This window comes from Hydra viridissima, unplaced genomic scaffold (assembly GCF_058129835.1).
Source record: "Hydra viridissima isolate aposymbiotic clone 2 unplaced genomic scaffold, HvirCarnegie_v1 scaffold_3, whole genome shotgun sequence".
Lineage (NCBI taxonomy): Eukaryota > Metazoa > Cnidaria > Hydrozoa > Anthoathecata > Hydridae > Hydra > Hydra viridissima.
This window is the reverse complement of record NW_028324302.1, coordinates 5,820,680-5,929,017: the sequence shown is the minus strand read 5'-3', so window position 1 is coordinate 5,929,017 and position 108,338 is coordinate 5,820,680. Positions and strand designations below refer to the sequence as shown.

Sequence of the window (108,338 nt, the reverse complement as noted above, 5' to 3'; positions counted from 1 at the left end):
TTCGGGTAAATACGCACGTATTAAAACATTAATCCAGGGTTATAAAAATTATTAAAAAAAACTTCACTAAATTACACTGCACAAGAAATTTGTTTAAAAGTCTTACTTTCTGAAATGTTTTAGGTGATTGTGACAGGTAAGTATAGGGTATGCACAAATATAGCTTTTGTTTTACTGCATCACGCATGAATTCTAAGAAATAGATATTTATGTTTACCTATTTAATCATTTTTATGTTCCGCATGTGTCGTTAAATTCAACAGAATGAAAAATATTTTTCTTTTGTATTCAACTTCTGGTGCATCACGTTGCAGTGTCCAACAGTAGTCAGCAAGCATTGATAAATTCCAGTTGCTCCATTGTAGCAATGTCCTGGTGAAATCGCTCACCGTATTTGTCAATGACAGCACGGAGATTCACGGGGAAGAAATCAATATGCTCTTCAAACTGCTTGTCACTCATTACATTTCTGATCTGGGGACCAATAAAAATGCCTTTTTTAATCTTCGCGTCACTTATTCTTGGAAACATCTATCTTAAATAGCGAAAACCTTCGGTTTCCTTGTTCAATTTTGACTGTGTTAAAATCGTTCAATTCTGACTGTGTTATCAGATGTGAGTCGTCTAATGAGCAAGATTCAAAATCTGGGTCAATGTTACTGTCAGCATTCTGCACTGGATTTTCTTCATATAGTTCGTCCTCGGGTGGTTACAGATTTGTCGTTATGTAGCACAGGTCTTATTGCTGAAGGCAGATTAGGATATTCAATTGAATTTTATTTTTGGCAGAGAAACCAGATACATTAGTCAAACAAAAATAACAGTCCGTCACATGGTCTTATTGTTCTCGCAGGTTATCAGAACAGCAAACGGCATACTCTAACGAGTGCCTCTGAGCCAGGCTCTTAGATTGGCAGCGCATATTTGCATCAAATGTGAGGTGCCCATTCCTTGTCTTGATCACCAAATTTGCAGCCGAAATAAGCTTTGTGTATGTTTGTGTTTACAGATGAGATGCAAGTGTATATTCGCCACAGATATTGCAAAATGTATCGCGGCTGTTGTGACATTGAAAAAAAGAAAGTGCAATTGGTCTTCTATATCAGAATAATTACTTTAAAACACTTCCCAATAGGCTTTCTCTAACATGGTAGTAAAATTTCGCTTTGATAACAAACTAGAACATACAAAACAGAAGAAGTTTGGATTTTTTTTATGGTCCTGTTCATTTATCGTGATGAACATTAATTCATAAATCGAATTAAAATTTAACACTTTTCACACATATCCGTCATTCAAAATAGGAACGGTAGCTCACTTAATCACAAAAAATTAAGATGTTTTATTCCAAAAATCATTGAAAATCAGTAAAATGATTGTAAAGACCATACTTCTACATATTATATTTAAGAAATAAGCAAAAAATATACAACCGCGCTCCTTTAAACTCAAATAAGTCATTAAAATTTAAAAACTAGGATATCTAAACAACTAAACAATAAGTTTTTGAAATAATTAATATTTAGTTTTAAGTTGCCACCATATCCTAAGAAACGTCAAAAACACTTTTTTTGTATTCGACTAAACTAAACTTCACTTTTTCACAAAATTTTAAACCCCCACCACCACCACTATAATATAATAAATTTCCATTTAAGATACATAGTTGTCATTTAAGTAGTAGTTTATCAGCTGAGTTTTATATATATTAGTTGTACTTAAGTTGTATTATATTACGTTCAAAAAAATTAAGTATACTTCTGCGTTAAATATAGGCGTAATTTTAAGCTGCGTCTTTTATTCGGTACCTGTCCACAGTGAGCTTAAGTGTTCATCCAGCATATGAATTGGCATTGAAAAAATTTGTTAAACATCTTCGTTAAGGTGGTAGTATGGTCAAAAATATCAAAATTTTTCATTTTTTGAAAATAACTTTTCTTGGAACTTTCATTCATGCTGAAAATGATAGAATTATTTATTTTCCAATATAATTTATATAAAGCCTTCTATTTTTCATTTTAAAAAAAGTAATATGAAGTATTTTCTCCTTAGCAACGGCATAGCAACAAGGTAAACATCATCTATTGATTTTTATTGAACTGCCTTAAGCAAGTATTTTCAATTGTAAGTTTTTAGAAAATACTAAGTAATATTTGGCTTCTTTTTTGCCTTAAAAATTACAAAACCAGCATTTATATATGCTGATTTCACTTTATTTTTGTCATGTTTGTAAAGTGACTTAAAAGCAAATAGTATCTGTTTCAGTTATTGATGTTGAATATAGAGTATAATCATTTATTATTGTTTTTTAAATTATTTAATTTAGATTAAAATAGATATATTATTTCTAATTGTTCAATGTGAAAACTGATGTTTTGAGGAGAAGAAAAATTGGTGCCTCCAGAGTGTTTAAAAAAAGAAAAAGCACTCCTAGAAAATCAAGTTTACCAATTTTTTTCCAAAATGAAGATACTTTTGTGAGTAAAGTATTGCCATAAATTGAGAGGAATGCTTTAAACATTTAACCTAACTTTACAACACCAACCAGCAATGTTATTGCCAATAATGAAGCTAGTCCACAGCCTCAATGTAATAATAAGTGTAGCTATGTTTTAGTTGATCTTGATAATATTGTACAAATTCTTACCTTAGTTGGAACATGACTTGACTATGAGAGCAAGTCTATCAACATTAATATAGATCATAAAAATAAAAATGGTTTAAGTTCTTTGTTGCTCTTGAGTTGCATTGAGTGTTTATTGAGTACAAAGTTCTATACCAGTAAAAAAGTTTCAAGTAAAATTTCTGAAAAAGTTTTTGATATAAATCTACATTCAGTAATTGCAATGCCTGAAATTGGAAAAGGACAGTGCATTAGAAAAGCTATATGGTTTTTTAAACTTACCACCTCCACTTCAAAAGCCATATTTAATGATGTTTAAAATAAAATATAGCTGTCATACAAATATATTGCAACACAATCGATGATCAATGCAGCTCCTGAGTTTAAAGTAAGAGATGATATTGGAATTTCAGATATTACTGTTTCTTGTGATAAATGGCAGAAACGAGGACATAACTCTTTAAATGGTATAGTAACTGTTATTGTAGTCGATACAACAAATTTCAATGAAGGATTAGCTGGTATGCTAAAAGTTTATTTAGAGCTTGGTATTAATCCTGGTAAAAACTGTAGTACACTTTGCAATCAAAGAGGTCAAAAAATTATAAATATAGCATAAAAATCTACTGATGAAGTAAAGCAATGTCGGAAACAAATTAGGACAAAATGAAAAAGTTATAGTTATAGAAAAAAGTTATAGAAAAAGTTATAGTGATCAAGATGAAGAAAGAGAAGGAATAGCTTATGGTTCTTAAAGTTTGTAGAGTTTTATTTTATTTCAATCTCCCAGTTGATATAGCTATTTAATTTAAAAAGTTGAATTTGGTAATCAAAATTTTGCTTTTAAAAATACTTTTTTTTAATTCAAAATTTTTCTATTTTTCTTAACAAGGATATCAACTTCTATAAGGAACTTAAAAAGTTAAATAAAACTCATGAAAAACTTAGTTTGCTACTGCTAATACATTGGGGATTGATTAAAAATCTTTAGAAATAAAATGAGAGCTTATTTGATATTTTAATTTGTTTTTTTAATGTTAATTGTATTAAATTGCTGATTTCTCAGAATGGGATTTTTTAGCACGGTGCGATAAATAACTTGAGAACTACTTGTTATGATGCTTTAAAATTTTGTACAATTATAATAACATATATGATGAACTCATATATGTTTGCAGAGTTATGGGCTCCAAAAGGGGGCTGTTTTGGGGTAAATTTTGACCCATTAGTTGTATATGCTGTATCTCCTTGGTTCTTTAAGCTAACTTTATAATTTTGCTTCCATGAGTTCTTTGATATATTATAAGTAAACAGTAAAAGTTTGAGTTTTGTAGCATCTACCATTGTCTCAATATTTATCGCAGCGCTTTTTGACTTTTTTAGGTATTGGGACCCAAAAAATGGGTCCAAATGTGAAATTTTGATTATTTTTTTTTTCAAATGTGTTATGCAGTTTTTTTAATATTATCTGAAAAAATCAATATTTTTTGGTTGAAATAAACGATTTTAGAATTCTGACCATACTACCACCTTAATGATGAATTGAACATCAGACAAATCTAATTCATATTCCTTAATCTAATGCATGCGTTTCCCATTTTCCTCAATCAAACTGATTGCCATAAGCTCAGGCTGACATATATGCTGCTAAACGAACTGGCCTTTGCCTAATCGGGTACTGCTCAGGATTTAAGGCATAAGCGGATACCGATTGTAGATAAACAACCAAATGCTTACTCAACAACACATTAGATGTAAAATGTATGGAATAGTTCTTACAGTAGCAACTGAAAAAGAGGTTGTACAGATGGGCAAAAGAAATCGTAGGGCAGAACCATATACACCACTGTCAGGTGTGAGACAACATAATCAAAATTCATAGCTAGTCCAAAAAAAGAGACGGGAGCTTGTAACATTTGTAGTCCAACGCGTTTGGAACTAGAAGTTCACCTTCCGACAAGAGAGGGATTGGTAGCAGAAAATGATTAGGTGTGACGGTGAAGTAGCATCTTCTCGGCCGTTTACATCATCTGACATTTTCGCTCTTGACGGTTTGAAAAAAAAAAGAATTGTTTACACATGATGGAATAAAGGATTCAGTTTTAGGTAGCATAAATGAGACAGGGTTTGAGTGAAGGGGATGCGTGCTAAAAAATGCAATAAATCATCAACTTAATGGTGTTAGTAGCAACTAAAAAAAATGTTTTAAAATATTTTAAGTGGCCCAGTTACTTAACGTTTTTATACATCTGAACAGCAATTCTTCTTTTTTATGAGCTGTCGACCAATAAAGTGCAATACGAAGATAGTTTTCAGTGAATCAAGTTGATCATCTTCAATTCGCGGACAACTCTTACTTACTCGGAGACGGAGAGTCTTTCTAGTTTCAAGTGTTGAACCACCATAGCTCATTTAAGGTTTCCCTACCTCGATTTAACAATTGATCAAATTCTAGTTTCAATAAGGAATTACCATTTTTTTTCCTCGCTGTACAGATTGTAAATTCAAATCTTCAGTCCTTGATATGTTCATTTGAAACTATATTGGATAGAGCATTCGATTTAGAGCATTTAACTAGATTTGATTCGGTCTCCTTGTCATAAGAGACCGTAGATATTTTAGATTTTTTTGAAGATGAAGGCTAATAGTTAAATAAATCGTCTTTGACTTTTGTTTTTTTGGAAGAAATTTAATTTAATAACTCATTGACTTTTTAAGGAAGTCTTTTGTTATTTTTTATTTCATTTTACATAGAATTTATCTTTTGTAAAGTAAAGCATTTCGAAGATTTACAAATTTTACAATTCAAGTTTCTTTTTTTAAGTATTACGCATTCTTGTACTTTAACGAGAAAATTTTTTGTAATTTCTTTTGTAGTTAGGCTTAGATCTCTTAATAAATTATTTCGTAATGCAGTTTTTTCTGATCGAATGATTGCAAGTAAATAATCTGCAGGGAAATAAAAACACAAATAGTGGCCTGAGTTACTTGGACAAATTCAATATAGTTGACAGTTTTATTATAACAATGTTTGTATTAACTAATTTATTTGCATAGTTTTATACAACAATTTACATCTAAAACTTAGTACGTCAAAAAAGTTTGAAACCAATCCCCACACCCCCGTAACAAATAATCACAAAAACACAATCCCCTCCCCCACTAAGAGCGTGACGTATATGATTTTTTTTTTTGTTAATGATCCCCACTAGTTTTTCATTTGCTAAAAGATCATTAAGCAATCTGTTCAAAATTTTCCAAAGTATCTTTACAGAAAAAAATATCGATACAGAATAAATAATTAATGAAATAAATTTATAGTAAACAATAAATTGACACAGAAGAACACCTCACTAAATATTACATAAAAAATAATAATAAAAAAAAACCGCTTCTAAATTGAACATCTTTCTTTACATCAGATTGATTTCTGTGGTAAGTTAGTTTTATTAAATATGTAGCTTTTCTCGATTACATTTCATTTTCTGTTTCCTCATTCAGATCACTTTATTCACAACATCCTTGTTTACATCGTTTTCCAAGCTTCCCATAAGAAACGTGTAGTTTCCGTTTTCTTGCGAAAAAACGCTATTACAGATTTTACGAAACAAAAGTGTCAACGGCAACGAGAATATGAAATTTATTATTGCTAGGGATATCTCGATCAAAACATTCTCGTTTTGATCAAGATAATCTGCAAGAAAAAAAGCCATTCGTTATTAGAATGCTATATTACGTAATCGAAATGTAATTTGGCCGTTCAAAGTCAAAATGCATTAAGTTACAATTTTTCATAGATAAGCTGAATTTCGATAGTATGCCAATCTTGGTGGGTGTAAAATGCATTAATATTGTCTTGAAGTTATGGGAAATTATTTCTTTTTATCACCTGAAACTAAAACGCAGTAAAAAAAGGTTTCTTCTAATTCACGATAAATTGATAAAACCCTCTATCGTGATAATGTATTGAATAAATTAATTGAATCAAAATGATTAATTGAATCAAAATGATTAATCGGATTAATATTATATACAATAACATTTAACGAATCGTTGCTTTTTATCTTCACAGTTAAAAAATTATACTTCTTTTAACATAGACTAGTTGATTAGTGAAAATTAGGCAGAAGAAAAAAACGGCTGACTACAAGTTTACTGTTAATTACCCTAAATCCAAACATATTATTTAACATAAGTTAAAATAAAATACACAGTCCTTTACAAAAATTATTCAGTTTTTTTAGTAAAATTATTGGCTTAAAAACATCAACTTTTTGAGCCATATAAAAAAGGTTTTTCTGTTTTATTGAAGCGTTAAACTGTGTTTAAATATCATTTACAGAACATTAGCGTAAACCAAAGAAAACCCTTAAAAAGTTAATTCAATTAACAATAGCATATCAAAAATGTCATTAACAGAGTTTTATTTAAAGTTTTAAAAAGGAGTTTTTAAGACTTAATAACTCAAAGTTTTATTTTACATAAAAAGTACTCTGATCTATAGACTCAGAATCTTTATGTCATTCTTTTTCTCCTCTTATCTTTAATCCATTTGATAATAATAAAAATCCAATTATATTTAAAACATTAAGTGGTTCCCAAGCGATATATATATTTGATATAATTTAGAAAAATATTCCATAAAACTTGAAAGTTGTCTTTCATATGCACTTAAAATGAATTCAAAAATCGTTAAGAAGAAAAAATTTTCTTTTGCGGAAAATTTTAGAAAGGTAAGAAATTTTTTTTTTTTACTGTTTAAGAGCTTAATTTACTTATATTGAACGTTTGATAGAAGAAGTATATGTTCAGTAAATTGAATTTTAATTTCAATACAAAGCGATCAATATTATTGGATTAAGCACCTTTCATATAGTTTTGAGTTTATAATAGTTTTAAATACAGTTGGAGGGTTGTTAAAATACTCTGAGATTTAAAGTTATATTTATTGGTTAAGCACAACACGCATGTATTGTTGCATGTATTGTGGCATGTAAGTATGTATGCATGCATGCATGCATGCATGTATGTATGTATGTATGTATGTATGTATGTATGTATGTATGTATGTATGTATGTATGTATGTATGTATGTATGTATGTATGTATGTATGTATGTATGTATGTATGTATGTATGTATGTATGTATGTATGTATGTATGTATGTATGTATGTATAAATTTATGTATGTATAATTGTATGATTGTTGCTTTTTAATGTAATGCACTTTTAAGCATGATACAAACACAATTGTTGTCGTTGATCAAGATTTGTACGATTTTTCACGAAAGAAATGTAATCGCAGTATTATTTTTATGTAATTCAAATTAGTGTTAATTACTAAAACTGACTTCATTTAAATGTCTTTTCATAGCATGTTGACAAACCTAAAGTTTTTTTAAATATATTTAATTATTTTCTAAATAATTTCAATAAAAAACAAATCAGAGTTGAACAAGTCCATTGGATGAAAATAATAATCATTGTAATTATAAATTTTGAAAAAAACGCTTCACAAATCTTACTAACAAAGTAATCGTTGTGTTTTTGCATTTTTTGCACCGCACTTTAAAAACTCTTAGAAAAAATAACAACCAAAAATTAACTACGACATTGCAATGATAAACACAAGCTACTGTTCAACCATTTCGAATTTTTTTTTTTTGTTTGAAGTCAGTTTTTCATTTTTTTAGATCTGCGAAATAATGCCAGGTAGTTTGTGCAATGACTTCACACCAGATGAAACATTATGGATATATCTTTTTCGACATGCAAGACTATCGCGATACTCAGAATGGAATTATAACAAAAATACTGATTTTGAAACTTTAACTCAAGCTATATTTGAAGAGGTTTTTATAGAACTTTTTTTTTTTTTGCTTGCTTTTGTTTAGTATAAAACCAGAGAAAACGTTAGTAAAAAAATATCCTAGCATTGGAGAATTATATACCTCGTCAAAATGTAAGAGAAAACAAACTGAAAAACATCTAAGAACTTTGATAAGCATAAAACTGTAACTAGGACAACGAATGGTGAAAATATTTATACTCGACTGCTCAAAATCACACTGCTTTTCATTCTAGGTTGTAAACCATCAAATGAAGATGCACTCAATTGATCAGTCCCCAGTCAAAAGACAAAATGTCGACATCTCTGCCCCTACTGAAATTATCGAATCTATCGCTGTAATGAAGAAATTGTTGTTGCAACTTAGTCCAGGTCTTTACAACGACGTCGGGGCAAAGCTAAATCTTATTACACTTGACAAGCGATCAGCTTGTAAAACTTACAGGTAAGTGCCCGAAATTTTCAAATGGTTTCTTAGACTGCCACTGTTGGATATTTCACATCTTTTTTTATTATTTTTGTATTTTGATTTAGTGATTTTTCAGAAGGTATGTTCAATAAAGGTATCACCTGGCCGTTAATCGTTTCGTTTCTATTATTCTCCGGAAGTCTAGCAGTTGATTGCATGAAGAGTGGGCGTAATAAGTTAGTGCGCAGTATTTACGATTGGACTATAGTCTTCACTACAATGAAACTAAAAGGTTGGATCAGTCAAAATGGTGGATGGGTAAACTTTGTAAAATACTGACTTCTCTAAATATTTCACCTAAAGGATTTAGATTAGACAGCACAAAATACCAATATATTTTTTGAAATTTTTTTTTTAGCATGGGCTTGTATCGTATACAAAGACGAATCCTGAAAAACCAAGTAATAAAAGCAAAACCTTTGTTAGTGGAAATCTCTTCTACCAACCCACTTCTGTAAAAACTTTTCCTATACTAATTTGGCTGCCACTACTACTTCTTCTTCTGGTGTGGATGGTTAATTATCAAACGAAACAAAAATACTTTAAAACAATATTCAAAGTATCAGATAATAGTGACTTTCACACATTTGTAAGAAACGATATGTAAAATCTAACGCTATGAACTGGTAGCGATATATTTATAACACCAGAAACCTATTTGTAGGCTTCTACGCACTTGAAAATCTAATTAAAATAAATTAACTTGTTTTTTTAAAAAAGAATATATAATTTTATTTGTACAATTTTGACATTTTTCAATGTGTAAGAAACCATGTTTAGAATGATAATAATGAAAGAAGAAAAGAAAAAAAGCAACAAAACAAAAAACAACTAAGCAATGACAATTCAAAACAAACTTGTTTACTAACAATTTTCATGACGTGTTTCATGATTAGAGACGTCAGTCGACTTCTACCATTAATCGTTACCATTAATCCGGAATTAAAAATTAAAAACAAAAGAACTGTTATTATTCTTAACACAATGTCTCACCAGGGTACATCATCCGATGGTTAACCAATTACTTAATTTTTTTTTCAAGAAAGGATCCAATAACCATAATACGCAAGTAAAAATGTGAAGAAACGAAACCATGGAACGAAGGAAAAATGAAAATATGGATTGAAGGTTTCGAATAGAATACATTCATTTCTTTGGATTAAACCTCCGATATTTACTTTAAAGTACAAAGCCATCTTATATAAATATACAAATTATATGTACATATATTTACATGAAATTGTCTACATTAGAAAAATCTTCTGCAAAATTTTACATATAAACATATTTCTAAATTCCGATAATCGAAATATTCGTAAAAATTGATTGCCAACTATTTTGATTTTCTTAAATTATTTGTTCAACCAACCCATCATAATCCCAAAAACACTTTTTTAAACGTGAAACAAGTTTACAAGTGGTATTTTCAGCTAAATAACCCATCGCATGTGCACATGATTCATATTATAAGACTGGATTTGAATTTCACCGTGAAAACGTTTTCTCGATATCTCTGGTATATTGATGACATTTTATATCACTGGCTTCAGGTCTTTGATCTTGGTCACTCGCTGTAAGTAACTGAACTAACTTTCCCTGTATAAATAAAACTCAGTTCATAACAAATGAAATAAATTATCTTATACATTAACAACTGACTACCAACAAGAAGAAATTAGGAACTAAGTGTACCTGAGAGGTAGACTCTAAAGCTGCCGGTAAAATATTTCTTTTAAGCTGATATATTGTCTGAAAACAAAATAAAGTCAGATATTAAGCAAGACTATTAAAATAAAGATCAACTATTACTTTACTGGATTAAAAAATGAATAAATAAAAAGAAGAGCTGCGCTCCCCAACTAACCTGTATGCGTTCCATTTGAGTTGAAAAAGAACACAGGAGTTCAAAAAAAATAAGCCCTAGAGAGTAAACATCAACCTTGTGATTGTAAGGTCTCCCACACACTTGTTCTGGACTCATGTACAACTGTGTACCCACCTGACCTGTGTGGTTCTCATCGGCATAAAATTTACCTTTGTCTACAACAGAAAAATCGAAAGTTTGACATTCGAGCAGCGTTGTTTAGTAAGGAAGTTTAGTGTAGCCCTTGAAGCAATCAAATAAATTTATTAGAAAATGTATATTAGCTAAAAAAAATAGTGATTGAAATCGTTTAACATTATAGAGATGTATCACGTCTTGTTACTAAGTACTTACGCATGCCGTCTGAAGGTCTTGTTATTGCAGTTACTAATCCAAAGTCTCCCACTTTTACCGATCCGTCCATTGAAAAAAATATATTTGCAGGCTACAAAATGTATATCAAAAATGTTTAAGACAAACTGTGTTTAAACCAGATTTTTTTAAAAAAAGTTTCAGAACATTTTATAGTAAAAAGACATTACTTTTAAATCTCTGTGCATCATTCCTAAACCATGGAAATATTCCACAGCATTTACAATCTAAAAATAATGTATTTCTAAAATAATATAATAAATATACAAAAGATATTAAAATTTACAATGGTTAATCTATAAACTGACCTGAATGAAGATGTCGAAGGCTTGAGATAAAGTTATTGCACCTGATTTTTCATTTAGCCAGTCCTTAAGAGTAGCTTGTTGACATAATTGCATTTGTATGTATAGGAATAAAGGTGGTTCAGTCAAACATTTAGAAGACCTTGAACAACATTTTCCTGAAACAAATAAACTTTTCATCACAAGCCTTTATAATAAGAGCATTTGTTATATTAACTTAAGCAATTGGGTATGTGACAATAATCTGGCTAATAATAAGTGTGACAATGTGACAATGTGGCTAATAACAAGAAAAACAACAACAAATAAGTAACAAGTTAACTCTTAACAACTGCATCAAAAGAATAGTAAAGCTTACCAACTACTCTTTTACTAGAATCTTTTTCTTTAGGTTTGAAGTATTCGCTAGAGTTTTCCTGATCTCTAGACAATGAACGGGTTTTTTTTAACTTTATATTTGGTTCATTTACAAAAGTTTGTTTGCATATTCCTTCAATTGCATTGTCACATTCATCTTGAGTGAGAGTCTCTTGTCGTTGCCTACTATTTTCTTCACAATCACTTTTTTGATTATCAAACACAATATCAAAACTATTTTCTGTTGTTACAACATCCTCACATGAAGAATTATCATCAAAAAAAACATTGTTATGAGAAACTAGGCTATAATCTGGTACATCAGATGAAAACTCTTCTGCACCTGGATCAAAATTATATCTCTTCCCAAGGGGATCATTTAATAAATTATCACATTTTCTAGAGTTTCTAATGATTCTCTCAGCAGCATCATTATCTGCAAAAAAATAAAAAGACTTACAATTTTTTAGCAGCATCATTATCTTAAAAATATGAAAGAGCAAAATTTAAACTAGAAACCATGATATCATACAAAATTGCCAAAACCATAATAAATGTATACTACATAATGATACAATTCTAAAGGAAATAGAATATAAAATTGAAGACCTAATATATTTTTTTCTTCATTCATTATCTCAACAATCCAATCATTTGAAAGCGCATATGAATTTGTTCCATCTGTTTCATGGGTTAGAAAAAAGTGGCGATCTGTTGCATGCTGCCAGCCAGGTGGTGGAGCCTCCCACCAGGCATGAAAATAGCGAACAATACCTGGGTGGTCAAGCGCTGCTAAAGCTTTCACTTCGCGCATCATCTTTTCCTTAGCATCTTCACATCGTGGAAGATATATTCGCTTTATTGCATATTCACAATCATCTATTTTTTTTTTGGCCTTGAAAACTACACCGAATCCACCTTTCCCGAGGCACTCTAAATGCTGAAAGTCTACTATATACCTAAAAAAAAAAATTATACCATGAAAAACTTTTTTGTAATCCACCTTTCCCGAGGCACTCTAAATGATGAAAGTCTACTATATGCCTAAAAAAAAAATTATACCATGAAAAACCTTTTTTGTAACATTAATTCTAAATAAAAGCAGTTAGTGTTCTTACCGAGATAGAAATTCGCCACTTCCATGCTCTGAGACAGAATTTTTTTCAAGAACCTAAATTTAAAAAAGCACTCATCATTTGGTGCAACTGTTATATAAAATCTTTGAAAAGAAACCTAGAGAAAATTTTCTACATTTATTGACTCTTACAATAACTAATAATAAGTAATAAAAACATTTGCATCTATGTTAAAAAATTAAAACCATTAGTCAACATGCTAATAAATTTTTTAGATTTACACTACTTCATTTTAAACATTTTCCCAACCTTCCAAACTATGAATAAATTGAAATAAAATTGTAATTCAAAAAATGTATAACAACCTTATAACTCAATAGTTAAAAAAAAAGTTAAAAAAAAAAACTGTTAAAGAAACTATAAAATTAACCAATTAAAATGTGAAATTATTAAGTTAAATCATGCTTACTGTATCCACACCATTTTACATGAGAAACAACAAAATGCTTCTTATTTACCTCTTGAGCAGCTCTGGGGGTGGAAATTGAGGAAAGTCCATTGTTTGCAACCACTGCTTTGTCATTTTTTACTTTATCACTAGATGTCAACTAAAAAAAGAAATAAGCATATAACATAGTTTCAACAATTTTGAAAATGTATGAAGATGGGAATGGCAGTAAAAAAAAACTTTGACTAAATAAAAAAATAGCAAAATGTTCCTTACAGAGTTATTGTTTTCTAACTTTCTCTTTACCAGACGTACACCCATGTTAATACCGATTGCTATAATTACTGACAAAGCAACTATCTCCTTCCTAAAATTAAATATTTATCAAGTTTTAAAGCTAAAAAGAAATTTAAACAACTTTAAAATCAAATTAAGTTAAAAAATTAGGAAAGTTATTTTCTTTGGGGCTTAACAGTTTAAAGAAACACTAAAAATAGTAAAAATATAAAGCTCAAGATGTTTTTTTTCAAATACTCTTCTTTCAATAACTCTTGAAAGTTACATTTTCTTTTAAATCTCCCCTCAATATTTAGGTACTAAATAACTTACTTAAGGGGATCCAGAAGTAAGGATAAATTTTGATTCATTTCATTGAAAAAACTTTTTTTCTTAAAGTATTATATCATGTGATGTTGAGCATTTAATTGTGAGCATAAGCATATCACTCTTTATCTTGAAGCACATTTAAATAAAAATAAGTAAAATAAAGAAAAATCTTCTTAACAACTGTATATTTTGGTCTGCTATAAACTGGGAAAATCAATGAAGGAAATTAACATCAAATTGGCTTTAACAAACCCAGATAGCACTCCTTTGTATATCATTATTTGGATATGGATTAACTAATTTGAAACTATGATTGTAATTGGTACACCTGGGAGTACCAACCACAATCACAACACCAAAGAATATCAAGACCATATGGCAACTCATTGACAATGACCTGTATTTATCTACATCAAATTGAAACCCAAACAATTTTGTCCTACAGTACTGTGGAAAAGAATCATTTACAATCATTTTTATAATTGAAAACTCACATCACACTGGATCCCCCACCAGGTTATGACAGATAAAAAATCAAAGCATGTGGCCTTTTGCTTGCAAAATTTGAACAAACTCAATGAAGATAAATGGAGGTTTTTGACATTTTCACAGGCAAAGATTCCTGGATATACTTGGAACATGTTGGCCACAAACAGTACAATTCATCATGGGTCAGAGAATCCTCAAGAAGAGTCATCTGTTGAGGCCAATTTAAGCCTAAATGCATGGTTACTGCCATGTTTAAATCAGCAGGCCTCATCCTAATTCACTGCTAGGATAATGGAAAAACTGTAAGGGCTCAAACATACATTGAAGATTGGTTCAAGCCTGTTGTTAGTACAATCAATAAGGACATTGCAAAAATCAGACATTTTTGATTTTTAGCAACACCAAGCAACATCCAACTGAAAGTTTTAAAAAGCATATTACAGAGATAGTTGTTGTAATACCCAAAGAAAAGTGGCTAAAGACATTTAAGAAGTATCTGGAGAAATGCAACTATGCATAAATGATAAGGGGAATAACTTTAAACATTTAAGTAAATAAACTTTTTAGACTTTTTTTTTATTTTATTGGAAACCAAATAAATTTTAATGTTTTCAATGAGTATATATCTTTATATTTATACATCAATATGTTCATAATCTAATTTCATGTATTAATGAACTAACTAGGACAACTGCTTAATCAAAATAAATGTTGAAGATTTACTGCTCCTTGATAAAATAGTCGATGAAAATAGTTTTTCAGATAGTCAATGAAAATAATTTTTCTGGAATCAACTTTTTTATACAAATATCGGTTTTATTTTAGAAATTTCCTTGTTAATGAAATAATAAAATACTTTATTTCTGGTATTTTTTCTATCAAATATTATTTTAAAGATCTTAGTTGAACAAAAACAACTTTGAATTTAAAGTCTCATTTTTTACTAGTTCAAAAGTAATCTATACAATAATAACCTCGCAATATGCGTAATAAAGTAAAGGTTGAAATGAAAAATAATAAAAATATGAAAAATAACTATAGTCTAAAGTTAAAGTTTGTGTTGCTACTGTAAACCTTTTTACTAACTGTAAACTGAGTCATTTCAATTTTATTTTAGTATCTCATAAATGGCAAATCTTTTTAATTTTCACCATAAGGCTAATAAAAGTTACCTTTTTTTTCAAACAACAAAGAAAAAATTCTCCTTTGATATTAGCTTAACATACAATACTAAATTGCCAAAGAAATACAATCTTACTGGAGAATCAAACCATATAATCACTTTTCAGTGGCTTTGAAGACAAAAAGAATTTTGTATATATCTGTATATATTTTGTATATAAATGATGAAATTACATTTCTTTTGTAAGTGAAATAAAAACAGATTTGAGATTTGTTACATCTTTACTAAATATAGCTCTTAATAACAATTTTTAACACTTTTCTTATTAGCTTTGATCAAATATGTAAATTGGTCACAATGGGTACAGGAAAATACATGTTTTCATATATATCTCCTGGAACATTTTACCAAAATATTAACTGATTGGAAGTTTTTCTCTGAAGAAAAAAAAAAAAAAAAAAAATTCTTTTCAGAACAAGAAATCATAAAAACAAAAAAGAATGAACTTACCACCAATCTTTAATGCTTAGTGGGACTGGAGTTGCTCCATCAATAGTCATATGGCTTTTTTTTCTCTCACACATATTGGTGTTACTGTAGCATTGATCTTCATTATTATCAGAATCACTTGACTCAGTTAATGACACTTCTGTCGGCGTATGATTTAGTACAAGAATGTAACCATTGTCTACAAAAAATATTATCATTATGATATCATTGAAATCATTATCTTTGTCAACTTCAACATTATCACCATTGTCATGGTACTTACCAAATGGATAATCCAAAGAGTTGCTTATCCCCAGTTGCTTATTATTGTTAAGTGCTGGTGTACGTGAATTTGAAGAGGAAATGAAAGGACGCCAGTGTTTTACATAAGGTTGAGAACGAACCTGCAGACTAGATGACGGAGAATTTTTTGGATGTTGTACATATATTTGTCCATCATGGAGCCCTTAAAATAATTCAACAAAATTTTAAATATGTAGCTAATAACCTAGACATAATAAGACAAACAATACAATACAGGAGTAACACTACAATTCTTTGTATTAGTGTTAAAGCACTAATACAAAGAATTGTAGTGTTACTCCTGCATTGTATTGTTTGTACTGCCACAATATTCTCCACTAGTTGGAAAATATTGTGGCAGGAGAAACTTTTTGGTATTCCACACACATACACATGAACCATGAATGCAGAGATAATATCACAGCAGAAAGATATACATATAAAACATGAATCCAGAGATAACATCACAGCATAGACATGAACACTTGAACCATTGAGAACCAAAAATTTAACATGTTTCTAATGATATACAAAATAGACCTTTTACACCCAACCGTTTGCTGTTGATTTAGTATTTAACATTAAATATAAAAAGCATCTCAATAAAATATAATTGTATATCAAATATAGCATTAAATATAACAAGCAATATAAGTCTTTGTTTAGTAAATGTTCTGCCAAAGAAACTGAAGAACTTAAAAGATACCTAGATTGAGTATGAGATTTAACAAGGTCTTGTGCTGGATCTCAAGTTTGACTTTATCATGTAAATATTTTGAACAAACCTTTTTCTCCATGAACAAAGTTACATTAAGTCAACAAAGAGTTAAATATCAATCTGAAATTATGGTTTTTACATAGATGATTGCAAGCTTTTATGATTGTTTGTGTTTTCTGTTTAAAAATATGTAAAACTTTTAATATTATAGTAATAACCCAAATTAAAACCTTAACTTAGATTAGTTGGGTTTTTTTTTTTTTTTAGGTTGATTTCTTATCAAGTTAATTTTTGAATTTTGACTTTCTTGATCTCAGCAAAAAGAAAATTGTAAAGATAAAGCTCCAAAAACTAATCATTATTATTAAATAAGATGAATATAAGACAAGTAACATAAGGCCAATTAAGACTTTGAAATGGAAACTTGGAGACAAATCTTGGAGTCTTCACATTGTTTAAAAAAGTTTCTTAACCAATTGTACCTATTGATACTTGGTACAAGATATTTATAAAATTTGGACTTCCTGTGATTTGGAGGAAGGCTTGTACTATTATTTTTATACTATCAATGAAACTAAATGTGTAGTAACTCACACAAATTTCACTCCATGTTATCATATAATCAGAGTTTTTTTCCCCATGATAATATAGCTCAACAAGATATAATTTTGAGTAGGAACAACCTATTCTTGTACAGTAGGAGAAATGTTCTGCAAAATATTATCTGATTCCATTAACTACCCATTATGTCTTTCTTTAATAGTCATGATTTGTAAACTGTTATGGTTTTTTGGCTTTTAATGAATAGTATCAAATAAGCTACCAACTTATATTTGTGTCATTTGAAATAAAGTAGAAATTAATTTATATATTAAGATACATGGTGGTCACAAAATTTTAAAAGTTAAATTCCAGGACATTTCCAGGACATTCCAGGAGATTTTGTTGCATTTTCCAGGACATTTTATATCCTATTAAATGAATATTATCAATTATCTTTACATTAAATTTATTCATATTGATTGAATTATAGAATAGAATATTACATATGTATAAAATAATAAATCATAGATAATTCTCTTTTATCTAAAATTAAATTCAAACCATTTATATAAATTTTTTTTTGCATAAAGAATTTTATATTACTTCAATATTATTAGTAATTTTTTAACTTAATTTAGAAAAAAAAATTCCAGGACATTTCAGGACTGTGGCCACCATGTAGATATTCAATCCTATAAGATTCCTGTGTTACGTATTTTTATATCAATTTTTAAACAACAATTTATGTATGGAAAATAAACTTGTTTCATTGAAAGCTTTTCTGCTTTAAACACATAACGAGCTCTATTTCAATTTATTTAGAAAACTTGATCTTAAATAAACTTATATAAAAGTTGGCAATTATTTCTTAAAAACCAAATGCTGATGCTTATTTATTGCTATAATTGTTATTTTTAAGTTTTTCCAATTTAAAGATTTACCCATATATACCCAAGTGTCAGGCAATGCTTCCTGATCTAAACTTCTTAAAAGTCCATCTTTAAGTACATCCAACTCATGCAAGTTTCCGTCCTCTAAAATCCATGCTTTTGCAATTGGAGAGCCAAATTCAATTGACCAGTTAACAAAAGTGTTACTTGAAACCATGCCACTTTGAATATCAAAAATCAAATTATCTGAAAACCCATTAATACAAGATGCTTCAGATTGCGAAGGTATTTCCCGAGAAAATCCATCATAAAAATCTATTTCAAATGTTCCCACTGAAAAGTTCCACCTTTCAATAAAACAAATATATGCAATAATAATTTAACAATGTTTATCACAAAAGTTTTTTCTTAAATAAGGTTTGAATGAATCTTTAGGTACATCAAGAACAAAAAAGTTTAACAACATTTTTTACTTTTCAGTTTTCACTTACTTTTCAAGCCCATTTTGAGGATTTACTACTCGTATTGTTTGCTGAATTCTACGTAAAGACAGAAGATCTTTTTGGATTATACTTTTCTGATCATTTGGTTGACATCCAACAGCTGAGCATTCAAAAGCAATCTGAATAACAATTTACTCAACAATTATGAACTTAGCATGCAATTTTGAATTTATTATAACAACTATATTACACTTAAATTAAAATCTCATATCGTACTCATAGATTTTGGAAAAAAGAAATTATCTAAACGTGTGTGGTGTCTGTGGTACCATATTTAAGTATGGCTACCACATACATTTAAGTCCAAGGTACTATATACTCAGTTAAACAGTTTTTATTATTGTTATTAGGGTCTGTGTTTGCATATAAGAACCATAACAAATACTCTTGGTTATTGTGTAAGCAGCAAAATGTGAAATATTTGTAAAATGTATTATTAGTAAATTGACTATTAATTGGTAATTAAAACAAAAAAAATAAATAAATAAAATATAACTATAAGAGTTTAAATCATAAAAAACATTAAAAAAAAAAATCATATTGTCTATAAAACACTTGAGAGATCATCAAGAAAGAATTACTTCGCCTGAATGTATATCGATTCCAGTAAGCTTTGATTCCTTTGAGCCAACAACATAGGTACCATCAGAAAGCTTTTGTAACTGTCCAAGAAGATAATCTGCTGAGAAAGGAATCCTCTAAAAAAAGAAAAAAAAAATCATAATAAAAATTTTTGATGTCAAAAAATATCTTTTTTTAAACATAAAAGATAACTTTTTTTAAAATTAAAAAAACTTTACTCATTTTAAAGGTTATTTACACTGATTCAAGAAATCTTTCAAGAAATCTATTCATGCAAAATAGAGATAAAAATCTACTTGTATTTTTTAATCATCTTTAATGACCAACAAGATTTTCAATTTCAGCTTATCTTCAGTTACTGAGCCTGGTAATCCTTGCTAAGTAAGATTTTTTTTCCATTTCAAAAAATTGATATGCCAGCAATTTTCAATCATCCTATTTATTCACTTACGCTTAGCATAAATAACCTGATTGAATGCCAAAAATTATTTTTAAAATTTATCAAAATAACATCAATGTTATTAGATCTTATTGCATCAAAGTACCGGCCATTGATACACAGAACTCAAGTAACTAATAGGATAATAATAAAGCAAATAATAAAAAATTGTGCCAATTAAATTATTTGTTGAAATATCATTTTGTCAATAAAAAGTTGTGAACAAAAACTTTTTGTTATTTTGCTGGTAATAGTATAACAATTAAAGAAAAAGGGCAAAGCATAAAGATGATACTGTCATATATTTTCCAAACAAGGAAATAACTGCCATTGAAAGAGAACTAAAAGCAGATCTTTAAAAAAAAATTTAATACTTAAATATTTGAAATACACACATAAATATAGAAAATATATACACAGAAATATTTGATGACAATCTCAGAAAAGGCAAGACCAAGTCATTATTACTTGGAACTCCAGAATGAGTTTTGGTTTTAAGAAAATTTGTAGTTTGAAGTACAACAACACAAAAAAAAAAAAAAAAAAAAAGAACTTCTTTTGAATTTCTACTTCAAATTAATTTGGTATTGCTGTAAACGTTATTATCACAGTGAAGTACTTAATAGCAGCTTGTGGGTAGTAAAAAATGTGTATTAAATGATGACATTTGTAACAAATTTTAACACAAGGAACTAAACTACTCAAAAATTTTTAAAATCAAGTTTACACAGAAATACTTTTATTATTATTATAATACTTTACACAGAAATACTTTCATTATTGAAATTACATAAGTTCCTGTTGTATATTTTGGCAAGTGGAAAGTTTATAAACATTTGATTTTTTATAGACTTCTGATTCTAACTGAAGGTACTTTCTACATATTTTTTACTAAATCTTCACTCATCTTACTGTTCTTTTGTTGATACAAGAACTATTATCAGAAATATCATTGCAAATGTACTTACAAAATTACCATTTTAATGAAGATAAGCCTTCCAAATACAAAGAGTAAATGAAAAAATATGTAAAAGTAAACCATGAATGTTTGGATTTGCTGATATTACTCAAGGATTCCTAGAAACTTATGATTGATGGTCATTAAATACTATTGCAAAAAACTTTAAGCACTAAACACCAATGATAGCAATTTAGATGAAAATACTTTCAAAAAGATATCATCCTACATCAGTACTATATTATCTAATAAAAATTCATTGTCATTCACTCACAGACAATAAAATTCTAAAAGGACAACTTACTTCTAAACAGCAATCAACTAATCAATTAATAAAATGATTGCAAATCACTTACAGCAAAACTATCTTTAGATTTTTGTTAGTTTTTTCAAATTTGTCCATAAGTTGCAAAGCTGTTTTTTCTTTTTAAATTATTTTTATTTCACATAGTAATATAGATAAAGTTCATCCCATAACATTAAACTCATGAATGAGTTCAAATATAAGTAAGTTTCTTAGCAGCTGGAATGACTTGAGTTCAAGTGGGAAAAAAAAAAAGTCTCACCTACTGAGATCTCTGCATTAAACTTATATATTTGTATTCTGGGATAGGTTTTCATTTTATGTACACAAACATTTGCTGTTATGAAATGTCAAATAACTGAACCAATGCTAAGGTTCCTATATTCATGGCAATAAATATTAATTGTCAACTCCAATTAAATTTTTGGAAAATAATTAGCTAAATAACTTTTGTTGTTTTGTGATGTATCTATTGAAACTACTAAATTACCAGCAACAAATATGGCTACATTCATATTATTTGGAAAACTCATATAAATTTAGGATTATTCTCAACCATCACTTGAAATTAAATGATGATTTCAACAAAGCCTACAAAAAAATATCAGGAAAATTATAATTGTGTCTGAAAAATCAACCTTAGCAATTTTTAAACCTGTTGTTGTGCTGTTAATTAGGCACTGCTCACCAAGTAACAAATTTGGAAGCAAAACTCAATTATCTACAACTATTAGAGAAAAGAGCACATAGTATCATCTGATAATCTAGCCATCAGAAGTTTAAATTAAAACTAACCTCTACAACAGGCTTCATAAAAATGTGTGGATTAAATTTTTCCCAACTATAGAAATTGTTTTGTTAGGATGTACCACACCCAACAAAATAAACCAAAAACCTAAATGTTAGATTGACTATGTGAAACTAAGTTTTAGTATGATATTACTGTTGGATACATCTTACATATTTGCTAACATGCATGGTGTATTTAACAATGATGTCTGATATCATTGCTGCATACATCATAGATATTATACAGTATATATTTTGCTTCATATATTAATATAGTTAAACAAACTGATTAACTCATCATAATTGATAAAACAACATTTTTAAGGAAATAAAAATAAGTGAAAAAGTACTACTTGATTTGCATACATAGATGCCATACAGTTTTGTTTAAATAATATTGTAAGAAATTTAAAAAAAAACTCATCAATATAATTAAATACTTTAAAAAAGATAAATTAATTTTAATAGTCAATATTAGGATACTGTTTAATACAAAAAAAGTAAACCTCTAACTTCTCTCCATTCCACGTGTATAATTTTCCATCCAAAGATGGAACAACTCGAATATCAGAAAAATCATGCATTCCCTAAAGTTAAAGTGGAGTTCTTAATTCACTGCAAATATATGTATTATCTGCAAATATACTGGATTATCATAGCTTATTACATAGCATTCAATTATTTTGCATCAGAATTAAAGCTTCCAAATTTTATAATGGTATAAACAACTTGATAACAACTGAATTAAAAAATAGTAAACACAAAATTTGAATTAAAAAATATGTAGATCCAAAAAGCTTGTAATTTTTTTCTTAAATTGATAAGATTGAATAAAAAATACTAATAATAAGGTTCAAAAACATTTGTATAACAAATTATTCTTGTATATTCATCTCATAAACATTCAAAGAGAGATTTTTATGTGCATATGTAGTATTTAAAAAAAAAAACAAAAAAAAACTGACCTTAATAGAACTTAAACTTGAAGACAGAAGAGGTTGTGTAGAATGAGAAGTCCACTTTATACTCCCATCATTTGTATTTAAACAAGAAACTTTTCCATCAATAGTGCTGATTAAAAGATATGACCTAAGTAGTATTGTAAAAAAATGCTAATAAAACAGCTAATAAAAAAAAAGCTTCAACAACAAAATTTTACTGCTAATACAGTTATAAAGCCAAATTGATCATTAAACAAAATTTAGCTTTTTATTTAATATGTATTTAAAACAAAAGATGTATACACATGTACAATAAAATATAGATTGAATAACTTTTATCTATATAAGGTAATGTTATATCAGTTGTAAACAGTTATGGAAAAAAACTTTTTAAAAGTTGCACAAGACACAGTTAAAAAAGAATAAAGCAAATATTTTCAATTTTCGAAATTGAACATTTAAATATGATTAACATGACAATCATTTTGGTGTAGATAGCAGCAGAGATTTTTACTGTTATTTTGACTGTTTACATACAATAGATTAAAGTAGTAGGCGTCTTACATACCTAACTTTATAAAAGTTCAAAAACTCCTAATATTTTTTGAAAAAAATACTGTTAGTATAAGCTCTCTTTAAGAAAAATAATTTTAAAATGTATATGTATACCTCACTTCATCGGGACATTCTATTTTAGATTCAGATTTTCTGAATGTGTTAATATCTGGTACTGGATTATCATAGCTTATTATTTCTGGGCTTAATTCAGATGCAACATTAAGCAATAAGCTGGCAAGGCAAGAAAAAAGTAACATATCTTATTTTCTGAAAACATGGAACAGAGTATTAGGTATATACTATTACTCTTAGAACCTTTAGCTCAAACTTGAATTTTAATAGAATAATGCTGTAGCAAGCAAAATGACGTAACACTGTTTTATTTTGTCTCGACCTTTTGGTGGTTTTAAAATGTATATATCTTTTTTGATATTGCTAATCGAGTTTCAATATTTTTAAACTCCTCATTTTGCAGAACAAAAGTTTTAACGTCCGATGAGGTTAAAACTCATTTAAATGACACAGCATGTATCTAAAACAGAGAACCAACAAAAAGAATATCTAAAACTATTAAAGAAGATTGTTCCTATAATCATTTTAAACATAAAAAACTAAATCAAAGAATAGAAGAAAGGGGAAGTATAGGCAAATCCGCAAGTGGTGTATGGTACCATTGCCAATGCGAGAGTTTTTGTAGCCTTTCCCCCCACTCTGTCTTCTAAAAGCATAAGCAGTTGGATGTCCAAAAAAACTTGTGTTTGGGTCCCCTCAAAAAAGAAAACAATGGATGCAATACCTTTTTTAACAACTTCTAATAGTGTTGTTAATCTAAATCAATAATATACCTAGAAGAGAATGATATATTAGATTATATAGCGTGTATATAAGCGTGTGCATCCGGGTATAGCCTACTTTACTACATGACAGTAAATATTAAATAGAAAGAAAATTATGTTTAATAAAAAAGTTCGTGCATAATCTTTTTAAATTTTAAAGAAATTACTAAATCTAAAATTTACCAGAATAGCTCTGTTATTTCTTTTAAATAATGAAAAAACTATAACTTGTTGCAATAATCCAGGAATACATTTTGACCCACAACCACGCCAAAAGTATGAAAACCAACTTAATCTGATCTTAAATAATCTGCTAAAATCTACATATATGGATTATATGAAGTACGAAAGATCCAAAGAAAACTTGAGGATATTTTTAGTAGAGCTCTGAGTTACGACCGTCCGATTCCGGCTTGTACCGACTTTTTTGTCTGAAGTTCGACACCTACTCGTAACAAACTTGGAAATTCTGACTTCCTTTCCGAGTCAAGTCGTAACGTTTGAATTTCCCGCGTTATGAATCGTAAGCTGTCGTAATTTTGCGTAATCTACCTTGGTTCAAGGTTTCAACTAAAATTTTTGCGTGATGATAAAATTTATGAGTTGATGTTGAACCTTGGATATCCTAATCTAGTTTTAGTAAATTGAATAAATGAATTATATTATGACTTAAACTGCAATAAATCATTTTTAAGCTTTGACTAAAAGCTTTGTCTTGTTTTATTACGAACTATTACTTTAGATTACGGTTCATACCGACTTAATTCCGACTTTGTCGTAACATTAGGTTAGATTACGGTTCGACTTCGACATTACGTCGTAACATTAGGTATGATTACGTTCCGAATCGACAAAGTCGGAATTTTTTAGGCTAACGCAGAGCTCTAATTTTTAGGGTGTTGAAAATTAGAAAAGTGAGGGGAAAAAAGGCTGCTTTGTTAAAAAAAAAAAAATCAATCTGAATATTTTTAAATATACAAATTTCTACTGATAAACAGAGATATAAAAGTTAAACAAGAATTAAAAAATTAAAATTAAAAACAAAATAAATAACAGAGTGTCTCAAAAATTCTATTCAGTTTTTTAGAATTTTATTTCATTTCTATAACTATAGGGTTGTGGTTTACAATAAATATTCAATTATAAAAACATTATATGTGTTAATGTTAAGCTGTACATCAAAACAAATGTAGAGCTTTTTTTGAAAAATTCTAAGAATTTCGATATTTTTAATAAGTACAACTGATTTTAGATGTCTCAAAAACTCAGGGGATCGAGGAAAATGTTTGAGGTATAGAGACTTTGATATATCGAAAAAGAGGTTGAAAATAAGGAAAATTACCTTACTTTCGCCAAAACCACTTTGTATTTATCTTTCAAAAACCAATAACAACCAGGTTACAATTTTTAGGAAGAATCTGTAACCTGGCGCTACTTCAAACCATTTATCTTTTCCATCTTCATTAGATCTTTAAGTGTAAGAGCTAAGGATTGTATTTCATTGCTGTATTTTGGGCTGTATAGCGTAGCATATTGCAGCGTTTCAAAAACATCTTCCAATAGAACATTAGATGGGCGTGGCGAAGCTTCAACATCTATAAATTCGCTTCTTACCCGTAACTTCATGATCATCAATTTCAAAACTATGGTCTAAAATCCAAGCTTTGATTTCAGCATCGGTAGCTAGTGAATATTTGGTTACTACATCATAATCTAAACCAATGAAAGTTCTTCTTGGATGACGGTAAGATCTAATTTTCGCAAACGGTCAAGCTCTTCTTCCAAAGGTTTGAACGGGTCATCATCATCAACTTCTGCCACCTACCTCAAGTTTGATTTGTTGAAACCAAATTTTTTAAAACAATTGATGACAGGGTAACATCCCAAGAAGAAAAACGATTGATGACATAACATCCCAAGAAGAAAAAAATTTTTCATTGCTTGAAGGATAGAAATATTTGGGTGGAGTTCGCTTTTGTTAACAGTATTGATAAGCAATTTTTCGACGATAATAAACTTTAAGCTTCGTATTACGCCTTGATACATGAAGGACAGATGTGATGCTAGAGAGAAGAAATATCAGGTTGACATTAACCTTTAAAAGCACTACTTTCCTGTCCTGAGCACGAAAAGAAGAGTCATGCTTCTTTATCCATTAGGTAAAATGGTCTCCGGTCACACCAACTTTTTAGCTAATTTCAATATGTGCATGGGAGTTGTTTGATATGCTTAAAATATCGTGTAGTTTTCATGGCCTACTTAAAGTATACGGCCTTATATTCAGCATATTTGCCGAAAAAATAGAAGGCCAGTTTAGTATGCGTTTCTAAATAAAAGTGTAACGAATCTACATAAATTTAAAATTGAAATATTGAAAATAAAGAATGGTTAACAAATGTTGTGTTGTTGGCTGTTTTTCTAATTATTCCAGGCATGATGTGGTGCCAGTGTTTTTATTTCCTGTAAACGAAGAATTAAGAACTAAATGGATAAAATTTGTAAATAGACTAAACTGGATACCAACTAAGTCATCAGTTATTTGTTCAAAACATTTTCAGGAAAAATATTTAAAACATGGAAAACAAGAAAAAAGATTTCGTTTAATAAAGAAATTAAAGCCAATACCAACTATACATCCAAATGTTATACCAAAATCTTCTATACCGACAATAAATTTGGAAAGAAAATCTCCAACAAAACGTATTTACCAGAATGATCAAAGCAGTGAATTTTTTAAAAATGATTTAATAAAAAGTTTAAATTGCATTGCTGATATTCCATGCCCAAGTGGCTACCAAATGCTAAAACATAATGATCATATAGTATTTTACAAAATGTTGTTTAATGAACTTTCTATACCAGAAGTTATTGAGTGTATACGAGTTGACAAGAGTTTACACGTAAAACTATTTTATAAGGGTTGTTTAGTGCCATTACCAAAATGGTTTTGTAATGGTCATAATTGTACATTAACTCAAAAAGTATGTTTGAAAACTTTCCTGCCTATTTAAGAAGTCAAGCAGAAAAAAATTTCTCAGTTTTTGAAGAACTTGAAAAAATAAAATATCTAAAAAAAACAATTTACTCTGGGAACCTAATTCGGTATGCATTATTATTGCGCTATGCATCTATGAAATCCTACAAAGTACTTTTGGAAGAATTTCGATTACCATCACTTTCTTTATTAAATAAAATTTGTTCTGGTAACATTGATACACTAAAAGCTGCAAAATTATTACTTGAAGATGGCAAAATGTCACAAGATGTCTGCATAATATTTGATGAAATGTATTTACAAAAATGTGCCGAATACTCTAGTGGAACTATAACAGGTGTAAACAATGTTGGTGAACTCTATAAAAGTGTTGTTTGTTTTATGATAAACAGTTTTAAGGAAAACATCCCATACATTATAAAAGCTATTCCAGTTGTAAAAATTGATAGTGCTTGGTTAAAAAATGAGATTCTTGAAACTTTGAATCTTTTGCTTAATAGTGGGTTTGTTGTGCGAGCTATTGTGTGCGATAATCATGCAAGCAATGTTTCTGCATTTAATAAATTGTTATTAGAATACAAAAAAAGCTTTGATAGCTTCTCAATTTTATATAACTGCAGAAAAGTTTATTTATTCTATGATGCAGTACATTTAATTAAAAATGTGAGAAACAACTTGTTAAATCGAAAGAGGTTTTTGTTTCCCCCATTTGAGTTTATTGGGTTTAAAGATGATATTACATTTAAAGGTGGAGAAGTATCTTTGAAACTGTTTCATGACGTCCATGAAAAAGATCTTGCTTTAGATGCAGATTTACGTAAAGCTCCAAAACTAACAAATAAAAGGCTACACCCAGGAAAATATAAACAAAATGTTCAAGTAGCTCTTGACTTGTTTAATGAAAGTACAATAGCTGGTTTGAAATCATATTTTCCTATAAGCGAGGATGCTGTTGGCTTTTTACAACTGTTTAATAAATGGTGGATTATTGCTAATAGTAAAAACCAGTTTTGTTCCAATAGCTATTTAGGAAATGCTGCTATCTTGCATGATAAAAAACCAGAATTTTTATGAGTAATTGAAGATCTTTTAAATGATGGTTATAAATTTGTCATGACTGCAAGATTTCAAAGTGATCCAATAGAGAGAAGGTTTGGACAGTACAGACAGATGAGTGGTGGCAGGTTTTTGGCGAGTTTAAAAGATGTTTTGTGTTCGGAGCGAATTATGATATTTAAAAGTTTAGTTAAAGAAGGCATTGACATCCGCAATAGTGATTTCAAAAAGGCTAACAATCAAAAAAATATTTTAAACAATGTTTTGGAAAAACTTCAGTGCACTTCTTTAAATAATTTGTCTTTGTCAGAAGATAGCAGAGAAGTTGCCTTTTATATTGCAGGTTATATTGCAAAGAAAATTTTAAAAAGATTTGGTAAATGTTGTAATGAACTAATGATTGGAGTAGATGAATATGATTCTTTAGATAAACAATATATTGAAATTTTATCAAGGGGAGGATTGACTATACCATCCACCAATCTGGGTAATTATACTTGTGATGCTTTTGCAATTTTAGACTTTACTTTTGATGTAATGAACAACACTGATTTGCCATTAAGAACAACTGCTCAGTTTATTTTAAAAAAATTTTTATTCAAAGAAAATATCCTTTGTTCTGATCACCAAAAACTTGGGATAAATCTCATAAACAAAACAATCAGTAATATATTCTTCAATAATAAAAGAAAAATAATTACTGATGGAAATATTATGGACAATATAGTAAGTTTTAAAAAAAGGCAACGAAAAAAGCATGATTAAACATAAATAAAATTAACAAGTTTTTAATGAACGATATTTCTTTTTTTTTTCTAGAAAAATGTAAGAAATAAATTCTTAAAATGAAATTTTGTTGTTGTTGAATAGAAAGTATTTTTAAGAATAGACGGATTTTGTTTATTTGCTTTGCTTTTTATAGCGCAGTAATTCTTTTTTAATGGCCTTCTATTTTTTCGGCAAATATGCGGAATATAAGGCCGTATACTTTAAGTAGGCCATGGTAGTTTTAAATTTACCAATAACAAAAATGGGTAAATTTTCTCCTGTTGCACTTCCTGCTGCCATGCCTGTTAGTCTATGATTTTACTATTTTTTCCTCCGGAACATTTTTCTTGTAATATATGGTACGTTTTGCTTGGTAGTCACTGGTAAAACAGCCAAAAACTCATCAGCGTTGAAAATATTTTTTAATGTTTATAATTTGAGAGTAATGTTGGGAGAATATTCTAATTCCATGGGGCGGTCATATCATTTGCCACAGAGGTACATTCAACAGAGATTGAATTTTGATCTGAATTAAACGTCGGAAAAATGAATTGCTAGTGAATGTGTATTTATCTGAATTTAAATATAACAAGATTTGACAAAATAGACTTTTACAGACAAAATAAACTCTTTTTTTCAATTATGCACCCAATAATCAAATGATCTAAGCTCCGACATTCTTTCAATGCTTCTACAAATTTTGGTGTTTTTCTTTTAGTATTACCCCATCGATTGGCTCTTGTTGACTTCTTTTCACTACAAACCAAGTGAATACAGCCTACGTTTTCGAAATTACCAGAACGAAGTTTCTTCCGTTTAGATTTTGTGCAATTTGTTTTTCAGTGAATTCAATAATTTGTCTTTATTTTTAACCCAGGTTGATATTGTGTTCTTTGGGACATCAAACTTTTTGGGCTACTTCTTTGTTAGACATCCCTTTTTCCAGGTTTTTTAATGCTTTTTTGAAAATTAGAAATTTAGAAAATAAAATGTTATGAAAACATTCAAAAATGTAAAAATTTTGTGATAATCTCGCCAAAACTTCTGTTTTAAGAAAAGATTGAGATAAAAGAAATTTGTCCCGGGACTGAAATAGGGTAAACCTGCAGTTATGTGGCGTAAAATAAATTTGTTATTTAGCTTTTTGCGCTCTCTTTCATATTTAAATATTTACAAAAACCAAAGTAGATAAATTTCAAAGAAGTTATTTGCTTCCTTTTTTTTTAATACATTTTTTTCTACTGTCTTTATTGTCTATTCTTATTGTTAACATTTAATTATTTAATCATTTATATTGTTAATATTTATGCATTCTATTATCATTTATATAAAAATAATTTAAATTTATATTTTAAGTGTAAATTCAAATTATTTTAGTTAAATTACTTACTAAAATTATAAAACATGGTATACCACAATTATTGTTCTTGCTAATATGTTTTTAAAAGATGTGACAATGAAAATGGTCGTTTTATTTGTCAACAACAGAGTATACTGACGAAACACACGATAGAAACGCCGAAAATACTGAAAACTCATTAAATCTTTGATGACAGATAAACTCGTGAAGATGCGATGCAAACAAATCTTCATGCATACCTAACTGCTATTGAAGTTTACGCTTAACACCTAAAAAAAGACTTTCAAAGTTTTATGTATGAGCATCATACTGTCGCCAAACTTCATTTAGCACCATAATTCTTGCAATACACGTGGTTCAGCAATTATTTCTAGGGACTAGATAATTGGTATCGTGTAGGTTGATACCGAGAGGGATGGTCTCGAGTAATTTGGTACCGCTTTAAAGCACTAGATAATTGGTATCGACTCTCAGTTCTCATTTGGTATCGATATGATACCTTATAGTATTGATATCTAAATCACGCGATACTGGTATTTTAGGTATCGGTTATATCGGTATTGACTCATACGTAAATGATAGGTACCAGATAATCTTGTAAACCGATACCGAGAGGGATGGTCTCAAATAAGGTATGGCTTACATACTAATGATGCTATCAGTATTGATTCAAAACCTTAGGATACCGATAATAAAAAGAATCGTATGGTACCAAATGATCACATAGTCTCTTTGATGTTAATAAGAAAAAAATAAAAATGTGAAGTTGTAAATTTTTTTGAACAAAATATAAGTAAGAAAGCTTTTTGGAGGTTAAATATTTTTTTTAACTATCCAAGTTTATCTTCCTTGTCTTTGTCAAGATCTACGATCAGTAATGACAAGACCAAAAGCAGAAAATGCCCTTTCAGATGATCAGAGGTTGTTGGAACCAGGGCCTTGCAACACTTGAAAGAATAGGTAGTTCATTTTCATGCTGCTTCCACCATGCCGAAGTGTCATTAATGCCTCCATTTTTGGGTCTTCTTGTTTTTTAGTACTTATTTATTTCCAATTTAATAGGCGGATTACCGAGTGTCTGGATTATAAAAAGGTTGGTAATTCTTTGACTGATTTTAGCACTGAAACAATAGCTTCAAAGAGAAAAAATTGCTCATCTGTAGGTACGGTGTTCTTTAAATCATCACTTTCTCTGTATCACGTAAGTTGATGGAGTGGGATCTTCAGTCGAAACATGGTATGCAGCATGTCATAATGACTGTTCCATCTAGTGGTTGCTATGGAGGGTATTTTGACAATACATCTAATGCAGAACACTCATCTAAGTTACATCTAATGTGGAAAAAGCATCTTTCAACAAAGCACTGAAGGCTGTCAATTTATGAAGCCTAGTGATGAATGAAATGGCTTCATAAAAAGCTTCTTTCAGTTCCTGGGTACCCTCAACTGCTCTTTGCAGTGCAGTGTTGAGATTGAAATAACTGCATGTGACAGAGTCTTCTTTTTTAGTTTATTGAAGACACACTGCTTTCTAGAGCACATGCTTTATTTGATGTCTGATCAACCACTCAGAGCTTATAGTGTATCTTTCTTAGTGATTCAGCGTTTGAGAGTGTGTTGTCAAGTGCTTTTGCAATGCTGACACCAGTGTTTCGCTCTTTGAATAGACACTTCCAATAGGAATTTCTTTAGAATAAAGTCTGACAAGATATAATTCAATGTCACAGACATGTATTACTCATTTGCTCTTGATGTCCAGTGGTTGGTGATTATGGCAACCTGATTAAGAACCATGAGCTCTGTTTCCATGGATTACTCCCTTTAGTGTATTGTAGAGTTGAGAGAACTTATTTTGCGAGAAAGTCGTTAAATTTTTTATATTGGCATTTAGTAATATTCTGTTTATAAATCACTTAAAATTTTTAGAATCAGCGATACTGAAGAGAGGTTTGAAGGTTATCTCCCTTGTAGATCCAGAAGGACCTGTCTCAATTAGGTCTAGTTCTTTCTCTGCTTGTGATCTCAGCTGATCTTCTCTCTTTTGAAGTTCGATGAACAAATTGTTGTGTTTGAATATGCTTTCGCAAACCAATAGTATTTATTTGCTTTTTGGTAAGCTTATTTGCACAAGTTTTACACAGAGCAGATTCTCCTGAATATTTAAGATGTAACTTTATAAAAAACAAAAACAACTACAGGGTGGGCCAAAGAACATCTACTGATGTAAAACCGAAATAACTTTTTTATTTTTTGACATATTTATTTTTCTCTTTTTTTAGGTTATAATTGAATTCTTGGAGATTCATTATGGAAACGTACAAAACAAAACAGCGCGTTAAAATTATCGAGTTTTTCTATTCTTGTCAAAGATCAATTGTTTTGACGCAGGGTAAATATCGGCAACATTTTATTTCCAGAACAGCTCCCACAGCCTTCATGTTTAGGAGTTTGGTTGGTCGTTTTGAGGAACTGTGTTTTTATTAAAAATGCTATATTTTTTGAAAGAATTTGAAACACAAAAAAATCCCACCTTCAAGCTGGTGAAATATGCAAAGGAAACTATGTTTAAAATTTTTAGCTTGAGTTATAGAGGCAAAATCGAGTAACTATGTTTTAAAATTTTGCTAATAACACATATTCACCCATTATGAATACAAAAAAAATGTTTTTTGCAACTTTTTTATTTATTTTAATATGAATTTTTTTCCCATACAAAAAATTATTTTCATATCTGTGCGACCACACAACTGTACACACAACTGTACACAACAGCACACCACAAAGTACTAAATGGATGAACAGGTTTAAAATATAAATGATACTTAGTAAGTAGTACTTACCTATTTTTTTGTTGAAATAATTCCAGATTAAAGATGTTGTAAGAGGCATAATGAATAATAGTTAGCTTACTCTAGTTGTTGAATGTTGAAAACTGAATGAAAGACAATACTGGACGAGAATTCCGATAGCACTCGAGATTTAATTAAAATAACGACACCAGATGAGAAATTAATTTATGGAAGTGATACCACACAATAAATTAAAACTGCGACACCACATGAGAAATTAATTTACAGAAACCACATAATACCACGATACCACACAACTATTTAAATTAAAACTGCGGATGTTGAGGTTCGAGGTATCAAGAAGATTTTGGCACAAACGATTGAGTAATGCCCAAGGGATTGGGAAAAAGGTTCGATATACATAAAAGCTACCTTTTTTAACGTAACGCCCCCTGGGTTAACAACCTTTTTAAAAAATCAAGTCAAAACAACCTTATATTATAAGGTCGTTTTAACTTGATTTTTTAAATAAAGTTTAGTATGAACTGTGCCGTTTTTATTCAAAGCATTTTATACAGAAAGAAACAGTTATCTAAATTTAGCTCACATCTAGTTTTTTTTTGCATTTGCTATTACTGTTGAGTGAACCTGATGTGTCTTACAAAATTCGGTTTTCTAAGAAATAAATAAATTTTGTTTCTCTCAAACTGTTCCTGCAAAAATATTAGAATTTGCGTATGTGTACAATTCAGATAAAGGTCACAATAAAAATACCAAATTTAATTGAACTTCATTTCAAAGTTTAAAAAGCATTTTGTAGTTGGAAAATCTGATGTCAAGGAATTTGAGCATGAACACGTAAAATTTTCTTGTAAAGAACGAGCTAAGTTTAACGGGGAACTTAAATTGAAACTACAAGCTAAAAATTAAAACATCAAATGATGGCTTTTGATAATGAGAAATATTCCATGCACAGTTCAACATTTCATAACTTAATAAGTTACTGTATGACGCATGCGAAGATAGCTTGCAAATTTCACGAGCTGTTAATTTAATACAATTTGATTAAATTCAATAACAAACTCTATTTTCGTGTCAATCGCACAACAAAAATGTTTTCGGCCAGTCCTTCTTTAAAGTAGAATAAATCATAGCCCTGATTTCGTTATTGTACTGCAATTGTAAGGATGTACAAAGTTTTGTAAGAACTAAACTTATATGCTTAAACAAATTTACTCAAATAGATATGTTTACAAATAGACGGGCTACAAACTCCAATAAAAGTATTCTTGTTAAAGTGAATCCGCTATCTAACAATCCGACAAAGTTGTGGGAAAAACTTTCTGTTAGTCAAAAAGCAATACAAAGAGAACTAAATCTTAGTGAGTTTACAGCTGTAAAACCAAAAATTAAAGACTATACTCGATTTGTTCTTATATCTGACACTCATAATCAAACAAACCAGTTAGATTTACCCGAAGGCGATATTCTTATTCATGCTGGAGACTTCTCAAATGTTGGTAAAATTGAAGAAATAAATCATTTTATTGAATTTCTAGAACAGCAAAAAGAAAAATTTAAATACATTGTTGTTATAAGTGGTAATCATGAGTTGACGTTTGATCCAAATAGTTCTTATGGAAAAGACTTATATAAATCTAAACAAAAAATTGATAGTATAGAAATAAAAAAGAAGTTCACAAATTGCATTTATATTGAAGATGAAGCTGTTCAACTTAATGGATTTAAAATATATGGGTCTCCGTGGTAAAATAGCTTTTAATCTGAAATACATATGTTAGCAAAAGAAATTAGAAATAATTGTATTAAAAATATTACTATTTATTGTTATTTTTACCATTTGTATTATTGTTATTATTATTTACAAATAATACCTATGTATTACATTTAGGCAGCCTGAGTTTGGTGGTTGGTCTTATAATGTTCAACGTGGAGAAAAGTGTTTAGAAAAATGGAATATGATTCCTGATGACACTGACATTCTTATTACTCATGGACCTCCTCTAGGGTATGGTGATAAGTGCAACTCTGGACTTAGAGCTGGTTGTGCAGAGTTGCTATCTACAATTCAACTTAGGGTAAAACCAAAGCTTCATGTATTTGGCCATATACATGAAGGTTAGTAAAATTGTTAAATTACAGCAGTATCCTAAATTATATCATTTTAAATTTATGTCAAAATATAAAACTATTCTATTTCAATTTCTATAGACAGACATATACAGGCTTTGTTCGGTTAAACCTCTGTTATGCTCTAAATAAGTATTATGCACTTTTGTAGAATCACTTAAAAACTCCATTTAGTTTTAACATGCCCTTCTGTTACCTAATTCTGTACACAATAACACTTCATTTCATATATATATATATATATATATATATATATATATATATATATATATATATATATATATATATATATATATATATATATATATATATATATATATATATATATATATATATGTATGTATATATAAATATATATGTTAGGGTGGTAGTCAAAAATTAAATGTTCAGATTTTGTCTGGGACAACCTCTAGTCCTGTTCCTATTGATCTCATGAACTCATGTGCAAAATTTCATAAAAATATTCTTTCATTAAAGGGTGCCACATGCCAACTGATAAAACCACATGTACGCGATAGAAAAGATAGCCGTGTAAATTAATGTGTTGTTGAATATTATTGAAATCTTTAAGTAAATTTTTTTATCTGTAAATCCATTTTGAACACAACCAGATGTCTTTTCAATGAGGTGTACTCTTTATGTTTTTTTTGAGAATCTGACCAGTTGTTAAATTTATCAACTAATTAATGTTCTGTATATGAAAAATATTTATAAATTTCCAAATACAGATAAAAAAACAGAAATTTTACTTCATAGCATTTTTAGAAATTTGTTACATTCAAATAGTTAAATTTTTATAGTGCTTAAATATTAATTACTTAGCTGCAGCCAACTTACTTATTTTTTACTTATTTTTTCTATCCCAGAATTCCTTGTAATTTGCCACCCAATCGCCATTTTGTATGTTTATCACTATCAGACTACCAAATTAATTATTTTAACTAAAATTTTTCATTTTTAACATTTTTGCAGTGGAATATCTCAATTGTGAAAAGTCAGTATACATTTAAGTTGTTATTTTGTAATATAAATTATGTAAACTACTTTGAATTTTATTTTATATAAATTCATATATCTAAACTCAAAAAAGATACTGAATAATGGATATCACTGAATATATACTAAATGAATAAAATTTTATAACTTTTGCAATTCACATCATGCTTATTGCATAACTTTATTTGTATTTTTCTAGATTAATAAATATCAGAAAATGTCACAATCAAAACCTGCAACTAGATCTGCAACCAAAATTTACCTTCTCGGTTTCACAAATGCCTCCATTAATGGTACTAGATTACCGTCACGAAAGCAAGCATTACAGTTTTTCTTCCATCAGTTGAAAATAAACAAAAAAACCGTGCGAGAAAGTTCGGACATTACTATTAAAACAGTTGCTGATTTTTGGAACAAAGCTTACATGCCAATGACAACATTGCAACATGCAATTGCGAGGCTAGAGAAAATATACAATGAGTGGAGAAAGCTACAAAAGGCTTCAAAAAGAAGAGGAGCAACTCAGATAGCGAAAGAAACAGCCTTTGTTGCATCATTTGAAGATACGTTCGACATTTCTCATGTTGATGCCGAGAGGCTTATACAAAATCCAGAAGACAAACTTTTTCTTAAAGCTCAGCTTGGAAATGGAAGACACTCAAGTTCAATGGCACAAATAGACAGAAAATTGGCAGTCAAGTTGAAGCGTAAACATGAGAGACAAGAGGCTATAAAAGCCAGAACAGAACGAGAAGAATTGAGACATGCTGTCAGCAACGGTGAAGCTGTAGTTGAAACATTTGAATCAGATTCAGAAAAAAGTTGCAATGAGAACGTAGATTCTGACCATGACTCAGCAGTGACACCGCAGACAAAACGACCTCGTCCAAAAAATATTGTCAGTCCACAAGTTGCAGCAGCTTTAGATCGAACGAAGATCAGCGACCGAAATGCGGTTTATGCTTTGGCTTCATTCTCAGTTGCTGTTGGTCAAAACCCAAGTGAACTAGCTCTGAATCGCTGGTCAATTCGACGCAATAGAATGAAACATAGATACGAAACAATTTTGAAATTGAAGGAAAGTTTTGGTGAAAATATTAGGGATGTTCCACTCGTAGTGCATTGGGATGGCAAGTTACTCCCTGATATATCAGGAAAACATGAAAAAATAGATCGATTGCCTATTCTTGTTTCAGGTCAAGGTGTAGAACGTCTATTGAATGTGCCTAAGCTCCCAAATGGCACTGGAGAGGCAATGGCAAATGCAGTTGTAACAGCAATCGACGACTGGAATCTTGCAGAGAATATAAAAGCCATGTCTTTTGACACTACAGCCAGTAATTCTGGGATTCGCTCTGGTGCAGCAGTTCTTATTGAACAAAAGATGAATAAAGAGCTGCTCCATCTTGCATGTCGGCACCATATTTTTGAAGTTGTTTTTGGAGATGTGTTTAACTCATTAGCTGGACCATCTACTGGACCAGACATTTTGATGTTTAAAAGGTTTCAAACAGCATGGCTATCAATCGTTCGTGACAGATATGAAGACGGTATATCAGATCCTGAAACAGCTTTAGTTTTTAACAGCAACAGAGAAATGATAAAAGAAGCTATTGATTTCATTCAAAACTGCTTGCTGACAGAGAACCAGCCTCGTGATGATTATAGGGAACTTTTAGAACTGTCTTTGATCTACCTGGGTCATATTCCTCCTCGCGGGGTTCATTTTATGGCTACTGGGGCTATGCATCGGGCCAGATGGATGGCCATGGCTATTTATTCAATCAAAATTTTTCTCTTCAGATCCCAGTTTCGCATGACAAAGCGTGAAATAAATTTATCACGTTTCTTGAATATTTTTGTCTGCTTTGTCTATCTCAACTCATGGTTTACTGCTTTGCTGTCCATTCAAGCTCCACTGAATGATCTCATGTGCCTTAAACGACTCACACAATTCAGGACAATAAATTTAAATGTTGCAAATGTAGCGATAAAGGCATTGTCTTGTCATATGTGGTACCTCAGTGAGGAACTGATTGCCTTTAGTTTTTTTGATGATCGTGTTGATGCAGCTACAAAATACAAGATGGTAAATGCAATGAAAACAAAAACTGGAAATGGAATTCCTGCAAAACGTGTTCAACTACGTGAAAACAACATTTCATCATCAGAGCTTGCTGATTTCATTAACTCGAACACCATGAGGTTTTTTGTTATACTGGGCATCTCAACTTCTTGGCTCGAATTGGATTCATCTTTGTGGAACGAGGACCAAGTTTTTATTGCAGCTAAGCATTTTGTAGCCGGTTTGAGCGTTGTGAATGACAGAGCAGAGAGAGGAGTTGCTCTTATCCAAGACTTTAACCAAATTCTAACAAAAGATGAAGGACAAAAGCAAGCACTTCTCCATGTTGTGTCTGAGCATCGAAAACAGTTTCCAGATGCCAAGAAATCCACTGTTGTTAAACAGGACTAAATAGTCATTTTTCCATTCAAAACAAAATGAAAAACTAAAATGATATTGAAATTATAGTTATTTTTTCATGGTTTTCAATGTTCAATACTTTGTTATTTAAAAACTTTTGAATTAAAATAGATATAATAAAAAAAATAAAATGCTTACAGCCATTAGCGTCAACCTTAGTGAAACTTTCAACCCCGTGTGGCACCCCTTAATGATGAAATATCCTTCTCAAATTTTGCACATAAGTTTGTTATGCTAAAAGGAACAAAAATAGAGGTTGTCCCATCAATTTACTTTGAAAAAGTTTTTTGAGCACCACCCTAATATATGTATATATATATATATATATATATATATATATATATATATATATATATATATATATAAATTTCTATATATGATTTAAATAAATTTCTTCTATTACTATTTAATTGTCAATTTAAACAAGACTGTGTTTTAGCTTATGGGGTTTGGACTGATGGAACAACATTATATGTAAATGCTTCAATTTGCGATTTTCGATATAAGCCAACTCGCCTTCCAATAGTTATTGATCTTAAAACACCTCCTGTTTAATATGATTAGCTGTTAATTTATATTATTTTCTACTTTTGTTTTTAAAAAGATAAATTTTCGAAATCTGCAATTTTTTATCTACACAAAAAGTTTAAAATTTATCTGCATTATATTTAAAATTATTTTGACAATTCCTTCAGTTGTGGTTTTTTTTTTAGATAATAAATGTTTTATTATAATATATATAGTTATGTGTATATTTTTATTTTCCTTATACAAAGTAACTAATGAATATGTTTAAAACTTGAAATGAATGTCTGGTATATTTCACTATGATTTTTTTCTTCAATTTTTGTGAAACATTCGAATTTTAAAATTTTTTTGGTAGAAAGTGGTTTATTCTACTTAAAATGCTCCCAAAATGCCACTGAAGCTTAATTATATAGAAATTATATTATTTTGTAGAGGCTAGAAAACAATACAAAATGTAACAATTGCTGATCTAGATGTTAGCTATTTAACAAAATGGGACATTTAAGATCTTTAAAGTCAGCCTTATTTTATTTTATTTTTTTCAAACTTTTTGTTGGTTTTTTTTTTAAAAAAAAAAAGAAAAAAATGAAAGAAAAAATATTGTCAAAAGCTTTTTTTTCAATTTGTAGATTTTTTATTATTTTTATGTTTTTTATGCTTTCTTGATATTAAAATATGTATGTATGTATGTATGTATGTATGTATGTATGTATGTATGTATGTATGTATGTATGTATGTATGTATGTATGTATGTATGTATGTATGTATGTATGTATGTATGTACGTACCTACGTACGTATCTATCTATCTATGTATCTATGTATCTATGTATCCCGTGTAAAGAAAAGATTTTGTAAAATTAAAATTTATATATCAAAACTTAAATAAAACCATATATTGTAATACTTCGTTATTACCTTTTTAATAATAATTTAATACTGTAAATGATATTTCATTAAAATAGATTAATTATGGTAAACATGTAGTATGACAATAATTTCACTTTGAAGTCATCTGAGTATTCTAATGATGTGTTGTAAATTCGAACACTGAGTTGTTCTATCTATAAATATCTTTTTGCTTCAGAAATATATGCTTCTAGTTGAACAAAATTAGTAACAGTGATAAGATGATAGTATATATACTTTAAGCTCATTCTCTTTAAAAAACAGTAAAAAAGAATAACAGGGTTGTCAAGTAACTTGAAATCATGGAAACGTTTTTATTTCAGGAAATCAAGAAAACTCAGGCAGTTAAACTAATTTCTATAAAAGTTAGGTAATTTATTTTAAATCAATTTTTGTGTTATTTATAAGACTAAGTAAAGAGATACATACGTATATCATGAATATTTATGACACTACTTAGCGAACCCTGTTTACTCTTTATTTTCTAAATGTTCATACAAAAATGTTCATCTAAACTGATTTGCAGAAAAAAATCTTTTAATTTTAGGAAAAAGTCAATTAACCATAAAATAAAAAGTTGAAAATTACAAGTTTTTTTTTTTTTACTGTAATTCAAATGAGATAGCATGTTAAATTCAAAATAATACTGTTAAATTCAAATGTCATTGTATGTTAAATAAGAATATAATATTTTACAATTTACTTTGCATAATTTCAGATGTTTCAGACAAAAAACACTTTTATATCATATTTGATAAGCCCCTTAATTTTTGAGTCTATGTTAAGTAACACTCTTGCCGCTTAAAATGTACCCAAGGTAAAGAAGTAAGTCTAAGACTAATGATTATGAAATTTTACAGGCAATTTTCCAATTATAAATCTCAAACTGTATTTAACACGTTTTTACACGTTAAGGTGAGTTTCCACTCATCCGTTTTAGCTACCGGAAAGGGAAAGGGATAGGAAAATTAATCACGTGAGTATGCGCAATTTGTAATTTAATTTTGAAAATTAATCATTGCGCATGCTCACATGATTAATTTTCCCATCCCTTTCCCGTAGCTAAAACGGATGAGTGGAATCTCACCTTTACAGTGTGACGGGTATGATGGTATTTTATTACTTTAATGCCTGAATATATAGTTTTAGGGTTTTGTGTATGGCTCGGGTCTAATGATATACTCAAACTCCTAATAACTATATTAATCCTTAGTGTGAAACTGATGCTGCTGACAAATACAAATTTAGCAATCATAGTCATTTTAACTTAATCAAAAGCAAGGTTATTAAAGATCTTTTTAAATGTAAAAAAGCAACAAACTATAATTCTTTTAAATAAATAACTGAAGACCGTTGGAGAAAGAGCAGCACATTTTCGTGGTTACAAAATGATCAACTTTTAAAGATGCTTTTTATTGCTTATGGTTTTGTTTTTCAAAATTTTCTTTAGGACTAGACCATTTTTTCACTTGAATCTTGATTTAAACAAACTTAGTTGGATTAGCTATTAGACAAGGAGGGCAATAACTTAAAAGTTTTAAAAATGTGACTGCCGTTTTTAACCTTTAACTATTTACAGTAGTTTTATCATTTTTTTAATTTTGACTCCATTTATACTTTAGTTCCCTTTTACTTTTTTATGACACCTAATAAATATTTAACATCCTTTTATTGAATAAGGTTTTGAATACTTTTACAACTATACTTAAAATACGCAATTTATTTCTTACTCAAAATTCTTCTAGTAACATCCTTGGAATAAAGGCCAGAATGTTCTCATTTTGTGAACACTTCAACTCTACTTCCTCCTTTCTTCTCCTTTTTCTGTTTCTCTGTGTTAATAGATCTTTATAAACATTTTTTTGAATCCAGATGTTTTTCATCCTAAAAATGGTCTTCTTTGCACATATTTATTTTATTATTTGATTTCGAAATTTCATAATTCTTTAAATAAATTTAATCAGTGAAAACCTCTTTAATTCAATTTGTTGTTTTTTTCATGAATCGTGGTATTTGTCTCTTGTCTCCACTGATGTTAAAATCTTTATATAGCCAAGCTAGCATGTAATCACAATTCAAAATCACTAGTTTGAAACTGAATTTTGTTAATCGTTGATGCGAACATTTTAAGTTATATTGTGCGTCTATTAAATTTTTTTTTAAAAGATGTATGCAAAATTGATTGCTTCGCTAATGAATCTATTTTGTCATTGCCTTTTTTTCCCCTTCTTCACAGCATCAAAAGATTCGACTCTTGTTGCTAAGTTTAATAGTGACCTGGAAACAATATTCTCAGATTTAATCTAGCCATAATATCGGAAATTATTTTAAAATGTCGGAAACGAATTGGAATATCTGTTCAATATTCTCAAGATTAAAACAAAAATTTAATACATTTTTTATATGTTTTTCAAAGTGTCTCACAGTTTAGGACAAAATATTATATCCAAACAAATAAACTCAGAATTTACACACCCACAACGGAATTATTAAAGTTAATCATTCCGTCGTGATGTGTGTTAATTCTAATGTACAAAAACAATCTTTTAAATTGAGAAAACTTTATTTTATAATGCAACTTTGTTTTTGACTAAAAAAGTAATTCAAAAAGTCGATAACGTCAAAAATTTTAAAAATTGTGTCGGAGTATTTCTTTTAAAACTTTAGGAAAATCCAACAACAGAATCCGATGTCATAATAAAACCCGAGATAAAAGTCGTCAAATAGCTGAATCACTAAGAACTTTAACCAACACAACACTTTTCGCATTAAAAAATGGAATTTACAATTTTCGCTTTTATCTAGAAAAATATATGGGTAATAAATACTGTTTTCTATAACTACTCTTATGATAACATCCAATCTTAAGTCCCCATTAGCCTTCTAGGAGCGAATATGGCGGTATAAATTAACTAATTAATGCGGTTTCAAATTTTATTATAAAAAGTGATTTGTGCAGTTGTATCTGCACAAGTCCACAAATAAGATTTTTATGATAAAAACGAACCGCGAAAGTAAATTGCCAAAAACGTAATAAAATGATTTCATTTGTTGTAGTACGTGGGACTTGATAAGAGCAATACTTTAACTTCTTTAAAGCTTGACTATGAATGTAATTATTGTAATTAGAACTTAAATAACTATTTGATTTAATTTTAAAATTCACTTTTTTTGACTCTTTCAGTTTTAAATTTTAGTTAAAGGCCTTGCTCAAGAGGAAAGGAAATAACTCAAACCTGCTGGATGGGGGCGCGGTGTATTCTTGCGAACTCTTTGGAACAGCCAAATTTCAAGATAAACGCTGTCTATGTTTACTTACAATGTAGTTTTTTCAACTTTTCGGTCTTTTTCGACAAGCAAATAATGTAGCAAGATACTGTTAGACACAGATTTCTTAGGATTAATGGTTTTGAAAGCTATACATATTTGGAAGGCTATATTATTTACACTATATTTCACAAGGAAATAGCAAATTAGGTTCAGTACTAGTGTTAAATACTTTCGATTGTAGGGTATTATACCATGAATGAAGCTATAGATAACTACATATAACTGTTACAAATAAATGTACATAACTACATATAAACGTAGCTTAACTAAAATATAACTACCAAATATTACTGGAGCACGTTGATAACCGAAAATTTGTAAATACAAAAAAAGAACTTTAATTGTAAAAAGCAAAATTCTTATAAAAGTTTATTTAATTTTGTTTACATTTAATTAAGTTTAAGATTGTTTAAAGAAAGGCTTACATAAATTGTCTTGAATAATTAAATTTAATAATTCATATAAGTCTTTCTTTAAATTTAAAAAAATTTTAAATCTAATATTTGAGTTGTCTAAAATAACTAACTGCATGACAAAGTTTATTATAAATATTCTTTACATTGTATCTTAAGATAGAGTTTCAATACAAATCCTTTTTGATTTTAGAACCATGCTAAGTTTTTTTTATGTGTTAATAACAATTCTATTATTATTAGTTAAATCATTAACACTATATTCACTACTTGTTTTTTGCTATTGTCGCTGTCCAAGTAATCTTCTGTTTTACTTAAATAGTAAAAAGATAAAAGTTTCTGATACTTTACTATATTTACTTTTAAAAACAAACAACATACAAAGATTTTTCAAATAAGATATTTTACAATAAAGTTGAATTCAATCAAATAACTGGCATTCCCATAAAGGTAGAGCTCCACAAAATACAATCGCTTGTGTACAAATGTTTAAATAAAAATATGTCTTAGTATTTATGTAAACTATACAACATGAAATAACAAAAATAAAAAGGTATGTATATTAATCAAAAATTATTGTTCTTTAGTTATAAGAATGAGCTCAAAAATGGTGGATGCAAGAAAATGTACAAGTTCTACAAAATTAATATTACGCAAAGATAACTGTTTATGCATAATCATTTTAAAGTAGAAAATGCTCCAAAAGTAACTGTATGTTATGAAAGTGGAGTTAAGTACAGAAAACAAAAAAGTTGTTGGGAAATGAGTACCAAAAATGAATCAAAAGAATCTCCAGACCTCAATTACAAAAAAAGAAAACTAAATTGGAAAATATAGTATTGGTGTGGCTTGAAATTAATCAAACAATCTGGCTATTCAATTAACACAAATAAGTACAAAAAAGATTGCATTGAAAATAATTTGATCCCATTCATACATGAACAATATCCTGATGACAGTTCCATCTTTTGCCCAACTTAGATTTGGCTCATTATGGCAAAATTATCATTGCTTTGCTGGACAGTGAAAGTATCAGTTATGTTTTTAAGAAAGATAATCCTGCCATTCTTCCTGAAGTAAGATCAATTAAAGACTTTTGGGGTTATTTAAAAGTTTTAGTCTACAAGGGAAATTGGGAAACCAAAAATGTTCTAAAATTAATTGGAAGATTTAAGTATTGCTTAAAAAATCACTTCAGAGGTAGTATAGCAGTTTACAAGCTCGACTAAAAGAAGATTCAATGCAGTTCTTAAAGGATTAACAGAAAACAATTTATTAACAATATTAAATGTACATTAGTTCAGCAAAATAAACTAAATTTGATTTAAAAACAACAACATATTTACAATTGTTTTTTTAATGTTTTATTGTAGTTCAATTTTAAGAGAACTCCCATTATTACATTTAAAAGGGTATTTGGTGTGATACAAAATATCACAATAGCTTGAAATTATCATATTATTTTGTGTTCAACCAAAGTGTCAATGTCCAGCTATAAAGTTGCAGTATTTTGTAAGAATAAGAACTTAAGTCGAGTTTTTATGGATTTCTATTGTATAAAATATATTTTTTTATAGCAGCAAATAAATAAAGGTTACAATGCCATATTTTGATACCAGAAGATGATGCAATATCAAGGAGTTGATCTAAACGCTCAGCTTCCAGGAGGTATGTGGTTAAAGTTTAAATAGCATTAATTTTTGCAAGCTTTTTTAACCTGGAAATGTGGCTATATATATATATATATATATATATATATATATATATATATATATATATATATATATATATATGTATGTATGTATGTATGTATGTATGTATGTATGTATGTATGTATGTATGTATGTATGTATGTATGTATGTATGAATGTATGTATGTATGTATGTATGTATGTATGTATGTATGTATGTATGTATGTATGTATGTATGTATGTATGTATGTATGTATGTATGTATGTATGTATGTATGTATGTATGTATGTATGTATGTATGTATGTATGTATGTATGTATGTATGTATGTATGTATGTATGTATGTATGTATGGAAATATAATTATATATATTTATTTACTTACATGTATATTACACACATTCATTCTTATACACTTACATACATACATACATACATACATACATACATACATACATACATACATACATACATACATACATACATACATACATACATACATACATACATACATACATACATACATACATACATACACACACATACATACAAGCATGCCTATATACTCTCATACAAAAAAAATGAAGTGTGGGTTATAAAATTGAAGATTAAATTAAAAAGTTGTTAGATAATTTAGAGCACCTGCGTGCAGTTCACTGTCGCAAGTATTTTTAGTTTTAACTTTTTCTTTCTTTGTTAATTAAAGTATTTAAGGTATCTTGCAACAAATTAGGTGCGTTATGAATTCATGAAGAAGAATTTGCTTTTGAGCTGTCTTCTCTGTTTCTATTGTAATACAAAATATAATGATGTGTTATATTATGAATGCATTCCTATTAAACCATAAAGTTAAATTAAAAATACTGTTAATCATAAAGTTTTAATTTTCTATAGCTTTTTACCTAGAAGATAAAAATTCACTTAAAAATCAAAACTTTAAGATCAGAAAATTTCTTTTTAGAAAGAAAATGTTTGAAGTTGTTATAAAAACTATTAAAAAATTTTTTATTATTTCAAATATTATACTCCCAAAAACTTAAGATTTAAAATAATAATAATAATAAATTTAAATAAACATTAAAGTAGATATGATACATTTGTAATTGATCCACAGTTTTTGTTAACATTTACTATTGTGTTATGGATTTCAAGTCTTTTATGATCTTACTGGTACCTCTGTAATTTTTATTTCAAAATGTTTAATTTTGAGACTGGAGATCAGCTTGGCTATCTACATTGTTTTATGTAGGTCTTTTTCAAAATCATGTTTTTGTTAGAAGCTGATAAGTAGACTAAAGAGACTTGAGTAAATTCTCAGTAATATTATCATCAATCACAACAAAGATAGCATAGTATCCTTAATATCTTAGTAGTAACCTGAACCTACATCAAATATTCATATTCTGCAGCATTTTAAAAGATTTGACTGTTTTCTGATCAAGTTACTTGCTGAATATGCCAAAAAAGTTACCTTTTAAGAACTTAAACCCAAATCTTTTTTTATATATCCTTTTATACTTATATACATTTTTTTCTCTAGAATTGGAGAACAAGTTTGAATGTTAATGAAAACAATTAATTTCTCCAAAACATTATTTAAGCATACTTATGTTTGTTAAAAACTGGAATTGTACCCCAAGAAATCTTGGTTGTTTTACATGGGCTTCAGTTATCCAGTGGTACATTATGCCTGTTGCAGTGATCAATTATACACTTCAAAACTTGCAAACAAGTGGGGAGCCATATACCAGTAATAGTTCAATATCAACATAGTTTAATGACAACAGGACCAACTTCACACAGTTCATTAACTGAATAATACAGGCAAGGCACTGATAAAGTCCTATTAACCAGATGGTCTCTTTTTTTTAATTAAGGAAACCTATATCTAATTATAAGATGCAGTATCAATTTGTAACATACTTATAAAAATGTGCTAAAACTGTGTCACTGATTTATCTCAGGAATATAAAATAGAAAGTTAAAACTAAACTTAGGTAAAATACCAGAAAAAAAGTATATCCACAAAGGATTATAAATTTTTTTGATTTCAAATTAGCTTTTGTTAACATGAACTGCTGAAAAAGATCTTAAGGTGTACTCTCGATAGTGACACTTCACTTTTGTTTGATTGGTACAGCAGTTAGCTACAGAGAACAGCCCTGTTAAACAAGGAAAAGCTTCATCACCAAGTTGTTGCTCCAATTCTTTACTTCACTTCACTCTACTTTAGCAGTAGTAGATAGTAAGATGGTTTTTTTTTACCATCCTAATGTGCTACACATAGCAAATTAACCTTTCTTATCTAGCAAACATCCATGGTAATCTTTTAAATATTATTCATTGTGGCTTGCAATCTACAAAAAAATGACACCAAATGTTAAAAATATCATAGAAAAACAGGTGAAAAAGAAAATGGAACTAATCAGTAATTACCACAACCAGTGTTCCATGGATACTGGTCAGAGTTTTGAAATTTACAGTAATACCTTTAAATAATGTGACTTCTTAGCAAAATCAAAAATGTAAATCAACTAAAAAAGAATCAAAAGACCTTTGTCATGTTTTCCAAAAACTTACAATATTTAACATATACAATTAGCTAAAGTTATGCAAAATAAGATAGCAAAGTAGTAAAATTAACCAACTTGTTTTTTACCTTATTGTTAAATTTTTAATTTTTTTTCAAGAGTAGCAATTTTATAACCCAGACATCATTTACACACACACACACACACACAGAGCCGGCTTGTAGCGTGTGCGAAGTGTGCGAAACACACAGGCGCAGCATTAAAAAGGCGCAAAATTAAAATTTTACTTAGAAACAAAATATATTGATCTTTCAAGATCTATAGCTAAAAATATCAAAGGTACTAAGTCCATTTTTGTGAAAACTGAGTTATGCCCCTTGTCTAATCCCAATCAGTTTTTTTTTCAATGTTTTCTGCTAACCAATCAGACAAAAGTTTACATTTTATGTTTACTTCTGGACAAGATGGCCGACATTAATGCTGAAATCGGTCCCCGCCTTAAATTTCTATTGTCAGTTGTGAATGACATATCTGCACCTTATTTTCCAGATTTAAAAAAGATTTTCTTGAATGTTTTTATAAAAAATATACAAATCTCTTTTTTAGTCTATTATTTATATAATTATTTTTACACATTGTTTATTACTGCCATTAATAAAATACTTACACAAAGCCATTAATAAAATACTTACACAAAGGCTAAGTATTTTTCGATTATTGTAGATTGTACACCAGATAATAGTCACAAAGAGCAAATGTCTATTATTATGCGTTACGTTAACATTGCAAAACAATTGGATAACCAGGTTATCAGTGTCACAATTCAAGAAAGTTTTATAGGATTCATAAATGTATTAGATACTACTGGATTAGGACTTACTGAAGAAATTTTAAATTCATTGGAATCAAATAATTTATCTGTCATGGATATTCGTGGACAAGGATATGATAATGGATCCAATATGAAAGGTAAAAAAATTGGTGTACAGAAGCGTATAAAAGATATAAATTCACGAGCCTTTTATATTCCTTGTGTCTGTCACTCCTTGAACTTGGTTGTTGCGGATGCAGTCCAAGGATGTTTAGAAATTATGAGGTTTTTTTCACAAATTCAAGCTTTGTATAATTTTTTCTCTGCAACTACAAAGCGTTGGCAAATTTTTGAATCAAAATGTTGCAAATTAACAGTAAAGTCATTAAGTACTACCAGATGGGAAAGTCATGTGAATGCTGTTCGTGCTCTAAAATTGGGATTAAAAGAAATTTATTGTGCATTGAAAGAAGTTGTCAACATTGAAAAAGATTCTATTACTAGATTAACTGCTGAATCACTTGCATCAAAATTAAACAGTTTTGAATTCATATGTGGTGTTGTGGTTTGGCACGATGTATTAACTGAAATTAATTGTACTAGCAAACTATTACAATGTCAAACTGTAGATGTGAAGACTGCTGCAAATGCATTAAAGAAAACTATCGATTTTTTTGTTACTAAACACACTGAAGATTCTTACAAAATATATATTTCAAAAGCCAAAATTCTAGCTAATGATGCAAACTGACGAATTCAGTTCTATTTTATGTGAAAGAGCAAGAAAAAGAAAAAGATTTTTGATGATGAACCTTTTGAAGAAGATGGTGATATACAACCAAACCAAAAATTCAAAAAGCAGTTTTTTGATATTCTTTAAAATAGCTAAAGAATCAATAAATGAACGATTTGAAAGCTTTTCAAGTACAATAGAACCGTTCGAGTTTTTGTATAATATCAAAGAAATTGATAAAATAGGAGAAGAAGGCTTAATTAATAAATGCAGATTACTGGAAAAAGTATTGACTCATGGTGATTCAAAAGATGTGTATTTAGAGGATTTGTTTCTGGAACTTAATTTGTTATCACGGAAATTAGATGGGAAAAAATCACCGGAATCTGTGCTTAAATGGATATATGATAGTCAGCTTGAAGAACTGTTTCCTAATGTTTGTATTTCCTTACGAATATTATTAACACTACCGGTAACAGTGAGTACAGGGGAACGTAGTCTTTCCAAATTAAAATTAATAAAAAACCATTTACGATCAACAATGGGCCAGGAACGTTTAAATGGTTTATCAATAATTTCCATTGAAAACAAAATTGCTGAATCTGTGGATATTGATACTTTAAGATTAAATTTTGCAAAATCTAAAGTTAGACGTGTTCCGTTTAGTAACTAAAAATATGTTTAAAATCAAAAAATTTCTTAAGTTATTGTATTTTTAGTATGCATTGTTTTATGATTTAAAAAAAGTGACATTTTTTGCGAACAAGCTCGGAATTTAAATCTAAAAGGCGCCTAATTTATTCTCGCACACATATAATATTTTTCACGAGCCGGCTCTGCACACACACACACACACACACACACACACACACACACACACACACACACACACACACACACACACACACACACACACACACACACACACATTGTATGTATGCTAAGCCTGAGTTTGTTTTTAGATGTATGGATGATTCAAGCAGAAGAAAAAGTCAGGCATGAAAAATCTTTTCATTCCTTGAATCCAATTAGCAACAAAATTTCTGGTCAGTTTTACTTTTCCAATTTAAAATTTATGCATGTATATATGTACTGTAATTTAATTTATGCATGTATATATGTAATGTAATTTAATGTGTGTATATTTCTTTCATTACTTGGCATTGTTAGAAAGAAAACTAATGTTTTCTTAAGGTGAGCAGGCCAAGAAATTCTTCATGAGATCAAACTTGCCAACGCCTATTCTTGGACAAATATGGTAACTTAATTATCAAATCTGTAATCTCAAATAGTAAAAGTCTAATAATTGAATATTAGTAGATTTTGCCAACCGTTAAATTTGTAATTTCTAAGTTTTTTAAAAGAATCATAAAAATTTGATAGAATGTATAAAATGTTTTATTTAAAGTAATAAAATGATTCAACATTTTTGTTAAAATTATTTTTTACAGTTTTTATATAAAGTGTTATATAAAAAAGTTAATGGTAATATAAAGAGCAACATTTTCTTAAGTAATAATATTTAAAGAATTTTTTTTTAAGTATTAAACAAAATGTTGATGATGAAATTTTGAAAGTAATAACCATTGTTAATTGAAAACAGGAGTAATCAGAGATTTAAAAAATCTTCAACAAACCATGTTACATAGTGTAGCTTTTAATTTTTTATAATTTGAATAATTTTTTACAAGTTTGATGTTTTAAAAGGAAATTAAACTTTCGTGTGTGTGTGTGTGTGTGTGTGTGGGGGGGGGGGGGTTCAAAGTCACTTTTAAAAATAATTCTTTATATTAAAACTGATAAGAAATTGTTATTTTGATTTTTAAAATTACACAAGTTTTTAAAAATGCAAAAAAAGAAAAAAAAAAAATGTTTATTACCTTGTTTATATATACTTAATCTCCTCTACAATCTAATTATATTTCTTTTTAAAATTTTTTTTATTTTATCCTGATAATATTCTTTTATACTAATTGTATTTGCTATTCTAATTATGTTTATTAGCCTTAACATATCCTAGTTGCTAAAAAAAAAAAGAAAAAGAAAAAAAAGCAATTTATTTTTTTGAACATATTGAGTAAAACAGCATAAAAAACAATGCTATTAAGTAGAACTATTATACATTAAAGAGCTATTTTTTATTTATTTTTATGTTTTAGCCAGAGCTATTTTTGTCTAAACTACTGAATTAGAATTTTTTTTAAATGCAATTTTTTCCTTGAAACTGCTCATACTTTCTTGCTTCCAGGTCTTTATCAGACTTAGATCAGGATGGTCGAATGACGTTGCAAGAATTTATGATAGCTATGCATATAATTGAAAATAAGTTGAAAGGTATTGAAATACCAAAGGTTCTCCCACCTTCAATAATATATAGTTCAAGTAATGTATCTTCTCAACAAACTAGCTTTATTCAACCAGCTTCAAACTCTCAAGGAAATTTCTCACCTCATAACATTGGTTTATTGCAACCCATGGCTTTGAGTGGTGTTGGTCAACCCATGGCTTTGAGTGACATTGCTCAACCGCTTGTTCCCTCCCAAAACAAGTTAAGTTCAACACCAAGTTCTGGAATGATGTTGCCATTGAATACTATGAATGCTGCTTTCCAGCCAAGTTCATCAGCAACACCTTTATATTTCACAAACTATGCTTTTCAACCTGTTCAGCCATCAAACACTCTTTTTTCGCAACAGTTACCAAACATCGGATTCCCAAATCAACCAGCTTCTAGCATTTTTTCAAGAAATTATCAGTCGGGAGGGTCTAACCCAACTGGTTTTTCTGCTCAACCCTTTATGCCTCAGCAAACATTTAGTATGCCACAAGATAATTTCCCTCAGAAAATAGATCCTTTTTCTACACTAAGTGATGGATTATCTGATTTTAAGTTAAAAGATACTAATTCTTTAAAAAGAAATCAATCTATAACAAATGTTGAGTCTACAGATGTGGTATCAGCACAAAACCGTATGAAGTATTCTCAAATTTTTAAAGCTGCAGATAGTTTACAAACAGGATATTTAACAGGTTATACTTGTTTTTACCTTTTTTTTTCAAAAAAAAAAAAAATTTTTTTTTTAAACTACTAAACCACCTTTAACATATTTTTTAATGAAATTTTCTTCCAGGAGATCAAGCACGACTAATACTTATCCAATCTGGTGTGGAACCCAACATTCTCAAACAAATTTGGTATTCTTTACATTTTTTGTTTTCTAGGTTTTGATTAATTAAAAGTTTGTAAGTTTTGTCTTATTTTTTGATTTATTAAATCTTTACATATAATTTTTTTTAGTTTGCTTAATCATCCATAATTTATTTAATTTTATACTTTATTTGATTTTAGGGAATTGTCTGATATAGACACAGATGGTCGTCTTGAACTTGAAGAGTTTATTATTGCAATGCATTTGATCAATTTAACAAAAATGAATATTCCCTTGCCAAATACTCTACCTCCTTCCCTAATCCCAACACACATGAAAAATAGATTTTCTGAGTCTTTAAACAGGAGACCAAGTGTCAGTGAACAGCAACAGAGTATTGGTATGGTTATTTAATGATATTTATGAAAATGTTTTTTTTAGTATGATAAATACTATTATACACATTTTACTAATCAGCAGCTTGCCTAACAAAAACTGAAAAAGTTTTTTATGATTTTTTTAGGCAAGCTAGTGATTAGTAAAAGTTGTAAATTCTAAAAAATTTGATTTTTGATGAAAGTTTCAAATCAATTTGATATCATCCATTTTATTCCAGCAAGTTTTGAAGATAGACGAAAGATGAATTGGGAAAAGGGTCAATCTGAGCTTGAAAGGAGAAGAAATGAACTTCAAGAAAAAGAAAGAAAAGAAAGAGTTAGTTTTCATCTTTTCTCTTAACATATAAAGTTGAACTTTGCTTAATCATCAGTCTTAAATATTTCATTATGTTTGATTTTATGACAAAACACTTAACTGCATGCTGCTGTTGTTTACTGCTGTTTTAAAGATTTATTATATATTTATATACAGAAAATTCATTTGTTTCTAAATACATTTATGGATAGGAATCTCATCCTTGAGATATTTAAATATATTTCTGGTGGATATGATATATTCTTTGTTCATCCTTTAAAGTTTTACAAACCAAATCAAGTACAAGTCAACTAGAGCAAAGTTATACGTTTATTAGCAAAAAAATTTAATGAAGTTTAAGATTAAGAATAAAAGTTTTTTTAAATCTCTAACCTTCAAATACTTTAAAGAATAAACTTGAAAAAGAGTTTCTTTGTTAGGAGGAAAGAGAAAGAAAAGAAAGAGAGCTAGAAGAACAAAAAATAAAAATGAGGTTTTTTATATTTTTCATTTCTTTACCTAATTGGTTTATTAAGTATGGCTAAGAATTAAATGCTGGTATAATAAAATATGGATAAAGATTTAAAATCATCACAGGTTTGTATGGTGTTTTATGTATAAACTTGTTGAATTCTACTTTTTAGAGAGGAGGCAGAACGTAAAAGATTGGAGAGTCTTGAAAATGAACGAATTCAGAAGGAACAGCTAGAAAAAGAACAGGAGATGTTAAGGAAGCAAATGATTGAACAGCGTCAGGTATTTGGAACAATTTAAAAATCATTTCTAAAAATTATCAACTAGCCTGTTTCAACTAGATATACTTTATTTTTTATTAAAAAAAGAAGGCTTTTATAACATGGTTTTCACTACTATTTCTCTTTAATTTTTCATAATAATAATTTTCATTTGAAATTTTATTTAATTTTACAGGCTGCTCAACTAGAAGCAGAGCGCCAAAGACAAAGGGAATGGGAAAATCGAAAAATGGAGGAAATGCTCAACCAAAAAGGGCTTGAAGAAAATATTGTTAAAGAATTAAAATCTCGACTGCTATTGTTAAAAGAAAATCTTACAACACAGGTTTACAGTTAATTTGTTTCTTACAATTTCTCCTGTTTATGATATACTATAAGTTGATTTGAATATTTGAATTGTTTGCATAACTCTTTCTAATTTTAGACAGCAAGTTTTGAATCAATCTCAACTTCATATACAATGAAGAAAAATAAAGGAATAGAGCTTCAATCAGCTATTGAAATGTTGAATCAAAGCAAAGATTTGCGAATTAAAGATATTTCACGGTTACAAGCCCAATTGCAGGTTATTAAATTTGCTTGACAATTGCTTATGTAGCAATTATATTTTGTGCAATTTGATTATAATTATCTCTTCAAGTTACCTTATCTCTATCATTTTATCATCTTCATATCAAATTATCTTTTCAATTTACCTTATTATTAATTTTGTAAATTGATTTAGCTATCCAAAAAAGAGTTATCATCATTAATAGAGGAAAGAGAAAGATTTACGTTAGAGTTGCATAATAAAGACTCAACCCAAACAAGTATGCTTTTGTATATGTATCTAGTTTTTCTTTAGAGCCTTAATATATTTTATTCTGTCAAAATTTTTTTTTTTTTTTTATAGGTGAAGCAGTGGGTGCAATACGCTCCAGTATTCAGCAAATGAAGCTAGGGGTAACTCGTCTTCGTAAAAATCTCCAATCCATTGAATCTGAAACTGCCACAGTTTTAAAAGAAGCAAGTCAAATAAATGAAAAACAAAAAGTAAGAAAGATTTTATATGGATAAAATATAGTATTACTTATTTGCACAGTTCATGTTCAAATTAGGTATGATAATCAAGTCAGCTATGAGTCTTAATTAATATTGAGTCTAGTTAATATAGAGTCTTAGTTAGCTTGTCCTAATAAATTTTAAATTACATTGTGATTTTTTTTCAAAATTTTAAGTACCATCTGAATTACCTTTATAGACTTTAGCCAATAGTCTTCTAGAAAAAAAGCAATTACAGAGAGATTTGAAATTGCAGCATGATCAGCAAGTCAGCAACCAAAATCGTGCTGCTGAATTGAACAGAGAGAAATTAGAAACTCAAAGAAGGCAAGAAGAGCTTAAAAAAAGGCTGGCAGAAAATCTTACAGCAAAACAAAAAGAAGCTAAACTTGAAGGTATTACTTTTTGGTTTGGACAAATTTAATATACTTATTTGTTATAAAAGTTAATATACTTATTTGAAAGTTTAGGTTATTTGGTCTGTTGTCATAGGTTATTTGATCTGTTAATTTTATAGCAATTATTCAAATAAGGCCTTTTAAATAGCTCTAAATAATTTTAAGTATTGTAATTTTCAGGTGCACTAGGATTTTTTTATTATTTCAAAATCCCTTTCATATCTAACAATTATTTATTTCCACATCTGTTGGGACTAACAGCTTTTCTAAATTTCTTGATTTTTGATGGTCAGCAGAATATTTTCTAAAAATTATGCTTCTTACTTTATTGGAAAAGCTATTTTTCAGTGGCTGTTAAGGTAGTTGGTAAGTTGGTATGAATAACTCTGGGATTGGTTCTAACTTGAAAAAAAAACAACAAAAAAGACCTTCATATAAGGTGGGTTTTTTGGGCCTTCTTGACTTAATCCAATTTTAGAAGACAAATGCTTATGTTTTCTTAGAGTGCTTTGGAGATAGTTCTCAGAAATGGTAGAAAGAAAAAATTTGTTTACAAGTGCCCAGTAACTCTGAATTATGTGCTGCTCAGGGCAGTTCAGAGGATTCATATCTTTCAGGATGATTTTGATGCCATATTGATTGTACGACTCCTTTGTTTTCTTGAAGTAGTGGATTGTTGCTAAATCTGACCAAAAGATAGCTGCCTTGCTGTTTTTGTTGATAAATGACAAAAGACATTTCTGAAGACATTTGGTGATATACAAATCGGAAGTCAAATTCTTTCAGGTGATGAAAGGAGCACTCTTAAGGCCACAAGAGCAAATTGATTGCCACAGAAGGATCTTCTGAGCAAACTTTTCTGTCTGAATATACTTAAATTTTTTGCTGACAAGGATACCTTTTGACTGATAATAGTATTGATGACTGGGCAACTGTGAGAAATCCTTTTTGCAGTATGTTTCATTATCCTCAATAATGCATGATTTTTCTTGGTTGAAAAGTTTGACAAGCTTCCATGTGCAGTGAATTGCTTTTAATTCTCCATCAATTGATCGCTTTGGAATTTTTTTCTTGGTGTAAGCCTTTAAACCATTGCCCTTTTCGGACATGGACTGTATTAAAACGTTTTGCAAGATTTCTTTGGGATTGGTATGGATTTCTTGTAATGATTAAGTTCACTTTGTTTTTGGTCAACAACACCTTTCTTCCTTCCACCACTTCTTTTTCTTTCAATAGCTTGAGTCTCCTTGTATCTCCTCAATATGTCTCCAATTGAAGATTTAGCAATTTTTGACAATTTTGCAATTTTTGAATGTGAAGTTGGATTTTGAAGAAAAATTTCCAAAACTTTTTTCTGATTATTCAATTGTTTACTCATTTTTGACTGATAAACTGATTGTATTAGTAAAACACCAATACAATTAAATGTATGTAGGTAAAACATCATTATAAAAAAAATTTGCAATTGGTTAAGTATTTCATGAGTTATTTCTAATTATATCCAACCAGAAAGTTTTAATCCCAATCAATATTTGATTTGATTTATTTTTGTTTATGTATAAACTAAATTTCACATCATTATTCAATGATATTAAATTGAATTTTTTTTCTAAAACAAAATAAGCTTTTTATGTAAGCCACTTCATCCTTTTCCTGTGCCATTTTGACTGGTGCTATTTTGTCCAGCTACCCCATCTTGTTTTATTCATTGCTAATATTAAAGCCAACCTATTAAAGATGGCAAAATGTAAATCAAATGTGACTTCAAACAGCTCCCAGGTCCAAAATTATCTATCATTTAGTTGTTTGCTTACTGGTTTTTAAACCATTTAAAGTTATAATTTTTCAATGAAACAAAAAATGTTGTGTCCACATCTTAATTGTGTAATATTTTAGAATGTTTTGAATAAACTTTTAACAAAAAATATCATTTATTAGTATATTACAAATAATATTTATCTTTACAATATGAACAGTTTTATCATTTGAAAACTATTAAAGTAAAATTTAAATTGAGTTTTTTTTTTGTAATAATTTTTGTAATAACACTGAAAAAATGATAACTATAACCTTTTTAGGTTTAATTATGTTAAAAAAAACTGCATTATATTGAGTTTGTCAAATTTTTTAACAAAGTTTGCTTGAAAAAAAATTAACTTACATAAATTAACTTACAAAAATTAACTTACATAAATATTGCAAGTTTGGTGTAAGTAATGAAAAGCTTTATTGATTGTATTTTCTATTATCATTTTAACCATTTTATTTTCTGGTTTTAGCTTTTCCAAACACTGGACTCCTGCAATCTTTTCAAAAACAAAATGTAGGTAATTTGTCGGAAGGAAATGAAATTAAAAAAACTTTAAGCAATCCTAAAGTTCCACCTGCTCGTCCCAAAGAAAAACCACAAGCTTCTCCTGTTAAGCAACCTAATTTAGATTTTTCTGCTCAACTCAAACTAAGTGAGAATGATGCCTCAGAAAGTATTTATTCAAGTATAACAGATTTTGATCAAGTTGTTTCTTCCAGTACTTCAGCTGAAAACTTTTTTGAAGCATCTTCCTATAGAAATAATAGTATTAAAACACCACCATTAAGACCTGTTCCGCCCAATAAAAAAGATAGAGAAAAACTTGGAAAAAAAGATGACGATAAGAAAGAAACATTAAAAAAGCTGGTAATGTTTAGTCTGTAAATTTTATTGTGTATAGTTGATTTTAGAGTTGATTTTATTTCTTAGATATTTTTAATGTGAAAATTTAATTTTCAAATTGCACATAAATTTATTTGCTATTTCTAAGTCCCAAAAGAATGATGCAGCACGAATAGAGCAGGAAAGAATTGAAAAGGAAAGAATGGAAAAAGAAAGAATGGAAAAAGAACGAATGGAAAAAGAAAGAGTTGAAAAAGAAAGAATTGAAAGAGAAAGAAGTGAAAGAGAAAGAGTAAAAAGAGAAAGAATTGAGCGAGAAAGAGTTGAAAAAGAAAAAGTTGAAAGAGAAAGAATAAAAAGAGAAAGCGCAGAAAGGGAAAGAATTGAACAAGAAAAAACTGAACGAGAAAAAACTGAACGAGAAAAAACTGAACGAGAAAAAATTGAAAGGGAAAATAAGAAGAAGCTTCAGTCTGAAAAAGATTCAATTGAAGAAGAAGAAAAGAAAATGAAACAAATTGAAATGAAAAAGAAAATAGAAGAAATGAGAAATAAAAGATCAGAAAAGAAGGTACTCAGCAATATTTGGTTTTTCTTAAATTTAAAGTTTTTACATTTTTTTTAAGTTTTGATCTCTGCCAAATGTGAAATACTGTGAATACTGTGAGTTTTTTTACTTTCACCTTGGGTAAAAATAAAAATGCAAGGAGTATAAACAAGCACCTGTACTTTTTACTCTATTATCATTAACTTTGTAATACATAGCTGCAGGTTTTTCCTTTTATCATACTTTTAACAAATAATCAAAATATAAAACACAGCTTTATGTTTAAATATAGTTAAATGCAAAATGATGCTATTTAAATTTTGTTATTAAATGTTTTATTTAGAAAGTGTCTGTAGCAACACCTGAAAAACCTGAGAAGTCTCAAGGTAAAGGTTTACTTCAAACAATCAGGCATAAATGATTTTTTATTTTGATGTTTTTTTTTTTGTAAGTTACTGTTTTTGTGTTGTTTAGCAACTGTAAACCAATATGTTAAGAGAACTCCATATAAACTAATGTTTGCTTTTGAAAAACGTAATCCTGATGAACTTAATCTCCAAGAAGGTGATATTGTTCAGGTATGTTTTTTGTTAGTACATTTTTTTAAAAATTGCATCTCTAATTGAATACTTATTTATTAACCTAAAAAACTTAAAAAAAAAAAGACTAAATAAATGAAAAGATTTATTTTGTTTACTGCTTAACTCAATATTTAACGGATTTTTGATTTTTAAATTGCTATATGTTCAAACGGTCACTCTCTTTAATGAAGTTTGTTAAAAAGATGATAGCTAATCTGAATTTAAAAACATAAAAAATTTTTTTACAGGTTGATGAAAGTGATAAAACAGTTCCAATCGGTTGGCTGCGTGGATCTTTTAAAGGCGCTGAGGGTCTTTTTCCAGCAAACTATGCTTCAAAAGTACAGAGTGATACATTTAGTGATTATGTTGACCTTGATCCAAGAGCAAATGTAATAATTGACTTAAAAAACAGTTTAGAAAGTTGTTACTTAACACTGCTAATGTAAACATTAAAAGTTATATGACAAAAACTAACTTTGCTTATCATTACACTTTACACTCGTTTTATACTACAAAATATACTCATTGTATATCTAAATAATGTTTTTATTTAGGTTTTGGCTGTAAATAATAATTCTCAAAAAACAACTAGTATTCCAAATCAAAATGGAGAAACAAAAGAATCTATTCCAAAGTTAAAACCAGTTCTAAAGCAATCAGAAACAAAACCTGCTGGTAATCGACCAAAAACTGCTCTTTTACCAACTGTGGGAACACTAAAGCCATTACAACCTTTAGCAACTAATACTGAGAATCCTGATTTATTTCCTCTCTATGATTTCGTTGTTGGGTCACCTCAAAAAGCAAATGCAGATTCTGATCTTTATGCTTCACCTATAAAGATAAAGAATAAAACAGAAATCTCTAATTCAATTGTTGAATCCACAACAGAAGATATATACCAAACTCCTGGCACAGTAAGTTTAATAAATTATATTGTTATATTTTAGTACACACACACACATATTTATATATATATGTGTGTGTGTGTATATCATATATACATATATATATATATATATATATATATATATATATATATATATATATATATATATATATATATATATATATATATATGATATACACTGTCTGGCAAAAGTTTCCAGTCATTCTGTTTTTTATAAAAAGAATATGTAAAAAAACAAGTTAACTAATTACAATTACCCAAATATCATTGTAAATAATTACAAACTAATCAATATCTTTAAACCTATGATAAAAATAAACAAGTTTATGCAATATAACACATACACCCAGTCATTCTGTTTTTTATAAAAAGAATATGTAAAAAAACAAGTTAACTAATTACAATTAACCAAATATCATTGTAAATAATTACAAACTAATCAATATCTTTAAACCTATGATAAAAATAAACAAGTTTATGCAATATAACACATACAAAATTTTTTTTTTTTTCATTGAAAAATCCAACCTTTACTTTCCTTACTGCACAAACAAGTTTTGACATACATTTGATTAAATTATCCAAATAAATTGGAGAATTATTTTTCCACACTCGTTGAAAAATTGACCTCAAATGAGTTGTTGATGTAGGACACTCTTTTCTTACCTCATGATCCTGTTGTTCCCATAGTAACTCCATTGGGTTGAGATCAGGGGATTGTGGGGGCCATGTCATAATTTTGAGTTCTTTGCAAGCTTCTTTTTTTTGCAAATAGTTTGTACAGCATTTACATGTGTGTTTTGTGTCATTATCCTGTTGCATGGTGAATCTGTGGTCAATTAGACGTTTTCCACAAAGCATGGCATGTCTATATAATATCTTATGATACAGCTACTCTACCATTTAAGCTAACAGTCTTCAAGCGACATCTTACAGTTCTTTCTGAAATAGTTTTATGAGCAGCATTGAAGTTAGATGTTTTTTCTTGGGCTGGTAATTGTCTATTTCATTTATAAACTGGAAATTAAAAAATAATATCAAATTTTATTCAGCTATATAAAATGCTTACTAAATTAATTTATTAAGCCAATATATTACATTAACTTCAACAAAATTATGCTTTGATGACAAAAGAACAGTTGAGTTTTATTTACAAATTTTTTACTAAGCATGTTCAACCATGTTTATAATCCAAAAACGAAGAAAACAGATTTTGCATTTCAATATTAAAAATACATTAGCACATCTTAATTGAATTTATTTATGGCTTATATACATTTTAAAAATTTAATATCAATTATTACAAGTTTTTTTAACACATTTACACATCTTAATTGAATTATTTTATTACTTATAAACAATTTTAAAATTTAATATCAATTATTACAAGTTTATTTAACACATTAGCACATCTTAGTTAAATTATTTTATTACTTATAAAGAATTTTAAAATTTAATATCAATTATTACAAGTTTATTTAACACATTAGCACATCTTAATTGCATTATTTTATCACTTATAAAGAATTTTAAAATTTAATATCAATTATTATAGGTAAAAAACTACTAAAACTTTAAGTGACCGGAAACTTTTGCTGGGCAGTGTATATAAATTTTATGAGTTTTATATTTTTACGTGCTGATGATGCTGGTAACCATAATCCAGCGAAAGTTTCTCATAATAAATTATTATTTGTATTTAGAGAATACGTATTATTTGATGTTTTCTTATTAATATAACATATAGTCTTATAGAAGATTTCAACATTTAAGTCATATTTATATATATATATATATTAGGATGGGTTCTTTAATTGAGGTTTGGCTGGAAACTTTCTTATGTTTGTGATCATAAGATACTGATAACCAATTCTTTTTATTTTAACATTGAATATTAAATCAGTAATTTTGAACCTCAAATATTAATGTTTTCTAAAATATTTTTTTACATATTTTTTTAAACTTTTACTATTACAATCATCTTAAAACCACTCTAAATTGCTTCTCTGTCCCTAAATATCCCTATTTGACCACTATCATATCAAAATTAGACCATAAATGGCCATAACCAATGATTTTAGCCATAACCATAAAAATGATGCTTTAATTTTTAGGGTTTTTAAGGTGGTAGTATACCATTAAAAAAAAATCTTGTATTTCAACTTTTTTTTCAATCTTTAATAGTGCATAACATATATAATATGATTAAAATAAAAGTAAAAATTTTAAAATTTAAAAAAATTAATTATGCGCATAATTATTGATAGACAAAAGCCTAAAAATGAATAACTGGCGACAGGGTTTTTTCAGCAACCGTAAATAAATATGAACTGAAATTTTGGCTTGTGATCCTTTACTTATGCAATTACAACATACACTAAAAGTTTTGGATTTTGAGCAAAAAAAGTCAAAATATATGCATTTTAGTCATATTTGGAAGTTTTGGTGATATTTGAGAACACAAAATCACTCACAAAAGCAGAACACAATTAGCTGTAAACATAATTCTAGTAGAGGTTGCAAATACATGTGTTACAAACAAGTATGCCAAATTTCAGATCAAATCGGTTATCGGTTTGAAAAATATCTCCGTCGCCAGGCTATAAAAGATGATTTTGAGAAAAACTCAATTTAAAAATAAAAACAAAAAAAAATTGTTCAAAACTCCCCACTTCCATAAACTGCACCTTCTAATGTTTTGCTTTGATCACAAAAACCTTTTTGTATAGCTCTTAGTTTCTTGCATCCTTATTTCACTATACTTGTACATTGTTTTTCTGCTTTAGAAATGCGCTTTGAGTCATTTATAAGACAAAAGTTATGTAGATTGCAACCTACTGTTATTTTAAGCTTATCAATTAACATAATTTACATGTTTTTGTTTCTATTTGAAAGTCAATACATTTACCACTTTAAACTGAAATTGCAGAAACAACTCCATTATCTGAAGTAAAACCACGCTTTTGCCATGAACCATCAAAGCTACACATAATGTCTCTTGATGTTTCACCTGCAGGGATTAATTCATTAGCAGCATTTTTCATGTTCTGGTCAACTAAACTCTGATAAACATCTAACAGTTTATATAAAGTTTTATTGTAGCTTTTTTTGTTCATAGATGGCTTCATATTCATTATTCAACAAAATTTTTCTGATGATGATAACCCTTTACCCATTTCACGAAAAGCCACAATTACACATGTGTTAATATCAAATGGTTTTTGTCCACTACATTTGCTTTTACTAGGCTCTTAATGTTTGATTAAATTTTTTTTACAAAATGTAGCAGATGAAAAAAACTCAGTTTTCCAATTGCAACTGTTACAACATATATTTAAACCAATACTTAACCCATACTTTTTGGAGGAATCAAACATTAAATAAACATTATCTTCACATAAATTCGGGCATTTCAGTAGCGATATAACGTTTTCCAACAGACTAAAGTTCATAACAAAGTTAAAATCTGTACTTTGAAAATCTTGAAAATCTCTATCAGCAATATTTAATTTTTTTGAAGAAGCAGAATGTGTAGCAGATTTAACAAAAGATAAAGTTTTCGTTTCTGAAGAAGAAATCTTTGTATATCTGTTTCCACTAAATTTTGCTTTTTTATTATTGTATATTCTGTTTGATATTTGTTTTCTCTTTGATTCACCCATATTATTTTTATTTTAAAAAGATAAAAGATATACCATAGCATAAATAATAAAGTTTGAATGCAGCTTGAAATAACAAGCGAATTACGTCAATAAAGCCATTATACTAAACTAATTAGCAAGAAGTCGTTGCAGTCTACAACTTTGCACTTAAAAGAGTTGACAAGGTAAGTATTTCATGGCTTTTTTTATGGTTTAACTTGTTTCTGAAGCGCATAACAACGGAATAAACAAAGCGTTGCTAGGGGGAAAATAAAAAATATTTTATACCGATATATTATAAACAAGTTTTAACATGTGAAGCTTTTTTTATTTAATTAAATCAAATAAAAATTCGAAATCTACGATGATTATATTGGTTAAATTATAAAAGTAAAAAAAAAAATTTTTTTTTCACTTTTATTGGTGTACTACCACCTTAATACATGATGCATCATTCTCTAGTTTTTTTTGTTTATATTAATCAAAATTGGACCATAAATAACAATTTTGTTAATAGTTCATTTTAGTATTATTGCAATAAGTTATAGTGTATGTGCACATTCTATAAAAATAAGTAAATAGTTATAAAGCTGACCCAACTCTTGATAAAATTAGCTATAAATTAACCAAGCAAATCGCCACAACAAACAGATTGATAATGCTTTCTAGTTAAGATTAAGGACAAAAAAGACTTGCAGTGCAGAAAATTCTCAAAGTGAGAAAAGATAAGGACAATAAAGACAAAAAAATAGCAGAAAAAGAAGAATACCAAGAATAAATCTTGAAGCTAAAAATCTATCAGATCTAATCAATCAGAAAACTATGGAAATCAGTGAACCAGTTCCTATTTGTTGTCTAATGTAGCTAGGCATAATAGTTTCTTGACAATCCAATTTTCTACCAAACTCCCTCTCCATGGTCAATATATTGAACATATTGTAAAAGAGATCACAAGGGATTGATGTGTATAAGACTGAGAAAAGAGGTTCATAAGGGAACAAGAGGCAAGCTCACAGAGAATATATATATATATATATATATATATATATATATATATATATATATATATATATATATATATATATATATATATATATATATATATATATATATATATATATATATATATATATATATATATATATATATATATATATATATATATATATATATATATATATATATATATATATATATTTCTTTAACATATCAACGATTTATCTTCAAAATTATCAAAAATAAAATGATTAAAATGATCTTTTATGATTTAATTCTAAATTGATAGGGATCTAACTTGGGGTGTTTGGGGATAATTAATATAGACTGCTTTTAGGATGATCAGAACAGTATCAAAAAATTTTAAAGCTACACATCAAATGATGCATTTTTGATAAAACTAATATTTTGAGACTCAAAATTAAAAAAACTAAACATTTTCAATGAAAGGTGTTAAAGAGAGTCAGTTATCAGTATTATATGGTCAAAGTAATGTTTCATGACTATCCAAACCTTGATTCAAAAATTTTTGAAAAATGACCCACCCTAGTGTATATAAAAGTATTAGGGTGGGCCGAATTTTTGTTGTTGTTGTTGATGTTTATTAATGTTATGTAATAGTAATCTAAAAAAAATTTAATTTACTTCTGCCAACTTTAATTTGAATTTTACTGTCTGGTCAAAATGATGCTATTTTACAACTGTCAAATAATTGCATGATGATAAATATTTGTCTGGACCACATGATCAAGCAAAAGTTGTTGCTAACCAAGTAAAATAAAGAGAAATGAAGTTTTAGAGAGAACAAGAGATTAAGTTGCATAGAAATGAGGCAAAGAAACTGGCGTGTATTTGATTTGATGAAAAACAGGATAAGGCTATAAGTTATTAGTATATCAATTATATCTGCATAAAGTACAAGCAGAGGCCTAGTCTGCCTCTGCTTGTACTTAATGCAGATATAATTGATATATTATTTTCAGCTCGGAAGTATGAGCATTACAAAAAAGTTATTTGAAAATAAATATTTAAAAAAACAAGTAAAAAGTATGAAGACAAAGAAAATTTTAAATACCAACTTTATTTTGTTTCAATGTAACTAATTTTTTGAATGGAGTCACCCAATTTATTGTGTGACTCCATTCAAAAAAATTTATGTCTTTTTTCAGTCATCACATGACCCTGTTGAAAATAGCTGCTCAACTTTTCCTAAAGGGCTACACAAAACACAATTTGCATTTACATTATTGCCATTTAATCCATTGAATACAAAAAAAGATTCTAACCCACTCCAAGGCAAACATTCACCTAAGAGAAAAAGAAAACATTACATAGTGTTAAGTATGATAAATATTTTAGTTGCATAGACTTATGACTTAAGTTAAGTATGAATGTTAGTTAGTAAACTTACTTTTTAAAAAATAAACTTTAGTCAATGCAATATAAAATAAAGTAACAACATTTTATTTTTGAACAGTGAAAAACAACTATATCAAAAAGCAAAGTTATAAATTTTTAGGGAACTATTACTTTTTGTTCACGTTCCTCCAAGAAAAAAATCTGTTCTCTTTCCTTGTTCCTTATTTTAAAAGGAACCAGTTTCAAGCTTCGTTCCTCAAAAAAAGAAACAGTTCCAGGAATCAGTTTCTTTTGGAACGTGTTCTTCTAAACACTGGTCTATAGACATTTTTCAAGCAATAGTATGTGATGGAATAAACAACAATAACAGTATGAACAATAGCATATTGAGAAAAGTTGAAGAGCATTTGGGAAGATCACTACATTTGCTGATTTTTTAATTGCACACTAACAAATTTTCATTTAGAAATTATTTTTCAAACGTTAATGGTGGACAAACGACAAGAGCTGCAATATCATTTGGTGTCATTGCTAAAGCAATTATGTTCAATCCAAAAGACATCCCAGTTGTTGACTTTTTTCCCATTTATGGAAAGGTTGTTATATTTTTGATGAGGTCCTTAAAGATCTCATTACAGATCAGGGATATTTTCTGAAAACATGTTTAACTATACAGTTAGGATATGATTCAAATCAGTACATGCCATTTCTAAAGTGTAGCAAAACAGGTAATATAAATCATGCTAGTTGACTCACTGTTGCGTTTGTAAATGTCACAGGCAGTTGTACCAAAATCATAGCAGAGACTAGTTAGTTTCATAGTTAATGTCTATGACCCTACATGGTTTCACATAAAATGTCATAGTGGATGTAAAGACAGATCAAAAAATTTTTTTCTTTATGAAGCAGTGCCAGTAACTCAAGAAGCCAGATTAAAATATTGTGTTTCCAGTACTGCTGAACAATATTTATTTTGCTCATGCTGAACATACTTTGATAGCTGCTGTTTGTGATGGTGATTTGGATGTTTGCAGGCAAGCAGTTAACTTCTGTTAGAAAAAGGTTTTGATATGTGCATTGGCTGTCAGATATGTTTATGTAATTGTTACCTTCTTAGGCTTATGTAATAATAGCACTTTTCTATGATTAAAATCTGGCAAGTGTTAATGTTTAGTAAAAAAATTAAATTAATTATTTTTTTAATTATGTTATGTAACAACTTTTTAATAGTGTTTCATTACTGCAACCAAACATTTATCACAATTTGACCCACCCTAATGTGTATACACACACATACTTACTTAGATATTTATTTTTACTTAGATATTTAATTTATGATTTTTAAACATTTTAACCACTGTATATTTCTGTTCAAGGCAGTGGCAGCTAGTGAAAATTTTGGTGAAAAAGTTCAAGCAGTTGCTTTGTATTTGTATCGTGCAAAGAAGGAGGATCATTTAAGTTTTGACAAAGGTGACATAATCAGTGTCCAACAGCAGCAAGATCAGTGGTGGTTTGGAGAATGCCAAGGACAGGTCCAATACCCTTATATTTAATTACAGAAAAAAGTTCTGTCAAGAAATAATTGTCGCTTTCATTAAATAAGTGTTTATCACTAATTGTTTGTTATTATAATTTTTATAGTAGCATGTATTTTAAAAGTGTTAAGGTTTTAATTTTTATGGGTTCTTTAGTAACTGGGATTATTTTTTTATTACAACAGTTGTCACATAATAATATTATGTAATATACATATATTTATGTATGTTATGTAATAATATTATGTAATATACATATATTTACTTATATTATGATAGTTATGTATATTTCAATTATTTCAGTTAAAAAGTATGACAGTTTGTATTACTTCAATGGACCAGTTTTTTTTTTTTTTTTCTTTTAGAGTGGGTGGTTTCCCAAATCTTATGTCAAGCCAATCGGTACTGAAACTAATTCATCACCTTCTAATGAGAAAAGTGTGACAATAGCTAATCCTAACAAAAATACTTCTGAGGAGAAAGCTGTGACTGTGCCTTCTACAGTTGAGAAAAGTATTTTTTAAATATATTTTCATGCATCTCTTTAATTTGTCTTTTTATACTTTTAAACTTTTAATAATTTTATTGGGTGAAAAATTTTTGCATTTTTGCTCAAAATTATCTTGTTATGTTATTACAAAACAGTTTCTTTAAATCAAATAATCAGGTGTTAAAAAAAAGTAATAAGAATTTTCCCTTTAATATTATAAATCAAATGTAACATAAATAAATACTAAAATCAGCTTAAGTTTTTAAGTTAAAAAGGAAAAATGTATTTAAAAAAGAAATGATTTTAGTGGTTTACTGTTTGAGGTTTACTAATATAATCTTAATATAAACTTATAAATTTTATTATACTAATCATGTTAATGTAAAACATCCCTGTTTATAAGCAAATACAAAGTTAAGTAAAAAATGCCATCAGTTAAGTAAAAAAATGCCATATACATTTTTTAGCAGTTGTAAGTCCTCTTAAGGAAAGCTTCATAAAATCTGTTTTAGACTGTGTTGCATTGTTCAGCTACAGTGGACAAGAGGGAGACTTAACATTTTCTGAAGGAGATATGATTGTAATCATTAATCAAGATGGGGAATGGTGGAATGGTTACTGTAATGGCGTGATTGGGATGTTTCCTGGAAATTATGTTCAAATTGAAGAGTCTAAAGTAAAAATAGATTTTTCTTTTAAGATGTTTTACAACTTTCTTATAATTTAACTACAATTTATTTATCTTTCGAAATTCTTATGGAGTTTCAATTCAATTTTAGATTTTAAAAAAACACGGAAAAACTAGGTTTTTATTTTTTTGGTTTAAGGCAACAGACTCTGACAAGCGGGAGTTAGCTTCAGTGATTACAAAGTATACTGCTGCTAATAATTATGAAGTGTCCTTGAATGTAGGTCAACTTGTTCACATTCACTTTATGAATCCTGGTGGTTGGTGGAAAGGTGAAGTTCAGGTAAATAGCGGTTTAAATTGTATTTAAACAAAATTTATTTTTAAAAAGTTATGTGATTTTGCAATTAGATTTTTGATATTGTTTTGTGTTTTTAATTTGTCTTGTTATCAGGTTGACAGGTTTCAAAATATAGTTATCTATTTATTTAATTTGCTCTAATTCTATAGAATTTAGTTGTTTAGTTGTAAAAGTTACATTTTGTGAAATTAACAAAATAAGAACTTATATTTGTAACAATAGATTAGAGGAAAAACTAAACCTATTGGCTGGTTTCCATCTGATAATGTAAAATTAAAATCTAAAGGTGATGTAAAATCTCAACCAAAAAACTTGTCACAGACACCAACTAAAGTTAGTCAAGTAAATGATTCTACAGAGGAAGACATGTACTCAGTTCCAGTGAAAAAAAAGGGTACTTATTTTGTTGTTTAAAATTTTTGAGTTAATTTTTAATTAAACTTATTTTTTTTTTATGTCAAGAACTCTATTTTGTAAATATAAAATAGACTAAACTTCTTTTAAGTCTTGTTTTTTTTGACATAGATCAATATAAACAAGTATTAGCAGTCTTTTCATATACGGCACAAAATGAGGATGAACTTACGTTTTGCAAAGGTAGCATGATTAATGTGTTAAGCAAAGATGGTGAATGGTGGAAAGGAGAGTTAGATGGCCAGATAGGTGTCTTTCCTTACAACTATGTGCAAGAGTTGCAAACTGATCTTTCAACCAGCCAGTGTAAGTAACACAAAGCCTTGCTTGTATAAGATATTTATGGATTAATAGTTTTGGTTCCATCCATGTTGAACTGAACTTTTGTTTGAGTTTTAAAATCAACAAGGAAAGAATAGTTTTTTGTTACATAAATTTATCTATTTTTTAATGTTGCAAATCGTACTATTTATGCACAGATAAAATTTTTTAAATATAAATTAGTTGTTACTTTGATGGGCTATTTAATGAAAGTCTGATAAATCTTTTTATTTTTGTATTTGTTTTTACTTTTAACTGTAAATCATTTATATATTTATTTAGATAAAGTAAAGTACTTTTTTTTTCTTTGTTATTTTGAATAATTGGTAATAAATTTCCTTTTGAAAGAAAGAATACTTTTCTTTGAAATAAAGAATACTTTAACATTTAAATAAATTTTTAAAGTTCTTGTTAGGTTTTTCACAGTTCAGTATTTTCATATTTGTTAAACATATTTGTATCAATCTGTCTTTTAAAATTTTCTCTGTGCTACTTTTGTTTGGTTTTGTTTTTCAACTATTTATTCTATGTGTTGATTTTATTTCCAGTAACCATGTATTCATTATTATATAAGTTTTCTCCTCTCAGCAATTTTTTGTCATCTCAGCAAAAATTTGTTCAAATTTCAAATTTCAGTTGAGTATAATACCATTCCTCTTCAGTTTGACTTAACTTTTGATTTTAAATGCAGCAATGGAAGAAATTATTTTTGCTGGGAGGGTAAAGTCTATATAATAATTATAGATTATGTAACTTACGTATTTATATTATCATAACATGAAATATTGTAAACTTTAAAGTTGTATTTGTCAAACAAACAAAAAAAAAATATCTTAAAGCAAATTGAATTTCTTCCATTTCTGCAAATTCCTATAGAAAACCCTTTTTCCTATAAAATTAAAGTTAAAAGTCTAAGTTTAAAGTATGATAAACATATATATAAATATAAGTAAATTAATACACACACACATTTCTTTTAGTTTTAACAAAATTATTTAAATAAAGAAATATCAGCATAATAATTTAACTAAGAGTAAAAAACTACACACCGAAATTATATATGAAGATATTAACAATCAATGTTATAAATTTTATATTTTTTTGTTCAAATAAAAGTAGTTGTGAGGTGAACAATAAGTGGAATTAATTTGATGCTGTACAACAGTTACAAAAATAAAGTAATGCTGTATAGCAATTACAAAGACCATTTAAGTTTAACTATTGCAATTTTTGTATTATTTTTTTTTAATTAGTTGAGAGACCTATTTTTATGTAGGGTCTGGATCATTTGATTCCACTTTACTGAAATCTATGTCAAGTGCTGAGCGGCAAAGACAGGTAAAAGTGTTCTTATAGTTTAAATTCAATTTTACGCTAAATCAAGTTTATCTACTGTTGCTTCTCATATACACTGTGTTGTTTATTATATTATTGTTTTTTTCTTTTTGCATTATCATTGATAAAAATATTATTCATATTAAAAAGTATGAGTTATATTTACATGTAAGGATGCTTCCATTATATAGAAGTGTTATCTAAGTTTAAAAGGGAAAATTATTTTTGACCTTTTTGTTTCTTGAATATCTGAAATACTTCAGAAAAAATAATATTTCATAAATTAATATAACTATGGAAATTATGTATAAAGTCATGTAAATTCTTAAAAAGTAATTAAACTGTTGTAATTAATGAAATCTTATAGAACAATTCAATGACTGGCAATCTAAAATCAGCAATTTTAAATAATGATATGGTTTCTAGTTTATTTTAATGAGTTAGCTTGAGTTGGACTGTAGTATAAATGTTTTTATAGAATCATATTTATGAACTAATCAACACTGAACAGGACTACATGAATGATCTCTCTTTAACATTAGAGGTAAACTTTTATCAGTTTCTAAATTCAGACACAAAAAACATTTTTAAGGATGGTATATTTTAATTTTTATACACTTAACAGAAAAATTAACACACCACTTATAAGTTCCGATTTATTTTGAAAAATATTATGTATTACCTGGATTTGTTAATTACAAAGATGATGCTTATTGTTATGCCTTTTGTATGTTGTATTCCCTATCCCTTATTCAATTTCCAAATTATAGCAGCTTTTCATAAGCAGCATGTTTTGCTGTAATTAAATCTCACTTCTAAAAGAAAAGTATGCATTGGGTTTAAATTGTTTTAACAGTAGAAAAGATAACTGTCATTTGAGCAACACATCTGTTTGCAATGCAGCATTCTAGGTGAAATTTAAGTCATGATGAATGTGTTGCAATTTTTTTAAAATATCTTTAACAGCTTGCACAAATCTTTTTATTGTTGATGGTGGATGTATGATTTCTCAACGATACATAGTAGACATTTTAGAAACTTTTGTGGTACCTTTTGCACCGTAAATGGAGATGGATTCCTTCTTATGCAGGATAATTCTAGACCACATACAGCACATAATTTTACTGAATATTAAATAATGTTAATATTGAAGTTTTGGAGTGGCCAGCTTGCAGTCCAGATATGAACTCAATAGAGCATCTTTGAGAAATAATGGGATGTTGTGTTAGAAGCCAACATCCACCACCTAACAGCCTAGACAAGCTGCAACAAAGTCTTATCCGTGTTTGGGAAGATATCCTACACACGAATATGAAACAATTAGATTTCTAATTGAAAGTATGCCACAGCACTATCAGGCTGTAATAACCTCAAGAGGTGGTAACATTAGTTATTGATAAGTCCAAATGTTTCAGTTTAAGCTGTTTTAGTGTGCATAACAATAATAATCATTTTACTTTATTTTGTTAAACAAACCATATTTTTGGTTTTAGTTTTTTTTTTTTCACCATCCTCAAAGTCAATTTTATTATTATCATTGGAATATTGACGACAATTAAAATAAATCAAAATGTATAAGTGGTGCGTTAATTTTGCGGTTAAGTGTATATTTTTCTTTATACTAATGTAAAATATTTTACGATGGGCTTTTTTTTTTTTTTTTTGAGTTTTCAGCACCTGTCACTTTGATGTAAATATAAATTATACTAAAATTTTTTTAATGTTTTTTGTTATCATTTGTTAGGTTTTTTACAACCCAATGGCAGAATCAAAGATGCTGAATGAGCATGAACTTCACACTGTTTTTATTAATTGGAAAGAACTCATAATGTGTAACATGAAGTTTCTTAAGTAAGGAGTAGTAGAGAAAGTGGTTCTTTTTTTTCTTTATACTGAATCTGCTTTTTCAGGGTAAGTAAAGAAATTATTAGGAAAGGAGTTTCAGGTATCTTGTTCATACAGTATTCTCTATAGATTCAAATATATTACAACACTGTGAAAGCAAACATTAATATAATACAGCACAACAAAATTTTAGTTGAGAAGTAAATTTATTGCACTGAGGAAGTTAATGTTTGTTTTATCTTTCTTATCTAGTTTTTGCTAATGTAAAATTTCCTTTTTGAAAAAATGAACATTTCTAACAGTATTTCAAAGAATAAAAGGATTTTGTTTTTCCTTTTTTTTTGTATGTTTTCTTAAATGACAAAAACTAATAATTGTTGTTTTGGTTCACACAGTATCAAACAAATGTCTTTTTTAAGGATCCTTTTTAATGAATTTTCCTCAAAAAATAACCTCTAGAATGTTGAAGATACTTTTTGAAATTTCGTTTTACCTAACAACCCTATAAAACTATATTTGTGGTATTTTTACTGTTAAAAACAAAGACCAAAGATTAGGGATTTGGTCTTATTTTTCTTATTTATGCTGAAGCTAAGAGAGAAATCATGGGCAACCCATATTGTTTGTTGTCTATCTGCAGAGAAGTAAGACATTTACAAAATGCCTACAGTTCGGTTTGAAAAGAAACTTTTTTTTGGCTAGACAAATACATGTAGGTTAAATTTAAAGTAACCATTTCAAGTCTTAAATTAGTCATAAGCTTGATTGCTTACCCTGAAAAGAATATTCACTAAACTGCAGCCATAACAAATAGCCTAAAAGATGATTGTTTAGGTGAAATAGGTTCTGACATAGATGAAATGTTTAAACAATCTTCATTTAAAGTTGTAACAGAACTATTGTAGTTAAGAGATCTCAATTTATCAAAGGATTATTCAAAATTTCAGCTAAAAGCTAGAATATTTGAGGGCCTTCAAATAAGATTGTTAATCAAGGATTCCCTGTTTATAAAATCAATTATTGAGGCTGGTGGTTGAAATGCCTTTGTAAGCATTCTTTCAAGGAGAAAACTGATTATTGCAAACAATTGTTGTTAAAAAATTATTTTTTTCGTTATACAGTAAGTAAATTTAGTGAAAATACAATTATAACAATACATTTACAAATTTAGTTTATTAAGTTCATGTTAACTACATGTAGAGCTAAAAGAGTGCAATGGTTGTTTGGAGGATTTTATTCTTATTTAACATTTAACCTGATGGCTGATGTATTTAAAGAATTACTGATTGACGAAGACCATGGTGATAAATCTGTCTTGTATAATAATGATGATTAATTTAATTATTTTTTTTAATTTAGAGCAATGCTTGTTCGTAAAAAAATGTCATCAACAGACAAAATTGAAGCTATTGGTGATATTCTTATAGAACAAGTAAATTTTGTTAAAATAAATTTTTCTTTATCATCTTTTCTCTATCATTTTTATCAATCTTTTTTTTTTTCTTCACTGGTGCTTTCAATAAATATTTTAAAATGTTGCAATTAGTATAACCATTATAAATCACAAAAAGGTCATCTCTCTTCTTTTTGGTTTCCATTAAAAGCTCTTCAGATCTTATAATTAGTCATAAGAAAAAATTTAATCTCTAAGAAGTGCCTCTTTATTTAAAAAAAGATAACAAGTGGTGACAAGAAAATGAGACTGCATTCAATTTAAATTTGCATGTACTAACCCTATTAGTTGTATAGATGTTGTGTGTATTTTGTTGCAAGTTTATTCTAGTTTTAGGTTAAAAAATAAATAAAAAAAGCAATTAAAATTCAACAATTGAAAATGAAAGTTAACAAATCTAAACAAGAGCTTCTTCGTGAATGTATGTATGGTTTTTACATGGACAATGGACAACATAGTAAATATTACACTTATTGTCGTTTTAAAGCAGAAAAAATGCTAAAAACAACCATATACCTTATAATTGAACTTGCAGAAAATGGAAATAAAAAGAAAGGTAGTGATCAGGTTGCTAAAAAAATGATAAAAAAGTGTATTACTAAGCTAAAGATCATATTTGACCACAAAGATAGTGTCTTAAGAGGAAAGTTTTGGGTAATTAGTCTTTTATTTGCAAAACATTAAAGAAACACACAGATGTTAAATGCAAAAAAATAAAAGATAAAAAAAAAGAACAAAGATTCCATTAAGAATAGTTTAAAAAATGCTAAATTTCAAAGCAGTTGCTTATTTGAAAAATGTAAAAATCCTGATTGGATAATTGATGATGAATCTTATTTCACTTTAAAGTACAGTACTGTTGTGAAGTATTTCAGGCAAAATAACGTCAATTTTGTTGAAAAGGAAGATAACCCTCTCAATGTACCTGAACACAGGACTATTTTTAAAGACTTTTGGTCTGAATATACAAAAAGAAGTATACAAGACAACTGGCAAGCAGAAACTATTGCTCAACTTGGCTATAGAATAAGCTATTGTTTGAATAAGATTTACTTTATTGCTATACACCATCTCTTTTACCATCGGTAAAAGGTCGAATTAATGATATTCGTAGAAATGGAGTTATAGAAGATAAATAAATATATATTTTGAAAGTTGGAGAAATTCTCTACTTAATGCTTTTTTAATTTGAAAAAAATCTTTTAAAATGAAGGAGTTATGCCATTTTAAATGCAGTCTCAATTTTTTTCATCACCTGTTGTTTTTGAAAAAATTTAAATACTTTATTATTTTTGTAAAGGTGAAAACCTCTTTTGCTTTAAATAACTTAATAGTTGCTGTTAACAACCTTTTTTTCATACTAGTTGCCTCATTTCAGTCCATATATACGTTTCTGTAGTTGCATGTCAAAAGCATGCCGCCTTCTTCAAGATAAAGTTGAAAGAGATCCCGAATTCAAGCAATTTGAAAAGGTAGACTGTTTTTATACTGCACTTTTAAAAAATTTAAAGTAGTTTTTAAATTTATGACAACTTTTTTACTCATCTTGTTTAGAAATGTGCTGGTGACAGTCGTCTAAAACAAAATTTATCTTTGAGTAGTTATTTGTTAAAGCCTTTGCAACGCATCACTAAATATCCATTAATTATTTTAGGGGTAAGTTAGTTGTAGAATGCTATTGTTTAACTTTTATTGTTATACAGCAACACCACTAAGTCAAGTGATGTTAAAAAATGTTTTGATATCATTTATGCTTTATAACTCATGAACAGAACAATATTATGATTTTGTTTGATTTTATTAAAAAGTAATTGATAACTCATCAGTTTCTCAATTAAACTTGAAGTTAGTTGAGTATTGATATGTAAAAATTTATCATCTTTTATATTGAGTAATGAACTGTGCATTTATTTTAATGCTCTAAAGTTGAGGGAAACCAAAAGTAAAAGATTTTTGATTTATATAAGACTCTTTGAAAAAACATTATCTGAAGCTAGTTCTGCGTATGTTACTTTCAAAAGCTTGGTCAAAAAAATTACAAACATTTTATTAGATATACTGTTATCTGATTCTAATTTAGAAAGAATATAGTCAAACAGTTTCTTACATCATTTGTTTATTTTCTCAAATTATTTTTCTTTATAGATTCTAAAGTATACTCCAGAAGATCATTACGATCGTGCAAACCTTCTAGTTTCACATGAAAAAGCAGAGGAATTGTGCTCTCAGGTAAAGAAATTTCTTTTTTTGTCTCTGTTTCTGTTATTATGTTATTTTACTGTTATTACTTTATGTGTTTTGTTTTTCTATGTTTAATTTGAGTTTTTATTGGGAGTTAAACTTTAATTTCATATCCCTGTATATATGCTATATGTAAAAAAAAAAAAATGCTTATATATGTAAAAAATCATTAATATATGTAAAAAATCAATAAATGCTTTTATAAACTTCAAATTGATCACATTCTTTATCTTCAGAAATATAAATTGTTGAAATAAGTATCTTCTTTAATGCAATACTTAGAAAAAATAAAATATTTTTAGAAAAGAATATAGTAATGATTGATGGTTTCATATTTGTTAAATTAAGATGTGAAGCTGTGGCAACAAGAAATCTAGTTTTTGGTGAAACCAAAATTTACAACTGTGAAAATGATTCAATAGTTTTGAAATATTTGCCATTCTCAATTGAATCTTACATCTAGCTTCTGCTGCTTTATCTTTAGCTATAAAAAGAAACTAACTTTGCAATGCAACTAGATTTCCCAGTTCACTGATTTCATAGTTAATGGAAAAGATTTCTGCGATGAGTTTCATAAAATAAATACTGGTATCAATCTTTGTCCTGTGTAAAAACAGTAAATATTTAAAGTAAACAAAAATGTAGTAAAATCTTGAAAATTTGTAAGTTTCAAATTTGTTAGACTAGTAAAAATGCAAGAAGTACATAATAAAAAGCAAGGATCACAATGCAAAAAGTAAAAATAAACATCCTAAGAGTTTCTAAACATGTGGCACAAAGTTTAGAACAGGAGATGTTATCTCAAGTGCCTAATTTTACAAACAATCTGCTATAAATCTATCCTCATAGAAATCTATCCTCATAGAAATCTATCCTTATAGAAATCTATCCTCATAGAAATCTATCCTCATAGAAATCTATCCTCATAGAAATCTATCCTCATAGAAATCTATCCTCATAGAAATCTATCCTCATAGAAATCTATCCTCATAGAAATCTATCCTCATAGAAATCTATCCTCATAGAAATCTCCTGGTAGATTGATCTTTTGTTTGATTTTCAATTGATGAGTTTTGTAATTAACAAAAAAAACAGTTGTTAATTTATTTAAAACTAAAGTGTTTTTATACTAAATTTAACTTTTGAAATTTGTTCCCTTTATTTTTTATTTTTGACTACAGAATTCGTATATTCAGTTTGAGATTGATGTATATAAGAGTACTTTGTGATAAAAATTTTTCATTTATATAGGTAAATGAAGCTGTGCGTTCACAGGAAAACTCAAACCGTCTAGAGTGGTTGCAAGAGAGAGTTAATCTTGAAGGGCTTGAAGAGGTAGACACTGAATCTTAAAAAATATTCAACAAAGCAGTTGTAAATGTATGCTTCAAAATAAAGTTTTTAAATTAAATTTGCCAAATATTGATATATATGCATATGTAAATATTGATATGCTCAGAAAGGAATAAGTTTTTAAGAAGCTAATTTAGAAGTATTTTATATTATGCTAATATTATTAAAAGAAAGAAAATCCATATCTGGCAAGTGGAAACTGGGTTGTTATCAACAAAAACACATATTTAGTTTTAGTTTGAAACCAGGAGTATAAGTATCAAGAAGCCATAACACAGATATGATAGCAACTTTCTACAGTTGTTTTTGCCCAGGCTTTTTTAACCAGATTATGTATTGTATTTATACTACTGAAGCCTAGTATATAAAACTTAAATTCAAGTTATAATTTTTAAATTTACTTAAAGAGAGTTGTTACTGTTATAACAACTTTTCTTATTTTAAAATAAGAAAAGTTGTTACAAAGTAACAACTCTCATAATTGTTTGGAAGGTCAGTATTTTTTGATAGGTTAGTAATATTTTTTAGCTCAGTATTAGGGTAGGTCAGTATTATGGTAGCTCAATATTACATGCCTAAACATAAAAGTACATTTGATAAACTTCTTACAAAATGATGATTGTTATTTGTTTATTGTTGTTGTTATTATTTATGTTTTTTTCATGTAGAATTTGGTATTCAACTCTCAAACAAACTGCTTAGGTCAGCGGAAATATCTTTTCCATGGCATCCTATACAAAGTAATTTGCTTTTTTTGTTGTATTCTATATATTTGCTACTCTGATGTAAATTGAAACAGTAATTGATAGTTAAAATTCTTGATCTTAAAAGTAATTGGGTCTTATTTTTATCTAAATGAAAATAAATAGTGTTTTGTAGTGACTTTATATGCCAGCATATAAAATCAGATTTTAAGCTGTTTAGAATCAGCTAAAAAAATGACCTTGACTTATATGTCAAGTTAAGTTTACAATGTATAAGTTAAAATCATTTTTTTAAACTATTCTAATAGTTTCAAAGTTTTGACTTATACACTGGTATACATGGTCTCCAGTTTTTCTCAATTTGCAGATAAAATAGGATAAAAAAAACTAAGTACTTTTTGTAACAGACTGGAATTACTTGTGTTACTCAAAAATGCTTTTTTTGTGACTTAGCTAGTGGTTTAGTGGTGGTTTTACACTTATTATTACTATATTTGTAAATGAACTGTATCAACTCCATTAATGTAACCTAAACCAAAAATAGTTCTTAAACCTGTTTTTTTTTTTTTTACCATTCTATTTATATAGTAATAATAGGTGCTGTGCTTACTACACTGGCCAAATTAAATGTAGCTGAAATGAAAATAATGGCCATGTTCATGTTATATTAGTTTATGGTGGTTGCACTAATAATGGTATACCTCTTATGAGAGAGTTGACTGCAAGGTATTTGTTAGGAAATTTTGGTTACTGCAACGACCAAACTTTCTTTAAAAATTTGTAAAGAAATTTGCCAAAAATTACTAAATGAAATTTTTTTAATAAAAATATTTAAAATTAAATTATTTCGAATAAAATTACAATGATGTATTTGTAAACATTTGGTCATCAGTGATTAATGATTTGTCAGAAGTGAATTATTGATAATAGTCACCAATAAATTAACGGTGAATTAGTGAGTATTTTGCACTTAATACTTATTTTTAGTGTTGATTGGTTGTATAATTGATGGTGTATTTGTAAACATTGGTTGCCAGAACTTGAATGACATTTTTAAAATATATAATTTACATATATCTTCTTTAAATGGTATTATGTACTCACTGAATGTTGTAGTCTGATGAGAATTTTCTTATCAACCTTGCTGGTTAGAATTCCAGCTTTTCTAAACTAATCTGCAATAAAGCTGATATTCATGTCTTTGGCTTCATGTTGTTTTCTAACTGTCTATAAGGTGTAAAAGTTTACATTTTAAATCTTATTCTTATTTTTACTAAATGTACCTTCATATAGATTGGACATGAAATATTTTTGTGCATTTAGTATCTGCTTCAACCAGTACAAGCTTTGAGTTTTTTGCTGCTTATTTTATCATTTATCTTAGAAAAAAAATGTTATTAAAGGTTAAACTGTAACATAGTTTAAGCATTAATAACATAATTTATTTTTTAATAACATAATTTAATTTTCAATAACATAATTAAACTTTTAATAACATAATTTAATTTTTAATAACATAATTAAACTTTTAATAACATAATTTAATTTTTAATAACATAATTTAACTTTTAAGAACATACTTTAACTTTTAAGAACATAGTTTAACCTTTAATATAGGGCATCCTAATCTAACCTGTGGATTAGCTTCTCTTTCTCTCATAAACCTCTTTTTTTACAATTAGATGCTAAATTTAAGTGGTAAATCTGAAGGGCTGAACTAAGTACAGGATTCTCAAAAAAATTTACAAGTTTTAAAAACTTAAAAAGTTTATAAAAAGTTTAGAAAGTTTGACCATGTCAAATACTCAGTTTCAAAGTTGTGTTAACATTTGTAGCTGCTTTTTTGATGGGATTTCAGTTTGTACTTTAAGTCTTTTAACAACCTTTTTATTTTTACAAGGTTTCAAAAAGAAATGCAAATATGTAATGTATTGTGGTTAATGTACAGCTAAATAAATATCATTATAGCCTATTAGTTTAGTACAAGTAGAGTTGAATGATCTAATAACAGATCTGGAATCAAAGTATTAAATCAAGAAAATTTAGATTTTTTTGAAAACTATAATAACAATAGTAAAACATTTAATTATCTCTAACATTTATATTGGATAATTGAATGTGCATAGCGTTAGATGATGCTGACAAGAGTTATTCTATTTGTATTGTATTTTAGGCATAGTTGTCTTAAACTGTTCCTAAATACAATGCAATACAAAAAAATGTTGTTTTGAAATCAGAAGGTTGCTTACAACTTCATGCCCAGTGTTCAAACTTTGATTTATTTTCTGATTTCACAAAGGTCAGAATTGATTTTGTTTAGTTTAGCATATCCAAAATTATATACTGTTTCATATTGATTCAAGTTTATATATCGATTCATATGCATTATTACAATTACAAGAGAAACTAAATACACATTAAAAAGTAAAAAAATTTTGTCACCATATCTATTGAGAAATTTTGTCACCATATCTATTGAGAAATTTTGTCACCATATCTATTGAGAAATTTACTACTTCTTTTTTTCTAAATAATGTTTCTCAAGTAACAAACATTTTTCTCTTTTTTACATCAAAATTATCATACTTTAGAGTTTTTCAATAAAAAAAACTCTTAAAATATTTGTTAAAAATGATGTTTTTGTGGTCTAAATCTTTAGTAATAATTATTATCAGATTTATTGTTTTTCTTTAGTTTGAGTTTCAACAACCCTAAATGACAAGCATGACAAAAAAATTCAAGCAATGTTTTATTTTTAAAAAAAGTTATTTATATTTAGCTCAAATTTTTGTTTGAGTACTTTTTTTTTTTTGTTGAAAAGCAATCTGCACCATTTTATTGAATTGGCACATTAAAACATAAAGTGGTTTTCAATAAATTTTAGTGGTATGACCTGTACAAAAATCTTAAAATGTTAATTGTAAATATTAACATTAGTTGTAAATATTATCTTAATTAAGCTTTTAAAGTTGACAAAAATCTGATTAAAGCAAAAAGAAAGGAAGACAAAATTTATTCAGATTTAATGATTTTACCATGAAAATTAAGATTTATTATTTAGTTTGTAAATTATCCAAAGCTTCCAAGAAGTTCCTACATATTTTCATCCTGTGTTCTTGACCTATGGATTTATAGTGCATATGTAACAACTTTTAAGTTATGTATTGATTTTTAAGGTGCTTGTTAGGATTATTAGAGCAAAAATCAGAGCAAATTGTTAGGATTATCAGAGCAAGTTTGTAAAGTTCTGATATCCTTTTCAAAATGTTGATTTGTAAAAAAAAAGTTTACTAAATTTCTTTAAATATCTCAAAGCAACAAAAAATAATTACAAGTTTATAAAAATCTTGACACCAAGTAATACAAGTAAATACTGATGCTTTTTGTTCCAATATGTTGGTTGAACTTCATTTAACCATCAAATTGACAAGTTTTCAGCAAAATTAGCAGGTCAACTAAAAAAAAATCAACTAAATCATGTTTCCTACTTAAACCCTTTTTTATGATCCTACCTTAAGATCATCACTGTTTGTTTGTTAAGTTATGAAATCAACAGTTTTCTGTCCTTACAAGTTTATGATCCTATCTTAAGATCATCACTGTTTGTTTATTAAGTTATGAAATCAACAGTTTTCCGTCCTTACAAGTTTCACCTAGATTAATCCAATATCATTTTTGTAACTAAAGTTGCTTGCAAAGCGTCCTGTGTTGGGCACAGGTGTTCCACTTAGGATGTATAGCAGAGGAAAATTTAAGATAAGCATATTCTTACTTTTTTGAAAAAACCTCTTTAATATTGGATAAAAGCTTATTTAAAAGTTTATATAAAGTCAATTGGTCACATACAGTGCTGTGGCTAGAGTCTCCCAAACCTTTGCCCTTGGAGGCCTAAAAGAAATAGGACTTGTTAAAAAATGTTTTACATTCAAATATTTCATAAATTTAATATCTTTACAACTTTAGTATTTGGTTTTATTAATTATTATGGTTAAATCCTCAATTATTTTCTAAAGTTAGTGGATCAAAAAATGTAGCATGCATAAGATGCCAAAGTTTGATCCTGGTCAGCAATTTGCATTCAAAATAAAGTTCACATACATCTTTTACAAATGGTGTAAATTTTTTAATATTTTAAAGTAACAAATATGAATTCACTACAGAAACATACCAGAAATTATCAACAGAGTCACTACAATGCTTTCTAGATAAAGATATATAAAATCTAAAATAATTCATTAAAAAAAAATACCCAATTTAATTAAATATATAAATTATATTTTTATAAATAGATATATACTCTGATTTGACAAGTTTTATCAAGGAAAGTTTGCAAAAATTAAATATCATCATGTTTTAAAAATTAGATGTGTTTTGAAAATTGTTACACCAACCTTGGAATCAACCTTAAAAAATATTCAAGAATAATCTAAAATTAGATATTGTTAAACAGTTTTACATAAAGAAATTATCATAAAAATTTATCTTTTTTTTTTTTTTGCTTAGCATAAAAGCAACAAAGAGCTGAGAGTGTTTCTCTTTAACGACTTCTTGTTGTTATGTCGTCTCCAAACTACACACTTTCAATCTAAGCCATTGCTTACTGTCTTCCATCCAGATAGTGGAATGCAGTTTACTATCTATAAAAAGGTACTTTTTTTGTTTGTTTTTTTGTTATAAATTAGTTTTATCAGTTTTAGTTTCTTTTAAATTTTTTCACAGTGTATCATATCATTTTCATAGTCCTGAATTTATATCCTATCTTTTGATTTATCTAATGCTCTTAGGCTATCTTTTTAAATGAAATCATTGTAAAGTTGCCTAGTGATCCAGAAGGTTCGTTTGATGTTTTGTTGAAGTTTGTTCTTTTTGTTTATGTTAATTATTTTTATTATAAATTGTTGTTATTTTATCTTAATTGTTAATGGAACTTTACTCATTGTGATTTTAGTAAATGACACACTATTTCATCTCTCTCACATTGATCGTGTTTATTCATTCCGTGCTGCAAATAAGATAGAAAGGTAATTTTTTAATGCAAAAATGTTTTATTTTTAATAGTAGATATGTAAACTGCTTATCTATAATTAAAATAAAACTGCCTAACTCTATTTTCATTCAGAAAAATTTAAGAAATTTTAAAAATAAATTTTAAAAGTAAACTAGTTCTAATTTTTATTTTTCAGAAACACTTGGGTAAATAAAATTCAACAAGCATCTCAGATTTTTATTGAAACTGAGCGAGACAAGCGAAGTAAAGTCAGCCGAGGTACATTTTAATCACAGAATAAAATCCTATTAGTTGTATCATAAACAAGGTACTGGAGGTTATTAAGGCCCACTTAACAAACTTAGTTTTCTATACCTAAAAAATGTAACTTTTTTCATTAATATGCCAAAGTACAATCATTTCTAATTAAATGTTTTTTTTATTAAATAAGTTATAACAATTTGTTACTAGTTTTTAAAAAGTAGCTGATTTTTCGTCAAATCTACTCTAAATTTTTCACATATTCTAACAACTTGTGGCTTTAACACTATAAAAACAAGACAGTAAAAATAACTCCCTTCTGTGACTTCTTTTTTAAATAAAAGAGTTGCATTGATTAATGGGTTCTACAGAGTTAAAAGTCATTTTTGACCTAAACAGATGGATAAAATGGACCAGAGTCTCTATTATACATTACCTGGAAAAAATATTTCCATATTTATTTTTGTCAAATTGTCAGTTTTGAAGCTATTCTGCCCCATTGTGCATTGGATGGACACAATGTGAGGCTTAGTTTGCTCATGTTTTTCTGTTGTTTAAAGTCCTAAGAAAGAACAAAAGTAGCTGAATACTTTCTCTATATATGGAGAGTAAATTATCCACTATCAATAATTAGCTTTCAAAATCAAGTAAGAAGAATGCATGGTTTTTGTCTGAGTTCAAGATCTCTTGTTTTTGAACAAAGTATTTTTCTGCCAAGTATATTTTAGATTACTGTGAAGATTTTATATGGTATACTTTAACAATTGAAATATTTTCAACAGAATCTGTTAAAGCTACTGCTGATGCTATTTTCTCTGCATTAAATGGTGCCAACCTGGATGTGGGTGTATTGTACCCATGTTGATAGCTTTTAGTAATCTTATTCGAAATTAACAAAAGTGGTCAAAAATGCAGCTATGCCCACACCCTATACAGTTTTTATATTATATTTTAAATATACAAGAATACATACCTTAAAAATTAGAAGCAAGAAAAACTCACTGAAATGACTCTTCAATTGATGCATATGTGGTGAGGGAATAAAGACATTTTGTTGTCTGCGACTCACAAAATAGTTTAATAGATAAAAAAAAAAATTTTGCATTTAGATTTTAATTTAATTTAGACCAGTTGGCTTTATTACCCTGAGGCACCTTATTATTTTATAATTATTCATACTGCATAAATATATTATATGAATCGGAAATAATTTACTTTACAAAAAAAAACCATAGACCAATATGGTACAAGTATATTATTTTTTGTGTTTTTGTAATTCTTTGTGAAAAAAAATTATTTTTTTAGCTAGATCAGTATGTGATAGTAATGAAGTCGGTCGATTAATTGTTACTATAATGGAGGGTGCTGACCTTCAAGCTTCTGATCCCACAGGTTAGGTTTAGAAGTATATTAGATTAATTATGCTTTAAAAGAAAGTATTAAGTATTCTCATCATTTTCTAAATCTTAAAAAAGACAAAGAAGTTTTAAATACTAGTTTTTGTCAAACTTAGATCAGATTGTGTAAAAACCTTTTGAGTATGCTCTTTTTTTTTTTTTTTTTTTTTTTTTTTTTTTTTTTTTTTTACATCTAAAACCTAATAAAGCAATTTGTTTAAAAGAAAGTGGTAAAGTAATTTTCTTTAAATGGACATATCTGTGGTGTCTAAGTTATAAAATTGATTTGCTTCTAACTTGACTTTCTTAACATTATATGCTATTTGGACTTTTCAGTTTCTTTTAATCTCACAAAGAAGTACAAAAAAGGATAGTAAATTGTGTGTCTTTAGTCTTTCCTTAGATTGTTTGAAGCATATCAATGACAATTTTTTTTGTAAAATCTTCACTTCAACATTGCAATTTGAAGTAAAACTGTATCCACAGACTATTTTATTAGGTACCAGTGACCCTTACTGTGAAGTTAGCATGGGCTCACAAGAGCACAAGACTAAAGTCATTCCAAAAGACCTCAATCCTAAATGGAACTCTACAGTAAGCAATCTTTTTTTGTCAAATTAATTTTTTTGTTAGTTGTTTTTTCAGGTGTTTATTGTTTAACAAAGCTCAAGTGCTATTTATTTTCTCTATATTTTCTCATTGCACAAGCAATAACGAAGTATTATAGTTTAACAAAGCATGCTCAATACTGTTTATTTTCTCTACATTTTCTTGTTGCACAAGCATTAACGATGTATTGCTTTGTATGAAGGTCTTAAAAAGTATATAGGAAAAAAAAAGATTTTATCATTGCCATTCTGGTTTAATTTATGAATTGCTCTCCAATATTTTCCTAGAATAATAATTCACAAAAGCTTTGATGATACAGCAGGGGAGATTTGTGTACTTAGGGTTGGATTTTTTCAATTCACAAATCAATGTTAAGGGCTTGTTTAAAGTGGTGAAATTTAAATATAATTAAAACAATTAACTTCTTATGTTTTTTATATGTAAAAACATAATGTTAACTTCTCCCTATTGATATTAATATAGTTAAAACATTAAATTTTATCAAATTGAAGGGTTTTTAAATTAGTAATCTTAGGAGCAATGAATTTTTAACTCATTGTACCAAGGTCCCCTAGTTATTGTATTAAGGGCTGCTCTCTGAAAATTAGGCTTCACTCCATAATGATTAGACAAAAAAAATTGGTATTAGTTTTACGTAAGAAAAAATATCTTGTATTACATTTGTTTGATCTCTGAATGTTTAATCTAAAAATTTGCAGTAATTAAAAGTTTTTTTAATTTTTCTCAATTTAGTTTTTTTAACAAGTTTTCTCTTTCTTTTCATCGATCTTATTTCACAGTGTATCAGGTTGCTCCAAATAAATGCCCAGGACATTTATTTAATTTTTAATTTTTGCAGAGGGCATCATTAGCATAACTGCTGATGCTTGACCACAATTTCATAGACAGCCAATATTTTGTTAGATAATATTTTGTTTGATCTGCCAAGATTTAATCACTCACTTAGCCTGTTTGGTACTGTCTTCATATTATTAGTATCAGTATATTTGTGCTTTCCATTTGCTAAACATTCATCATGGAACTCTAGAATCTTCTCCTTATAAGGCTTATTTCAATCAGCATCTGGTACTTCAATATATTCTGTACATCCTCATGTTATGATCATGCTTTTAACTTTTGATTTTGTCAACGTTTTCTTAACATCATTTGTAAGATGGGGATCAAAAAAAATCCCTAGTCAGCAAACATTTATGAAAAGAAAATTAGCCCAAAGTTTTGATACACCAGTGCAATGTCAAATCTCTATTCATCCATCTGTTATTCACCAGTTGTTTTGAGTAAATGCTCCTCAAGAATAGGGACATCTAATTGAAGGGGGCATTTATTGAATAAACCTATTTAAAAAAAGGGGGGGGGGCGTTTATTTGAAGCAATATATTATCTTTTTGTCCTGGAGTGTCAGAATTTTACATCTTTCAAGTTTTCAGTCCCCCTCTTTTAGATTTACGAGGTTTTGCTTTTGAAAAAGATAGACTTGATTTATTATGAAAATAAAAAAGATAGACTTGGTAGACTTGTCAAAAGGATAGACTTGATAGACTTGATACATGGTTTAGGTTTTGATATAGAAAGGTCTCTTGTTGATGAATTTTTTTCTTTTACAGGAGCACAATTATTTAGGAAATTCACCAATTATTTTTATTTTTTTTGTCAGAAATATAATTTAGGAAATTATTACTTAAAAAATGGATCTGATCTGTTGGTTACACTTAAACTCAAATATTCATCATCAGTGAATATGTTTTGATTTAATTGTCATACATTAGTCACACAAAACCTTGTTAAAATGTTTAAAGAAGTAAAAGTATCACCATATATGAGGTTGCTGAGAGTATTGGAAACCAATACTCCCAGCAACCTCATATAGGGTGATTGGTTTTCCTGGATTTGAGATCATCCAATTACTACAGACTATATTGTATATCTTTAAGGGTCCACACACCTCTGTTTATTTCTTTTCATAAAAACAGAATACCATAGCTCACCAGCTTTAGCTTTTTCATCCCAAGACTTTTTTTATATTGGCTATTCCATCCTCAAAAGCAACTTTTTTTAAGCTGTGGTTTTAACAATACATAATTCATCTTAGATGTAATTATAATGTATTGAACTAGGGCCGTTTCTTAAAAAATACTGGCCAAATAGCACATCGGTTAGAATATTTTCATTTTAATTCATTATTTTCAGGATTACTCTACCAGATCACCTACTTCTTCCAATCACCTGACAAAGTAAATTGAATTAGAACTTACTTTGATCAAAAAAGTGGGTTGGCCCTAGGTATAAGAGGCCTTAGACGAATCTCCCCTAATTATTTTCTAAAAGTTGTTGAAACATAAACACTGAGATATTAAAGATAATTAAGTGCATGAGAGCTCATCTAAAAACTCTGTTATGCATTCAAACGATGTAGATGTGCTATGCATACAGAGCATGAGAAAATGTTAGAGATAAATGAGTTTTACTCTCAGATATTGATTCCATTTACATTTTTTCACTCTTAATCTTAGATGGTATTTAGCGTAAAAGATTTAGAAAAGGACGTTCTGTGTATATCTGTCTTTGATCGAGACTTCTTTTCACCAAATGGTAAGTCTTAATAATCATAATTTTTACTATCATGTCAGCATCATTTTTATTAGTTATAAAGATTAATAGAAAAGCTAGGTGTTATATACTATGAAATGCACATATTCTTATATTTCATTTTTAGATTTTCTTGGTCGCACTGAAGTTACTGTAGCTTCGATATTAAACCACGGTAATGGTCCAATCACTAAGAGGTTATTGCTCCATGAAGTTGATACAGGAGAGATTGTTGTAACACTGGAATTAAAAAATTTAAAAATGCTATAAATATAAGAAATGCTGTAGATTGGAATATATAAAAAAACAGCAGAGTATTATGCTAAAGATTAGAATCTATAAGAAACACCAGACCATTATGAAATAGTACAAATTATAGATATACAAATTATTTAACTTAATCGGTCAATGCGATATGTTACCTAAGATCGAATTGTTGAGAAGATTTCAAAGTTTAGAGAGCCATTAAGGAAACTAGATCATTCTTAATATCTTAACTATCCCCAATGTCCATCACGGATGAGTTACGCTAAATTAGTAATATGACTTTTTTATTTTCATAGTTATCGTGATGTTAATTTATTGTCTATATTTTATTATAAAATTGATCACTTAAATTAGTTATAAAATAAACAATTTTAATTTATCAAAAAATGTACTTGAAATTGCTAAAGAGCTTTTAATCTTAAAACACGTATGTTTTCTTGTAAGTCCGTTTTTTTTTTTTTTTTTTTTTACTTTGTTGTTTTGATGTCGTCGTCGTTATTTCTGGCACGTGAGCTTTTTTTCAAATGTTTATGAATTGGGACATTATATATATTTTTCGTAATAAATAAATTTTTTTACAGGACCTTACGGCTCTTACAGAATTTTGTAGTTTTCTTTCTTGGTTTTAAAAACTCATTTCCTCGGAGAAGGTTTGACTATTACCTACAGTGGTGGAAATTTTAATAAATAAACCATAGTATCGTTCCTGCTTTTTAAAAATTTTAATTGTTGTTGCTTTTCAAACCTATGTTGCAATCTAGTTTTAAATAATCTTAATCTGTACATTTTCAAACGCGGTAAGTTTGACAAGTTTTCCTATGTATGTTCGGTTGATTATTTACAATAAAAGTAAAAACGTGTTTTGAAGTTGCCAAAATAAACATAAATACAATCCAATAAGAATTCTATTAAAATTAAGTTCTTTATCAGTGTGTAACAAGAAATACTAATTTAAAGTAAATAATGCAGTGATATTAATATATAAACAAAAATTTCATAGAACTGTTCCAACTTCTGAAATAATGGGCAAAAAGGCTCACTGTACCTCGGCTGAAGTCTTTGTAATTCAGTAACTCAATGACAGTGGAAAGTCACATCAAGAGATTTTTTTTATCTCCAGCAAAATCATTAAAAACAGTTTAAAACGAATTGTGACGTCACATGCGACTAGAGGATATTCAGTAGAAGTTAATTTACTGGTATGCTATTCCAGTAAATTAATTATTCCAGTATGTGCTAAAAACAGGTCTATTCCAGTATGTGCTAAAAAACTGGTCTATTCCAGTATGTGCTAAAAACTGGTCTATTCCAGTATGTGCTAAAAACTGGTCTATTCCAGTATGTGCTAAAAACTGGTCTATTCCAGTATGTGCTAAAAACTGGTCTATTCCAGTATGTGCTAAAAACTGGTCTATTCCAGTATGTGCTAAAAACTGGTCTATTCCAGTATGTGCTAAAAACTGGTCTAATCCAGTATGTGCTAAAAACTGGTCTATTCCAGTATGTGCTAAAAACTGGTCTATTCCAGTATGTGCTAAAAACTGGTCTATAGCATGCTCAAAAAAATTAAAGATAAACTTTTTCAAATTGTCAACCCTTTAACTCTTGTATGGAAAGAATGGATTTTTTTTTTAATTTTTCTCTGAAAAAATTTAATAAACATTTTCTATATGTATTATTTTCCAGTAAATTCTCTCTCTCCTTTTAAGGCATTTCAAAGAAAAGGAATTTAGAGAAAAATCAAAGATGAATAATTTCTTTTAACTGAATAATTTTTTTTAAAGGTAAAACAATAAACTGTATATGAAAAGATACCAACGTTTGTCAATTACTGACTATAAAATGTATTTTTTTTTTTTTTTTTTTTTTGTAATTTTTTTTGTAAAAGATTTTATAAAATAATTTAATGCAATCACGATATTCATCAATATTTTTAGATTTGTATTTTAATTTTATGATAGAAGTGAAAAGGATTGTTAAAACTGAAGTGAAAAGGATTGCGCAATTTGCAAGTCAAATATGACTTGCAAATTGCGCAGACCAAAAATATTTGAAGTATTTGTGGAAGTTTTTTCAAATATGTCGTATTTCATTTGTTTGTTTGTTTTTTTACATCACCATTTTAAATTGTTGAACTGTTGGGAGGCCTGTTTGGCAAAACTATTCGTTGAAAATACAATTTCTTTATTGATTTACATAGAAAGACAGTTATTTGACCACAATTAAGCTGAACAAGCAGCATTTCATGATAACTGTTTGTAGAACATTGGGAATAAACTGTTTAATAGTTAAATATCAAGGTATTCTTTGAAGTTCGCTGCAATTTTTCTTCGTAAATTTTTACTTTGGATTTATCAACCTATGGCGTTTTTTAACCGACCACTTATTTTTGAGGATGGCCTCTTGTTTTGCTAAGTACTAAGAAACTTTCTTGTTTTGCTTATGCTTGTATTATATAATCTTAATGGATGCTATCAAAGAAAGGGATCCAATTCAATATTTTGTCATAAAACAATAAAATGCTTACATATTTTACATTCAAAAACACGTAATTTAGAAAAGTTACTAAAATTCTTATTTTTCACAAATTTCTTCTGTCCGAATTTTTTCCTTGCTGCAAGAGATTCCAGATGTAATCACTCATCATCTTTTGTTGTAACTGGTCGTTTTAACGTTCTTAAGATATTTCTGTCTTAGTAAAAGCTAATCAAGAGTTACAAATAAATGTAGCATAATTTCAGTAACATTGTTTTAGGGTAATTCCACATCAATTTGGCCATAATTTTTAGAATTCTATAAAAGGTTGTTTTATTAGTTTATTGAATTAAACGGTTCGTAAAATATTATGGGAAGTATTGAGACGCGTAAATTTCAGGACTTAAAAATTCTGAATTGAAAAGCATTGGAAAGATATAAAACTTTCAAAGTCACAAACAATCTGTTCAGGTATTTGATTAAAAGAAATAACTTCTAAAATCTGTTTTAAATCTGTAATTTAAAAAGATTTACGCACTTCTGTTAACTATGCAAAAACAATGATAATACAATTAAACGACAATACAATTCATGAATAAATTTTATTGAGCTATAGATTTAGGTAAATTTAGCGTTTGAGCTCTGTCTCTTTAGCTCCAAATCTATCTTCACCCTGATCTAAAAACCTGTAAAAGCTACGAGTGCCAGGTAAATTTTTCACTTCATCATATCGTTTTTACGTTTCACGTGGGCTTTCAATTTTTATTCCACTTTCAAATCTGAGCCTAACTTAAATTTAGTGCCTTAAATTTTGTCAACACAAAACTCGATTTTCGAAATATGACTTTATGAGCTCGATAAACGTTGCATTATCGAGTGTTAAACTTAACATATTACACGGTCGATAGATTATCGTTTCTTGTTAACAGAAACCGAAAATCTCATACAAGTGATCATCAAAAGACTTTTTTCAAGTATCACTTGTCTTATTGCGTAAGCATACATTCTATATATATATATATTTTGAAGGCTCGTTCAATCATAAATTCTAGCTAATTGCACCTAGCAAAATGCATTGTTTCGATGTTTTTGAAGAAGTTTAGAAGAAATTTAATTACATTATTGAATGCATTTCTTTCCACGACGCTCTTTCAAACAGCATAAAAGGAAGTTTTAACTTTTGTTATTGAAACTTTCTTTAAATATTGCTTAAGACAAGACAAAATTTAACAAAGCTCATTCTAGTCGCAAAGTTGAAAATGTTCATCTTCAAATACAACGTTTTTTTTTTCCTTCTTGATCAACAACTTTTCTTTTGAATTTTTGAACTTTTAACCGAAGTCTTGAACCCTTTTTCTTGTATCACTTTTTCTTGTATCACTTTTTCTTGTATCACTTGTACAAGTTCATGATTCTTCAAGTGTATAGTGAGTAACTAGCAAATAACCATAAAAATTATTTTTTCTTTTGAAGAGAGAATTTCCGGTCCTAAAAAATATCCTATCATTTTAATCTTAAGAAGCACTAATGATTTTTATAGTATATTTTGCTGTATGGAGGAGCTTAATATCATTGACAACAAGTAATTTAAGATTGCGAAGACTTTTTTCCTTTACTAGTCATATTTTTTTGCAACTTCTTTTCATCTGCAACGCTTTAGTGATTTTGTTGATGAAGTTCTTTAGGTTACGTTTATTAAGACAGAAAAATTGTTTAAATGTTTAAGCGTTGATTCATCAAAAACCATACTAAGATTGTTACTATAGATTTAATTAGCAAATAATTCCCGTGAATTCCTGTTAATTTTGAAATTTATTGATGACTTTTTCCTCTAACAGTTTCTTTAGGAGAGATCCGTTTATTTTTAAGATGCGTATTTGTGTGTAATAAAATTAATCAGTTTGCAATATCATCAATTTGTGTATAATAAGAAAATGAACGAGCAACAGCAAAATTATCCTTGACCATAAAAAGTCAATTTTTCATTTTCAAACCTAACCTCTATTAAATTTTGTCAAGAAAGTACATTAAATAAAGTAGAGTTTGAGTTTTGTAACCAAAATAAAGTAGTTTGTTTTCAAAATAAAAATTAACGATTGCAAAAGTTTTGTAAGGGGTTTCCGTCATACGTCGTACGTTTAAAAGTCATACGTCGTACGTTCAAAAGTTTTCCGTCATACGTTGCTCATTGTATTTTAAAAAGACTATAGGCTATGACTAAATGACAAGCCCATGAATAATATCCTAAAAAAAGTTCTGTCCTTCGATTAAAAGTAAAAAATGCAGTTAAAAAAGAATTCCTTGAAGATTTTATATAACTTCTAATGTTAAAATTTTTCAACATTTAAAACTTTTAACATTGATAATAAAGATATTTTGTAATTTTAATAAATAGTTTAATACTTTACGCTTACTACAACAACTTTTTTTTAATCTATATATTATATATACATTCACATCTCCATCATACATACATTCACATATCCACCATACATACATTTACATATACATATTACATGCTTCAGAGAGAACATATTTCAGAGATATCAATCATATTTCATAGATATTTCTGAAATATGTTCTCTCTTAAGCATTTAATCTCTGAAGTAAATATTCTCTAAAGTAAGCCACCTCTGCCGTAATCTCCAAAACTGATCGGGTCAAGAAGAAGATAATTAACATTGTTGACAAAAAATTGCTATATAATAAAATTATGCAAAAACTCCTTATCTTTTATTACAGTAGTGCGAAAACTGAAGGTCGCGAACAAATTTTTGGGGGTCACCAATTTCAAAGAAATGTATTTGAGAACAAAAAATACTACTTTATATTATTTTTAAACACTTTACTATGAATTTGGCCACCCCCAAAAATTTGTTCGCGACCCCCAGTTTGCGCACAACTGTTTTATTTCACAAAAACTTTATTATACAAAAGTTATACAAAAACTGTCTCTCGTGAAAATATTCTTGAAGATATTCATTTAAAGTTCCTTTTTTCCTTTTATATTTCAGTAAAAAGTTTTGATTTAAAATCAAAATTAAAACGTGATTTTTTTTCACATACGTAATGTTTTTTTTTTTTTTCCAGCGCTTACCCTAACTATTTTATATGAACTTAACTTTCAAATTTGATTAAATATAAGTTTGACAAGTATTCGTTACTTTTGTCTTATTCGTGTACTTTACCAATTAAGTCAGATATATCACTTTTGCCCAAAATTCTGAATAAAATCTTATTACATGAGAGAATTTTTGCCTTTTTTTTATTTTTTTATCATTGAACTGTCTTTAAATAAGTTGTAGCTATTGAAAAGCGATCTTAAATATGTATTTACATTAACACTTTTTTAAAATTTTATTTAAATATGCAACTTGATAGTTTTCTGCTTTATTATTTTTTGTTATACTAAAACAATAGCTTTTTTTCACCAAGTATATTCTATTTTAACATTTGTTTACTTTTTAGGAATCAAAAGAAGAGAAGTTTGAAGCGGAAGGTTATTCTTACGGTAACCGAATAAAACAACAAACAAACGGGATTTTTAAAGACGAATGAAATAAAACACTATAAGAAGTTACGTTCAATTGAGTTTTCTTAGTTTTTTTTATTTTAAATTTCCCTTTTTTTCTCATCGCATCAAGAATTAGTTAAAAAACATGTAATTAATTTTTGTTTATTGAGTTTTAATTTTGATCTTTTGATTTATATCAGCAATCTGGCTTAGTTTTAAAGCTAGCTACCTAGGTACACTCAGTATGCTAAATGAATATGAGTTTTCAAGATTAATTAAATTAAAAAAATTTGAAAAAATTTAATTAAACTAATTGGTATAGGTATATAACTGTACACAGCATGTCAATATAGATATAAGTATATGCAACATAGGTATACGTATATGCATGTGTTTTTTGTGCTGCATTGTTTAGTTATTATTGTTGGTAAGGCTTTTCACAAAATGTACTGCCGATAATTAAATTTTAAAACAAAATTAACCTGTTATATGTATGTATGTATGTATGTATGTATGTATGTATGTATGTATGTATGTATGTATGTATGTATGTATGTATGTATGTATGTATGTATGTATGTATTTGTTCATTTTATCTCAGAAATGAAAATCACAAAAGTTAGAATTATACTATGAGAAAATTTGCTGGTATCAAGCGGGTTCTTGATAACTTAAATGGAACAACTTACAGTGATGGTTCCTTAAATCAAGATGTCAATGATAAGTTAACAGCAGATGAGTTTATTCTTGCAAAAGTAAATGTCCCAAATTATTTTTTTAATTGTTTTATTTATATATATCTAAATTTTTGTTTTATCTTTCTGTCCTGTTTTATTTGTGAGTTTTTCAAATTCTTTTTCTTCTTGAGAAACATATGCATAAAAATTTAAAACATAAAGTTTTCTCATCTTTTAAAGGTTTAATTTACTAACAAAATAATGCTGTTAAATTAAATATTAACTTCTTATGGAATTCGACTATTTCAATGTATCAGTGTTTATTCATTTTTTTTTTTTTTTTAATCTGCTTCAGCTTTAGTTTTCTTAAAATTTTTTATAGGTAGGAAGATATGGATTACCATATCATGCTACATGCATTGCCTTGGATCATGTTCAAAAGTTACTGGCTATTGGTACTGCTACAGGTGCAATAAGAATGTATCCTTTTGTCATTATTTTCTGATAAATTTAAGACTAAAATTTTAAATTTATAGAATTTAGAAGTGTTTACAATTTTACTTTTCTTAATAATTAACTTTTAATGTTTTAATGTTTTTTAGTGTTAAATGTTTTTATTATTTTTAATGATATGTAATATTTTAAAATAGGAATTTGTTTATGGTTAAAATCTGCCTTCTAGAGTTTGTAGAAAACAAGAAAATATTTTTACTGACTAATTCATGTTTGTTCTCCTTAAAGTTAGTCAAATAGATTAATAGCTGCCTTTATAAATTAAATGTAATTCAGCTTTTGATGCCTTTTAGACAATTTTCTGGCTTAAGGCTGAAAAATTGTTAATATAACTTTTTTATGTTTAGTTCTTCTACTCCTGTAGAATCACCTTATTTGTAAAATGTAAGATACTTATGAACTATTTCTGCTACTTACGTTTCTTACAATAGTTGAAACGAAACAGCCTTATATGTTATTGCTACATATACAGACAAAAACCAAAATAATTTTTATCTTGTTTGTTAATTTATTATATAAATCTTTGGTTTTTGGCACTGACCGTACAAGAATAATTTTCATCTACAGGTTGTTTTTTTTTTTACCTTTTGATAAATGATGTTAGTTGTTATATTTAAATAGATACATAATACAGTTTTTTACATGTATGCTTCTTTTCTTTAACCTCTGAAAAGTTGTGGAAAACCAGGTGTTGAATGTCACATGAATCATGAGTCAAATGCATCTGTCACCATTCTGTTGTTTCTTATAAATGAGGTATCTTTAGTTATTTATAGTATCAATTCTTATAAAAGATTTTGTGCTTTTTCATTTAATTTTTTCATCCTCTAAATATTTTAAGAATTCATGAATAATTTTCTATAATTTAAGAGAGTAATAAAGTATGCTTGTAATAGTTAAATTGTCAATAGCATAATATACAGAAAAATCTATCCTTTTGTAGGGTGGGTTAGTTAGTGTTTGCAATGATGCCAGTATGCATATATGGAGTATAAGACAGAGTAAACCTGCATTAATACAATCATTGAATTTCAAAAAAGAAAGGTTTGGTTTTTGTAAAATTTGTTGGACACAAAGGGTGTAATTTATGTTCTGTTATTTATTTAATGCACAAGAAGAACATTTTTAAAATTAGTAATCGTAAAATTTGCTCAGATTGAGTATTTGATTTTAAAGAATTTATTGGTTCAAATTTTATTTTATCAGTGTTGCAACGTATATATTTTGTAAATGTCTGAATGCTACGATTTTTTTCAAGTACTTTCCATACTTGAAAGAAGTTCTGCAGCATTAAAGCATTAATAAAATATAGAGATTATATATGGCCTTTGCATTTTTTTATTTTTTATTTGTGATTCTTTTTTTTTTTTTTTTACTTAATTAAACAGAAATTTAAATAATCTAAAGTACTAACAAATTTAGTTACATTATAGGATCACAGCTATCCATAATCCATTTGGATGGAAATGGCTGTATGTTGGTACTGAACGTGGAAATGTGTATATTGTAAATGTGGAAACATTTCGTGTGTCTGGTTATGTCATACAATGGAATCATGTTATTGATGTGTTAGTTTTTTTTTTTTCCTTGGCTTTAAACTTTATTCATTTAAGTTTTTAAGGTTTGAAGTGTTTCTTTATTGGTAAAAACTTATTGTTAAATGAATTTTTGTTATAAATATTTTAGTTAAATAATTTCTATTGTGATATTATAAGTAATTTGTAAATTTTCAAATAATAAATAGTTTATAAATTTAATGATAATGAGGGAGTAATGTACCATAAGTTGTCAAGCCTTTTGCAACCAGGAACTTTCATTGTCAATTTCTTTGTAAACTATGTGAAATTTTACTTTAGGATTTTTATGTTTTTTTTTTTTTACATAATGCAATAATAATTAATTTATAATAATAAAAATCCTGTTATTATTTGCCATTTTGAAAGTTGTCATTGTTTTCACATAAATTTGTCAAAAGCTTTTATCTGTGTTCACTTATTACTTTGAGCATATCCCTAATTACATTTTTCTTTTTGTTTGGTCTTAAGGAATGAAAGATAAGTGTGAATTAGATAAATAAGTTATAACATAAGATTAATTGGTTTCAGTATGAGATTAATAGTTTTTTATGTGAAATGGTTTGAATATAAAAGAACTTTACTAAGGTTTCCTTTTTTTTACAATGAATCTTATGTTTCTTTTTTCTTTTTTTCTTTTTTTAATATTTTTAAAATAATTTTTTATTTTTAAATTTACTTTTAAAACATTTGTTTTTTAAAATTCTTTTATTACAACATGTATTTTTATAATATTTATGTATTTGTTTTCTTACATTATTATCTTTATTATTATTATTATTTTTTTGTTTTTATTTTTTTTTTTATATCATTAATTTTTTATGCCATTTTTTTTTTATATCCTTTTTTTTTTTTTATTATATTATATCTTTATACTTGCTTGTTATATCTCTAATTAATTTTTTTATAGCATTTTTTTTAAACTTGATTTTTTATAAGTGCTTCTTAAACAGCCAACCTAACTTTGGAATAAAGTTATATTGGACAACTGCTTTAAAATAAGTAAGAGAATGTGAGAAAAAAAAATTTTGTTGTTTACTAAAAAAGAAAAGACAAATAGGTGAAGCTTTAAGAAAGATTTAAGAAAGTATTTCCATTAAATTATATTGTTATTCTTATGGCAATTACTTTCACACTTAAGCTTGATATTATGTTAGGTTGATGCTATCTAATTTTAAAGTATGATAATGTAGTAAGTGCTCTATAATAAGTTAGGTTAACTTTTTTGATTTTGTAGGACTTGTAAGCAAAACCCAGGTCCAGTTGTTCAGATAAGCAGTAACCCTCAAGATGAAAATAAGGTATCAATTTTTCATTAGTCTTGTAATTTAAGAAGTTTGTGTACTAAAAAAAAACAACATTTCACAAGTGCATTAAACTTGTGAAATGTTAGTTATTTTTTGTTTTGTTTTTTATAGTGTCTGGAATGAAATATAATATTAAATTTTAATGAGTTTGACAAAGTTTATAAATATTCTTATTTATATTTAAGCTGCTGTTGACATTTGAAACTGGCATTTGTGTACTTTGGGATTTGCGCTCCAAAAAATATACACATTCCTACTCAATGGATCAGGTAAGAGTATCTCTTCATATCCAACTTACAGCCTATAGAGATAAGAAGAAATAAGAGATAAGAAGAAAGTGAAAAGAAAAAAACTAATAATAAAAACTTGATTTTCTATGAGCATTTCAAATCTTGTTTTTTTTTCTTTTTTTTTTTGAAAACTTTTGATAAAAATTGCTTGTAAAGCTGATCTTCACTGGAAAGAAACTTATTACAATCATTTTTCAGATTTAAGTTATATTAATGAATTGCTTATTCTATTTTATCTGTCTACCTAATAATTTTTTAATGATATTTATTTATGATCAATGAAAAAGACTTTTTTGAAGTCAAAATGACCTGATCAGAATAAGTTGGTTTTTATCCAGTTTTTACTTACACCTGATAAGGAAGTGTTGAACAACTTGTATTTGTAAAATTTAATCAACAATATTAAATTGATAAAAAATACATCAAATGTATATTTGTGAAATGTTGAGTTTACATGTAATATTGAATTTTGGGCATGCTTCTTTTTTAAAACTGTTGCATAAATATCTGTTATATGAATAGTTCTTTACAATTAACTTTTAGGCTACACAATACATAACCTGTGTTTGTTGGAATGGAGATGGTAAGCAGTTTATGGCAGGTCATTGGAATGGTAGCACATCTGTTTGGAACTACAAAAGTAGCAAAAAACCAGAAGAGCTTCAAATGCCACATGGTAAACAACTGAGCACATTTTTTTGTTCTTGTGTTAGAAAATTAATGTTGAAGAAAAAATTAATTTTAATTGTATTTAAAGGTCCTGGAAAATCATGCAGTACTAATGATAATGAGAAAAGCATTTGTTCTCCCATTCTTAAACTTGAATGGTATTCTGGAAAGGAAGGGTAGTGTTTTTTTTTTGGTTGTTTGATTTTGATAGGGTAGAGAAAAGTTCAAAAATTTGACATTTATTTTTTTAAACATTCTTTTTTGTGTTGCTAGTGATACACCTTTGGTAATTTTTTCTGGAGGTATGCCTGCAGGAAATAAAAATAAAGGCTTAACACTGATTCGTGGAAGATCAAAAAATCTTGTATTGTCTGAATTCATAGTTGATTATCAATGTCTTTTATCAACACCTAGAATGGCAGGTAATTGAGGTTTTCTTAATTTCAAGTTTGTTTTCCATACAATATTTCTATAAAATATAATTTGCAATTTTACTCTAATCTATAAATTTTAAATATTGGAACGTTTTACATTTCTATGTTTTTAAATATTTTTTAAAATAAAAAGTTTTTTTTTTTTTAATTTTCTTGGTTTCTAGAACTTCCTGAACCACTTGCTTTATTTGTTCTTCTACGCAACGAGATAGTGGTATTTGATTTACAGGGACCTGCTACACCAAAGTAAGAAATGCTTTTTAAAGTTACATTAGTTTCATAATAGTTTAATTACATTCATAATAATCAGTGCAAAAACTGAGTCCAGAAGAAAACATAGTGGAAAAAGTAGTGTTTTATAAAAAGTTATAATTTTTAACTTTTCAAAAAAAATGAAATTTTTAATAATTTCTATTTCTTTAATCTGCTTTAGTCTTCCTTGGTTCCAACTTCCTTTTACATTTGATATTCACGAATCACCAATAACATGCATACAGTTTCAACCAGAATGCCCTAATGATTTATTAGCTGCTTTACACTGTATCTCAAATGCTGAAAGAGATCTTGCTGGAAGCTCTAAAAGGGTAAAACCATTTTTTCCTCTTATTAATAAGGACAGGAAATTGGTGCAATTTATTCCATTAGAGAATAGTACAGGCAATTTACACTTTTTAGGTGTGGCCATTAACTGGTGGTCAAGATGGAGAAGTTTTACAGGCACCATCTCTTATAATTACAGGGTAAGATATAATTTTTTTGTTGTTGTTAAAGTTGCTTTAATTTTATATTTCATATATATATATATATATATATATATATATATATATATATATATATATATATGTGTGCATGTTTTTTTAGGCATGCCGATGGTAGCATAAAATTCTGGGATGCCACCTCAAGTAATTTTTTTAAGTTTACCTCATTTTTATTTTCAGACCATAAGTCAGCTTTTGATAAAATGCTGTTATGATAAAATGTTATGTTCAGTATTTTTTTTTTAACTTACAAAAAGAAATGAGAAAGTTTTATTTAAAAAGTTTAATCGTAAAAAAACCTTTTTATTAGGGGTTTAAAGAATTACACACAATCATTTACTTTAAAATGTTTTTTTGGGTATTGATTTTTTATTGGTGATGAAAAACTCAAATTATTAGTTATAATATAGTAAGAAGTGAATTTAGTCTACTGTAATGTAAAAGATAGAATTTCATCCATCTACAATGTTTATGGATTTGTTTGCATGTGTTATATCTCCATATCTTAATAATAGTTTATATGCATTATATCTCCATATCTTAATTTTTTATTTAGTATACCAAATCAATGAAAAGAAATTAAAAAATTAGAAACAATTTATTTTATTTTCAGATATGCTCCTTCTCTGCTTTAAGTTAAATATATCAAATTTGTTTGAACACACTGGGGTAAAAAGACAATCTAGTGGAGCTAGTACTCGAAGCAGAGCTTCAAATTCAGATTATGATGATCCATTTGCGATTCAACACATCCAGTTTAATGTGTATGACAGAATTTTAACAGTTGTATGTCAGAGTTACTTCCTTGTAACATTTGGTTTTTCAAATAAAGAAAACTATATAGAAACTGCTGTAAGTGTTTAAAGTATGCTTTATAATATTTCTATTTTAAAAACCTATTTTGCTTTTGGATTGCAAGGCTTTAGGTATTGTAAAGCAAATATTTCTAAATAAGGATTTTATAAATTTTTACTTCTATTATAAGCACATTTGATTATTGTGTTTTCAGGGGAAAGTGCCTGAAATTTTAATATTTTTTTAAAGCAGATGTCTTGCTCTCAATGTTTTGTTTTTGTTCTTCTCTGTGTTTTTTACACAAGAAGCTTCTTTAGTAAATTTTACATTGAACTGAGTTTTTAAAGTGTTGAAGTTTTTCTTTTTTTTTTTTCTTTTAGAAGTTAGATGTAAATTTTACAGTTGAGGTTTCTCATGAATCTGAAGTTCTAACAACTGCAATGGATCAATCATTGGTACTAAATGAATCCCCTGCTCTCATTAACTCATCATCTCAAACACGTTTATCTTCAAATTCCCTACATAATGCATTGCATCCACCAGTGAAAACATCATCTCTTAAATGGGCTCCTGGTCTGCAACCACTTTTATTCACTCAACAGATAACCAGTGAACCTATGTGTAATATAACATCAGTTGCACAATGTAGTGCATATGGATTGTAAGTAAAGTTTATGACTTATCAATTAATTTGTAAGTGTAAAGGTTTCCTGTTCCTTTTCATGAAACTCTTTGAAAAAAACATGAATTTGCAGGACTGTTGTTATATTTAAACAGTTTCATGAAAAAAACAACAACTGTATTTTAGGGTTGCATTTGGCAATACATTGGGAGTTGCAATTGTTGATTTTAAACAAAAGTGTTTGGTCATTGTGGTCATGAATAATGAACTCGGAGGTTTTTTTCTTTATTACATTCAAGTTAAGATTTTTTATAAATGTAAAGAGTAATGGCTTTGTTTTTGTTGTTACTATTATTATTATTATTATTATTACTTTTGTTTTGTTGTTTTTGCTGTTGTTATTATATCATGATAGAATTTTAAATGAAATTTTTTTTGGGAACAGTGGCAGGTGATTGGACAGATTTTACTACTCCTGCAAAAACCAGCCTTACTCAAAGTAATAGTATACCTTTATTATCTCTTGACCAAACAAATGGATTCACAGCGCAGAAGAGAAAGGAGAGAGGATCAAGAATGTTTTCTAGTGTCTCGGACACACATGCAAAGTTGAAAAGACATTCTTCTGCTAACACTCCAGTTCATGTGGGTAAAGATCAAGAAGATAGTTGTGTGATAAAAGAAACTCTTGTATCAGGATCAATTCAATCATTATGTTATACATTTAGCTACACAAAAAAGGGTGGTATGTAATGCTTTTTAATTTTTTAGATTTTTTTTAACTTTACTCTCTTAATATAAAATTCATATTTCAAAAAATGTCAAAAATGGTTTCACTTTTTTTAAATTTAAATAGTCTCTAGATGTTAAAAATCTTTATATTTAAATGATAACAAATCTTTCAAAGATATTTTTTTTATTTCTTTGTATTTACAATTGTGAATTTACTTTACAAGGTTTTATATTTAAATGATAACAAATAGTCATCTTTCAAAGATATTTTTTTTATTTCTTTGTATTTACAATTGTGAATTTACTTTACAAGGTTTTATATTTAAATGATAACAAATAGTCATCTTTCAAAGATATTTTTTTTATTTCTTTGTATTTACAATTGTGAATTTACTTTACAAGGTTTTAGTAAAAATGTATTAGTTAGCTAACTAATGTTGTTTGATAAACTGTGCTAATTTTAAAAAGTTACCTTTAGCAAATTAGATTACTTATTTACATAACACAATTATCAGGCTTATAAATCAGCCAAAAGGTCAGAGTTAGGAAAAAAAAGCATTTCACAGAAATAATGGTCACAATTAAAAATCAGCTTAAAAGGTCAGAATTATCAAAAAAAATATTTCACTGAAATATTAGGCAGTGTGAATAAAAATGAGCAATTGCTTTTGGTATGTGTTTTTGGAGCAATTACTCCAAAAACACATTGTTCCAAAAACACATAGCCTATTGTCACTACAAAGAAATTTCTTAAGAGGTCAGAATTAAAATAAAATGTTAACATTAGCTAAAATGCAACATCTGAATAAATTCTAGCAAAGATATATATGAGATTAATAAAGCTGGGTATATATTTTTAATACAATCCATAAACTTAAATATATCTATACATTCACCATATGTAAAATATGATGAATGTTTGATATTTAGTTAATAGTTTGATAAAATACTAGTGAATTAATTTTCTTTATTTATATATGACATAATATGAATATATATTTATTTGAAAACTGCCTATTCATTTAAGTATATACGCATGTAAATCTATACACTTTGTTAGTATTTTATACTATTATCTATTGCAGCATTGCCTACTTTTCTGTTTAGTCAAAAAAAAAAAAAAATTTATAAAAGAATTCACAAATTTACATATTTTAGTGACATTATGAAAGGTTTGTTTTACGATTTTCGTGTATATGTTAAAAGTATTTATTTAGGGAAATGTGATTGGTGAGATTGAGAACAATAAGATAATAAGGAAAACCACTTCAATTTACAGAATACCACTTTAACTTACAGAATACCACTTTAGTTTATAGAATACCACTTTAACTTACAGAATAATCAAAATTTAAAGATTTAACAGTTCTAGAATTGTAGATTTGTTTCTTTAACAGAATCCCAAAATGATTTTGTCCTTTAAAAAACTAAAACATAAATTTTTTTTTTTTAAAGTTTTTAAATAAGTTTATATAGATATTTACATAGATATCTTTGAAATAGGCATTATATCAAACTAAAGTTTATATAAATATTTTTAATGAAAGCCCCAGATCAAGTTCATTCCTGTAAAAAAATATTTGAAATCACTTAAACTAAGTTGGTCAGTTTGATTAAAGTTTGATGTTTAAAAGTTTGTTTAAATTTGCTAACAGGAAATCAGGTTTTTCCAGCCTTATGGATTGGAACAAGTGTTGGTAATGTGGCATTAATAACTTTGAATATTCCACCTACTGGTGAGCAACGTTATATCCAGCCAGTAATGGCTCTTGTCACAGGTGAAATTCTGTTTATGCAGCTTTTTAGTTATGCTTTTATAATTTTTATACTCCTAGTTTTGTTTTTATAAAAATTAGAATAGTTCGATGAAATGATCACCAATGCTATTAACTTAAAAAATATATTTTTTTTTAGATACTCACATGGACCATCGACATTGTGTACTAGACTTGACACATTTAGATTGTTATGGGAATATTATTAGATCGCCATTTGAACAGCATTCATCTAATTGCAGTATGGCTAGCACAGAATCAACCGAGAAGCAATATCTTTGCATTACAACAGAAAAATCTATCAAAGTATTGGTTCTTCCATTTTTTAAAACATATGCATCTGTGGACCCTGTTGGTGCTGATGCTTATATAGTGAAAGCAGATTCGATGCCTGTAGAAGGTACTTATTTAAAGTAAAGATAAACCTTTCTCTTTTTTTTGATAAGTAATTAAGAAAAGAATTTTGGACAGAACTTTTAAAGGAAATTTTCTTATTGGACTGACAAAAGGAACTTGTAAAAATTAAAGTTGCACTTCAGTTTTTTTTTGTTATTTGTTTTAACAGGTGGTAACTGTTTGGGTTGTTTGACCACAGATGGTTTTTTAAAACTGTACAGTTTACCTAGTCTACGTCCTTTACTTGATTTGCAGTGCGGTATATCGTTAGCGGACTACAGGTTCGTTAAAAAATGTTTGCAGGTTTTTTATTTGTTTTTTTTATCTTATAAAAGAAGTTTTAAATTTTTTAAAGTTTTTAAATAAGTTAGAGCGCGTTTTTACAGGATGATTAAAACCTTTACGTTTGGTAAAAGTGGAGAGGCAATTTTTTTGTCTTCTCCTACTGAAATTCAAAGAATAGTTTTTACAAAACATAAAGAGTAAGTTTTTTGTTTGTTTGTTTTTTATTAATTTTTCATGTATATCTAATTCTTGAAGTTTAAAATCTATTTCATTTCATTGTGTAATTTCCGTTTTTTCAAAATCAAATTAGTTGAAAATAAAAAACGTTTTATGTACATTTTAAGAGAGAGCTTTGCGGATGACCAAGGATGTTTATTTACTATGTGCGAACTTCCTCAACCCAAACCTAAAGGGTTTTTTGAAAGTTTTTTCGGATCTACTCCATCTTCTCTTGACAGAGATGAACTATGTGAGTATATACATATATATATACATATATATACATATTGCTTGGATAAGATAAGTCGGAATAATACGAAACTAATTATAATGGACTTTTCAGTTGGTCCGAAAAGTGGTGCACCATCTCGTCATGTAGCCGAGCACAAGCCAGGGAGTGGTATGGAAACATTGCGTTGTCAGACTGATTCTACGGCTTCTGCTGTTTCAAGGGCGCAAATGGTATTTCCAAGATCTTTATAATTTCAATATCTTTTACAAAGACTTTTTTTAGTTTTTAACCCTTTCAGGACCGGTCACGCTGTAAAGCGTCATTGAAGTTTTACATGATCTAACTCAAGTGAAGATGAATTTTCTTTCTTAAAGCCCGGATCGTGTTATTCCACTGTCTAATCCGGACTGTTTCAAACAAAATCACAATTTAAAGGCTTTTTAATGTTCACTTTTTTTGATAAATCTGAAAAGAATAGATTAGTTTTAAAAAATTTGTAATTTTTTTGCTCAAATTAAGATTGTCCTGAAAAGTTTCATTAAAGATTTTTTTTTTCATAAGTCGTTTCTTATACATCTTATGATATTCATAGCTTGTGTTTTCGTTATGAAAGCTATAAATTCATGCTTCAAATATTTTCTTCTGTCCTGATGAAAACTTTTTTATTAAATATTGATAATCCTTTCATTCTAATTTTTTCTATTTCAAATTTAGCTGCTGATAGAACGTGGGCAGAATTTGAGCCAACTAGAAGACGCCACAGCTCGTATGAATGAGCACGCTCATGGATTCTCATCGGCTGCTAAAGCTTTGGCGGATAAATATCAGCGTAAAAAATGGTACCAGCTGTAGTTAGCTGAATTATTGAGTGCTTTTTAAAATTTTATCTGGTGTAGTTTTGAAGACATAACAAAAAAGTGCTGTTTATAAAGATAGTTAAAATCGATGCGAGCTCGACATTGTTGTCTCTATTAGACAAACAGCGATTGATAGCATTTAAGCATAAGTGCTGATACTGCTTTTTCGAATTGGATCGAGCGAACTGAGAATAGGGAAAACGCTTAGATTGTGTCCCAATTATTCTTTATGTTTGCTGTCGAGTAGAGATGCCAGCACGATATTGAAACGCACGGTATCGGAACAATTCGTTACCTTAAACTCGTATTTTGTAATCTGCCATTTGTATTTTTATAAAAAAAAAGTGGTTACCACGTTTATTTTTGTAGGTTGGAAAACGTTCTGTAATTTAAGATCTATTTTTATACGGCGCATCTAAATAATTAAAAAAAAGTTGTGAAAATTTTTAATTTAACCCTGTTTTAAACGTTAGTTTTTTTTGAAGGGGGAAAAATCGTCAAAAAGGATATTTATCTTTTTTATTTTTATTATTATTATTTTTTTGTTTAAAGTTTTCTCATATGTTGTAGCCTCTAATAATGCTTTATACGTGTTGGTTGAAATGGGTAAGAAGTGGGTTATTTATTTCTTTATAGAAGAATAGTTTAATATAAGAATCTGTTCCAAAATAATGAAATAAACGTTTTTAATAGTCTT

At 28.0% G+C, this 108,338-nt stretch overlaps 7 protein-coding genes and 1 pseudogene across 12 annotated transcripts; 6 read left to right on the top strand and 2 right to left on the bottom strand.

Annotated features, from left to right (window-relative positions):
- Window positions 1-7,216: 7,216 nt before the first annotated feature.
- On the top strand, window positions 7,217-9,683 carry LOC145180662 (uncharacterized). Of its 3 annotated transcripts, XM_090083552.1 has the most exons (6): window positions 7,546-7,616; window positions 7,858-7,918; window positions 8,317-8,475; window positions 8,708-8,916; window positions 9,006-9,198; window positions 9,299-9,683. In XM_090083552.1, the coding sequence occupies exons 1-6, from the start codon at window positions 7,591-7,593 to the stop codon at window positions 9,545-9,547; spliced, it is 897 nt and encodes a 298-aa protein (XP_089939678.1). In that variant the 5' UTR covers window positions 7,546-7,590; the 3' UTR covers window positions 9,548-9,683. The 3 variants fall into 3 exon arrangements, with proteins under 3 accessions (XP_079911715.2, XP_089939679.1, XP_089939678.1); XM_080055589.2 differs by lacking the exons at window positions 7,546-7,616; window positions 7,858-7,918 and adding an exon at window positions 7,217-7,356; XM_090083553.1 differs by lacking the exon at window positions 7,858-7,918 and having other exon boundaries at window positions 7,475-7,616.
- A 406-nt stretch (window positions 9,684-10,089) lies between these two features.
- Window positions 10,090-24,020, bottom strand: LOC145180661 (eukaryotic translation initiation factor 2-alpha kinase 3-like). Of its 2 annotated transcripts, none has more exons than XR_016451347.1 (19): window positions 23,709-24,020; window positions 23,064-23,187; window positions 22,605-22,685; window positions 19,608-19,724; window positions 19,015-19,145; window positions 18,575-18,870; window positions 16,353-16,535; window positions 16,091-16,268; window positions 13,639-13,729; window positions 13,433-13,522; window positions 12,957-13,009; window positions 12,448-12,797; window positions 11,840-12,274; window positions 11,485-11,639; window positions 11,347-11,403; window positions 11,159-11,249; window positions 10,805-11,047; window positions 10,633-10,689; window positions 10,090-10,536 (listed from the first exon to the last, which is right to left on the bottom strand). XR_016451347.1 is itself a non-coding variant. In XM_090083550.1 (19 exons), the coding sequence occupies exons 1-19, from the start codon at window positions 23,852-23,854 to the stop codon at window positions 10,426-10,428; spliced, it is 2,922 nt and encodes a 973-aa protein (XP_089939676.1). In that variant the 5' UTR covers window positions 23,855-24,020; the 3' UTR covers window positions 10,090-10,425. The 2 variants fall into 2 exon arrangements, 1 of the variants encoding a protein (XP_089939676.1); XM_090083550.1 differs by having other exon boundaries at window positions 10,805-10,980.
- Window positions 24,021-34,351: 10,331 nt separating this feature from the next.
- On the top strand, window positions 34,352-40,485 carry LOC145180208 (metallophosphoesterase domain-containing protein 1-like). The gene is made up of 3 exons (XM_090082877.1): window positions 34,352-35,168; window positions 35,314-35,540; window positions 39,473-40,485. The coding sequence occupies exons 1-3, from the start codon at window positions 34,648-34,650 to the stop codon at window positions 39,586-39,588; spliced, it is 864 nt and encodes a 287-aa protein (XP_089939003.1). The 5' UTR covers window positions 34,352-34,647; the 3' UTR covers window positions 39,589-40,485.
- Window positions 35,900-39,176, top strand: LOC149890736 (uncharacterized). The gene is made up of 2 exons (XM_090082876.1): window positions 35,900-36,546; window positions 36,748-39,176. Exon 2 carries the CDS (start codon window positions 36,766-36,768, stop codon window positions 39,022-39,024), a length of 2,259 nt encoding a protein of 752 aa, XP_089939002.1. The 5' UTR covers window positions 35,900-36,546; window positions 36,748-36,765; the 3' UTR covers window positions 39,025-39,176.
- Window positions 40,486-44,798: 4,313 nt separating the features above from the next.
- LOC145180621 (intersectin-1-like) lies at window positions 44,799-89,941 on the top strand. 2 transcript variants are annotated; one of them, XM_090080774.1, is made up of 44 exons: window positions 44,799-45,289; window positions 45,791-45,881; window positions 50,943-51,026; window positions 51,175-51,238; window positions 52,229-53,010; window positions 53,112-53,175; window positions 53,330-53,529; window positions 53,746-53,843; window positions 54,263-54,315; window positions 54,467-54,578; window positions 54,753-54,902; window positions 55,002-55,142; window positions 55,302-55,386; window positions 55,470-55,609; window positions 55,818-56,013; window positions 58,296-58,693; window positions 58,818-59,240; window positions 59,560-59,602; window positions 59,691-59,794; window positions 60,046-60,189; window positions 60,355-60,717; window positions 68,083-68,241; window positions 68,610-68,757; window positions 69,247-69,410; window positions 69,562-69,705; window positions 69,946-70,117; window positions 70,249-70,443; window positions 71,735-71,796; window positions 72,272-72,337; window positions 73,538-73,644; window positions 74,998-75,070; window positions 76,456-76,563; window positions 76,646-76,747; window positions 77,237-77,320; window positions 78,584-78,667; window positions 79,354-79,425; window positions 83,893-84,036; window positions 84,174-84,222; window positions 84,338-84,410; window positions 84,573-84,655; window positions 85,943-86,029; window positions 86,534-86,628; window positions 89,175-89,253; window positions 89,378-89,941. In XM_090080774.1, the coding sequence occupies exons 2-44, from the start codon at window positions 45,836-45,838 to the stop codon at window positions 89,518-89,520; spliced, it is 6,183 nt and encodes a 2,060-aa protein (XP_089936900.1). In that variant the 5' UTR covers window positions 44,799-45,289; window positions 45,791-45,835; the 3' UTR covers window positions 89,521-89,941. The 2 variants fall into 2 exon arrangements, with proteins under 2 accessions (XP_089936900.1, XP_089936899.1); XM_090080773.1 differs by lacking the exon at window positions 44,799-45,289 and having other exon boundaries at window positions 45,728-45,881.
- On the top strand, window positions 49,067-50,678 carry LOC149890735 (zinc finger MYM-type protein 1-like; annotated as a pseudogene).
- LOC145187035 (uncharacterized) lies at window positions 62,558-64,945 on the bottom strand. Its single transcript, XM_090080775.1, has one exon. It carries the CDS (start codon window positions 63,842-63,844, stop codon window positions 63,623-63,625), a length of 222 nt encoding a protein of 73 aa, XP_089936901.1. The 5' UTR covers window positions 63,845-64,945; the 3' UTR covers window positions 62,558-63,622.
- Window positions 89,942-96,080: 6,139 nt separating the features above from the next.
- On the top strand, window positions 96,081-108,108 carry LOC145202013 (syntaxin-binding protein 5-like). 2 transcript variants are annotated; one of them, XM_090082335.1, is made up of 25 exons: window positions 96,081-96,261; window positions 96,566-96,663; window positions 97,371-97,452; window positions 97,640-97,740; window positions 98,130-98,264; window positions 99,508-99,571; window positions 99,763-99,846; window positions 100,411-100,543; window positions 100,625-100,712; window positions 100,810-100,958; window positions 101,135-101,216; window positions 101,404-101,554; window positions 101,646-101,710; window positions 101,832-101,872; window positions 102,342-102,580; window positions 102,904-103,184; window positions 103,332-103,420; window positions 103,591-103,890; window positions 105,533-105,655; window positions 105,792-106,052; window positions 106,218-106,329; window positions 106,435-106,530; window positions 106,678-106,802; window positions 106,896-107,014; window positions 107,499-108,108. In XM_090082335.1, exons 1-25 carry the CDS (start codon window positions 96,139-96,141, stop codon window positions 107,634-107,636), a joined length of 3,279 nt encoding a protein of 1,092 aa, XP_089938461.1. In that variant the 5' UTR covers window positions 96,081-96,138; the 3' UTR covers window positions 107,637-108,108. The 2 variants fall into 2 exon arrangements, 1 of the variants encoding a protein (XP_089938461.1); XR_016450856.1 differs by lacking the exons at window positions 105,533-105,655; window positions 105,792-106,052; window positions 106,218-106,329; ... (2 more) ...; window positions 106,896-107,014; window positions 107,499-108,108 and adding an exon at window positions 104,280-105,001 and having other exon boundaries at window positions 103,591-104,101.
- The last annotated feature ends 230 nt before the right edge of the window (window positions 108,109-108,338 follow it).

Bases quoted from the DNA above. Each gene is read 5' to 3' on its own strand.
- LOC145180662 (XM_090083552.1), top strand. From the start codon at position 7,591: ATGTATTGTTGCATGTATTGTGGCAT. The intron at 7,617-7,857 runs GTAAGTATGTAT...TGCACTTTTAAG, and splicing joins TGTTGCATGTATTGTGGCAT to CATGATACAAACACAATTGT. The intron at 9,199-9,298 runs GTAAACTTTGTA...TTTTTTTTTTAG, and splicing joins TCAGTCAAAATGGTGGATGG to CATGGGCTTGTATCGTATAC.
- LOC145180661 (XM_090083550.1), bottom strand. From the start codon at position 23,854: ATGTTACTTTTTTCTTGCCTTGCCAGCTTATTGCTTAATGTTGCATCT. The intron at 16,536-18,574 runs GTAAATCTTTAA...AATTATTTTAAG, and splicing joins TGACACTTGGGTATATATGG to GGCTCCATGATGGACAAATA. The intron at 12,275-12,447 runs GTCTTCAATTTT...ATTTTTTTGCAG, and splicing joins TGAAGAAAAAAATATATTAG to ATAATGATGCTGCTGAGAGA.
- LOC145180208 (XM_090082877.1), top strand. From the start codon at position 34,648: ATGTTTACAAATAGACGGGCTACAAACTCCAATAAAAGTATTCTTGTT. The intron at 35,169-35,313 runs GTAAAATAGCTT...TATTACATTTAG, and splicing joins AAAATATATGGGTCTCCGTG to GCAGCCTGAGTTTGGTGGTT. The intron at 35,541-39,472 runs GTTAGTAAAATT...ACTGTGTTTTAG, and splicing joins ATTTGGCCATATACATGAAG to CTTATGGGGTTTGGACTGAT.
- LOC149890736 (XM_090082876.1), top strand. From the start codon at position 36,766: ATGTCACAATCAAAACCTGCAACTAGATCTGCAACCAAAATTTACCTT.
- LOC145180621 (XM_090080774.1), top strand. From the start codon at position 45,836: ATGATGCAATATCAAGGAGTTGATCTAAACGCTCAGCTTCCAGGAG. The intron at 72,338-73,537 runs GTAAACTTTTAT...ATCATTTGTTAG, and splicing joins ATCTCTCTTTAACATTAGAG to GTTTTTTACAACCCAATGGC. The intron at 73,645-74,997 runs GTAAGGAGTAGT...TTTTTAATTTAG, and splicing joins TGTAACATGAAGTTTCTTAA to AGCAATGCTTGTTCGTAAAA.
- LOC145187035 (XM_090080775.1), bottom strand. From the start codon at position 63,844: ATGAATATGAAGCCATCTATGAACAAAAAAAGCTACAATAAAACTTTA.
- LOC145202013 (XM_090082335.1), top strand. From the start codon at position 96,139: ATGAGAAAATTTGCTGGTATCAAGCGGGTTCTTGATAACTTAAATGGA. The intron at 100,544-100,624 runs GTAAACAACTGA...TTGTATTTAAAG, and splicing joins AGAGCTTCAAATGCCACATG to GTCCTGGAAAATCATGCAGT. The intron at 103,421-103,590 runs GTTTTTTTCTTT...TTTTGGGAACAG, and splicing joins CATGAATAATGAACTCGGAG to TGGCAGGTGATTGGACAGAT.